The sequence below is a fragment of the Cupressus sempervirens genome, chromosome 3, assembly GCF_028749045.1.
Source record: "Cupressus sempervirens isolate cs-2001-9-10 chromosome 3, ASM2874904v1, whole genome shotgun sequence".
Taxonomy (NCBI): Eukaryota; Viridiplantae; Streptophyta; class Pinopsida; order Cupressales; family Cupressaceae; genus Cupressus; species Cupressus sempervirens.
The window spans coordinates 341,133,532-341,277,710 of NC_143120.1; the positions used below are offsets into that span (position 1 = coordinate 341,133,532).

At 34.9% G+C, this 144,179-nt stretch overlaps 2 long non-coding RNA genes and 1 pseudogene across 6 annotated transcripts; 2 read left to right on the top strand and 1 right to left on the bottom strand.

The window, feature by feature from the left end:
• Nucleotides 1-32,691: 32,691 nt before the first annotated feature.
• On the bottom strand, nucleotides 32,692-105,073 carry LOC149566386 (uncharacterized). Of its 4 annotated transcripts, none has more exons than XR_016362181.1 (2): nucleotides 104,774-105,073; nucleotides 32,692-32,804 (listed from the first exon to the last, which is right to left on the bottom strand). It is a non-coding gene; the product is annotated as an uncharacterized LOC149566386 (long non-coding RNA). The 4 variants fall into 4 exon arrangements; XR_016362183.1 differs by lacking the exon at nucleotides 32,692-32,804 and adding an exon at nucleotides 68,334-68,902; XR_016362182.1 differs by lacking the exon at nucleotides 32,692-32,804 and adding an exon at nucleotides 82,669-85,702.
• Nucleotides 87,960-92,859, top strand: LOC149566387 (disease resistance protein Roq1-like; annotated as a pseudogene). The gene is made up of 5 exons (XR_016362179.1): nucleotides 87,960-88,972; nucleotides 89,288-90,362; nucleotides 90,628-90,909; nucleotides 91,015-92,186; nucleotides 92,274-92,859. The product of XR_016362179.1 is annotated as a disease resistance protein Roq1-like (transcript).
• Nucleotides 92,997-101,276, top strand: LOC149566388 (uncharacterized). Its single transcript, XR_016362184.1, has 2 exons — nucleotides 92,997-93,184; nucleotides 98,085-101,276. It is a non-coding gene; the product is annotated as an uncharacterized LOC149566388 (long non-coding RNA).
• Nucleotides 105,074-144,179: the final 39,106 nt, after the last annotated feature.

Sequence of the window (144,179 nt, forward strand, 5' to 3'; positions counted from 1 at the left end):
ATATACCTTGAATCCTTTATAAGAAACATATGCTACTAGAATTCTCACACCTTCTAGTCTGGCAACAAGAAAAAATGTCTCACCACAATCAATACCTTCCTCCTAAGCATATCCTTTATACACTAGTCTTGCTTTGTTCCTTATCACTTCTCCATTCCCATTCAACTTATTCCTAAAAAACTATTTAGTTCCAATAACATAATTATTCTTAGGTCTCAGTACCAATGACCTAGTAGTATTTCTTTCAAGTTGATCAATCTCTTCCTTTATTGCATGAATCTAATCTTCATTATCTTGTGCATCCTTAACTTGTCTAGGCACAAATTCAAAAATCAAATATGCATTATCCCTTAACTTACTTCGTGTGATGTCTTCAGCATCTTTATTTTTGATTATCTAATTTTGTGAATAGTTCCTTCTAACATACTTCATTATGACATGTTGTGTTCTCTATTTAATATTATTGCCTTCAGTTAGTTGGGGTTCAACTAGTTCCTCGGTTTCAATTTGTTGTAGCTCGAATACATTGTCAAGAAATCCTTCCTAAACACATACAAATCTTTGATAGTCTTCAAGTTTATTTTTTTCATCTTCTTCATTTTTATTTGCAAACTCATCAATCCTTACATTTTCACTTTCAAAAATTTTGTTAGTAGTTTTAATCAAATATTTATAAGCTTTTCTTATTGTCAAGCATCCTAGAAATATTCTCTAATCTCCTTTAGAATAGAATACCTACACACAAAGATTTTAAAGTAGCTAGCATTAGGTGTATGCCCATACCAAAGTTCATACGAAGTCTTGTTTATACCTTTCTTCAATTGTACTTGATTGACAGTGTAAACAACAATACTAATGGCTTCTCTCTAGAATGTTTGTATAACTCCCTTCTTAATTAGAAATGTCCTAGCATAGTTAACTATAGATCTGTTCCTTCATCCAGTTATGTCATTCTGTTGTAGAGTTCTTGATGTCAATAGTTGCCTTTTGATTCTATTATCATTGCAAAAGATGATAAATTTATTAGAAATTACTTCATTTCCTCTATCAGATCTTAATCACTTTAGTTGCTTACCTATTTCCTTCTCAACTCTTGCCTTATACTATTTAAACATTTAGAATGCATAGGAATTTTCCTTCAAAAACATTACAAACATCATCTTAGAGTAGTCATCAACAAACAAAATAAAATACCGATCACCATAATAGCTTTTCACTTTCATAAGGCTATAGAGATCAATATGAACCAACTCTAGTATATCATTATATGAATAGGAATTGATTGAAAAACTTGATTTTCTCATCTTACCAATATGATATTCCTTGCACATGACTTTTTCTAGCTTGCTTAATCTCAATAAACCTCTAACTCTTTTCTTTTTACTAATCTTGATCAAGTTATCAAAGTTTACATGAAAGAACTTTTTATGTCATAATCAAACATCTTCATCTATTGCAACATTTCTTGCAATAAGACATGTAATTGCACTGGATTTCATATAGAATAAGTTACCTTTAGATAGATCACCAAGTATCAATAAAATCTCCTGAAATATTCTAGATCTTCATCTTTCGGGCTTGAAATTTCAAACAGTGACATGGGTATTTGTAGGATCATGAGCGGTCTAAAAGTGGCAATATGAAAAAAAAAATTACTTTTCATCTAAATTTTGATGAAATGAAAAGGGTTTCTTAAGAACATTATCATCTTTCACTCAATATAATTTCTGTAAAATTATGAGTTACATAATTATTATTATTTTATAATAGTGTTACCTATAAAGTGTTGATTTGCATACTGATTGAAAAAGTTACAGCTTTAAAATGTGTATAGCCTTTTAAAATTTGAAAGATGTCTCACATTCTATTCTTTTCCTACTATGAGAAAAACAAAAACAAATTTTAATTTTGTATAGTTTTGAATGAGTTAAGGTGGTTAGACACGAGAGTTTTTTAATTTAAAAAAAAGTTGTAGCAGAAAATTCAAAATTAATTATTTACTTGGAATAAAATTATAAAAAATATACATCACATTCGAGTATGAGTCTACTTATATCTATAATCTTAAAAAAAAAAATTATTATTATTTTTTAATTAAGGTAGTTAGACACACACCAACTTCTTATTTTTTCCCTATTTTTTTGTACTTTTGCATGGAAATTCAAAATTTTGACCAATTAAATTATTTTTCAATTAGAAATGAGCTAGTATTTTATAAATAAACTCAATTTATTACATATTCTATTCTTAAAAATTTTTGATATAACGTTTATAACTAGTTCAAGATTTCACACCAATTTGACTAATACAGATGTCCCAGGTGATTTTTCATTGTCACTTAAGGCCATAGTTTGGCCCCCTATGATCCTGCACATACTCACATGTGTTGTTCAGTTGTTCCATAGTAAAAATTATATTTTACTCCTTAACCTATTGGTGTGCAAAACGACTGAACAACAAAATGCTTAATACCAAAGTAATAATACTCACATAATCTAGGGATTAGCTACTTCCAATTAACAACTATGTGTGTGAACCACTTGGATCCAACTTCAACAAAATTGAGATTGGTTTTCTACTCTTTACTCTACAGGACCAAGGTGGGTATACCTAGGGGATGATTCAAATAAATACTAAGAATTATATTAGTTTCATTCTTCTTCTCATCTTCTATCCCTAACATGTACACAATTTATCCATTTCTTGACATTTTCAGATTTATATACATCCCTCATAAGCATATTTGGTCAAAATTCTTCTTGGGTTTACAAATATTTTTGGAAATAGCAGCTACCTAAGACTCAGAAATCATAAACGAGTATTGACCAGAATTTACAACCTTGAACAAAATGAAATATAATTGATTGGATATGTACTCTCGCTAACTTCTAATTTTATGTGACCAGTGTCTTATCCATTGGGCAGAAAGTTTAACTATTGGTGGGAGATCTAATTCAAATAACTTGTAAATGAATCTATCAATTGTAATCACCCATTTCCATTCTTATGAAAAGTCCATCTCATAAACTCATAAACTCTAGTAATTTATTGAAGCATTTCATTAACTCCTTGAATTAAAAGCAACAATAAAACTAGTACACAACCTATCTAGATTGCATTCAATCAATTAAACCTTATTCAAATGATCTCAAAGTAAAGAAACTCATAAAATGGAGACAGAAATTGGTGACACAGATATAGTGTAAATACCCCTTTGTATTATCCTTTTAGAAGATTGATACAATAACCAAATAAAGCTCAATGAAAAGCCGAGAATATCTTGTTGATTTTGTCATTTCTATATATCATCAGAAAGTACATAACCTAAAAGTAAACTCAAAAACAACTACACAGAGATGGATCGACTGTACTTTTCTTGAAGAAAGGAAAATTATATAATTCTTGGACTCGTCACAATGCCTTGAAAACTCATTTATATAAGTATGAGTTGCAACAAGCAAAGAGAAAAATGTGACTGACAGGTGTCCTTTACAACAGGGAAAATCTTCAATTTTGTCCTCTTCTTCAACTGCCCCATATTGGTAAAGCCTTTATTTCCGTGATTGCCTCTCATACAATGACTTCTCTTTTGGTTGGCCACTCACATGCTTTGATTGTTGTTAATTCACCAACAAACTTTTGCCACCTAGCATTTGTGGTTGCCTTCCCCTCTATTATGAACCTATTCATTTCAGTTTTAATTTTAAACAAAGTATCAATGAGTTCATTGAAAACAAACTCATTAGTGTCACCTTCAAAAATTGATGCCACTTGTGGAAAATTTACAATATGGTCAAAAGAACTAGACCATTCATTCCAATATTTTATCTGATCATCAGAATTAAGGATAGAAAGGATTAGGGAATATAAACCATTTATAAACACGTTAATCTTATTCTAGATGATTGTCAGTTTTCCTGTAAAGAATTGTCACAAATCCTTTAATCTATCCATACCCTCTTTAACTGAAATGACCTTATTAGGAAGGTCTAGATTTTTGGCCAATAGAGGTATCAATCTATCGAAAAATTGGATATATGGTCCCCACTACTAGAAAATGGGGTCTAACCAAAGTATTGCTTCTTTGCATATTTGCTCGATAGTTTGTAAATTGGTGAATACATTATATGCATCTTGAGAGATTCTCTTCAAGATGTCTATCCTGTGACTCAGCATGTTCATCATTACTTCCCTTTTTGGTGCACCATCAAATCTAGGAACCTCACCTTCCACAATGACTACTGGTGCTTGCACTGTTACCCCTATGGGTATATCCTCTATTTGGACTTCCACTTCAATGGTGTGCCTGATCTCTTCCTCATTCCTTTGTGCATGTTCTACCTCTGTTGTAACTTTGAGTTGGTCCTTCAGAGATGCAATTTCTTGCTCTAGGCTCTATACCTTGCCCTCCAACTCTTCTATCCTTTGTTTCTGCACATAGCTTGTTTTAAGCTCTTCTTCATACAACTTCCTAACATCTAGGCATTCATTATAGGCAACAACAAGTCTATCCTCAATCTGATCCATCTTTGTCTCATTCATGAATGCAAAGTGTTTAACCATTCTGGAGATCTCCTTTCCTATGGTGTTGTCCAATGTCCAAACATTAATGTTACCTTGTGCAGTCTCCTCTACATTCATCATCCTAGGCTTATTAGTGTTAGGGGCAACACTCCAGATAGCTAGGGTCTTGGTATCTATACTAAAACCTAACCCTCTCTTCAAACCTTTGCTAGTGCTAGCATCATAATTGATTGCCTTGTCTTGCCTTCTAGTTTGTCAATTACAAAGGCCCTTTCAATATCCCAACTTGGTACTAGAATCATGCCACTTCTATGAACCAATTCCTTGGCATCTGCAAGGGTCATTGTCTCACTGTCTAGATCATATGCCAGCAATTTGTACACTATCTCTTTATTCTTCTCAGGATCTTCTCCTGGCATAAGGCTTAATGTGAGCTCATTTTTTAAAATTTTGTATAAAAAACTTTTGAACTTTGATGATTTAATGAAATCATCATCTTCCATGAATTTCTCTAATTGGATGAGAGAGTCTATCATCCAATCTAGAGGCTGCAATTTGTAAATCCGTTGAGGCCCTACCTACCTCTATTGCACTCTCATGAAAATAATTATGCCTAATATTAGCAAAATACTGATCATTTCCTGGTATGACTTGCAAGGCTCTGCTCACCACCCTCTCTGGGATATGCAGTCTTCTATCTCTTATTTCCTTTGCTACCCATGTAGAAGATGATGGTTGTTCCTCCTCCTCAACATCAATTTCCAATTGGACATCAAGCTCAGGGAACTCTCTATTTACTGCTACCTCTTTTCCTATTGGCTCATTTGGCATTTGGTCCATAATATGATCAAAATTCTCAACCATTTTTCTCAAATTCCTAGAATATGGGATCTCTGTGTAAAAACCCTTGAAGTCTGGGTTAGTCCTCTTCAAGGCATCCTCTACCTTTCGGATCTCACAATACTTTCCTAGTAACTCCTTAGACTCCCTGTAGCCACTATATTTGCAATTAAATCTTCTACAAGGATAGGTTTACTAGGAGGCAGAATATAACCCCTAATGGCTTTGACCTCACTGGTTACATAATTTTTTGGATCATACATTATGTAGGGTCCAGTAGCAAATTTATACTGACCTAAATACTCACTGAGTTCTTCATAGGCATTCTTTCCAATTATAAAATCTCCTACTTTAAAACTTCTACACATAAATGTAGGTTTATGTAGGGAAGGAGGAATCATCTCTTTATTCATTAATAAAAATTGCCAAAAGAATTCAACAATGGCTAACCTAGGAGGCAAATATTTGGGTAATATATGGGATGGTTGTGGGCATGCATAAACCCTCATTAGGGAATACTCTTTGAACAAAAATATATCACCCCAATTATGGTCCAATTTTACTTTATCATCCAAATATAAAGGTCTGAGTAATGTTCTCAGAATGGAGGGAGCTCTAAAAATGGTATGATCTACCATTCTCATGATCACAACACTAAACAAATTGAAAAACACAATTGCATTTGAATAATGAAAATTTCTATCCCAAATACGAGTCCATAATTGCACAGGCAACTCATCAAATTCATCAAATGTTTGATCAATGAAATCCTGACTAATATAACCAATGTTCTTGTATAGGATCAGGTGCATGAGCAATGAGTAGTGATGAAATTTGAAATCCTTCATCTCTCCTTTTTTAGCATTCACAATCTGATGGTGCATGCCATCCATAATGAAAACCACATAATCATATTCCCTGTTGTGGAAAGGGTCCTGTACATCACATGCTATTAAAAACAATGAGCCATATACAAATCTTTTGCCCCATCACTTCCCAAAACCTTGTGTAATCCATATACAATATTCTTAAAGTAATTCTTGAATCTACTTAGTGGCAAGTAATCTTCTACTTTCTTTGGTATCTGCCTTGCCTTTTTAACATTGTAAGGGATGTGGGGTAGCATCACATTATTTAGATAATGAGTCTTATTCCTCCTGAATTTTCCCTATAAGTGCTCAATATCTATAGGCACATCCATCTACCCCTCCAGTCCAAAAGTTTCTATAAAAGAAGTCCTATCAAGTGTACATAAAATTCTCCCATTGTGTTTATGAAATGACCTCATGACTGGATTATATAAGTTTATCAAAGCCTTCAAAAAATCCACATCAATAAATACTTCAGGGAATATCAATTTTTCCATATTCTTGTTCCATGGGTTACATACTGGCACATTTTCAATTTTATTCTAATAGAAGTACATGAATAGATTAAAACCATTGATCTTGGGACACATTACATCTCTACATAAGAAGTAGGGGTCTTTAAAAACATGATTGTTAGCTGAAACTACATTGGATGACCTTGGGAGTATCCTCAACCATTCCTCTACATGTTTATTTGGCTTTCAAACCCTTGATTTCTTTTCGGCTTTTACTGTCCCATTCTTCTTCTTTCCTTCTGTCGTCACTTCAACAACATCATCACCTTCCTCTTCCACTTCTACTTTGTTAGCACGGACCTCCTCAACATCCATGTCAGCTATTATTTTCTACAAACTTATATCTCAAACTCCGACAACAGTGGCACAAAAAATCACAAAGCTATGGACACCTGAAGAATTTTTAGAATGGAAAACAAAAGCTCTTGGAAATGGAAAATACTTTGAACCTTCAATCAAATATTTATACTTTATTCATGCAATCTACCAGCTTTAATAAATTATACATGCACGAGCTTTAATACCATCCTTGTAGGGTGTCAACAAAGAATATCAACCGTGTAATATGATCTCGAAGTACCTTTTTGTTTCTTGTTTTTACTTGGCTATGGTGAATTCATCCTTTTTCTTAACTGGCATGATACATCAGCTAGCCTCCTTTTGCTTTTTCAAAATTCAATCTTCCACTTATATGCTAAGTCCAAACCCTTCAACCCTCGTAACTTAGGAGATATAACTATCATACGCTTACGCTTATCAGATGATACTTCAAAAAACTTTAAGCATAGAAGTGTGAACCCTCTTTAAGCATGGCTTTGCAATTTGTTTTACGTCCCTATTAGGCCTTCTTTATTGTAAGATCTCAAACCCTTTCAACATACCCTTACATATTTACACTTCAAAAAATCTCATATCAGCATAAAGCACTCATTTCACCTTTCAGTTTATCTTTTACGCCCTTACGCTAAAACACGTGATCTTGCTCTTTTAAGAAGTCCTTACACTCATACATTAAACCAATATCATATCCATGAAGAGAAAGATGAAACACTTTTTCACATTCACGCTATACTTGCAAATGTAAGAACGTAAAAGAAAAATTTTCTCTTAGAAAATCAATGACCCAAATTATATCTCAGAAAGAAAATCATCGTTGATTTAAGCACATGCAAAATTATTGACTTAAGTTGTCTTTCACGCGGGTCGAGCCCATGTGACATATTTGACATGTCACAATTTGATTCACTCTTTTTAGGGCCAAAGTGGCAATTTATCAAGTCCCACACGACACGTTCCTCCTTATGACACCACTTTACAGTTGTCTGCAAGCCAAAACAACGGAAGCACATAGATGAAATCAAACATTGCTTCGCTCTTACGAGCTTCCCTTATGCGTAGACCTATAAAACCCATTTAATATTCATTTGAAACATCTTTTATGCCATCATAGGCCTTTACACCCTTATGCCATTCAACAAAATGTGAGAGCGTAAATCAAACTGATACACCTATCTGCCCATCTAGTTAACTTGTTATTCGTACCCCTGTAAATCAATAGACATAACCACTTTAAACCTTATTACGCTCATATGCTTAAAATGAAAATGTATAGTCGGAGGTTCCTTAATGAAAAGCTTTCATTCATCTGGGCTAACTCATTAGTGGATCTGTAAGTCAAAACTTACAATATATGAAAACCTTTTATGCACCTTTGCCCAAGGATCAATCGTATGACTGGAAAGTTCCAAAGTCCATTGCTTCAATGTTATGAGTTACACAACCGTATACCTGTAAACTAAAAATTTCTTTACGCCCTTACACCATATTAGTGAAGCATGACCACAGAAACAAAAGAAAGAGAGCACAACGCTCCTACAGTCAGCCTAAACACCGTAGACTTGTAAGAGGAAATAACTTAAGACTTTTGCAAACCCTTTCAAAAATTCAAGATAAACCTAGGGTTTTAACATATTTAGGACATTTTAAGGACTATGTTGATGACAAACCTTGAGAATTTAATAAAATTCAAACAACACAAAAATCAGGGCACAACTAGGGTAATGCAAGATTTGAAAAGTGATAAGAACAGAAACCCTAGTTTGCAGGACACAAGGATTATATGATTTTTCACACATATTTTTTGAAATTCTCTCTATTGTGAAAAATCATACCTCTAGTAGCTCTATTTGAGGATGATAGACTACCTGACTCTATGCAAGAATTTGGAATCTATGGTAGAGCATACCATATACTTGATACATAATGACAACTTCTTGAGAGAGCACATAAACAAAACAATAGAAATAGGAAACCAGACTGTACAAGGGGTACTTATAGGGACTTTACAAAAATATACATAATGTAAAAGGACATAAGAAACCCTAAAACTACTGTTCATGGAAAATAGATACATTAGAAAAAGTACCTCTTCAAGAATTGTCCATGAATTGGCAATTCAAGAACATCTCTAGAAAATATGAGTCTTCACCATTTGTATCGCAAATGTGGTATGGGCCAAGCCAAATAGGATCAAATTTACCATGCTTACCTTTATCTTCCATCCTAGTATTTCACATCACCATATCCCCTATTTCAAATTTCCTCTCAATGGCCCTCTTGTCATACAAATGCTTCATTTGTGACTATAACTTGGCATTCTTAATAGAAGAATCTCTTCTTGTTTCTTCTAGTAGCAAGATATCAACCATCCTGAGCTACATCTCATCAATGATATCATCCTCATAAAGTCAAACAAATTTATAAATCTCCTTTAAATTATTCTGTGGAAGTCTAGCTTGTATGCCATAAACCAAATCAAAAGGAGTGCATCCAATGGCCTTTTTCACAGTAACCCTATTAGCCCACAAAGCTAATAGCAATTTTGAATCTTAGGCCTTCTTGTTCTCTCCTAAAATCCTCTTGATAATTTTCAATATACTTTAATTGCTTGATTCTGCCTGACCATTCCCTTGGGGATGATAAGGTGATGATGTGTATTTTGTAATGTTGTATTTCTTTCAAAAATCTTTATATTCCTTAGATCTGAAACACATAGCATTATTAGTTACAATTTTCTATGGGCATCCAAACCTAGTCACAATGTTTTTTAGAATGAAATTAATCACTACTTTACTTGTTGCATTCTTATAGGAATTGCTTGAACCCACTTAGTTAAGTAATCAGTAGCCACCAAGATCCAAAAATGTCCACCATTGGACTTGTTTTAGATCTCACCAATGAAATGAATTCCCCATTGTTGAAATGGTGCCTACACTTCAATAGTTCTTAATGGTAGATTCCCAGAGAACTTTAACTTTCCACTAAAACTTTGACAAGCATCACATGTTTTAACAAACTCATGAGCATCTCTGAAAAGTGTTGGCCACAAAAAGCCAAGCCTAAGAACTTTATGAGTAGTGGTTTTAGCCATATAATGACCCCCACACACACCTTCATGCATATTTCTTAAGATCCTTTTAGACTCAATTTCGTCTACATATTTCAAAAGGACCCCTTCCATATTCCTCCACCACAATTTCCCCTGCACTATAACATACCTTATAGTCTGTAACTTTAGGGATCTTTTCTAGTTGTTTGCTAACTTGGGTGGGAATTTCATGTTTTGAAAGTAATAAACCACATCTACATACCAATCAAAGGTATCCATATCACAAAGATTATCGTTGCAACTATCATCAAATTGATTGATTTGATTTGCCTCTAAATTGGCTTCTGTTATCAGTTTGGCTAGGCCTTGACCTCTGACCAGTTTGGTAATCTGAATATCAATGTTGAACTCTTGTATTCTATTAATCCACCTACATCTTCTACCAGATACCTCTTGTTGTGAGAAGATATCCTTTAGAACAGCAGTAGGGACAAATGCAATGCCAATGGCTCCCATTAGGTAACATCTAAAATCCTTCACCCCTTTCACTAGTGCATATGCCTATTTTTCATTGATATCATACTTGAGTTTTGCTACCTATGATGATTTGCTAAAAAATGCAATGGGTTATTCATAACCTTCCTCATTTTTCTATAACAATACTACAACAACAATGTGAAATGAAGCAAAAGAAAATATATGCATTGGCTTATCATAATTCAATGCCCTAAGAATAGGAGCATCCTTAATAGCTTGCTTGATCTTTTGGAATGCAATGCTGGGCTCCCCATCTCATTTTATCTCAGATACTTTCTTTAACATCTTTGATATAGGCCTACTAATCTCTACAAAATTAGTTACAAACTTTCTAAGGAAATTAATCTACCCAAAAAATGATTGAATTCCCTTAACACTTTTAGGCTTCTAAATTTTGTCTATTGCTTCTACCATTTCAGGGTCAATCCTCACTCCATACTTACCAACTAGATGCCCTAACAACTTTCCTTCAGTAACACCAAAATTTCACTTTCTAGGATTTAAAGAAATGCCATACTTAAGGGCTTTGATAAATACCTTTTCTAGATGCATGCAGTGATCATTCTCATCCTTAGAATGAGCAGTTAGATCATCCTAATATACAACAAAGAATTTATCAATAATATCAACAAAAGCCACATCCATAGCTTGTTAAAAAGTAGCCCCAGCATTAGTAAGCCCAAAAAGCATCCTGACATACACATAAGTACCCCATGGAGTAGTAAAAGCAGTCTTAAATTGTTCTGATTCCTTAACAACCACTTGATTATAGCCTAAAAATCCATCCATCATGGACATAAGTTTTGAGCTAGTGACCCTTTGCAACATAGCCTCCATATTTGACAAACCATAATTATCCTTTAATAAAGATATATTAAGATTCCTGAAATCAACACACAACCTTATGTCTCCATTTTTCTTCCTAACAAGGACTAAATTGGACACCCAAGAGGAATGTCTAATAGGATTTATGATCCCTCCATCTCTTAACTTGATCAATTCCTCTTGCATTTTTGGAGCCAAAGTTGGATTTATTGGCCTCTATTTTTGCCTAAAAGGTTTAACATCTAGTTTCAAAGGGATTTCATGCTGAAAAAGATCTTCTCTATAAGTTTTTAAGTCATCATATGACCATGCAAACACATGTCTATATTTCCTTAATAGGTTTATCAAACCTGGCCTAATTTTAGAAGACAACTTCTTACCAATATTGTCATGCCCTAAATTTACAGAGAAAAAATACTAATTTTTTAAATTTATTTTATTATTATTATTATTTTATATATTTTATTCATTTATTTTATTTTATTTTTCAACTCTCCAACTTAACATTGTGTAATCTTACTCTTTTCCCCCGATGTCTTAATACTATCAGGGTGATGGCTAGGTTATTAAATGAAGCATTTCCACTTGTTCTTATTCATTTTCAAATAGGTTTAGGTATCTTACATCGATTCTTAATCAATTACTTCCCATTTCTCTATATAATAATACTACCTAAGTACTCAATTATCCGTATTTAATATTCCCATCTTATTCTATTATTGTGTTATTATTTTCTTTTGTTCAATTATGTTATTTGAATGTTTATATATATATATATATATATATATATATATATATATATATATATATATATATATATATATATATAATATTATATTGATCATTTTTATTTTGTTTATTATTTAATAATTAACCCTCCAATATCAATAACACATGGATGGGCCTACAAGTCAAATTTTAGTTTTCCCAATAACAATAAATATAAAAGAAAAATATCTAAATACCTACTAATCCTTGAATTTTAAAAGCCCCTCCCCACTTATCCTAACATAACACATGTAGCAATTTTACCATCTTACTAGTATCCTATTAATTCTTTAACCCCCATCTATACTTACAACAAAATTAGTCAAAATAAGGTGACCACCTCCTTCCAGTGTACTCCAAGGTCTTGAGTCACCTGCTCATGCTCTTATTAAGAGGTAGCCAATAGTGGGTTTTTTCTACAACACCTTTTTGGCAAGATCCAAGTATTAGGATCCCCAAAATGCCATGATTGTTGTCATGGCCTTACACCCCAAACCACTAATCATCTTTTTTTCTTACCTTCCTAAATGCAAGACACCCTCTCCCTAGGCGTGATGGGACATGAGGGCATAAATAAACAATTTTTTTTTTTGTTAAGATGCCAAGGTGGATATGGGAGCTTTTATTATGTCAAAAAGGGATTCCCATCATTGCTTTTTACATGATTTCAAAAGGTAGCTAGTCAAACACGTGGGGACCACAGTCTATCCATTTTGAAGGTCAAATTTTACTGGCACGCCTAGGCTTGATAAATCTTACTAATGTGGAAGAGTTGTTAGGCATATTTTAGTATTTGAATTTTTTGAATTCTTTATTATTATTATTATTACTATTTTATTAGTACCATATTGATTTGGATGTTTTTAGATTTCAACCTTCCCCTCTTTTAATATGTAAACAAAATTGTACGACACCCTCTAGTCACGTGAATCAACTTTAATATGGATTGTTCAGTGCCCATCAAGGTGAGTGGTCATAGGTATAGATGCCTAGTTAAATCCTTGGGTTTGTTTATTAGTCCCTGCCTTTTAAAGGCAGGGAACTAATGTTTTCGTTTTACCCCCCCCCCTATTAATTTATGCCAATAAACTATGATATTTCCCAAAGTTTCCTAAACGTTGATATGAAGTTTGATTTAAAACTTAATTGTTAAATACTTTTTCCATTTTATGATTGGTCAGTGACAATTTCCTGGGGGTTTACTCTGAATTTCGTGTGCCAAAAATCAAAGAAATTGTAAGGCGGCGTGTGTCAATGAAAAAATCTTCTGATTCTTCTCCAGAAACATCAGCAGCACCGCCAGATATCTCAACTCCCACGCGTTTGTCCCCGTCTCCACCAAAACAAAGCGAACCAGCAAGATGATCATCGATATCATATTTCTGTGCATGATGATCACTCCCTTGCTCATGCCCGTCGTGCCGGATGAGTAAAGCAACGTCGCCGTGTCATCTTGCCGGATTTTTACCGCCGGCAGATCCCAAGACTGACTTCCGACCAGTTCTTGGAATGTAATGGAAGATTGGCCCTCTGAAGAAATAAATGTGTGGTCTTCCTCTGCCGTCTGAGATATCATCACCATGGGAAGTCCCGTGCTTTTCACTTTCGCCCCCAATTCACCTCCGCTTGTGAATGCCGATCTTGCTTTTGAATCCTTCACCTGTGGATTTTACACAAGAATGATGTGGTCAACAGATGAATTAACTAAAAATGTTTAAAATTGCTAAAAGTAATGAATTCAAACTTTGTGTTTCCGAATTACCTGCTTGATTATTTCGGCTGTGGTGTTGAGGGGATTAGTAGTGGTGGCCACTCCTCCCAGCGAGAGGATTGCGAGGAATATTACTGGAAAATGAATTGAACTTTCTAGGAATGTTCGCCTCAGAATAGCACTCAAAAGGGTTATTATTCACCATGCCTCAATTAAAGCTCTGTTGCGGCCGCAGACTGAGGCGAAAAGGCTTTACATCCTGGCCAAAATTAGGGCTGGAAATATTCAAATCAAAGGCTCTATTTTCCACAACAGGAATAGCTCTGCCAACGTAAATTGGCTTCCAACCATGACCCACAGTAACTCCGCCAAAACTGGCGCTATTGCTGCTAACTCCAGCGTCATAGTTTACCAATTTGTTTAATCACAGCGGACTGTGGATTCGTCTTTCACAAGTTTCATGCCAAAACACATCCATCGAATGAATCCATCAAATGAATCCCAAAAGGCAGGGACTGCTGCTCGCACAGAGCTCTTGTTATCATTATGTTTTCTTATCTATTGCACATTAAATTATTACTTAATTATTTCTTTATGACCAGGTTCTTAGTATATTCCCTGAATATTTTAAGGGACTATAATAGGGGAAGGTTATTTTTCATTCCTCATAGATTTTCCAGTGAGGAAAATGTAGACCTACAGAAAGGTTGATGTATACATTTCTCTACTCATATACAACTTCATTTCATTTCCTCATGAATTTCGTTGTTTTTTGCAGTGTAGATAATTGTTTGTAGTATGGTTTTATCATCCTAGCAAATTAATAGGACTTTAGAGCCAAATGCAAAATACTTGTAAAATGAATTGTCACTTCAAAATTTTATTCCAAGTTATGAAATGCACAGTATATATATCTTTTCAATGCATCTGATATATATTGAATCTTATCAACTCCATTTACGAAATACATGTCTACAAATACATCAATGGAGAGGATTCACATACAATCTTATTTCATAACACATGACATTTAATATACAAAATTTCATTACGATTGAAAATTAAAATAAGCATACAACCTTTTTCCACAATTTCGAATGGTAACAATGGTACCACTATTTCTACAACTCATACTAATACTTTCATAACACATAAAACTTCAAATGATCATGTTTTTACAAGGAACATTTATGTGCAACATTCACAAATCCATTCCTCTACATCTTCACATGGTAACAATAGCACAATCTCTTACATCACCTTGAGACAACACAAGAGACTTTCACAATCATAATATTGATAAAACATGAACATTGAGCTTTCTTTACACATTTGGATCTTCTCCACCTTATCAAGGGTGAAACCCTGATACTTGTTGGCATGCATCTGGAAAAAAACCTGCACATAACACACACAAAATAGGAACCATGGAGGCTCATCTCCCAACCTAGGCTTCTATGAAGCCACCCACCAAGCAGGGGAAACAAGAAACAATTAGGTTACACACACATACAACACTAAACATTGCATGAAACACTATACAAACACAAACAACTTCCTCCCATGGATTGCATAATGATTCACCATTGGAATCATAAAACATTGGGTGAAGGTGGGCTCTTCAAAGAGGAGATATTATAACAACATAAATAACATAATGCCATTGCATTTTGCCTCTCAAGGCCACCATAAACATAAACAACATATGATCATTGCATTTGCCTCTCAAGGCCACCATAAGCATAAACAACATATGGCCATTGCATTTTCCTCTCAAGGCCTTCAAACAAATAATCTTCTCCTCATTCACCAAAACCTCCTTGTACCTCCCAAAACAACAAGATTTATGGCCTTAATGGAGCTCATACTCCATTGTATAAACAAACCCTCATCATGAGGTAATTCTCTCAACTACAATGTCGAGCCCAACTTATGCACTTCACCCTGTATCACCTATGTTTTAGTAGTGTAAAATGAACACTAATCTATAAAAAGCATTCTCAATACTAAAAACAAGTAAACACTTAAGATAAGACCAAAGAAGACAAAATTGAGGAAAGTAGACCAAAGATGGTAAACTCCTCAAGTGTTTCTCATGATTACGAAGCTATGTCCCTAATGAGAGGGGATGTATGCTCACGTTGTGCTCAAGCTCCAAGTGGATGGGTGATAATCAAATATGGGTGTGGATGAAGGTTTCAAAAATGGAGGTATGGAGGGATTTCAACATTATAATGGTATTTTGGAAGTTTATGAGCTCTAAAAATAGCATTATAACTTTGCATGGAAGGTGGATGATCTTGTGAAGGGAGGAGGTTCAATTTATAGGCCAAGGGTTCAAGAAATGGAGGGCTAAGATGTCAAGATGATGAGATGGTGAGGGAGGGTTAGGATGCACTCAAAAGGGAGCACAAGGATTGTGCTAGTTTAGCACCAATAGGGAGGTGACACTTGTCACAAGGAGGCTGAGTGTGAGAGAATAGGATAAGGGTTGGTCAAAGGCTTGATAATGGTGGTTGAGTGTGTAAGAGTCATGTAAGAGATGTAAATGAGGATGGGAGAGGTGTAAGAGATGTGTAAGGGTCATTAATGTTGGAGGGTGAGGGGAGAAGATATTTGTTGACTTTGGCTTGGGTTAGCAAGTCTTAACCCATGTTTATGATTGTGCATATGATTAGAAGAGGATTTAGGATTAGCTTAGAAAGGGGGTTAAGGGTGAGTGATTTAGCTTTGATGGGATGGGTTAGTTAGGAGGCTAAGTGAGGTTAGTATGGGTGAATGAGTTGGATTAGGGGTTAGGATAGGATTTTAGGACTTTAGATATATTTTTTAATGTTTTATTCAATAAAATGGGAGTATGGAATTGAATTGAATAGATTTAATGATTTATCCAATTTAATAGAGGAATAGGGATTTAATTGATAAATTGATTTTGGGTGATCATTTGATTTTATCAATTGGACTATAGTTAATTAAATTTATAAATTAACTAGGGGATGATGATTAATTAATTAAATAGTAAATATTCAATTAATAATGTCTTAGGAAATGACTAAATATGATTACTTATTGATGTAATCAGATTTAGGTGTCTACATTTTGCCCATCTTTGACATAGTGTTGAAGCAACATTATTTCAAAGAAGTTCAAATATAAACGAAGAAGACTTTTTGAAGCAATGTGGTTGCCCCAATTTTGAGTAGAAAGAAAGAATAGACTATATGATGCCCCCTCAAGAAGGCAGCGGGGAAAAGAAAAGAAACACAATGACGTCTTGACAAAAAAGGAGGAAGCTGGCAAGGGCCTGGAAGGCTCGAAAGAGGGAAAAACATACAAAAGAAGAAAAAAAGGGAGAAAAAGCTAAGGGGTAGGGAGAAACTGGAGTGTTGGATGACCTAGAGGGGGAGCTAGGGCACCTGGGGGGGGCTATAAGAGGCTAAAAGGGGGCGAGAAGGGATCATTCGCATTCAGATTGAGGAGGAGATATTGCTAGTTAGGAGGTCTGCATTAGAGATTATGATGGTGGGTATTGGGTGACCATAGCACCGAGTAGACATAGTGTGACGAGTACAAGTATGAGGGATGCTCGATCGATCGGTAGGGTCTAAAACCTCCTTGTGATTTTTTCTTTAAAAAGAAAAAATTTAGACAAACAAAAGGAGAGGTTGGTAGATGTATGATATGTTAACAAAATATCCACAAGCTAGAAAGACATATAGGTGCTATTATGATAAGCAAATGCTATGATACTCGATGATATGATAACAAGATAAAAAATTAGGATAGTATAACATAGTGGAGCCTAGGGGATACAAGATAAATTATGATGGTGGTATTAGGATAGTGATCTATGATAGGAGATACTGATTCTAAGGAGAAAGATGTTGGAAAATAAGTGACCAACAAACTCGTAGTTAGGAGGATAGTGATGATTAGGGCTAGGATAGTGATTTATGATAGCAATCACATCCTGATGAGAAGGATTTGAATCAAATGATTCAGAGGGTGGAAAAAGTGAGAATTCAAGGGAGAGAGGTGATGAAAAGGAGAAGGATACTAAGGGTTATGAGAATAAATGTGAAGCGTAGGGGAAGCTTGAGCACAGGGTACTTTGTGAGGAAGTACCACTATGTAATGTGAGCACTTTATTTGATATAGGATTGTTAGGGATCTACCAAGTTTACTAAGAACGTCAAGGTCTTTTCCCCAAAATTCCATAGGACTAACTCAAATAGGCATGCAAGGATTGCCCCAACACCACACATGAGTCTCGGAGAGATCAATGTTGGAATGATGTTGGGTGATCCACAAGCAAAAGAGATTACCCAAGTGCATCATGTTTTATTGAAAGATGAAAACATGCTTGAAATATGGAAGGATAATATCAGATTGACTTTTAAGCAACAAAAGACTGTGATCAAAACCAACCTCCTAAGTTGCCCTGGTCAAAACACACCATGATATGAAATGATCATGGCGATCTTGAGGAGGAAACAACGAAGGATATGTGGAAATGATCAATCAAAATGTACAAAGAAACTAAAGATTTTGCAAAGTTAAAAAGTAACCTTTTGCTAAAGAGATCAACTGATGAGCTACTAACGGGTTGCAACAAAACCTAGATAGTATGTACAAGTACGACTATCCAAGGACATGGGAGCTTGAGACTAGATAACAAAACATAGTAGTAGGTATATACATGACGGGGGAAAGCTCAGGATGAGGAGATAGCATTGCTATGATACATGGGTTTGGTAGTTGGGGTTATGTAAAGCGTGTTTATGTACAAGGGTCAGGATACTATTGTATTCACATAGGTATGGTACATGGGAGACAAGGGTTAGTGCAGGGGTATAAGACACATGTTATACAGGTTGTATATGCTACATATGGTAAAGTACAAGGATAAAAAGCACTTGATAAGGTACATCCGGTAGAGTACAATGGTAGAATACATCGGGTATGATACATGGGATGTTATAATACAGGAGTGAGGTGGGATGTTGCATAGTGCAAAGTGTTGGAGGATGATGCGACGTAGCATGGTAAAAAAGAAAAACTACAAGGAACACCTTGGAAGGATGGGGAGATAAGTGATGTGATACGGAGTGGCAAAAATGGGAGGGGGGTGTCAATGATAGATAGTGAAGAAGCTATAGTACACCTAGCACCTATTTGCTAGGTTTTCACTAGGGACCTATCCAAGGCGGTTGAATTGCAAAGTTTTCACCATTGGATGCTTATTTTTCTTTGCCCATTTTTTTTTATTTGAGAATTCTATCTTCAGGCATAGAATTTCTTGAGGTGAATAATGTTGGTAGGATCATTCAAGACTTCACCTTCAAGGGTAGATAGTTGATAGGCTCTGAGCCAAAAGATGTCATGACCACATAAGGACCAAGCCATGTGGGCTCAAACTTGCCTTTCTTTTCTCCGTCAGCTTGAACCTTCATATTCTCTTTGAGGACCATGTCACCTTCTTGGAAACTACACAGATGGACTTTCCTACTGAAATTGTGCTTGAGGTGACTTTGATAGACCATTAGGTGGTTGTAGGCCTGTTGCCTTTTTTCATCAAGTAGATCAAGTTGAGTAAGTCGAGCCACTCTATATTATTCATTAGATATCTATCCTCATAGAGAAATGTAGAGAGATGGGAGTTCAACCTCAATAGGTAGGATTGATTCAACACCATAGACCAAGGAGTATGGAGTTGTGCCAGTGGCTATACGAAATGAAGTGCAGTATGCCCATAGGGCAGGATTAATTTGCAAATGCTAATCATAGCCAGAGTCATTGACAACTTTCTTGAGGATTCTGAGTAGGGTTTTATAAGTTGCCTCCACCTGACCATTACCTTGTGGGAAATACAAGCTAGAAAAGTGGTGATGGATGTGAAGGGAAGTGCACAATTCCTCCATATTTAGGTTTTCAAAATTGCCTCCATGGTCTATGAAAATGGTAGCTGGGATGCCAAAGCAACATATGATATGATACAAGATAAATTTGCACACCTGAACTCCTATGGCAATGATAAGGGGCACTGCTTTGACCCACTTAGTGAAATAATCAGTGGTAGTGATTATCCTCTTTGCCCCTTTGAAGAAAGTGGTGCAATAAGACCAACAAGATCAAACCCCTAGCAGGCAAAAGGCCATGGTGGTGCAATGGGTTGCAAGTCCTATGCTGGAGCCTAGATTAAATTAGCATGTTGTTGATAAGGTAAACATCATTTCACAAATTCAGATGGATTATGTTCTAGAGTAGGCCAATAGTATCCAGCCTAAAGGATTTTCTTTGCTAGCACCATCCCGCTTGTGTGAGCACCACAAAGTCCAGCGTGTATCTCTTTGAGAGCCATCGCAGCCTCATTTTGATCTAAACATCGAGAGAGAGTATCATGATAACCACAATGATATAGGGTTTGGGTGATGATAGTGTAATAGGAAGCTCTGCGGATAAGGTTTTGGCGTTAGGTTCATGTGTGATGAGGAGATATGATACCATTTAGTAGGTAAGCATGAATTTCATGATACCATGGAGATTGGGGACCAACCAAGATACAGACTCATGTTGATTCATCATTCTCATGTGCAGGTTCATGCAACTGCTCAACCAAGAATTCATATTGTGTAGCTTTGTGCAGTATTTCCAAGAGAGAACCAATAGTAGTCATAGCATCGGCTACCTTATTCTGGAGTCTAGGTACTTGTATGAACTGGATCTGAGTGAAATGCTCCTTTAATTGATCAACCAGATCTTTGTAAGGTAGTAGCTTGTCATCCTTGGTCTGATATTCATTCAATGCTTGTTTGATGATAAGATGAGAATCACCATAGACCTGAAGCTCCATGATATTCCATTCAATGGTGATTTTGAGTCCTGCAACAAGGGCCTCATACTCTGCAATGTTATTGGTACACTAAAATTGTAGCTTGAAAGATTTAGGAATATAATCGCCTTGAGGTGTAACCAAGAGTATGCCCATGTCAAAGCCATGAGATGTATAGGAGCCATCAAAATATAGCTTCCAGAGTGATTGTTCTTCTATCAAATAGAGGTGTTCATGTGGGAATTCCATGATGAGCGGGTGATCTACAACTATGGGTGCATTAGCCAAGTGATTTTCAATAGCCTAGCCTTTGATGGTTTTTCTATCAACATATTGAATGTCAAACTCATTGAGAAGCATAACCCATTTTTCTAGGCATCTGGTGAGTACTGTGCAAGAGAGCATATATTTCAATGGATCAATCTTTGATATCAATTGCACAGTATTACTCAACATGTAATGACATCACTTCTGGATGGCAAACACCATGGCTAAGCATGCCTTCTCGATTGGCATGTAGTTGAGCTCATAGCCCACTAATGTTTGGCTAATGTAATAAATAGCTTGTTCCTTTCCTGCATCATCAAGTTGTGCTAGAAGAGCACCTAATGCTGTGGGAGTAGCTATGATCTACAATATGAGCAGGCGCCCTGCAACTGGAGGAACCAAAATAGGTAGATTAGCTAAGTATTGCTTGATTTTCTCAAAGTTACACTAGTAAGCTAGGTCCCATCTGAAATTCTGATCCTTCTTAAGTAGGTGGGTGAAGGGTTGACACTTATCAGCAAGCTGAGAAATGAACTGCCAGACTAATTGGAGTTTTCCTTGCAAAGAATGAAGGTTCTTGAGTGTCCTAGGATGAGCCATATCCATGATGGTTTTGACCTTCTTAGGGTCAATTTCAATACCACGATGCGACACAATGAAGCTTAGGAGCTTGCCTGAAGTAACACCGAAGACACACTTCTTTAATTTCAGCATGAGACGATATTCTACCAGTCAATTGAACATTTCCTCGAGGTGAGATAAGTGATCCAAAGCATTGAGAGACTTGACTAGAATATCATCCATGTAATCCTCAAGGATCTTATGGATTAGGTCATGAAAGATGACCATCATCACGCGCTAATAGGTTGTCCTGGCATTCTTTAACCCAAATGGCATCATGGTGTAGCAGAATGTGCCCCAAGGTGTAGTGAATGTCATTTTATGCTGATCTTCTTTTGCAATATGAATTTGATTATACCCAAAGAAACCATCCATTAGTGACAAGAGTTCATGACTTGAGGTGAGATCCACAATCATGTCGATATTTGGTAATGTAAAGTCATCTTTTGGACAAGCTTTATTAAGATCCTTGAAATCAATGCAAATCCTGATATCACCAGAGGGCTTGGTAATAGGTACCATATTATAAATCCATTCAGAATAATCTATTGGCTGAATGATTTTGGCCTCTAGCAACTTTTCAAGCTCTGCTTTGACTAATAAAGCCACTTTCAAGTGCATTTTTCGAAGTTTCTATTTGACAGGCTTGGCCTCTAGATCCACTGCCAAATGATGCACAACTAGTTTGGGGTCCACACCCGGCATATCCTGATATGACCATGCAAAATGACCCACATTCTCATGGAGAACCTCAATGAGAAGATCTGCCTACTCAAGTGGTAGAAAGATTGCAATGTATGTAATATGTGGTATTTCTATCAAACTAATATTTATAGGCTGAGTTTCTTCTGTAAGAACTGAAGATATAGGAGATCGATGCTCTTGTTGGGGGAGGATGAAATCTCCATCTTCAGGTGCCTTTGAGAGGTTTTCATCGTCAGATACATCCTTTATTTTTGTTTCATTTTTTGAGTCACCTAATGATGGTCCCGAGGAGTTTTCACCATGGGATGTTTTTCTTTTATCTTTTTCCTTTTTTGTTTCTTTTTGAATTTTACTTTTGCGACTAGAGATTTCCTCCTCCCTGAAGTAACCTGCAGGATCCAACTTGTAGACACATGCCGATGGTGGCGGTGGCCATTTATTTGGTGTTTCTACCCCCATGAATTTAAGAAGTGCATGCTCAGTAGAGAACTCATCAACATGAATGACACTTGGTTGGTCCCAATCTATGAGTTCGGGGTGAGCAAGGAGGAGGTCTATGAGATATAAGGATAATTGGCAAAGCATAGAGGCTCCAAGGATTATTTCATCAAGAAAAATATCATCGTAAGCTTTCTTTTCAACTTCCTTAGGGATGTCTTCAACCTCAATGAGAATGTTTTGGATGTTCGTAAAGGTGTGGTCTTCTTTTGTAGTGCCCCCAGTTGTGGGGAGTCCATTGCTCAAGCCTTTGGTTTTTTTCCCTTGATGTGCTTCTATAGGCTATCTTATACCTGATTCTTGGCGGACTAAACCACCTCCTTGATAATCCCATTGCTCCGTGGCCAAGCGATGTGACTAGGGATATTTTTGTTTAAAGTGATCAAGAAGTGCTTCACTTTTAGGAGGTGGCTCTGTGTATAGCCATGTGTTAATGTATTGTGCATTTTCTACTCCATCAAGGATACCTTCGGTGACAAATATGGTAGGGCCCAGTTGGTGAAGTCGAGAGGTGGTTTTTGGTATAGACCCTTGATGTGTCGGGCGTCCTTGAGTATGTGGATCAAGTGGTAGAGCACCTATAACACAAGTATCTATGAGACTATACTCACCACAACCTTGGTGTTTGATCTTAACTATGGAAATAGTGGAGGCTTAAATGGTGTCCGGATCGTGGTAGGTGCTAGAGGAACTAGTTGTGGTGGTGCCAATTTTGATCCTAGGACAGTGATTGGTGTATGAAGCTTCAACTACATTGCAATAAGCAAAGGGTTCAAGATCTACGTGGATGGTTATCTCAATGCCATTATGTAGGAATTTGACACACTGATGATATGTGGATGGAATGGCCTTCATGGCATGAATCCATGGGCGATTAAGGAAGATGTTATATGGAAGGTTAAGATCAACTACGTGACAGAGTGTTTCTTGAGTGGTTGGGCTGACTCTGATAGGGAGCAAGATGGTTCCTTCAGTAGTACATTCCAAATTGTCATATGCCTTGATGGTGATCACCTCATTGATGATATCTGCTTCAGTATATCCTGCTTGTTTGATGAACTTTAGAGTACATAGGTTTAGAGCCGATCCATTATCTATCATGACACGTTTAACTGCAAAGTCAAAAACCATGATAGCTATGCAAAGTGGGAGGATGTGATTGAGTTCAACTACTGGGATATCAGTGGTTTTGAAGGATAAGGTACATGAGGCTGAAAGATGGCCAACAAAGTTGCAAAACTTAGTGGCATTTATGTTGGAGGGGATGCGTGACTCACATAGAGTGTTGTCAAGGATCTCTTGATAAAGTGGGCTTGTCTGTAAGAGATCCAGGATGGAGATCTGGGCCGGCATGTTTCCAAGGTGTTCCAAGATGTTATACTATGGCCCTAGTGAAGGTGATTCTGATGGAGATGCTTGAGATGGAGGTGGTCATGCTGATGGTGGTCTGATTTGTGTAGATACAGGTGGACTAGCTATATTGAGTCACGTTCGGTGGGTAGCAACTGCACACTAGGTGTCAAGGCTTTTGATATTTATGATGTTGATGGATGGCTCAACTTGTGATATGCAACCAATTAAGCTACCATAGTCTAAGTATTTTGAAGTATAATTCTAAGACATATCTCAGTTGTCACCTTGTTTACCTAGAGTGTTGTTAGGTTTTTTGACAAGAGGGTTTGCAGGTGCCTTTCCTAGGCTCATGTTGTGAGGAGGGAAAGCATTTTGATACATCATTAATCTTGCATTGGGTGAGGGTTGTGTCCCCACTTTGATCTCCTTCCAGTCAATGAGGTCTTGTACATAATCCTTAAGTTGCATGCATTTAAGGGTAGTGTGCCCTTTGACATGATGGAATTTGCAATATTCATTATCTTTGTACCAGGATGCTCTAGACTGAATGGGCTCCAAGGGTTATGTTTTTGTATACTGAACAAGGTTATCCTTGGCTAATTTTTTGAAGATTGCATCAAGAGGTTCCCCCAACGGGGTGTATGTCTATGGTTTCCTCTGAACATGGGGTTTACTACCTACTAATAGTGTGACGACATTAATTTGATTTTGATGTGCAGGTACTTGCTCATGAGTTTGTATGGGTGGTTGGTGTTACACAGGGGTTTTCTATTGATAAGATTATTGTTGGAAAAATGTGGTGGGAACATTGGTAGCCACCCCAAAAATATGGATCTATCGAGTATCAGTGGCAACATCTGTCACGGTATTCTTGTTTTTGTTCCAATATCGGGTTTTGTCATTGCTTGGACCTCAGTCCTGGGTGTTTTCTTTGTACAATCTGATGACACCATCCTTACTGAGGCCTTGCTCGAGGCTCATTCCTTTTTCTTTGATGTCCTTGTATGTTTGAAAATAGTTCATAACCATATGATGAGCGAGGCTAGGGTGTGCATTGTTTATGAACATCTTGACAAGATGATGCTCAGGGATGGTACAAGAGATCCTTGTTGTGAGAATCTTCCAGCGTTGTAAGTACTCTGCAATACTTTCTCCTCCTATTTTTTTAGTGTGGATGAGGTCTACTGCAGATAATTTAGTTTCAACGAGATGGGTATACTGAGAAACAAAGGCCTCAGAAAGTTCTACAAAATTTTTAATAGTACCTTGAGGGATACGACATAACCATTCCAAGGCTGGTCCTACTAGGCTCTTGGGAAAGAGTCGCATGAGGAACACATCATTATAAGCTACCTCCTAACAATGCATATAGAATTCCTTAACATGTGTGACTAGATCACTTTTCCCCCTAAATTTGTCAAACTTGGGGATTTCAAAATGTTTAGAAAATGGATTCATTGTGATATGTCATCATGTAATGGGTCTAAGGGGGTTATAGGTCAACCTATGACCCCCTTTGATCCATAAGTACCCTAGGGACATATTAGAATCATACTTATGGGTCGAATGGGGTCATAGGTTGACCTATGACCCCCTTAGACCCATTACATGACAACATATGTCTCTAGGGGTCCTAGGGCCCCTAGGGACATATTAGAATCATTCTTATGGGTCAAAGGGGGTCATAGGTAACTTTGATGCCCATATGGTGTCTGTGGAAAAATAGTTTGCATAACTGGTGGAGTGGATGCTATGGGTTGCTGAAATGTGGGTTGTGCATATTGTTGCATCTGCTAAGGTTGGTTTGGTAGATAACTATGAGGTTGCTACCCTATGAGATAGTTCGGCATGGGTGTTTGGGCATACTGTGGATGTGAAGACTATGGCTGAAATGGTGGTAATGCAGATAATGCTTGTGTTGCGCTCTGGGAATATATACCATGCCCAATATATGTGGGTTGTGCACTTGCTTGAGAGTAGGACTGATTTGGAATAGGTGTAAGGTAGTTAACTTGCGGTAGAGTGTTTACTATAGGGAACTACAGTAGCGGTTGATTTGGGCTATTGCCTAGAGGTGGCATGGACAAATAGTTGGTGAGAGGTGGGAGTGAATAGTTATGTGAAGCGATAGATGACAGTGCTTGAGGTGCAGATACAATTGTAGCACTAGAGGGGATACTGGTGATAAGGCCCTGTGTTGTGATAACATTCCAAGGTCCCAAAGGAAATGCAACTGAAGAGCTTTGACTAGCTACAAAGGGGTTAATAGTGATGTTTGGTGGGATGGAAGATGAGGTATTGGACCCTAATGGCAATATTTGAGTAGAAAATGGACTAGATGTGATATGGGGTGGAAGCAAAAAGCTAGTGCTACTAGATGCAAATGGAGGATTTGGTGGATTGAAAAAGTGAGTGGTAGCAATAGATGTAGATGGTATACTCAGTGTTGGTTGGGAAGTAGTATGCACTAATGGTTGAGTGAGAGTGGGACGAGTGTTCAGTGGAATGGGAACTGGCACCTGGGTCGAGGGTATATTTGGGTCTACTAGTTCTACCTGAGGTGGTTGCCATCCAAAGAATGGGTGAGTAGGATCTGCTATGTCGATAGGTGGTGGTCTCCCAAACTCAAAGACACCAACATTATCCCATAAGAAATTTTCCATGATGGTTTCCTTGTTTCAATCTATGATGACATTTATGATAGTGGTGTGACCTAGTTGGTTCATGAATGCCTCAATATCTATGGGCGATCCTAGTTCTTCTGAGATTGGTGGTGGTGGATCTGATGGTGTCATGGATACTACAGAGTATAGTTGAGCTTGAGATGTGTTACCACTATGACTAGGATCCATATCTTTATTTTTCCATGTGTTCCTACCAAAGTATGTGGTGGGTGGCATGAAAGGATGCTTTTCCTAAAGATGCAAATGCAATGAGGGATGATATTAAGGATGTATGATACTAAGGAAGTCTAAATGATATGGTGCTAAGTGCATAAGACTTGTGTTTTCCTAAAATATGAATGTGGAAATGTGATGGTGATGCGAAAAGTGTGACCCTAACCTTCGGCTCAAGGTGATGTTGGGTACTAATGAAAATTTTGTTTCTAGCAAATGGTGTATTTCAAGGATACTTAGGATGATGAAAGATGTGATGCAAAAAAGTTTCTAAGTGAGTGAGGATCTAATGGAGAGATGCTAAGATTTTTATCAATGCATGTGGAGGTTTTTCCTTCAACAATCTAAGATGAGAGGAGATACTCTAACTTCAAATGCTTGAATGGGATAATGCAATTCTTAGATGAGAGACTAAACCTATAAGTGTGTAAGTGTGTGGGGAAAAAGAAAGGACCTAATTAGAATGAGTAATAGTAGAGTTGTTGATAAGGCTCATATTAACACCACGTCGAAGGGTTAGGTTTTGGATTTTGTAGTCCCATTTAGTTTGCAATGCTACCTCGGCTCCATCTTTCTCAGTTTGATCTAATTTGGAAATCCTTGGGTTGGGGGTGTGCTTCTTATGCTCTACTTTGATTTCCTTATAATCTGGTATTTGAGTAATTTTAGCCTTCTTAAACTTAGTCTTAGGATGGCCTGACATGAGATATTTCCAAGGATTTTTTATCACAACTGTAGCGTTTTGGAGGTAGTGACTACACTAAGTATACCTTTTGGACCTTGGGTTGGAATCATGAATCAATTGAGAAATAATAGGTTTTAGACTTCAAAATTAATTTGTCTAACTATCTTCTAGGCAAGCACAATATGTGACATTTTCGGTCAAGTAGGTTGATAGCAAAAGGTATTTTGAAAAGAGTAACTTTTGGATTTTGGAACAAAGGGTTTGTGGGTAACTAGACTTTGTGGGGTATGTTTGGGGATTTCTAGATAACAAGTATGGATAATGGTAAAACCAAGCTGAACAAACGTTGTTACGAGTGGGCTTGCTAATAACAATTTTTCATGTGGGAAGGTGAGGTCTCTCAAAGATAAATTGTGATATTTTTGATCAAGTAAGGTAGATGGAAAAGTATTTTTGAAAAAGAGCAAGACTTTGGACCAAAAAGGGATTTTGTGACTAGGAGTTGCTTAGTGATCATTGGTGTGTTTTGAAAGAACAAGTATAACTTTTGAGACAAATGGACGGATTAGACCAACAAGACAAATAGCTGTTGTGAATGGACTTGCTAACAACTTTTGTTTGAGGTGACAAAGGTAAAAATTTATGATACGAGGATAAATGAGTAAACAATTTCTCAAAGGACAAAGCAAATTTGAGAAATACAAACAATTTCTCTCTTTAGAAAAATGATTTTTTGATAGTAACCACTAAATTGTGTATGTTCAACAAATGTTTTTCACAGGTCTTAAGCACAAATTTAAGACAGTTCAAACACACACTTTATCCCTACAGTTAGAATTTGATTGTCATATGTTATTCAACGACCCACAGCTTGATGTCTCCTGGTTCTAGTGCAATATTTCCCTCTAATTGAAGAGGTGAGTCGATACAAGAGTCAATTGACAAAGGATACACATCAGAGAACCTTCAAGGCATGACAAATAGAAGTTCCCCTTCTATGGGAACAATGATCCTTGGAGATGAAACCCAAGTGGCCTTATGCCTTTACCAAGTGAGTACAATGGTGAGTAATCTCGAGGGATGCTATTTCCCTTGCACCATGAATAACATACCATGAAAGAAAGTGAGATACTTTAGACTAAGAGGGTTGTAAATGGGTCTGTGGAGTCTCTGCAACAGTTGTTACTAGCTATGATCTACTTAAGGGTCTATTCTAGACATGCTGAAATCATGGGAAAGTTTTCTCACCTTAGGCTACTCCTAGAAACATGTTTCTCAAACTGAAGAGATGGAGTGAGAAGGTTTACCCTTCTCCTCATTTATATACCAGCCAGACTATTTACCTATTTGAGCTTCTCACCAAAGGGGATGCACTTCCCAGAGGTGGATGAACTCGCTAGAAGCACTCCTAGGTTGTTGTGGATGATCTTGCTAACAACTTTCAATACATGCGTCACATAATTTAATGGTCTTACTTTGCATGAAAAGAGAGAAGTCTAAGATGCATGAAAATGCACAATCTCAAAACAAGCAAGACATGGGGTTCATTGCTATTTGGACACTTTAATGCTCTATCTATGACTTTTTGAAAACACATATGTTTAGCATATAAGATTTATTCCAAATTCACAACTTTGCCAACAAAAGTAAATCGAGTCAACAAAAGGGAAATATCATGCCAAAGCTTCAAAGAGGAGGGAATAAGAGCATTTTAAACCTTTAAGGCATTCAAGATTTGATGAAGTTTATTTTAAGCTCCAAATTTGAAGTGTTTGCACATAATGTTCTTTAACATCTTAAAATCAAGTGTTCATCGCAATGGTTAATTATAATCACTAATCATTCATTTCAAGAAAAAAGCAAGATTTGTTCAATTTTAAGTCATTCAAAAGATGATTATGATGATAAAACTTGCAAAAAACACATCAGCATGAAACATGTAATGAAAGATTATAAAAAATTTGAATAAAACAAACCACAGTGTGAACCTACGAGTTTAAGAAGCGATCTCACCGGTGCAGGAACGTGAAAAATTATCACGGGAATGCAAGACTAAAACTGGTGAAAATAGTGAAATTTAGGTCACGGGTAAAAAAACACAGAGTGATCTTGCAGGGTAAGACAGTGATCCCATAGGCATAGGAATGAGTAAAAGTTTAGCAGGAACATGGGGAAAATCACTGGTGAAAACTAAACATGTCGGTCGTGGGTTTAAAATGCAGTGCGATCCTATGGGTATAATTCTGAACATTTTTGTAGGCAAATACTTCAGTAGGTTTGAGAGGTCAATGAAAAAGAATCAATTTGAAGGTTTGACTAGTCAATGATTGCATTCCCATAGTAAAATGTTGTGATCCCACTAGTTTTTATTGCATTCTCGCAAGAGGAAATACTGGTAGGGATGCAAAGCTGCTTTAGGCACGTGGTGTCAATGACAAGGTCTGAACTGTGAAATCGCAGTCGCAAGTTCGCGTTCCTGCCAGCTAATGGCAGCGTTCTCGCGATCGTGCTCCTAGGGTTGCAGATCAGGTCTATTTTTAAGTCTTTAAAAATAAAAAATGATTAGGTGGTCGTGAGGGCATTTCCCAAATATTAACTTGTGTACTTGCAACAATGTTAGCAAACCACTTGCAAAAACCCATAAGAAAACAAGGTTAATTTGGTTAGTTAACACAAAAAACTAAAAAATTGATTAGATTGACCCAAATGCGGGGTCCCACTAGGCATGCCAAAATGTATCAGCTATGTTTTAGTAGTGTAAAATGAACACTAATCTATAAAAAACATTCTCAATACTAAAATCAAGTAAACACTAAAGATAGGACCAAAGAAGACAAAATTGAGGAAAGTAGACCAAAGATGGTAAACTCCTCAAGTGCTTCTCATGATGATGAAGCTATGTCCTTGATGAGAGGGGATGTATGCTCACATTGTGCTCAAGCTCCAAGTGGATGGGTGATAATCAAATATGGGTGTGGATGAAGGTTTCAACAATGGAGGTATGGAGGGATTTCAGTATTATAATGGTATTTTGGTAGTTTATGAGTTGTCAAAATAGCATTATAACTTTGCATGGAAGGTGGATGATCTTGTGAAGGGAGGAGGTTCAATTTATAGGCCAAGGGTTGGAGAAATGAAGGGCTAAGATGTCAAGATAATGAGATGGTGAGGGAGGGTCAAGATGCACTCAAAAGGGAGCACAAATATTGTGCTAGTCTAGCACCAATAGGGAGGTGACACTTGTCACAAGGAGGCTAAGTGTGAGAGGATAGGATAAGAGTTGGTCAAAGGCTTGATGATGGTGGTTGAGTATATAAGAGTCATGTAAGAGATGTAAATGAGGATGGGAGAGGTGTAAGAGATGTGTAAGGGTCATTTATGTTGGAGGGTGAGGGGAGAAGATATTTGTTGACTTTGGCTTGGGTTAGCAAGGCTTAACCCATGTTTATGATTGTGCACATGGTTAGAAGAGGATTTAGGATTAGCTTAGAAGGGGGATTAAGGGTGAGTGATTGAACTTTGATGGGATGGGTTAGTTAGGAGGCTAAGTGAGGTTAGTATGGGTGAATGGGTTGGATTAGGGGTTAGGATAGGATTTTAGGATTTTAGATATTTTATTTAATTGTTTTATTCAATAAAATGGGAGTATGGAATTGAATTGAATAGATTTAATGATTTATCCAATTTAATAGAGGAATAGGGATTTAATTGATAAATTGATTTTGGGTGATCATTTGATTTTATCAATTGGACTATAGTTAATTAAATAAATTAATTAACTAGGGGATGATGATTAATTAATTAAATAGTAAATATTCAATCAATAATGTCTTAGGAAATGACTAAATATGATTACTTATTGATGTAATCTGATTTAGGTGTCTATACACCCAAGGCTTATCTTCCCTCCCAAGGGTGAGTGAACCCTTCACACCCATAAGCACATTCAACACTTACATTCAAGAAGAAATAAAAGAGAAAAAAACAAGCAAAGAAAAAACCAAGAAGAAATCTCCAAGATCACAAGACACATTCACCTCTCCACAACACAATGACAAAGCCCATCACACAAGATTTACAATGCAATGCATACACCATTGATAACTCTTCACACTTTTAGATTTACTTATCCATGCTAAAGGAAAGAAATGAAAAGAAACATGTTTAAGTCACCAACCATGGTCCAAGCTAGCATAAGGATAGTTGTAGTAGAGCTCCCTTAATCTCCCTCCAAAACTTAGCTGTCTCTAAAATTATAGAGTGGGTGAACAAGCCACTAACTTGTCACCCTTCCCCTAAAAAGGCTCTCCACTAACCCTTTTTTTAGTAGGAACATCAAGCCTCCCCTTTCTTACATTGTTGTTCCACCAAAATAAGAAGGTTGACCAAGTGGGGTTGTGAGGGTACTATCATGGAAAAACTCAAATTTTCGAATTGGTTCAAGATGGCTTTGTTTAAGGGGTTCCCTAAGCTAGAAAATCACTAAAATAATTGAATTTAGGCCCCTAACATGCTATACTACCATTTGGGTGGCTTTTTAACAATAAAATAATACTTTAGGATCCCAGTTAGGTCCCCTAAAATCCCTATCAAGTTTGAATTCGAATTTCAACATAATGGTGACCCATCCTAACACTCTCTCCCAAATGGGTGTACTTAAGCATTAATTGAAAGGAAGGAAAAGGACCAAGACTAAGTGACCTTGTGACCAACACTCTAGGTAACATGCCATCAACACATAGACTATACAAGTGTCAAGTGACACATAAGAATACATTACATTTTCCTTGACATGTCCTTCATGCATCTAGGTTATGATTAAACATATCCACAAGCAAGCAACCATACAACTACAAAGAAAAATACTTTCACAGTGAGGCTTTTGAATCTTCTAAAGTTTTGCCTTGGTTAAACTATGTTCACAAGGTTTGGAACTTGCTTCCCCCAATAATTTCCATGGTTCCACTTCCTGCACAATAAACTCGAGCATTAGTAGTCCAAGGTTGCATATAACATATATAACGTAAATGCACATAGTGATAACCATAATTCAAATAAAATTTTCTTTCCTATTTATTCCCATTTGAGTCATCCAAGATGTTAGAATATCAAATCTGCATGTCATAAACCATCAAATCAACATCTCTCTACAATTAAATAATCATCAAAATCAAAATATCATTTATCTATGTATCATAAATCATCATGATCACCTTTCTGCATATCATATCATTTACCTCATAAAGCATCATAATCAAATTAATGTTTATCTATAAATCAAAAATCATCAGAATTAAATTAACATTTAGCATCGCATAAAAAATCTAATAGTATCATGTCATAAAATTGCATCCATATGTTTTCAAACATTTCTTACACAATAACAAGTTCTAAGTGCATATAATAATGTAAAACATTACTACTAAAGTATCAAAATGCATAGATAAAATAATCCATTGTCCATCAAGTCTCAAATAACTATCAAAATATCAAGGTCTCAAGTAAAGTGTAAATAAAACATCCATGCTATGACGGGTTGGGGTCAGGCCTCTCAAATATATACCTTCTTAGGTGTTTCCTTAGTTCCTAAATTTACCTCCTCTAGGTCTTTAGCATCATATTTACTGGCATCAATTTGTGACCTATCTTGGTTGTCAAAAATAGTTTCTAAAACAACTAAACACTTTGGAATTTTGTTTGTTTTCAATTGCACAACTTCCTGCCCAAAAACAATATCTTTCCCATTTATATTTTCTACATAAGCTGCACAATCAATTTCTTTCCCTAACAACACATTTTCACAATTCAAAAATCTTAGAATGACCTTATCATCTTCAAATACTTGCCAATTCTGAACATTATTTGGAACAAAGGGCCTAATTTGAATCTCAACATTAGATATACTAGCAAATGTAATGTCATCAGGCTTTATTTCTATATTTGCTAGCAAATCTACCATCTTGTTGTTAGTCCTATCTTTCCAAACTATCCCAAATGCATCAAAATGTTCAATCATGTCCCAGATAGCATTTCAGTATTGTTTTAATCTTTTGTTTCTAGATACATAAACATTTCTTACTTAGGATACAACCAATTCAGAATCTCCTATAACATGTAAATATTTTATCCCGTGCTTGTGAGCTAGTCTAAGTCCTAACAACAAAGCCTCGTATTCTTCTATATTGTTAGTACAAGGGAAACTCAATGTAAAAGAGAATTTGTATGTTTCCCTGATAGGAGATATCAATAGAATACCTACACTTGATCCATCCTTGCAGCAAGCACCATCAAAGAACATAGCCCATAGATCACCTTTATCTGTCTTTGTGTCAACTTCTATTTCCATCTGAGATTTATGCTTGCCTTTCTTCCAAGTCAGAACCTCAGCTCAGAATTCATTGATATCTGTATCCACAAAGTTTGTAATATCATCCTCTATCTCATCTTCTATCATATATATACTCTTAGTTTCTCTATATATTTTTACCAAATTCCCCTCAATATTGAAAGTAGCAAATGATAAATCACATTACAGACTCCCTCCCATAGTAGTACTCCACTTTCTAGACAACAACATGCCATACTGAGGTGGAATGTCAACAACCAACACACTCATAGTAAGCTCTTTGTCTGGATAGGCTATCAATCTATAGGGTAAAGCATTAATAGTACCTATGACTGTCACTTCTCTTTTATCCAAGGCACAACATCTTCCTTGAGTAGTATCAACCTTCAGGCCTAATTCCTTCATTATTTCAAAAGACATAACAATATTGAAAGAACAAGAATCAATTATGCAATTTTTCAATGTTTTACCATTTTCTAAAATACTCAAGAAAAATGGCTCAACACTTCCCAAACATTGATTTATAGAGCTATCCAAAAGTATTTGAGGAATTTGAGACACAACTACTTCAGCTTCTTTGTCTTTCACCTTTTCTTTATTTCCCTTTTTTTTTATTATGATTTTCATTACAATCATGTCTTACCTCTTTATCAGTATCTCTCAACCATGCTATGGCTTTAGTTTGGTTTTCAGGGATTCTTAATAATTCAAACAAAGGGACCTTGACAATGATTTGTGATAACACAGTATTCATATCTATAGAAGAATTAGATGGGCCATCAATAACCATACTCCTTTTCTCATGATATTTATCCAAAATGTTTATAGCACCTTGATGATTCTTGTCATTTATAGTGATCAATTTTGGTACCTTATCATCTAACTTCTTGGGAACATTATTTGGGAGCTCATTTGGTTCCCATTTTTTACTGGTAATTTTAACCTTCACTACAGGGATTTCTTTAGGCTTCACAACTTCCCCTTTTTCAAAGATTAACCCCTTTTATAAACATACTAGCCACCTTGTCATTACCCTCTTTCTGAGCCATGTTTCTAGTTTGCACTTGAGCTATCATGTTGGTAGTAATTTGATCAATCTCTTCCCTTGAAAAATTCCTTAATGACACTTCTTCTTTGGCATTTACCATATTACACACATTGTCTTTAGCATCACTATTGTTAAAAAATACCTGCTACTGCATTTCATTCTAAAATTGCCTTTGATCATTTACATCTCTGTCATAATCTTCACAGTTAGAATAATCATAATGTGACTCAAACATATTACATCCTACATCATCATTGTTTTCTTCATGTTCCTGACATTCTTCCACCGCAGTTTGATTTGTTGGGAAGGACAAGGCTACTACACAAGATTCAGGAGCATGGGGTAATTGACACATAAAGCACCATGTAGGTTCAGCAGTGAACTCAGGATCATGCACCATATTTATAGAATTTTTTGATAAGGGATCAGGGGTCACCTTGTTGTTGATGTTTTTGGGAGGAGGGACACTAGGTTGACTATCCTTCCAAGTGGTGTTATAAGGGAAAATTTTCAACCTTTATGTATATTGAAATTTGATTGATAAGGGACCCTGTTTTCATTGGGATTTTTATCATTCTTAACATGAGGAAAGTTTAGACCCTTTATAGCATTTAAAATTTGACTTATCTCCCTAGGCTCTTTCTTTTTTGCACCCACAACTTTGTGATCTTCCTTTATGTTTCCCTTACTCCCAAACAATGTAAGGTCATCTCTTTTACTTTCTGATCTCCCTAAAATTCTCAAATTATTCTCTACATTTATAGCAATTCTAAAAGCATCTCTTAAAGTCCTAAGTTCTTTATCCCTAAGCTGGTATGCCATTTTGTGATCAAAAGCATTCAAGTAAGTAATTAGACATATCTTGTTATCAACTCGCATGGCTTGCATAAGATTATACATCCTTTTTTGAAATTTATTATTAAATTTAGTGACAGACTCATTAGGTAACCTCTGAATGTTATTGAATTCACTCAAGATATAGCTCTGATTTTGCTTGTCACCATATTGCTCTTTGAAATAGTACTCAATATCCTTCCAATCAACAATGGATAATTCAGGAAGTGTCTTGAACCATTCTCTAGCATCTTCAGTTAATGATTGAACAAATAATTTCATAATAACATCTTCAGCCTCAACCTCATAATCACTCATCATATCAAGAAGACTAACATATTTGCCTATAACTTTCTAACTGAACAGGTCTCCTTTGTAAATCAATCTTGGGGTGAGTGGCAACATTTCTCTTAGTATTATTTATAGTATTACTAGTACTAGCATCACCAATAGACTTGTTAAGATCTACTTTCTATGAAAAAGAAGATAGGAAAGTAGTAGGTACCTTAGTAATATTTTGATTGGCATCATTAGATCCACCATTCACATCATCTTTAGGCATAACTATGGATTGCTTCCTAACATTTTCTAGGAATTTAATCTTATTGCTCATCTCAACTATGGCTACTTCATTTTCTACAATTTCTAATTTCTTGACTAAAGCATCCTTTTCTTTCCTTTTCTTCTTCAATTCAATATCAAAAGGTGACATGGAATCTTGGATCTGAACAATCTTTATTGGTTCCCTAATCTTAACACTAATTTCTTTTTGTTTTCCTTTATCCTTAACATCAAAAACATGTTCTACATATTTTGCTTTACTGTTGTCAACTTCTAGAGCACTGTAGTTTTTTATATGTTGTATTATAGGGTCTTCTATCTTCATATTTTGATTTTTCAACAACCTCAGCTTTTGTATCTTAAGCTGTTCAATTTGACCTATAATTTTAGGTTGCCAAGCATTAGTTGCTATCTCATTTTTCTTATTTAGGGCAGCAATTTGCCTAAGTATTTTCTGCTTCTCTTCAAAATCTTTCATAATTATTTCTTCCCTCTCCTTTTGCAATCTCTTATTTATGGATTCTTTCTCAACAAGCTACATTCTCAGGACCTCAATCTCATCAGGATCAGGGATAGTAAACCCAAAACTAGCAATTTTTTCATCATTAAAACTCTTAGGATCTAAGTGTTTTGGTCCTACTTCTTCTTGAGAATAATCAGACAAGAAAGGGTTCCTACTATGCATTGAAAGAGGTTATTATTATTTCGTTTATCCAAATTGGGTGCACTTTGTTGCCTAACAGTCTCTTGACATACTACTTTGGGAGTGTTGAAGAAGTCATCACCAGATAATCTGGGATGGGATCTAGAACTTTGGCAAGATGATTCCCTTTCCATAGCAGAAAAATGAACATTCTCTCCCGTTATTGCCTGATCTTGGGAGTGATCTTCTCTTTGCATCTAAGGCCTTTTCATAGCCCAATTCTATCTTCTCCTAGGAGGGAGATCTGTTTGTAACTTAATTCTTGGGTTTTGTCTCACATTTACCTGTTTGTTCTTGTTTTCCATAATTTAAGACAACAAATTCCTAAATCTTGACACTGGTTAAAACCTTTTGTGTCACCAGCCACCCTACTAGAATTGGAATAATTGCTAAATGAATCACAATTACTTTACTAATAATCCAAGGAAAAATGTAAATAACCCCCAAAACCATAGAAAAATTCACGTGAAATGCCTACCTCAGATTCTACCCAAGGGTGACACAAATCTTAGATGATATACTAGTTTGTGACAACATTAAGTGCTTATTCCCTAGTAGAGTTGCCATTTTGTTGGCATGCAAAACAAGTAAACAAAAAAATGCTCAATACCAAAGTGATAGTACTCACATAATATAGGGATTAGCTACTTCCAATTAACTACTATGTGTGTGAACCACTTGGGTCCAACTTCAACAAAACCAAGATTGGTTTTCTACTCTTTAGGCTTTGCAGGACCAAGGTGGGTATACCTAAGGGATGATTCAAATGAATACTGTTGCATGAGAATTATATTAGTTTCGTTCTAATTCTCATCTTCTATCCCTGACATGTACACAATTTATCCATTTCTTTACATTTTTATATTTATATACATCCCTCATAAGCAGATTTGGTCACAATTCTCCTTGGGTTTAAAAATATTTCTAGAAATAGTAGCTACCTAAGACATAGAAATAAGATATAAATGAGTATTGACCAGCATTTACAACATTGAAAAAAATGAAATACAATTGATTTTGATTTTATAATTGATTGGATATGTAGCAATAGAATTTACTCTCCCTCACTTCTGATTTTATGTGACCAGTGTCTTATCCATTAAGCAGAAAGTTTAACTATTGGTTGGAGATCTAATTCAAATAACTTGTAAATGAATCTATCAATTGTAATCACCCATTTCCATTCTTATGAAAAATCCCTCTCATAAACTCATAAACTCTACTAATTTACTGAAGCATTTCCTTAACTCCTTGAATTAAAAGCAATAATAAAACCAGTACACAACCTGTCCAGATTGCATTCAATCAATTAAACCTTATTCAAATGATCTCAGAGTAAACAAACTCATAAAATGGAGATAGAAATTAGTGACATAGATATAGTGTAAATACCCCTTTGTATTATCCTTTTAGAAGACTGATACAATAACCAAATAAAGCTCAATGAAAAATCTAGAATATCTTGTTGATTTTGTCATTTCTATATATCATCAGAAAGTACATAACCTGAAAGTAAACTCCAAAAAAACTACACATAAATGGACCAACTATACTTTTGTTGAAGAAAGGAAAATTATACAATTCTCGGACCCTTCAAGATACCTTGAAAACTCATTTATATAAGCATGAGTTGCAACAAGCAAAGGGTAAAATGTGACTAACAAGTGTCCTTTAAAATAGGGAATACAAAAAACTTTTAAAATATCTTTGTATCTTTAAAACAAAAAGAAACAACAAAAACAGTTGCATATGACAGTTGGAGCATCAAATCTTTAATTTTGTCCTCTTCTTCAACTGCCCCCTATTGGTAAAGCCTTTATTTCCGCGATTGCCTCCCATACAATGACTTCTCTTTTGGTTGGCCACTCGCATGCTTTGATTGTTGTTAATTCACCAACAAACTTATGCCACTTGGCATCTGTGACTACCTTCCCCTTTGTTATGAACCTATTCATTTTAGTTTCAGTTTTAAATAGAGTATCAATGAGTTCATTGAAAGAAAACTCATTAGTGTCACCTTCAAAAATTGATGCCACCTGTGGAAAATTTACAATATGATCAAAAGAACTAGACCATTCATTCCAGTCTTTTATTTGCTCATTAGAATTAAGGATAGAAAGGATGAGGGAATAAAAAAAAAATTATCAACACTTTCATCTTATTCTGGATGATTGTCAATTTTCTTGTAAAGAATTGTAACAAATCCTTTCCTCTATCCATACCCTCTTTAATTGAAATGACCTTACCAGGAAGGTCTAGATTTTTAGCCAATAGAGGTATCAATCTATTAAAAAATTGCACATATGGTCCCCAATAAGGGAAAATGGGGTCTAACCAGAGTACTGCTTCTTTGCACATTTTCTCAGTAGTTTGCAAATTGGTGAATACATTATATGCATCTTGAGAGATTCTCTTCAAGATGCCTATCCTATGACTCAGCATGTTCATCATTACATCCCTTTTTGGTGCACCATCAAATCTAGGTACCTCACCTTCCACACTGACTACTGGTGCCCTCATTGTTACCCCTATGGGTATATCTTCAATTTGTACTTCCACTTCAATAGTGTGCCTAATCTCAAACCCTTTCAACATATCCTTACATATTTATGCTTCAAAACATCTCGTATTAGCATTAAGCACTCATTTCACCTTTCAGTTTATCTTTTATGCCCTTACGTTGAAACATGTGATCTTTCTCTTTTAAGAAGTCCTTACGCTCATACACTGAAAAAATATCATATCCACAATGAGAAAGATGAAACACTTCTTCACCTTCACGCTATACTTGCAAATGTAAGAATGTAAAAGAAAAAATTTCTCTTAGAAAATCAACGACCCAGATTATATCTCAGAAAGAACATTACCATTGATTTAAGCACATGTAAAATTATTGAATTAAGTTATCTTTCATGTGGGCCAGGCCCATCTAACATATTTGACATGTCACAATTTGATTCGCTCTTTTTAGGGCTCAAGTGGCAATTTATCAGGTCCCACACGACACATTCCTCCTTATGACACCACTTTACAGTTGTCTGCAAGCCAAAACAACGGAAGCACATAGATTAAATCAAACATTGCTTTGCTCTTACAAGCTTCCCTTGTGTGTAGACCCATAAACCCATTTAATATTTGTTTGAAACATCTTTTACACCATCACGGGCATTTATGCCCTTATGCCATTTAGAAAAATGTGAGAGCATAAATCAAACCAATACACCTTTCTGCCTATCTGCTCAACTTTTTATTTGTACCCCTATAAATCAATGAACATAACCACTTTAAACCTTATTATGCTCATACACTTAAAAGGAAAGCATATAGCTGAAGGTACCTTAATGAAAATCTTTCGTTCATCTGAGCTAACTTTTCACCATGGAACCGTAAGTCAAAACTTACAATATATGAAAACCTTTTATGCACCTTTGTCCAAGGATCAATCGTATGACCGGAAAGTTGAAAGTGCATCGCTTCGCTGTTACGAGTTACACAACTGTATACCCATAAAAAAAAAAATTCCTTTATGCCCTTACACCATAATAGTGAAGCATGACGATGAAAATAAAAAAGAGAGAGGACAATGCTCCTATGGGTAGCCCAAACATTGTAGAACCATAAGAAGAAAGAACTTAAGATTTTTGCAAACCTTTTCAAAAATTCAAGATAAACCTAGGGTTTTAACATATTTAGGACATTTTAAGGACTATGCTGATGAGAAACGTTGAGAATTTAATAAAATTTAAACAACACAAAAATCAGGGCACAACTAGGGTAACACAAGATTTAAAAAGTGATAAGAACAAAAGCCCTAGTCTGCAGGATACAAGGATTATATGATTTTTCACACATATTTTTGGAAATTCTCTACACTGTGAAAAATCAAACCACCATAACCCAATAAGCATTATCATATTTATTCAATTCATTCAAAATAATGGAGTATTTTCCTTCGACAAAACATATAGCATCATTACCAAGTCTAACATATCCTTCGTCATATTCTTCTATGTTTTTAAACTTCTTAGCATCACTAGTCATATGATATGAACAACCATCATCAATAATCCATTTATATATTTTATCAACTTGAGAAATAAGGTTTTTTTCATCTTCTTACCTTTCTTCTTCTAAATCATTTTTCATTGCAACATAGACCACTTCCTCACCTTCTTCAAAGTCATCGGATTCATCATTAGTTTTTCCTTCCTCAACTAGGTAAAATGACTCATTTCATTTGTCCTTGTTTTCTCTTTGAACTTTTAGTATTAGTTATCCCTTTTGTCCTTCTTAACATTCATGTAATTATTAGGACACCTTTCAATTGAAACATTTTAGAGGAAGTTTACATTTATACTTTTCTTTTTCTCTTAGTAATCTCTTTGCCAACAATGCTTCTATTTCTTCTCCTTTTTTCCCCCTCGAATAATAAGTTTTCATAGCCACTTTCGCCTGGACTATGGTAAACTCGTTCACTTTCTTTCCTTGAACTACCAATGGTTGGAGGTGTCTTGAAAGAAGTTTCTATCTTTGGTACACCATTATCATAATTATTAAGCGCATGTGCATTCAACCATTATACCATTATACCTAATGCACTAAGTGTAATTTTTTACATCTCCATGATATTTAGCATGAAGGTAAGCGGATTTCCAAATTAACGAGCAATAATTTAACCTTAAAGAGAAATTCAAAGATTTAGGTACCAAAAATTCAGCTAACATAAATATCGTCGAACATATTCAGTCTTTACATTACAATATTCTTTGGATTCATCGACTAAGGAAGGGGTAGTTGAAGAAATGAGGAAGTTGAAGAAGATGTAAGGATATTTCCCCATTCACATTTAGAAGAAATTCAAGTAGGAGAAATCCCGTAGAATGCATTCAGTCCTTAGAATCCCCTTTGAACTCATTTATGGCCGGATAAAATGAAGAAATTGAAAATGATGTAAGTATGGAGCGACATATAAACCCTTAATTCCCTTCGCACGTCAAAAAAAATTCAAGTGGGGAAAATCCCATAGAGCTCATTAAATCTTTACATTCTCATCTAAAATCTACCTACTATGAATATAGTTTGCAATTTCATGAGAAGGAAGAAGATCTAATCATAGTGAAAAGATATAAGGAGGACCTGATTGATACAAACAAAAAACTAGTGAAGAATCTCTACAAAGCTAAAGAAATTTTTTGTAATAAGTTACAAGACATGAAAGCCGAATTAGGTAAAGCTAAAGTTGTGAATAGGCACTTGAATACAAGACACAAAAAACTAGAGAAATTATACAAGACTATATGATAGTATTGGAAGGCTAGAGGGCAATATTGGAATAGGTTTCTAAACTTAAAAACTGAATTATTAATAGCTAAATCACACATTAAGCAATTAAATAAAAGAAAAAAAAACTAGGGGAACAAATTAATGAAATAGAAACAAAATGCTTGAAATCATTCATAAAAATTAGCAAACTAGAGAAGGATCTATTAGTCTCAGAATGGTTTTGACATTTGAGTGCCAACACACTTAACCACTTTCTATATTGAAGTCGAGTACACTATGTATGTCGAGTCAGAATTCCAATAGGTGCTGAGTGATCTTTAGGTGCCGAGCAATCTTTAGGTGCTGATTGAAGATCAAGTGCTTAGTAACTTCAGGTGCCAAGCATGATACGAGTGCCAAGTAATATATAGGTGTCGAGTCACAGATGATGCCGAGCAGAAAAAAATCACTATAGGAGCCGAGTGAGCTAGTTTTCTTATATGTGCCAAGCATCAGGAATTAGAAAGTGCCAAGTAACACAAAATGCACATATGAGATTGAGAAGGCACAAACTTAGATGTAAACCATTTTTATGGCCAACATATGATGAATCTCGAAGGATCTAAGTGATAAGATTGAATCTTTTGTAGTTCCTATACAATCTACATGCAACCAATAAGAAAAATGGAGAAGGCATGCAACCAATAATAAAAAGTGCAAGGAATGAGTGGGAAATAAAGATTCAATATGGGTCGTAGATCCATGCCTAACCTTAAGTCTTCGAAAGTCTTTATAAGGAAGATGAAATTTCATTGTGTATATGAAAAAATGTATGGGGAAACTATAGTGAAATTCAAAGTGAAGAATGAAAAGACTTAGAGGAAGAGAGCAACAATTAGATATTCAGTTGATCAGAACAAAGCAAGGGATACAAACAGAAATTGGATCTAAGAGAATCAAGATCAGAGAGAGCAGATCAAGTGCCTGAATTCAGCAATCAAGGATTGTAAGCTATCAAGTTTATTATACCTAATACTCTCTAGCAATTGTATTAGAAAGGAAATCCTATGTTGATAGGTTAGCTTAACAACTAGGTTGTAGATCTTTTGAAGAGGTGATTAAATCCTTTAACAGGGTGACACTTAATGAAAAGTGTTTGTAAATCCTTTAACAAGGTCACTATTGATATAGTGTAAAGCCTTTAATAGGGCAGACCATCAGAAGTGGTCAAAACAATTATTGCTACAGTGTTTTTGTGGGTATCATCCCCACCCTAGTTTTACCTTCTTATTCCTGAAGGGTTTATGGGTTACCAAAATCTAGTGTTATGTGTTGTAGATGAATGTGTTTACTTCATGTTTATTTCAAATGTTTACATGCATGCAATTTACTTTCAGTTAGAATTTTTAATGGATAAAGCGTAATACTTCTGATTCACCCCCCTCTCAGAAGCATTCTTCCCATTTGAATATTGCAACAATTGGTATCAAAGCCTAGGTTTTCACAAGGAGAAGCCTAACAACTTGGAGAAAAATGTTAGAAGATGGAGGTTTTCAAACTTGGGAAGATAATAGAAAATCAAGTGATTGATGTTCAACTCACTCTACAAAAATTGGAGGAAGCCAGAGTAGAATTACAAAAATCCTTGAAAAGAAGAAAGGATATAGCCATAGCTGAAAATGATATAAACTATAAGGAGATTGATACCACAAAAGTGTTTGCCAATGGTGATACTAAAGAGTTTGATGCAGCAATAGAAAAACTGATGGGAATGAATAGATCTCAAGTAGAAGAAATCAAAACCTTGAAGATTGAAGAAGAATCACAAGCCATAATGCTTTGTGAAGTGACTAAACAAAAGAAAAGAGCTATTGAAGAAAAAGCCATGATAGAAGATGACAAGAGAAATCTTACAAATATATTGGAGGAAAAGACAATTGAGTTTGAAAGAATCTCAGACATGCAACTAGAAACCTTAAGCCAGATGATGAATGCACATAATGAGCTGAATATGAAAGACATTGAGATCTCTACACTAAAGATGAAAAATGAACAATTGCAGAATGACTTGAGAAGAGAAAAGAAAATTTCAGAGAGCTTTAACAAACCTAATGAAGCCATCAAGTACTTTGAGCAGTTGCTAAAATCCCCAAGGTCCAACAATGACACTCAAGGATTAGGATATACCAGCACTAAAGAAGGAGAGTCATCCAAGACTGTAGAAGAAAGGAACAACAAAGGTAAGAAAACCAAACCTACCTATCATTTCTATGGTAAGAAAGGACACACTTCTAATGTATGTAGGAGCAATAATGCCCATCAGCATGATAAGCCTAAGAGTGCAAGCTATTGTCATAAGTGCAAGAAACAAGGACATCAAGCACATGAATGCAGAACTAGGACAATCAAGAGACCAAGATTTGAAGGTCACTGCTACAATTGCAAGAAGTATGGACATAGAGCCTTTGAATGCAGATCAAAGCCCATGTGGACATCAAATTAACCAGCAAATACAAAAGGCAATGGAAATCACTTCTATTGGGATTACAACACTAGGTATAACTGTCATTACTGTCAGGAATATGGACATGTTCCTAAAAAATTGCATAAGGACACATTTCAGAGGAAACTACAACAAATGGTTGAGTCAAATCACATGTTTTAGTTGCTTGAAGACTAGTCATATTAGTAGGAATTGCCCAACAAGGTCCAAGGCACCAAGTTCTGAGTTCAAAAAAGGGAAGGCAAAGGCAGGTGTTGAACACATCAGAGGAGAGGTGAATAAGACATGGAAGAAGAAAAATTAGTGTAGCATATCAAGTGAAGGGATCACTTCACCCAATGGGTCAAGTGACCACACTTCATCAAACTAAGCATGAATAGGTGTATGGGACTGATATACAAAGTTATATCATACATCAGTCCCAAGACAAAGAAGTATTGCAAAGAAGAAATCAGCATAAGCAAAGATGCCAAGTCAAAATTTGAAGTTCTTGCAAAAACTGTCGAGTCGTTCTCAAATGCCAAGTAAAGCTCCAATGCATGTCGAGTTGCTAATAGCAATTGAGTTGATGGTTGATGTCGAGTTGAGAAATGTCAATTGAAGCTGAGTCATGTTGAAACCTTCAAGTGCCGAGTTTACAGCTGTACATGCACTAAGCATTTAATGCTATGTTTTGAAGGGTATAAGATCAATTTTTTTTAATCATTTCTTGCCATTCAAATGTAGAGCAAAGACAAGAAGAGCGCGAGAGAGATCAAAGAACTACATCGAAGCCATTTGCATGAATTTTAACAGTGATTCAGCATAAATTTTGTCTATTAAAGGTATTTATCAAGTGCCAAGCTATGCAGTGTTAAAGTTTTAATCTTTTAAGACATTAGATCGGTATAATGGCTTCTAGTTCTAAGAACCCCAAGGGAAAAGAAGGTCATGAGGTTTAGCTCATTATTAATGAGGTTAAACAACTTGAATTTAGGCCAATTCCAGAAGTTGCCTGCAAAAATGACCCTGCTGGTGCATTATCCATTATCGCATCCAAAGTAGTCATGGTGCAGGATGTAAGGAAGTGTTATAAATGAAAATTTGGCACCATAGGTGATCTTGAAATATTCCAAGCCTATGAAAAACTATGTGAGAACAAGATTGTGAAGGACAAATTCCAGATAGTTGAGAGAAATGATTTGACCAATGCCCTAGTTTACCCTATAGGATTCAAAACTGAATGGATACGGATTGTTCTAAGTAGAATTCACAATGGATGTTTTTGGCTAGAAAAAGGTCCAGTAAAGATTACAAAAAGGATAATGCATAGGGTTATGGGTTTTCCAACCCTAGATTGGCCTAAGACCCTGAGCAATGATTCCAAAGAGATCATTGAAAAGAATACAGGTGCAAAATGGAATAAGAGGGGTATGAGTATTGATACTATCACTAGTCCTCTTCTAGATTTTGCTGTGAGAATAATATCCCACAAATTCTATCAATCTAGTAGATTGAACAGTGTGCCATGCATAGCTGTTGATGTAGCCTACAAACTGGTAAAGAAAGATCACACATATGATCTGTCAGAAGTTTTGTTACAGCAGATAAATGAAAACCTAGGAGAAATAAGGAGATCAAAAGGTGCTCAATGCAAATTTGGTTCAGTTCTTATGTGTATATTCTTTTATGTTATGGAAGAGTTTCCTTCTATAGGAAAGGTGAGTTGGAATCCTAACAAAACTGCAATTACACAAATCAATGAGTTCATTGATCATTTGGGTGACAACTTTGAAGCCCATATGACAAGCTATTTTGAGGATTTCAAGAAATCCATGAAGCAAAGGGTAAGAATACCAGTTTCCTTAGTGGAGAAACATATCAATGACATATGCTTCTTAGTTGATATTGATTTCACCTATATCCAAGCAATAGTTCTAAGGGTGAGATGGCTAAGGCCATTGGATTATGAACTATATTTGGATGAAGCATCAACAACAATCACTGCATTGCTTGTAGAAGAAATAGACAAGTCTGCCAAGCCTTTTGGCACATATGATGTTGTTAAATCCAAAGTTGAAACAAAGTTGAAGATTGCATCTGTAATTAAGAAGAAAGATAAATTATTGAATAAAATAAAGAAGAAATTTGGTGAAGGAACTGAGGTGGTAGTAGTAGAAGAAGAAGAAGACGATGATGATGATGAGGATGAACAAGGGCAAGGCCTAATGGAATTGAATCAAGGCCTAGATGAAGATAAGGAGGAAGGTGCCAAGGAAGAAGAAGTTGAGGAAGCACCAACCCTAGCCAAGCCAAAGAAAAGAAAGGCAATAGTACAGCCTCCAGCCCAGCCTAAAGCAAAGAAGGTTGCTAAGCCAACCCAAACCAAGCCACAGATAGCAGTCACAAAGGCTACCACAAGGGAATCTTCACAAAAGGCCAAGGAACAAATCAAAGAGAAAAAGAAGGCCATTGAACAGACTGGTGAAGTGTAGAAGAAAAGAAAAAAATATGTAGCACAACTAGATTCTGATGAGAAGGAGAAAACAGAGTTAGAAGGTAATAGCCAATTCAGAGTGGTAAGTCATCCTCCCAAATCAGCCATAGATAAAATTTGTGAAAATATTAAGAATGCAGATTTTACTAATTTGAAAAGTATTGATTTCAACAAGCTAAGTAGAGAAGAACAAAAAAAAATAGAAGAATCAATATATGCCATGATGGTTGAATTTAAGAATACACCTCTAGAGCTAGACAATACCATGCCTAGGGAATTATATGAGATAATTGAAAAAACATGGCATTATTGTTTGAAAATGGAAAAGGAGATAAGAGAATCTACCTTAGCACAAGTGATGCCTAACCTAACAAGAGGTCAAATAACAAATGCTAATAAGAAACATAGTGTCAAGTTCACACCAAAGTGTAGAGCCTTTAGCATCCTAAAAAATAAGATTGAAGATGTTGTCAGTAAGTCCACAAAAATATGGAAGTTGATATATGGTTTGACTACTGTCAAGGATGGAGAAGAAGATCCCCTTGATGGAAAAAAACACTGAACAAGAAGATAAGGCGGAGCCTAGTGAAAAAGAGAAGGCAGAAGAAAAGGTTAAGGAAAAAGGAGAAGAAGAGAAAAAGGTAGAAGAAAAGAAAGATGAAGAGGAGAAAGAAAAAGGTGAGGAGGAAGAGACACAAAAACAAGATGAAATGGGAATAGCTGAGCAGGAGCAGCAACAAGACTAAAGTGTGCAAGACACACAATTGCCACCTCCTATCCCTCCTCATGTAACCATCACACCTACAAACATTATAATTGTAAAGGATGTTCCTAACACTTCTACTAAGAACAACAATCCTTTAAGTGTAGAGGATCTCAAAAAGATCCTTCACCAATCCACACAACAAGCAGAATTATGTACAAATCCAGTATTGGTTAGTGTGGATGAATTACAAAAGGTAGTAGCTGACACAATTAGAGATAAGGTGAATCTAGAAGAACAAACTTCCATCATCTCTATAGCTACTAGTGGTCAACTTCGAATGCAAACAATTGTTACATTAGGAACAGTTGACACCATAGTGCAGAAGCCGAGTGCAGAAGGAGACAAAGATATAGAAAAAACAAGATAGACTGTTGCATCTGATCCTATAACACAAACACAAGGTGCACCTCCTCACATTTTTTTAATTGATCAAGGTAGCTGACAGGAGGAGAAGGAAGCAGAGAAAACCCCTAAAAAGTTGGAGGTAATACAAACATTGATAAATTTTCCTACCTCAGGGACTCCTCCAAAACAGCCAAGCAATGATGCAATGCCACTGCAAATGTCAGCACCAGGATCAAGTACTATAAAAGTTGCAAGGGTGCTTCACTATGGAGACCCTAAATTAGATGAGGAGATAGTCATACCTAGTTATGACTCAAAAACAATAAGCATTGATCAAATCACTGAGGTGCAAGAAGCATTAAATAGAAGAAAGAGGCAAGAGATACTCAGGAAAGAGTATAAAAAAAAGCAAGTATTACATGAGATTAAGGACATCTTTATGGATGCCTTCAGCTTGTAGTTACCAGATGAGACAAAGCATATAATGGAAGAATTGTCAGATATTGTTCACTAGGTGACAGATGAAGACCAAGAAACTAATGTAAAACTTATGGAATGGTCTGAAAGGAAATTCCAAGGGAAAGTAAATGAGAAAATATCTAGATAAATTGCACTGTCCCAGGCTAAATTGGCAAAGATGATTGATAAAGTGAAAAAGGTACTTGAGAGTATATTCTCATTGTACAAAAAGCTATATGATTTTTCATACTTCACACAGGAGACAAGCCAAAGAATAATGAGCCTGGAGAGGAATCTAAAGATTTCAAGCATGCAACTACCAAAAGATCCACCTCAAAGTGAGAAGCACTTTAATCAAATGCTTCACACCCAGAAGGAAGTAGTTGTGTTGACAGTAGAAGAGGCCACCATCAAGGTCAGACTGATGCAACTCCAATCTTCTGTTACCCCACATTTGGAAGTACTCCATAATGAACAAGCCTATGCTGAAACTATTCTCAAGAAAGATCCTAATCTTTCTACTTTAGATGGACTTTTTCACCTTTCTATAGAGACTGCCATCCAGCACAAGTCATTGGAAATTTCTTTGCATAATTGGGATGCAACTCTCAAGATGATTATGGAGGTAAATAGTGCATTTTTGGAAAAATATGGTCTTAACCCTTAGTACCCTTTGACATTTGTGTCAAAAAGGGGGAGATATAATAAGGGAGATATAACAAAGGGGGAGATACATTGCATATCATAGGTATAGAGTATAGAAATAGGGCACAGCTAAAGAGTATCAGATATATTAGAATTTTGGTTATAGGAATGGATGGCACAATCAGCTCAGGAGGAGTTATAAGAATCTTAAGGCCAGATAAATAATGCTTAGTTAAGTGTTTTTGACACTCGGAGATTTAGTCTCAGAATGGTTTTGACATTTGAGTGCCAACACACTTAACCACTTTCTACATTGAAGCCAAGTACACTATGTATGCCGAGTCAGAATTCCAATAGGTGTCGAGTGATCTTCAGGTGCTGAGAAATCTTTAGGTGCCGAGTAACTTTAGGTGTCGAGCATGATACAAGTTCCAAGTCATAGATGATGCCGAGTAGAATAGAATCACTACAGGAGCTGAGTGAGCTAGTTTTCTTATATGTGCCGAGCATCAAGAATTAGAAAGTGCCAAGTAACACAGAATGCACATATGAGTTTGAGAAGGCAAAAATTCAGATGTAAACCATTTTTATGGCTGACATATGATGAATCTCGAAGGATCTAAGTCATAAGATCGAATCTTTTGTACTTCCTATACAATTTGCATGCAGCCAATAAGAAAAATGGAGAAGGCATGCAACCAATAATAAAAAGTGCAAGGAATGAGCAGGAAATAAAGATTCAATATGGATCATAGATCCATACCTAACCTTAAGTCTTTGAAAGTCCTTATAAGGAAGATGAAATCTCATTGCGTATATGAAAAAATGTATGGGGAAACTATAGTGAAATTAAGATTGAAGAATGAAAAGACTTAGAGGAAGAGAGCAGCAATTAGATATTCAATTGATCAGAACAAAGCAAGGGATACGAACAAATACCAGATCTCAGAGAATCAAGATCAAAGAGAGTAGGTCAAGTGCCTGAATTCAGCAATCAAGGATTGTAATATATCAATTTTATTACACCTAATACTCTCTAGAAATTGTATGAGAAAGAAAATCCTATGTTGATAGGTTAGCTTAACAGCTAGGTTGTAGATCCTTTGAAGAGGTGATTAAATCCTTTAACAAGGTGACACTTAATGAAAAGTGTTTGTAAATCCTTTAACAAGGTCACTATTGATATAGTGTAAAGCCTTTAACAGGTCAAGCCTTTCATAGGGTAGACCATCAGAAGTGATCAAAAAAATTATTGCTACAGTGATTTTGTGGGTATCATCCCACCCTAGTTTTACCTTCTTATTCATGCAGGGTTTTTGGGTTACAAAAATCTAGTGTTATGTGTTGTTGATGCATGTGTTTACTTCATGTTTATTTCAAATTTTTACATGCATGCAATTTACTTTTAGTTAAAAGTTTAAATGGATAAAGCGTAATACTTTTGATTCACCCCCCTCCTCTCAGAAGCATTCTTCCCATTTGAATATTGCAACAGGATCAACAATATTCACCAAATTTTATACCTTCTCTAACTTCACCTTACCATCCTCAACCATGTCTCTCACAAAATGATATTGCACATCAATGTGCTTGGTCCTGACATGAAATGTTAGGCTTTTCACTAGGAAGATTGCACGAGTTGTCTATCATTATAAATCCTCACTACACCTTGCTTGAACTCTATATTTGAACATAATCTCTTGAGCCAAATGGATTCCTTGAAAAAGTGAGTAGCTTCCATCTACTATGCCTTTGTAATGGGAAAATTTACAACAACTTGTCACTTGTTCATCCAACTAATTGTTCAGCAAAATTATGTAAACACATATGCATGCTAGTGGATCTTCTTCTATCAAGATCTTCAACCTAGTCCAAATCCACATAACCTTGAATATCTAAAAATACTCATTTCCTATTGCATGAAAACAAAAAGGTCTCTCTAAGGTACCCTTTAACTATCTAAACACTCTTTTTGCTACATGCCAATGTGCTCTTCTTGAATTAGACATCTAATGGGAAAGAACTACCACTACTTTGGCAATATCTGGTTATATACAATCCATAGCATACATCAAACTTCCATTATCACTCTGATATGGTACTTGAATCATGTATTCCACCTCTGATGGAGATGTAGGACATTGTGAACAAATAAGCTTTGGTCCCATTGTAACAAGAACACACAATAGTTTAGAATATTGCATACTAAATCTTTTCAGTATAGTGTCAACATACTTATTTTGGCCTAGATAAAGCTTTCTTTTTTGATCTATCTTTTACAATCACCATCCCTAAAATGTGTCTTGCTACACCAAGATCTTTCATTTCAAACTTTGTTGAGAGCTGAAATTTTAATTTTGCAATCAAACCTTTTCCTTTACCAATAAATAAAATTTCATCAACATATAAGGCAATAAATGTGAATGATCACCATCTAATTTGAAATTTATATAGTGATCAGATTTAGACTGCACAAGTCCCAAACTCAATACACATGTATCAAACTTCTGGTACCACATCCTAGGAATTTGTTTTAAACCATAAAAATATTTCTTCAACTTAAAAACCAAATAACCAAATCACCTTTCACCACATAAATTTCTCTGGTTGTTTCATATAAATCTCTTGCTCCAAATCTATATGAAGGAAACTTTTTTTCACATCCATTTTCTCAATCTCTAGATCATAAGAAGCCATAATAGAAAGAAAAAACCAAATCGGTGTCATTTTCACTACATGAGAAAAACGTCGCTGTAATCAACTCTTGCATCTTGGAAATAACCTTTTGCAATTAGTCATGCTTTGTACTTCTCAATGCTTCCATCAGAATCTATCTTCCTTTGAATACACATTTACATATAATAATGTTTATTTAGTGGTGCTTAGTACTCCTAAATGCTTCCATCACAACCTATCTTCCTTTTGAACTTCCATTTACATCTAGTAGGATTTCATCCCTCGAGAAATGGTACAATTTCCCATGTATCATTAGTAGATTAAGAGTTGACATCTCCTAAACTATGACTATCTTCCAGAATTCTAAATCATTCACTCCAAGAGCCTCTTCTACATATCTCAGTTCATCAATATTAGCATTCAAAGAAAATATATATCTCATTAATCATTGGATTAATAAACATACCTTTCAAGTGGTGTTCTTTGTCTAGTAGACCTTCAAATAATCTCATGTTTAGGTTTCTCTTCTTCCTTTGATGATTCTGAACTTGTAGAGGTATCCTCAACTTCTTGTCTTTTTAAAGGCTTTGATTCAACTTTATTAGGTGTAGAAAGAAGTTGAATTACATCTTTATTTTCTTTTGTTTGTTTTGGATGCACTAAAATAGAAAAAGGTTTAATTTCTCTAAAAGTAACAACTCTTGAATAAAATACCTTTTATGCAATAGGATCCCAAATCTTATATCCTTTCACACAATAATTGTATCCAATGAATATACATTTAAAATATTTATTGTCCAATTTTGTCAACTTCTATTTTTGACACATGAGTATATGTCTCACAATAAAAAAAACTCTCAGATGCCTATGTGAAGGCTCACTGCCCAATGATGCTTGCATCGATATCTTATCAATTAGAGTTGAAGTGAGAGACCTATCTATCTATTAGTAGACACTGGCTACAACTTCAACCTTGAATTTTTTGTCTAGTCCAACACCACTCATCATACTCCTATCCTACTTAATCAAGCTCATATGAATTCTTTCTACAACTCCATTTTGTTGCAAAGAATACAAATTTGTCTTTTATCTCTTAATACCAAAAATCTTTCCAAAATGTCTCAAAGTCATTGGAGCAATTTACTAATTGCCATAATCTATTCTTAAACATTTGATCTTATTTCAATATTGCACCTCAACCATCACTTTAAATTATTTGAAATGACTACAACTTCAACTTTACTCTCTAAAAAAAATAAACACATATTCTTATAGTAAAATCATCAATGAAAGAAACATAATAAATTGATCTACCAATAAATGGAACATCTATTGGATACAATTGATTAATTGTGTGTTGTCCTTGATGTTACACAAATGGCATATCAATTGACAGACAGTGCATGTCGAGCTCATTTGGTCAATGAAAATAGTTTTCCTAGTCTACTGAGCATTCCTAAGTTTACTCTGTATAGAAGGTAATTTCTATAGAGCTCACTCGGGCGTCGAAGGAAGTTAAGAAAAAAAGAGTGTTAACTGAGCTCACTCAGTTAATGAAGGAAAAGTTGAATAGAGTTAGTGCTAACTAAGTTCACTCGATTACCAAAGGAATTTTGTAAGTTCATAGTGTTAACTAAGCTTCTATTGGTTAACATAGGGAATAACTTCAAAATTAGTTTCTACTGAGCTGGGTCGGCTACCAAAGGATTTTTCTTTTTTTGACATATAGAGCTTAATTATTTTAACTATTGATTCTAGCTAACTGAGGTGATGAATATTGGTTATTCTAATTTATATTTGAGCTGACTTGAAAATCTGAAATGTATAAGTAGAAGGTCAAGTTGTGATTTCAAGCATGAGTGTGATGTGTGCAAGTTGAATAAGTTGTAAGAGATAAGAAGAGGAAGCAAACATGAAGGATAAAGAGATATCCTTGTGGTGCAGAAAAGTATTATTCGATCAGGAAGGATCAAGTATGAATCAGAGAAAATATTTGTAATCAGCAATTCAATTGCATCACAATCAGGTCATTTCATTGTTACTCTCTAACCATTGTAGTAGTGATCTAAAATCTCTTAACAGAGTTGGTTTAACAACCATTTGTAAATCCTCTAACAAGGTGACAATTCCTTTGAATTGTTTCAAGACCTTTTGCAAGGCCACTCCTAACAGGGTGATTAAATCCTTTAATAGGGTTACACCTAACAGTGTGTTTTGTAACCTTTAACAAGGTTGGCTTCTAACAGGGCTCACTTCAAAAGAGTGAAAAATAGTAACTAGTTACATTGATGGTTTTTTCCAAATTGGGTTTCTATGTTAAATCTTGGTGTTTCATGTGTTCATGTTATTTCATTCATGCTTGCAAGAAATTACTAATAACATCTTAAGATTTACTAAAAGTAATTCACACTCTACATTTACCAAATTCAAACGTTTGTTGTGTGTTTATCGAGTATCAATAGTAACTAGTTTTATTAGTTTGAATTTTATAGTTGACATCCAAGGGATCTATGATATATTTTAGTGGTAACAAATTCACCACACCCCCCCCTCTTAGTTACTCTTCTTATATTTCCAACAATTGGTATTAGAGCTTTTGGTGCTTGTAGAGAAGGTTTCAAGGACCTAAGCTAAAGATCAAGATGTCTTACAAGAGAGAGATTCCAAAGCTAAACAGAGATGACTTTGCAACATGGTAAGAACTTATAAGGCTTCATTTGGCTACCATAAATGATTTAGGATGCAAATATCTTGATAAAGAATATAAAACTCCCACTAGAACATTACTAGTTGATGATATTGCTGAAAAGAAGAACCATAACATCATGATGATTGATATTGCATCTGCTCTTAGTTATGCTAAATTTGATTAGGTCAAAGACTGTAAAACTACTTTTGATATGTCGAACAAGCTGAAAGAAATCTATGGAGGAGATGGCAATGTAAGAAGAGCCAAAGCAGAAAGCCTTAGAGGACAATTTGATCAAATGAGGATGAGAGAAGATGAAAATGTTGTAAAATATGTTAAAAGAATCAAGGTCAGTGTTAGTGCAATCAGAGCATCTGGAGGAGAATTCAAAGAAGAAACTATTATAAGTAAAGTTCTCACAACCTAAGTTCTCACAACCTTGCTTCATATCTATGCAATTAGAGTATCTACTATTCAAGAAAAGAGATGTGACCCAAATCACAAGATAAGTTTGGATGCCCTAGTAGGAAGATTGACAGCTTTTAAACTAGACAATTTTGACAACTATGTTCCTGCTTCCAAGAATATTGAATTTGCATTTGAAGCTAAATTCTCACTCAAAGAAAAAGGAAAGAAAATAAAAGATAATCAATTAGAAAGTGAAGAAGAAACTAAAGAAAGTTTAGATAGTGATCTTGAAATTGTTGAAGCTTTACTTGCAAAGAAATATTCCAGGAGTAGAGGAAACTACAAAGGTGAAATCCCTCTAATATGTTTTTCTTGTGGAGAGATTGGTCATATTGCTGCTAGGTGTCCAAACAAAGACGAGAAGGAAGAGAAGAAAAGCCACAAGTACAAAGGCAAGAAGGAATTTAAAGGTCACAAATCCTACAAAGACATAGGTAAGAAAACTTGTTTTATGGCTAAAGATTCTGATAACAGTGAAGATGAAATAGCATATATTGTTGTAAAAGATGAATCTAATGATGAAGGAGATAAGATGGCACTTGTCTCTCATGTTAGCAAGAATGACACATGGACCATAGGTAGTGGATTTTCTCACCATATGATTGGAGAAAAAAAAAATTGAACACTATGATGGAGGTAGTGTAAGGTTTGGAAATAATGAACCTTGTTGCATGGAAGGGAAAGGTTGAATCTCATTAACCAATGAAATTGTATGTGACAATGCCTATTGGGTTGAAGGACTAAAACATAATTTTCTAAGTGTGGCACAGCTAAACAACATCAGATTCAAGGTAGAATTCATGAATGGAAAGGAAAGACTACTAGATAACCAAGGAAATCTGATTGGATCAGGCAAGCAAACAAAAGCTAACCTATTTAATCTTGATCTTGGTGATTGTTCATGTTTCATTGCTCAAATAGAAGAAAGTTGGTTATGGCACAAAAGACTATGTCATGTAAACTTTGATAATATAGTCAAGATTAGCAAACTCAAAAGAGTAAGAGGTCTTCCTAATTTGAAGAAACCTGATGTTGGATTATGCAAGAATTGCCAAATTGGTAAAATGGGAAAGACTAGTTTGAAAATAAAAAACTATCAATCAGAAGATGTATTGAAAATTGTGCATATTGATTTGTGTGGACCCATTGGAATAGAAAATTATAGTGGAGAGAAGTTTTTCATTCTTTTTGTTGATGATTATTCTAGAATGATGACTATTATGTATCTGAGAGAAAAATTAGAAGCTTTTAAGAAATTCAAATGGTATCTTGCTAGAGTAGAAAAGGAAACTGGAAAAAGATTAAAATGCTTAAGATCAAATAGAGGTGGTGAATTCATCTTAGATGAATTCAACAATTTCTGCATTGAAAGAGGAATCAAAAGACAAGTATCAACCCCTAGTACTCCTCATTAGAATCAAATAGCTGAAAGAAGAAATAGATCCATCATGGATTGTGCAAGGACACTAATGATTGAAAAGAATGTTGCTACCAAATACTAGAAGGAAGCTATCAGCACTACAGTTCATACTTTAATCTGAGTTCGGTTGAAGGAGTCAAACAAAACTCCCTATGAGCTATGCTATGGCTACAAACCCAATGTAAGTTACTTGAAAGTATTTGGCAGCAAATGTTATATCTTGAAAGAATCTAGAAAAGGTAAATTTTATGTAAAAGGTGATGAAGGTATATTTCTAGGATATTGTTACAGAAGTAAAGCATACAAATGTTTGAATTTATCCACTCACAAAATCATAGAAAGTGCACATGTGAGAATTGATGAGTTTGCAGAAAAGACTAAAGAAGATAGCAAAAAGGAACCAGAATATTATAGAAGATTTGTCTACTATGAACCTGATAAATTTCCAAACACATTTGACAAAAAGAAGACTTCATCTCCCAAGTTGACCAAATCTCCATCAGCTATCGAGTTGTAGGAAGTTCAAACCAAGATATAGGCACCCAAGTCACATTCAGAGGCTACCAAGTTAATGCATACCGAGTCTGAAGAACCCAAGCCACAGATAGAAGGACCTTAGCCAAAAGTTGAAATTCAAAATGAAGACAGTGTTATTCATTCAAAAGCCAAAGAACCTTTATTGGCAAAATATGTCAAAAGACATCATGCACCTGATCAAATCATTAGAAATAAATTTGATGGAACAATGACAAGAAGCAAACTAAAAGGTGCATGTTTACTTGGTGAATTTGAACCTAGAAGTGTTAAAGATGGATTGGAAAATGAAAGTTGGATTGAGGCTATGAATGAAGAAATAGAACAGATAGAGAAGAATAAAACTTGGACTCTTATACCTAGGCCCAAAGATAAAAATGTAATTGGTAGAAAATGGTTATTCAGAAATAAGTTGAATGAAGATGGAAAGGTGTCAAGAAATAAAGCAAGATTGGTAGTAAAGGTTACTCTCACGAAGAAGGTATTGATTATTGTGAAAATTTTGCCCCTGTTGCAAGATTAGAAGGTGTTAGGACTTTACTTGGTTATGTAGCTCACAAAGGATTCAAAGTATGTCAAATGGATGTTAAATCTGAATTCTTAAATGGAATTCTTGATGAGGAAGTCTACATTGAACAACCAGAAGGTTTTGTTGATCTAGACAAAAGGGACATGGTCTGAAAATTACACAAAGCTCTATATGGTCTTAAACAAGCTCCTAGAGCCTGGTATGAAAGACTACATAACTATTTGATACATATTGGTTTTCAAAGAAAAATTGATAACAACAACCTATATATCAAGGAAGGACCAGACAAGAAGATTGTATTTGCAGAAATATTTGTGGATGATACTCTATTAATAGGAAATGATGATTTATGCAAGAGATTTTTAGAAAAAATGAATAAATAATTTGAAATGTCCATGTTTGTAGAAATAAAATTCTTTTTTGGATTGTAGATACAACAGAACATAAATGGTATCTATATCACTCAATCTAAGTATATCAAAGAGATACTCAAGAAATTTGGAATGGAAGATTCAAAACTAGTTGGAACCCCCATGTGTATTAGACTTAAGCTTACCAAAGATGATGACTCCAAAGAAGTAGATCAAACCCTATACAGATCAATGATTGGGAAACTATAGTCTGTGGTACATACTAGGCCTGACATTGCCTTAGTAGTTGGGATAGTGGCAAGATTCTTAGCTAGACCTAGAGAAATCCACATGATGGCAATAAAAAGAATCTTAAGATATCTGAAAGGTACTAAAGACTATGGATTATGGTACAAACTTGGAGGAAACATTGACCTAAAAGTATTTATTAATGCTGATTGGGCAGGAAATCTTGATGACAGAAAGAGCACTAGTGGTGGAGCATTCTTTCTTGGTAAAAGGTTGGTATCTTGGAAAAGCAACAAGCAAAACTGTACATCTCAATCTACATCAAAAGCAGAATATGTAGTAGTAACAATGAATTATTCTACCATTGTTTGGTTCAAATAGTTGTTGGAAGGAATGAAGGTTGAAATCAAAGAGCCAATAGTGATGTATTGTGATAACACCAGTGCAATCAACATATCAAATAATCTAGTGATGCATTCCAAAACAAAGCACATTGCTATCAAACATAAATTTGTAAGAGAATTAGTTTAGGACAAAGAAATCAAATTAGAATATGTACATACAAAAGAAAAAATTGTAGATATATTCACAAAGCCACTACCTAAGGATGCATTTTTGTATCTAAGAGATAAGCTAGGGGTCATTCCCCTATCTGAAACTCACTAATTAAAGTTTAGTGATGCATCAACATAAACCAAGTTGAAAATCAATCAGTTGATGTAGTATTGACAAGGACATATTTTAGATGAATCAGTACTCAAGGTACATTGATACCAATCAGAATTATCTTTGGCATGTGTTGTCAAAGAGGGAGAAGTCTACTCTCATATCTTTCTGAAATTTTGTAGAAGGAGAAGTTAAGAAGCTCATTCACAGAGGGCGAAACTTTCTGATAGAGGGAGTCTTGTTCTCAAAATTTCATTGGGTTATGACATGTTGTGTTGCCATCAATGCAAAAGGAGATTGTTGGATACAGTTGATTAATTGTGTGTTGTCCTTGATGTTACACAAATGTCATATCAATTGACAGATAATGTATGCCGAGTTCACTTGGTCAATGAAGGTAGTTTTCCTAGTCTACCAAGCATTCTTGGGTTTACTCTGTGTAGAAGGTAGTTTCGATTGAGCTCACTTGGATGTCAAAGGAAGTTAAGCAGAAAAGAGTGTTAACCGATCTCTCTCAATTAACAAAGGGAAAGTTGAACAGAGTCAATACTAACTGAGTTGACTCGGTTACCAAAGGAATTTTGTAAGTTCAGAGAACTTATGTTGGTTAACACAGGGAATCACTTCAAAATCAGTTTCTACCAAGTTGGGTTGGCTACCAAAGGATTTTCTTGTTTTGGCATATAAAGCTTAATTATTTTACCTATTGATTCTAGCCAACTGAGGTGATGAATATTGGTTATTCTAATTTGTATTTGAGACCACTTGACAATCTAAAACATATAAGTAGAAGGTCAAGTTGTGATTTCAAGTGTGAGTGTGATGTGTGCAAGTTGAATAAGTTGTAAGAGATAAGAAGAGGAAGCGAACTTGAAGGATAAAGAGATATCCTTGTGGTGTAGAAAAGTATTATTCGATTAGGAAGGATCAAGTATGAACCAAAGTAGAGATCTGTAATTAGCAATTTAGTTGCATCACAATCAAGTCATTTCATTCTAGCAGTGATCTAAAATCTCTTAACAGAGTTGGTTTAACAACCATTTGTAAATCATCTAACAAAGTGATAATTCCTTTGAATTGTTTCAAGACTTTTTGCAAGGCCACTCCTAACAGGGTGATTAAATCCTTTAACAGGATCACACCTAACAGTGTGTTTTGTAAACTTTAAAAAGGTTGGCTCCTAACAGGGCTCACTTTAGAAGAGTGAAAAATAGTAACTAGTTACATTGGTTGTTTTCCCAAATTGGGTTTCTACGCTAAATCTTGGTGTCTCATGTGTTCATGTTATTTCTTTCATGCCTGTAAGCAATTACTAATAACATCTTAAGATTTACTAAAATTAATTCACACTCTGCATTTACCGAGTTACAACATTTTCTATGTGTTTACCGAGTATCAGTAGTAACCAGTTTTATCAGTTTAAATTTTATAGTTGACATCCAAGGGATCTGTGATATATTTTAGTGGTAACTGATTCACCTTCCCTCTCAGTTACTGCTCTTATATTTCCAACAACATCAAGTAGACCAAATACATCAAAATTAATTAGATCTAAAATACATGAAGATTTATGAGAACTCAAGTCAAAATAAATACATTTTTGTTTGCCATAGATACAATTCTTTAAAAAATCAAACTTAAGATTACAATTGTTTAACCCATCAACTAGATTCTTATTTTTCATGGTTCCTAGACCCTTCTCACCTATACAATCGAGACTCTAGTGCCATAACATCATCTCTTTGTAGGCAGCTTTGACTCACTAGACAAAGAACCCTTTGATACCTAAAATCCATGACCTTTTGCTAAAAATAAACCCTTTCCTTTTCCAATAGAGTAGCCTTTCTTACAATCTTATGAAATTTTAAAAATATTTTGCTCAACTATTCATATATCAAGATAGAACAATGTACCCAATTTGCTTCCTCTTTCTATCAAGATAACACCTATTGTCATTTTTACACCTACTTTAGAAAAGTGTATGTGCATGCCCTCATCTATTAGCTTTCTAATAGATTAAAAAAATCTTGGTAGTCCCAAGATATGCATGACATTATCAAATCTTTTAATTCTACAATCAAAAAGTTTCACATTAACACTTCCACAGCCAAAAATATTAAGAAATGACTTATATCACCTAAATAGATCTTACCACCATCAAAGTTGTCATACTTATTATAAACCATCTTCTATTAGGATTCATGTGGAAATATATAACTGATTCTATCAACCATGCATTGTCACTTGCACAAGTAGTCAAGAACGCAATAAACACATCTCCATTTTCCTTCTCAAATCTAGAATTATAATATTGCTTCTTCTTCTCCTTCTTATTTTCTTCTTTTTACTGTCATTTTAGAAGTGATGAGGTTTATGATAGTTCCAACAAATTGTCTTGGAATTACTAGGGGATTTTGATCTCCCCTTATTCTTGGACTTAAAATGATTGTGTTGCTTTTCACTCTTGCCTCTTTCTCATTTTCTTCCTCAAACACTCAAATCCTCTTTAGCATTTAGAGAGATCTTCCTTCTCATCTCCTCATAAAGTAGAGAACTAACGACATCCTCCATCTTCAAGATGTCTATAGTACTCTTTATAGCCAGGGCATGACTATCTCATGCATCTGACAATGAAAATAATAAGACTTGACACCTTTCTTCTTCATCCATTAACAACTATACTAAGGTCAACTAAATCACCAACACATTAAATATTTTTAGATTCTTAGATCTTCATCCACCTTCTTCCATTCTCAACGAGTAAATTTTCATCCTCAAGAAAATATTATTTATGAGTGATTTTTCTTGAAATATCTCACTTAGCTTCCTCCAAAGCTTCTTCATAAACATTTATTATAATTGAGTGTAAAAGACACAATCTTATGAGAATTTTAGATTTTCTATCCATTACTTTATACTGAACAACTAAAGTTGGATCTGCAGGCCTCGTGACATTTTCATCTACCACTTCCCATATATCTCATTCAATAAGCAAATCTTCCATCTTCGGTTTCAATGTTTCAAAGTTCATAGCAAAAAAACTCTCCACTTTGATCATTTACGACATTCATTCCATCTTTACTACCCTATAATATAGAAAATAAGGCAATTTTTACAAGATCCTACTCAAACCTTGATTAGCTCAAAAATCCTATACCCAACTAATAGAAACAAAATTGGCCAGACTCTAATGCCACTTGTAAGAAAGGAAAGGTATGTGAAATTGATTCCTACACTAATATTGAGAGGATGTCTATGCAAATAGAAACTTAAGTATTACAAAGAATGCAAGATACAAACAAGTGCCTAAATGAAATAACAATGATCACAATGCTAACGAGTGTCCCCAAAATCAAGGGATGAAAAATAGAAAAAAAAAAAAAAAGAAATACACCAGTTACAAATGTAGATGAAGATGATGTCTCATCACATTTTGAAGATGTAGAAAGAGGAGATGTTTTTGCTACTTGAAGAGCCTTGCTAAATGATGATAAAAAACTTAGTAAAATGAAGGATTTATTTCACACAAGATGTAAGTGCCATGATAAATTATGAAATGTAGTTATAGATGGTGGTAGTACTAATAAACTTGTTTCTAAGAAAAGTGTTAATAAATTGAAGTTATAAAGAAGGAAGCATCCAAACCCCTACCAGATTGTGTGATTGTATAAGGATCAGAAGGCTTTGGACAATGAAAAATGTCTAGTGTGATTTAGAATTAGAATCTATTATGATGATGTAATATTTGTGATATTAAACCTATCAATGTTTGTCATTTTTTTAAAGGAAATTTGACAATTTGAGCGACATGTAATACATGATGGCCATCCAAATACCTATTTTTTGAAAAAGGGCGGAGTTCAAAATAGGTAAAAGCAACTGAAGAAAACATAGAAAAAGGTAAGAAATAATGCAAGAATATGTGTAGTTGATGGAAGGTAATTTCTAGAAGGCATGAAACATGAACATGTGTATGTTTATTTAATTCCAAAAGTTAATAAAGAGGAAGTAGAAGATGTACTTGTGGAAGTCACTTATCTGATGAATGAATTATAGGATACTGTATCTAATAATGTACATAATAGATTGGCACAAATAAGAAAAATTAGTTATTATAAATGTTTGATTCCTAGAACCACTTTTTTGAATAAGGAATCCCATAGAATGACTCTAGCATAGAATAAAGAGTTGAACAAACAAGTGCTAAACTTATTGCAAAAGGGGTTGATTCGAGGGAGTTTAAGTCCTTGTGTAGTACCCCAAATACTAGCACAAAAGAAAAATAAAAAATGGAGGATGTGTACAAATTTTCAAAATAGTAATAAGATAATTATCAAGTATAAATTTTCTCTTACCAATGATGGATGACATTATGGATTATTCGAGTGGAGCTAAGTAATTCATAAAGATAGATATGAAAAGTGGATATTGCCAAATTTGGATTAAAAGAGAAGATGAACAGAAGAAAAAAATAAAATAAAATAATTTTTTTTTAAAAAAAATAAATAAATAAATAAATAAATATATATATATATGTATATATACATATATATATATATATATATGTATATATATGTATATATATATATATATATATATAAGGAAAAAAAGGCTTGTATGAGGGGTTAATCATGCTCTTTGGGTTAACAAATGCACCAAGCACATTCATGCAGCTCATGTACATGACATTGAAAAAAAATTCAAGTAAGTTTTTTATTGTTTACTTGGATGATATTTTGATCTTTAGTAATACATTGGAAGAATATATAGTGCATATTTCTAGGGTCTTTGAGAAGTTAATGGAGGAAATGTTTTTGATTAATCTAAATAAGTGAGAATTGTTTTTTTTAAATTGGTAAGATGCCTAAGATAAGATAAATTATTATTTTGTTGTGATTAATTATTATTATTATTTATTAAGATCAAGTATATTTGAATCCAAGACCTCCCAAATAAGAGGTACACATTTTATCATTATGTTCTAGGGTCTTTGCCTCTAAAGAAGTGCAATTTTATGGAGTTAGTGTACTTGAGATTAATATTTTTAGTAGACAATCTTAAAACGGACCTAGAGAGAGTGCAAGTTATCCTTGAAAGGCCTACTCCAAGGAGTGCTACTGAGGTAAGATCTTTCATGGTTTGGATAAATTTTACAAAAAAAATATTAGAAATTATAATCGTATATGTGAACCCCTAACTGAAACAATGAGAGGGAATAGAAAATAGTTTAAGTGAATTATACAAACAAAAAAGAGTTTTAATTTATTGAAAATAAAAATTATAGAGTAACCTATTATAGAACTTCCAAATTTTAAGTAGGTATTTCAAGTAGACTATAATACTACTGACAATGCCATTAGAGTTATTTTGAATTAGGAAGATAAACTCATTGTTTAATTTAGTGAAAACTTGAATGATGTCAAAAGAAAGAATTCTATTTATAATTATGCTTTTTAAATGTTATAGTTAAGCATTGAGGAAATGGAGACACTATATTTTGTCTAAAAAAATTGTTTTATCCATTGATCACCAAAATCTACAATATTTGAATAGCCAAGTAAAGTTGATTCAAAAGGATTTAAAATGGGTTGATTATTTGTACAATTATACTTTTTCTTTTGAAGCATGGTATTAAAAAGTATGATAGGGCTATTCCCTGAGTAGGAGGCAAACTTTTTGATAGAGATGCATATCAAAATTGTTGGGTTCAAGGAACTCAAGTGTTTGTATCCCGTCGATGCTGATTTTGGCGAGGCCTACAGAGCGTGTACATAACTTGTTACTGTAGACATGACCAAATGGTTTGATTTTTTAATCTATGATCATTTTTTATTCAAAGGAAACCAATTAAACATTCAAAATAGTTTCTTGTGTAAGAACGTAACCAAACAGAAACACAATACTGTAAGATTATTTGGATATTTTGGTTGAGATAAAACCATTGCTATGGTTAGTGAGAACTATTATTGGCCATAATTATAACTAGATGTTAAAAAGTATATGCAAAGTTGTAGAATATGTTAGATGAAAAAATAAAGCAAGTATAATACATGGTTATATCATCCATTACATGTACTAAAGAGGTCATGTGGAAATATTTCTATGGACTTTTTTGGGTTTACCAAGGACTCAAAGAGGCCACATGTAATGCCCTACTATGGAACCCAAGAGAAATTAACCTAAAATATGCAACTAATTCTATAGAATAGTAAGAGTTTAGAAACAGTAATGTAGTTCAAAAATGTGGAAGAAAATAATGTATAATACATGCACACAATGCAACTCAAACATAGATTGTAAATCTCAAGGATCCCATAGCATAGAATTACATATATATTAAAATATAATAAGTTTAAATAATAAACACAACTCGCATAATGTAAATGAATGAACAAGAATATCATCACATATAAGAAACCCAAATCCAACTAATACAAAATCCAAATACATAAAAATCTACATCCGCTACACATGTCATAAGGTATGAGATACAAATCAAAGTATAAAGTACAACATCTCTTAAAGGTTTCATGACCAATATACAAGAATAAGATGAGAAGATAGAACATGTCTATAAATCAAGATAATGCAACTTCTACAAGGATCATCCATCACTAAAATAGGAAGTTTCAAAATATATCTCAATGATAAAGGTCACACTATCAGCTAACCTTGTGAAACCCAAAGAAGGCCCACTCCCTCTATATTGGGGAGATAAAAACTAGCTCTATACATGTATCAAACCATAAAATCAACGAAAAATTATATAAGGATGGAATCATGAATAACTATCTAACTCAAGGTCAATATTCAACTGTAAAGGTAATACACACTAATCTAGAGGCAAAAAACGCATGTAGGAAAATCAAGATGCATATAGGGAATTCATGTCATCATATGAGTCAACTCTAAGGTTATTCTAGCAATCTCACTAGACCCTAATGCCCTAATGACTCAATGCCTATCAAAAATCTTTTATACAAATAAGGTTACTATCTATTCTATATAAAGTTCACTTAGGCGACAAATATCATACAATATCCAGTCCACTCAGGCTGCAAACATCTTCTGCTACTACCATCCTAGTTTTTACTAGTGCTCAAGGAATGAGAGAGGAACCACACATCTTATTAATTCATTCTAACCTCTTAACAAAATTTAATTATCATTTATTAAGTTACTTACAATAGGTTATCCTGGTAGCCACTTTGAGCCCCAACCCCCATTGCAAGCCACTCTCATCCATACATCTAGATAACATACCCTAAGCTCATAAAGCATACAGAGTCTCATAAATAAGATAATAATCAAGTTTGGTTCCATAAGAAGGCAACTGGAACATACATACTAGTCCTCAAACCATAATTTTGATAAGTACACATGGGTCCTCAAACCACAATTCTCACAAGTTGACATTGGTCCTCAAACCACATTGTAATAATTTCTCATTGGTGCTCAAACCAAAATATTAAAAATACACATGATTCCTCAAACCAAAATATAGAAAATTTAGGTTGGTCTTCAAACTGCCACATAACACACTCTCAAAGAGTTCAAAATACATGAGCTTAGAACATTGGTTGGAAAAGAGTAATTGTGATTGAAACATCAATATAAGAAACTCATAACTACCATCACAAAAATAAAACACTCCTAAAGCCTCTGTGTATAACCCCTATAGCCAATGTAAATCCCAAAATACCCTACAACCACAATAACAATGAACACACATACATTTCACATAAAATCATTCTTAATGAATAAAAGTCCATTTATTTCTAAGGGTTTAGTTTGCCTATAAAAATATTCATACAAAACCTCATCAAATAAAATTATTATATATATATATTCTTAAACTATATTTATAAATATACAATTTTTTAGAATTTTTTTCTTTTAAAAATAGAATTTATACAAATAGAGTTTATAAAAATTATATGTAAACTCTACTTCTCAATTAGATAAAAAATTATTTCAACAATCACATATAAAATTCAAAAAATTAATACATGAACACTCATACTGGCACGAAGAAGACAATAACCAAAATTGAAGAAAGAAAATCTCAAATAATCAGCTTAAAAAATAAGGAGACCAACTCTAACCCAAAAATTAAAGTTCTTTCTTTCTCCTAATTTGAAATTACAAAGCTCAAAACCTTATCTCAAAACTATGAAGCAATTTTAAGAGAATTGAGAATAATTTTTCAACCAAAATTCTCAGCTTGAATTACTTTTACTTTTCCTCCAAAAATCCCAAAGGTTCTTCCACATAATAATAATGAATCCCTAAGATGACAATCTCATCTAATTTATAGAAAATTTCTGTTAGGTTTTCTTGTTGGAAATAGAGATGGAGTAACTGAGAGGGGAGGGGTGAATCAGTTACTACAAAAAAATAAATCTATAGATCCTTTGATGTCTTAAAATACAGTTGTTGCTGACACTCGGCAACCACACAAATAAATGGTGAAACTTGATAGATGTTCTGTTAACTTTATTAAGCATTTAAAGTGATTAACATGCATGAATGAAGAAATACCATGAACACAAGAGACACCAAATTTAACGTGGAAACCCAATTTGGGAAAAACCACCAAGTAAGTAGTTACCAATTTTCACTCTTCTGAAGTGAGCTCTATTAGGAGCCAACCTTGTTAAAGGTTACAAAAAACACTGTTAGGTGTGACCCTATTAGAGGATTTGATCACCTTGTTAGAAGTTGCCTTGTCAGAGGTCATTAAAATAATTCAGTTGAATTGTCACCTTGTTAGAGCATTTACAAAATGGCTGTCAAACCAAATGTGTTAAAAGATTTTGAATCACTATTACAATGATTAGAAAGCAACAATGAAGTGATCTGAAATATATGCAACTTATCTTTTCCGAATACAGATCTTTGTTCTGCTTCACTAGATTCTCACTGATTGAATGCAACTTTGCAGCTTCATAGGGATATCTAATCCTTCCTCAACATTCGCTCATATATTTGCTTATTTGCACTTTTATTCATCCACACTTTTCTACATCATTTGTATTCACAACTTGACCTTTCATATATACCTTACAGATTGTCAAGTCAGCTCAATTACAAGTTACAACAACTGAAAAACATAAAATCAGTCGGCTGCACGAAACAGTTAAACTTAACTCTTAAGAAAAATCCTTTGCTACCCAACCCAGCTCGGTGACCACTGGTCCAGAATGGTTTCTCCAGTGTTATCCAAGTGAAGCTCGGTAAACACTACGAACTTTGCAACTTCCTTTGGAGACCAAGTTAACTCGGTAAATACTTTCCTTCCTTCATTTACCGAGTGAGCTCGGTAAAAGCTAACTTTCCTTCGCTTACTGAGCGAGCTTGGTAGACATTGACTTTTCCTTCGTTAACCTTGGGAGCTCAGTTAACATTAACTTTCTACTACAAAATTCTTTGATGCCCGAGTGAGCTCGTTAAGAGCTAACTTTCTGTGTAACATTCAAGAACGCTCGGTAGTCACTATAAATTGCTTTGCTGACGATCTGAGCTCGATAAACTCTGCCTGATGGTTGATATGACATTTGTGTAACATCAAAGACAATACACAATTAACAATTGTATCCAACATTTCTAAAATTGGAACTCAACCTTCAAAAAGTAAATACAAAATTTTAATAATCTACTTCTTAAGTTAGGTCACATAACTCAACTTCTTAACTTGGAATTAATTATTAATTATTATTTAATTATTGTGCAATAAAAATATAATTATAACTTAATTTAGAATTAATATTTTTAGTACAATATTCTGAAAGAATTTTAATTAATAATTTTAGCCAAATATAATATAAAACTTGACTTTTAAAATCAATTCATATTATTTGTGCAAATTAAATTTAAGTTTTTGCTTTAATAATTAATTATCTCTTTTAATTCCATAATTATATTTTACTATTGCATATCATTGATTCAAACATATCAGAAGTTACATCAGAGTTTAGAATCTAACACAAAAGAAACCCACCCAATATTACAAAACGATAGTCCTTATGACTATATCATCGAAACCGTTTACCATATTTGACCAAAACAAACATAAAAGCATTTAAGATACATCTCATAATCTAAGTCTTCTATGAAATAATTAGGAATGTCACTGCTTTAGTTAGAGGTGGTAATATCAATGGCGGATGGAGGCACATAAAACTATACTCTAGCAGAGCTTTCAGCTAGTATTTATGATCTCCATATACCTTCAACTTTGAGTTGACGAACAAGCTCAACGAGAGTAATATAAAACTCATATATTTTCTTGTTTGTGGTGTAACTATGGGCTAGCTCCTTTCTATTCACAGTAATCTCCCCTTCTTTCAACAACTTGAGGAATTTGTTTACTTTTAATTTGACTAATGTTGTAACTTTCATGAGAACATCAGTATAAATGAGTCCCCTTAGAGACTCAATAAGGAACATACTTTTACCTTGAAGGATCTCACTATTCTTATTTTTCTAGATATTCCATAGTATAATAGAAGAGAAGATAGACCAAAATCTATTATTCAATTTTCTAATATGATTTAATTTCCCTGCAATTATGCTTTCTACAGTGAAGTTACAACCTAATTCCAGCCCAAACAACATCTAAATATCTATGTCATAAATATAGTTAAAAAGGACATGATTCATAGACTCAGGTTGATTACAAATAATGCATATGTTGGACTCCTTCCCCTAGAGTTTCTTAAAAGGTAGTTTGTGAAGAAGAAGCCTCCAAAGAAAGTGGGCAATTTTAGGTTCAATGGGTCTTGACCAAACATTCAAAAGTACCTTCTTCCATGCAACTAGGTGAAAGTTCAAATGTCATTTGGATTTTAGGTAATCAAGGACTTTAGTGCTATTGGACAGGAGTGAATATATATAGTTAGCTTTAACGAGGTGCAAAGGGGAAGAATTAGGCTAGAGAAGCTATAGAACACATGAATTTGGGGAACAATAGACACGATTGTCAAAGATATTTTGCAGGATATTAATCAACATGTAGTGTGTTCTCCAATTGGAAGGGGGGGGGGGGGGGGTTGTTAAATCTATAATTTATTACCTAGTTTAAATTGTAATCTTGTCCCCAAAAACATGTTTAATTTGTTTCTAGCTCTTCCATATATATACATTCTTAAATTATAATTACTAAAAATGTAATTTTTAACTTTTTTTTTTCTAAAAATAAATTTTCTAGAAATAGAGTTTATAAAAATTATATGCAAACTCCAATTCTCAATTACATAGAAAACTCTTTCAACAATCATGTAAAGAATTCTAAAAAATAATACGTGATCACTCATAGTGGCACGACGAAGACAATAACCAAAATTGAAGAAAGAAAATATCAAACGATTAGCTTTAAAAAATAAAGAGAACATCTCTTACCCAAAATAAAAAGTTCTTTCTTTTTCTTAATTTTAAATTACAAAGCTCAAAACACTACCTCAAAACTATGAAGCAATTTGAAAAGAATTGAGAACAAATTTTCAACCAAAAATCTCAGCTTTGAATTACTTTTACTTTTCCTCCAAAAATCCTATAAGTTCTTTGACCTAATAATAATGAATCCCTAAGATTGCTATCACATCTAATTTATACAAAATTTCCATTAGGTTTTCTTAAACTAGAACTCAACCTTCAAAAAGTAAAAATACTCTTTTAATAATCTAATTCTTAAGTTAAAATGCTTAACTCAACTTCTTAACTTGGAATTAATTATTAATTCATATTTAATTATTGTGCAATCAGTATAATAATAACTTAATTTAGAATTAAGTTTCGTAATTAAAATAGTTTCAACTACATTCTGCGAACATGGTGAAAACAATGAAATATCAATTGAAAGACAAACACCCCAAATCGAGATTCATTGCTTTCTAGTAGAAGACAAGTTCGCAACCTCCTTTGATGACCTATAACAAATTTGATGCCCTTTCACATCGATGTCACGAACAAGGGGATGTCCGAGATGTAAACAAAAACAAATTTGAAACTTTTGTTCGACAACACATCAAATGAAACAAGGAGATTCATGACAATCAGATTTACAAAAAAGAAGATGGATGGTAGACTGTGTGCAAAAGGAGAAAGCAATCACAATTCTCGCATAGTCAAAATGGAATGGAAGAAAAAATTCAAAAATAAAAAGCCTTTTACAATAAAACTAAATATGTGCCAAAACCTGAGCTTAACCCTAGCCCCAAATTGATAGAAATTTCTCAGTTGAAGATACCCAAAAATCCATGAATAATATTTGAGGCCAATTCTATTCCTTTAGGGAGGGCTCAGAAAACATATCTAAACCTAAAAGCCTTTTGGCTCCTCCAAAGCAGAATTATGAGCGTGACCGGTAGATTAGAACCCCATTCAAGGAGAAAGCACTCTACATTCTGCCACATTGAAAGATCAAATAAACTACAAATAAGAAAAAAGTGGAAAGACATTCAAAGCCAAGTTTCATTGACAAAAATAGAAAAGGTGAAGAAATTATCATCAGCAACCCTCATAGTGAAGGGATATGGAAGGACTATGAAGATAAGGGTATCTATATGTATTGGAACGGTCTGTCAAGGAAGAGATCTAGGTCGGTGCGCATTATCTCATAGATTTGGGAGGACAAGGTAAGTAGCCTCAACTTGTTTGCTGAATTTTTTTGGTTTATTCTATGCCAAAATGCACAGGATAAAAAGGAAATTCTGAAATTAGATTATGTTTTCTACAAGGGCCATCATATTAAATTTCTAGCATGGCAACCAAACTTCAATCAAAATCATATTAAAAATACAGAAACTATAAAATGGATGGAAAGCATAGAGATTCCATCAGAACTAATGGAAGAAATAACCATTAAAAAGATTGGTTATTCTTTAGGAATAGTAATAGGCTTTGAAGATAATTTAAGCAGAACTAATAAAATTAGGGTTTTGGTTAAAACAAATCAAAACCATCCTATCAGTAGAAAGATCATTATTAATAGATCTATTTATAATTTAACCTTCAAAGATTACGTAGGAGACATTAACAAAATTATAGATCCAAACCTATCAAAATTGTTGGTGTAAATACGTACTTTACTATTTACACTTAATTAAGTTTACTTAGGTTAATGCATTATTTAATTATTTTGCATTATTTTATTATTTTTATTTGTGAGACACTTAAGAGTTTGTGCACCTTTGTGAGTTTCCATGTAGACAACACAGGAGTACGCAACTCTATTTAAGCATATGGTGTCTACAACACTATTTTGCATATCACACCTTTGTAGGCTTATCCTCTCATCATCGCACATACTTCCATGCTTAATGGAGGATAACCCATATCTGGTGGACATGTGCTTGCTTGTTGACACATCATGGTGCTAACTTCTATGCATTCTAGAAGCTTTCCTGAGGCCTTTATATACAGGCACTCCTAGTGTACTCATGATGATCCAGTTATTGAATACATTGTCATTCTTATCATACTCTGTCTACTTTGGTCTACTGTGTGCTTGTGTTTAAATTCTTAGTTCTTGAGTGAATTTTTCCCTTAGGAAAATTCTTACAAAAACATATATAAAAAACAACATCAAAGACCACATAATCTTAAAAAGGAGGACAAGCAAAAAATCAATAAGGAAGGAAGAGGCAATCATAGAGACAAAAAGCTCCAGAGAAAGTTAGATTTAAGAAAAAGCAGCAAATATTAGTGAGAAAAGTATACCAAAAAGAAGGGAAGAATCAATGGACATCGGAAAGGTTATAGAGAGAACGACAGAATCTGACTGGAAGGATAATATTAGCTATCAGCACTCATTAAATAAATTCAAAATTTGCATGGATTGTCAGTTGGAAAAGGAGGCCATTGAGGAAATGGACTTGAACATTATTAAATTAAATAAGCTTTTGCATGAAGCCCTCCTAATTCAAAATGACATAATAGATCAGAGCCTATTAGCATAAGAAATACACAGGGAACATAAAGGGAAGAGAATTAAAATCATAGAAATAGGGGAGACATTAGGAATTTGTGATAGTCAAATAGAGGATCAGAGGCATGAGAAAGAAATGAATCTCATCAAGCAAGAGGAACAAAGAACAAAAAAGAGAGATGAGCAAAGCACAGAGGTCTTGCAAGAAGTAGTCTCCCAAAAGGAAAACCTAGAGCAAGAAGTGATCATCCCATCAACAGACTCCACTTAGTGGAGCAACATAACAATCAGGGAAAATGGGAAAAAGAAAAGCTATAAACTTTGGCAAACCCCTAGTAATGGACAGGACATGTTTGCATTAGATTCAGAAAATATTGATTCTACTCTAAGAGAGCCACATTACTCCTCTAATATAGATGAAATCTAGTGGGATATGACAATGAGCAGTCCTATCAAAGAAAATAGAAACAAAGAGGTCGAAGATTCAAGGCTTATCCAGAAAATTAATGACAATGATCAGCAAATTAGCAAATTATTGATCAAATAAATCATCTCAGAAGAAAACCAGGAAGGTGAGTATTCAGCTATTGTGGAAAAGGTAATAAAAGAGAAAAATCTTGAAAGAATAGGTATAGCAGTGAATCAGGAAGGAACGAAGACTCCAATATGTGGAAAATCAAAGCAGAAAAGGGGAAGAAAATCACTAAAAGAACTCAGAGAGGTCGCTAGACAAGTCAAGGATCAAACTAAAATTCTTGATATACTACACAATGGGAAGGGGAAGTTCCTTCCCAAGGAGCAATGAAAATAACAACTTGGAATGCTAGGGGTCTTAATGCCCCCAGCAAAAAATGCTTGCTAAAGCATAACCTTACCTTATTTGATTCTAATCTTACATTATTACAAGAAACTAAATTTAATAAAGAAGGACTAAAGTTAAGTCAGAAATTGGGAAAATGGAAATCTGAACTCCAACATTCGCATGGAGCATCAGGTGGACTGGGAATCATAGGGAACCCTCGGCAAATCAGTACAGAATTACTCTCCTCCCAAACAAACTGGATGGGAGTAAGAATCATCAACACATAATCAAACCTCCAAATAGTCATTATAAATATTTATGGGCCTTCACCATTAGTAGATAAGCTAGCAGTCTAGGAAGAAATCAATGCATACATCAATTCAATGCACCAAGAAACAATCATTATAGGAGGAGATTTTAATGTGGTTTTAAGTAAGGAAGAAAAACAAGGAGGGAGTAATCCAGCATGCAAAACTATGGAAGATTTCAAAAGATGGATTCAGAAAGACTCTCTTATGGATATCAAAACAAAGAACGGTATTTATACTTGGAATAATAGAAGGAAAGGATTCTATTATATAGTAGAGCAATTGGATAGATTTCTCCTAAAAGGAGAATGCAGTTTGGACAAGATGGTTAATGCGGAAATTCTCTCTATGGTTGGATCTGATCACTTCCCAGTGAAACTAGAAATCAAAGAGTAGATCAAACCTAGTAGGAATCCTTTCAATTACGAGAAAATGTGGTGTCAGGATAAAGTATTTATGGATCATGTTAGAAAATGGTGGTAGGAGGAATAGTTCAAAGGTTCTAAAATGTTTTGCCTCGTCTCAAGATTGAAAATTGTTAAAGAAAAGATCTTAAAATGGAATAATCTACACTTTAAAAATATTTTTAAAGAAAAACTAGAAATTGAATAAAAAATAAGTAAATTAAATAAAGAAATCATCACAAAAGGAATGAATAATGAATCCTTTCATCTAGAAAAAGAATACCTTCTAAAACATGAGGAAATACTAGCTAAAGAAGAAATATTCTGGAGACAAATCCCTAGAGAAAAATGGCTCCTAGAAGGGAACCCACAATACCAATTTTTTTCATAATAGTACTCTTTATAATATAAATTATACTAACATTTCAAAAATTAAGAATTCAGAGGAGGAGCACACTGAAAACCAAGTAGAAATAGCTGATATTTTCATCAAATACTTCAGCAATATGCTTAATAATTATGACTCATCCAATAGAATAGCCCAAGAAGACATGTTAAAATACATCCCAAAGCTGATTTTAGAAGATGATAATAAATTCCTTACTGAACCCTTTACTCTTCAAGAGGTTAAAACAACACTCTTTAGTATGAAACTGGATAAATCACCAGGTTCGGATGGCTTTCAACCTTTCTTCTTCCAACAATGTTGGGAAATTCTAGGAGAAGAGTTGTGGAAAGCCTTAGAAGCCACACGTAATGGAGGTTCTATATTAACGAAAATCAATCAGACTTTTCTAACTCTTATCCCCAAAAAAAGTGAAAGTGTAGTGCCAGGGGACTATAGGCCTATTGCATTATGTAATACTATTTATAAGGTTTTCTCAAAAATCTTAGCTAATCGTCTCAAAAGATTCCTCCCAAAACTCATCTTGGAAGAACAAACCAGCTTTGTCTCTGGCAGATCTATTTTAGATGGCCTTTCCATCATATAGGAAACTATTCACTCAGCAATTAAAAATAAGTAAGCTTGTATGTTAGTTAAACTAGACATTCAAAAAGCATATGAAAAGGTAGATTGAAGATTTCTCTGTAAAACCTTAGAGGCCTTTGGCTTCTCTAAACAATGGATCAACATTATATTTCAATGTATCTCTACTCCCAAAATTTTGATCCTCATCAACAACACCCTGGAAGGTTTCTTTAACATATCCAGAGGTATCAGACAAGGAGACCCAAATTCCCCATTTCTGTTTATCATAAAGGCAGAGGCATTTGGTAGGGCAATTAAAGAAGCGCAAGTTGAGGGTAAAAATAAAGGGGTGAGAGTTACGAATGGAGTAGAAAACACCACCCACCAAAAATTTTCTGATGACACTATTCTTGCTGGAGTCAACACTCTTCAAGAGGCAGATCACATGCAACATATCCTAGATACATACACAAAAGCATCAGGGAAAATGATTATTGTCGAGGAAGTTGAAGATCAAATTTGTAACAAACTAGGATTAAAAAAAAACAAGTTACCATTAAAATATCTAGGGATATATCTTGACAAAAGTAATCACACCAATCCAGGCTGGGAAAATATTCTCAATAAAATTGAGAACCAAACAAAATCATGGAAAGGAAGATGGTTAATAAAGGCAGGAAGAACAACTAAGATCAAAGCAGTTTTATTGGCCATCCCTATTTATCAACTTTCCTTCTCACATCTCCCCAAAAATATTAACTCTAAACTAGAAAACAAACTTTGCAACTTCTTTTGGAATGGACTAGAGGATAAGAAAAAAGAAACCTTAATTAGTTGGAGTAAAATTTGCAAACCAAAAGAAGTTGGTGGATTAGGAATCAAAAATCTTGAATGGCAGAACGAAGCCTTAGGCGCTAAACAAGTATGGATATTATATCAAGAAAGAGAAAGGAAATGGGCTAAAATCTTATTCAATAAATATCTTAACCCTTTAGACAAAACTTCATTATTCAGAATTAAAAACCTCCACAAAGGTTCTGCAGGTTGGAATTTCCTTATTAATAGTAGAGATCTGATCTCAAAGTATCTTACATGGGACATAGGGAAAGGAAATGAAGCTTTGTTTTGGAAAGATTCGTGGAATGGATATCCCCCACTGATTAGTTTAGACTTATCATTAGAAGCAATTTCTCTCGTTAAAACCTTATGAGGGACAAAGGTGAAAGATTACATAGAGGAATCCGATTTAGAAATGGGGAAAAAATAGAAATGGAAATTGTTACCTGAATGTGGAATTAACCAGTTAGATAAGGAGAAACTAGAAAACATTCTAAAGAACCAAATTATTACAATTAAAGACTGGGAGGACAAGCTAATTTGGGTAACATCAAAATATGGGATTTATAAAGTTAAGGAAGGATATAGAATGATTACAAACTCGCCAAAATGGGAAGCTAACACCCTCCCCTTGAATTTATGTTGGGATCCGACAGGTCTTCCAAAAGCAGGAATGTTCCTCTAGGAAGCCATGCAAAAAAGAATATTAACAACATATAGAATTAGGAAAATGGAATTTGAAGGACCCTCAAGATGTATTTTATGCAAAGAAGCAGAAGAAAATGCAAAACACCTCTTATATGCATGTAAATTTTCACAGGACTGTTGGAGGTGGCTTCAAAGTAAATTGAACTGGACCTCCCCATTACCTAGAAATTGGATAGATCACTTATTAGGTTGGCTTAAAGATGTCTCTAAGAGAATCTATGGTAAAATTTGGAATATCTCCCCAGTAATTTCTTTATGGAAAATTTGGAAAGAACGAAATTGCCGAATTTTTCAAAACCAAAGTCTATCTGAGCAAGCTCTTTATGCAAAAATAGAAGTGGCAATTTTGGAAGTGATGAATAGTGATCTTAGGAAGAGACCAAGAGAAGAAGGATCCTTCTTTGATTATGATGCAGAAATCAAAAAATGATGGCCACTGTTAATCAACCCTCCCCTCTATTACAAGAAGAAGAATAATCTAGTCATACAAACCTATAAATGGAAACCCCCACCACCAGGATGGAAGAAGTTGAATTTTGATGGGGCTTCAAGAGGGAATCTAGGTAAAGCTAGAATTGGATGTATCATAAGAGATGAATTAGGTAATTGGTTAGCAGAAAGATCCAAACCTATTGCAGAACTTGAAGCAGTTGAAGAAGGAATTAATCTTTGCATTAAACTCAAAATTTAAAAAGTTATGATTGAAGAGGACTCCCAAATTATTATTAATTCTCTCAGGAAGGGAGTAACCCCAAACTAGGTTTTAAATTCCAAATTAGAAGATATCATCAAATCACTTTCTACATTCGAAGAAGTTAGATTCTCACATATTTACATAGAAGGCAACAAGGAGGTCGATAAATTAGCCAATTTGGGAATTGATGGTTATAACACCTTATCATTTAATCATATCTTTGATCCTTTATTGTGCTAGAAACAATCATAATCAATTTATATTCCTGCGTGTGAATTGATTTCATACGAATTAGGCACCCAATATTGAGGAAAATCTAACTTTTGAGTGATTTAACTTTCCATGATGAATTCAAGAGGAACCTTAATAATCATTTGGATGTCATCATCATTATGTCACATTTAGATCTTTCTCCCTCCCCTATTTATTAGTGAAATTCAGGACGCATTTTCATTTTAACTCAACCAGCAATTGGTTTCATCTGAGCAATAGGTAGAGGTTTGGTTTAGGTTTAATGGATTCCAATATTAGTCCTTTCCATGCCTTTGAAAACCACACTATGGCTTTCTATGGATCAATAAAACAAGAGAGATGGAATCGGCTCCTCCGACCAATAGATGATATGAGTCAAGTTGCAATTAGTCAGGTATTAGGAGAGGGGACATTTAGTTATGAATACTCCTAGAGGACTAACAATGATATTGTAGGGCTTTGGGTAGGTTGCTTAGCTAGGGCTGGAGTGGAAAAATGGGATATTATCGAGCTAACCCATAATATTTTTGATCCCTATTAGTTAGTTGGGCTGGAAATTGTAGTTGCCAACATAGATGCTAGGCTCTAAATCCCACTCCCTAAGGTTTACATGGAGTTTGAAGTAAATAGTCTAGAAATTGGTAGGAGCTCGAGGTGTCCATGCTTGGTAATTAGGGATAATGTCAAGTTCTTTAGTGAATGGTTGAGAATGGAGTCGAGCATCAACTTCCTATTAAGGTGGATGGGAAGTTTTGAAGACCCAGGTAGGCATTGGCTCACCAACTATCTGAGGGCGTATGATGCCTACATTCATCCAAATGTAGACTTTTCCAACCTAGAGGATGTGGAATTTTGTTTGCCTAACTATGACAAAACCAGCAAGGGAAGATCGACATACGAGCTCCCCCTAGGTTCAAGGGCCTCCACTCTGCATGAAGCCATAGAAATTATTATGGTTTTTAAGAGAACATGATGAATATATGTAATTTGGGTCATTTTGTATGATTCTTCAATCCAAAAGTTTGGTTCTTGCACTCTATTATAGGCATGGGTTCCTATTGTAGATAGCTTTATTGCCTACATTTTCAGTCAAATAGTAGCATGTAGGGAATACTTTAATATGATGTCCCTTTCTATATTATCAATGGCATTTTGATACTATATATATCGACCCATATAATAAAGATAAACATTCTATAGCTATAATTTAGCCTCATCTTTTGGTTTCGGTTGTAGTCTTTGGAGTTTATTATCATTCGACTTTACTTGTTAAGCTGAAAACATTTCAATTAGGGCTAATTCCAATTAATTACTTCTGCTAGTTTTGCGTAATTTAGGTTTCAATTTTTCATTCACTCACTTAAAATAGTGAACAAGAAATGTGTATGCAGATTGGTCCTCCTGCCATGGCAACTTTATTCTTCTCACATTTTTTTTTTGTTTTGTTTTCCTTTATCATTGGCTCCATCTCGGTTTTCTCCCCATGTAATCATCTTTAATCCGCATAGTTCTTCACCTTTGGCACTCTTCATTTTAATAAAAAAATTATGCATTAAAATCATGGTAAGTAGTAACGATTCTTAAACCTAATTATTAATATTTTAATTAATCATTTTTCACTATCTTTTAGATAACAATTTATTAAATAATTTTGAATTCTAATTACAATTAAATTCATCAATTTTTTAATTATTTAATTCATTAAAATATCTTTATGAAATGGGCCCTCCTAGTCTCGTGTTAAGATTTTGATGGATTTCTTTATTTGCTAACCCTTAACACTTTGTTGATTGTGGTGACATGTTTATAGAGATTTGGTTATCATTCTTTCTTGTACCTTTGAGCCTTTCTTGAAAGATACAGATATTATCTTATGGCTTTTAATGATGTAATAAACTGGGTATGCCCCTTTTACTATTGTTACATCTTATTGATCAAATCCTCCTCATCAATTAGCTAAGTGATAGTACTTGAATCTATAAGCAATTGTCTTACCAAAAAATAGCACATTTGACACCAGTGACAAAACAATGATTGAAACATATAACAATCTCCCTTATAACAATCTTTCTCATACCTTGATCTTTTCAATCAGATTTCAACAAAGAGGCCGAAGCCAAGATAAATTATTATTGTGTTTTGATTAATTATTATTATTATTTATTAAGATTGTGTATATTCAAACCCAAGACTTCCCAAATAAGAGGTCCACAATTTATCATTGTGTTGTAGGTTCTTGCCTCTAAAGTAGTGCAATTTTATGGAGTTAGTGTACTTGGATTTATTTTTTTAGTAGATGGTCTTAAAATGGACCTAGAGAGAGTGCAATCTATCCTTGAAAGGCCTACTCTAAGGAGTGCTATTGAGGTAAGATCTTTTCATGGTTTGGATAATTTTTACAAAAAAATTTAAAAATATAGTTGTATATGTGAACCCCTAACTGAAACAATGAGAGGGAATAGAAAAGAGTTTAAGTGAATTATAAGAACAAAACATAGTTTTGATTTATTGAAAATAAAAATTACAAGAAATATACTTTTTAAGAAGGGGGCTTTGCATATACAAAACAAACAAGAAAATAGCCATTGATATTTTTCCTAAATGTTGCACTAAATTATATATCCATCAAAACAAAAACAAAAAAAACATAATTACAACACCTTACAAAAATTCTGGCTATTTGCACAAACACACTCCAAGAAATACTTTTTGAAACCCTAGTGCCCTGCTCCAAGCTTTCTCCCCTAAGCCCTATCATTTACCACATGGGAAGCAAGAATTTCTTAAGAGAACCACCAGAACCATTCATATATAATGGCATATGAATTAGCCCATTCACTAGCATATACAGGAGTGATATTAATGAACAACCAGTTCTTCCCACCATGCTCATGAGCAACTATGAATGTTGTAGTTGATTTTTCCATGAGAGGGAAAACAAATATTAAACTCCCTCTTTTATCACTAGCACAAAATCTTATGAAAATGAAAAACTTATTGACCACAAATTTATGCAAAATGAGCTCCTCACTATGTTCAATTGTATATACAATTAATTTGTCTATTGACAAGAATTTATAAACTAGAACTTGTTCTTCTTATTTTGATCTCAATCTTTTAAATAATAATTGAATTGCATCTCAACATCACAAAATCATATTTATTATTATTATAAAGTTTCAAATCTCATTTAGCTCATATGGAAAAAATCTGATAAGGAAAATAATATTAAATAATTTCTTTATATCTTTGTGCATGAATTTTTTTCTTTCATTCTTTTTAATGAAAACTTTAGTGCTTTTTATTTTAAAATTTTAAATATCATTTCTTTAGCTTAGATAAAGATTTGGATAGTTCATGTCCAAATTAAAAAAATACAACATAGTTGATTTGTTGAATATAATGCTCTTTTTTATTGGGGACATATTTTTAACTTGGTCCATTGTACTTATATGTAGCCTAATTATACTGAGAGATTAATTATTAATTATTTTTAACTTTTATTAGCTCAATTTCCCCCCAAATTGGTCAACAAGGGTTTGAGGGTAGTGCCCCCAAGATTTTGTTAATGACTAATATATTCTAACCCCATTTTTGTGACTAACATAAGTTTGATAAAATGACTTAGTGTTAAGGTTTTTATATGAGAACTTTGTAGTATTTTGTAGCAATATTGAGTTGCAAGGGATTGTCCATTGTAATCAGTTTGATTTAGGGATTATAATATTTGACTCTCTATTTGGTGTATGTAGATCGTGTTTTAACCACATTAAGTTCTATGTGTATTCTTGCTTCATTTTTTCCTGTGCTTTATTTCTCTACTTTATTGGTTAGATATATTTCTTCCAATCCTAACATCCATAGCTAGGTGAGGCGTACGTGCTATTAAGACCCAAATTTAAAAAAGATTTAGATAGCGTGCATGCGCTATAGTGCACATGCGCTATTCAAAGCTTTGCATTCTACCAAGCCTAAGGTTTGGTTTTTCCTTGGGGATCCAACCCAAAGGTTTGGAGTCTCTAAACTAGTCTGAGATGTGTTTTGCTGCAAACATACAAAAAATGATTGATTTTTCTTGTGTGCTCTGCTTCGAGTTTCCTTATGGTTGAGCATCGATAAAATCAGGTTACATGACATTTTAGGTCTCTATGTTAGCTATACAACCATATAATTTATTTTTTATTTGAACTATTTCAAGCCTTTCAATTATAATTTATTTTGAATGTATGTCCATTTTTTGTCAAACACCAACATGTACTAATTGGGTTGTAGATTTTAGCTCATTCATCAAATTTCACAACAACTTAGTTTTTTAGAAACTAGACTCCATTCTACACACTTTGAAAAAAAAGTTTTGATTTTAGATTATTTTTCAATCATTTCTAGGGGGAGCACACAAATATTTCACATTTTTGGAATGTGTCCAATTAAAAAATTTATTAAAAAAATACACATTATAAAGTTACCCAAAAAATTTGGGATAAACTACATAATGTTAGGTAACTTTTCACCAGAGCGATTAAAGAATTTTTTTTAAAAAAGTTAAAATTTTAAGGGGAGCACACTTTGTACTGTGTTATGTTTTTTCTGAATAAACAGTACCACTTTTTGTGGCCCCCTTTTTTTGAGGACCTAAAAATAAACCATATTGAAAAATAAATTAGTAGTTTTGAAACTAGATTCAAAGGACTACTACTTTCGGAGGGTACTCAACTCAGATACTTGTCCTAATTTTCCAATTAGAACAAATGGCTTAAAGGGTTGGGATTTGGACTTGAGAATTTATCTCCCCTCTCTTATCATTGAGATAGTGTGATAGGGTATGCTCATCTTGGCAATTCAAGGAAGTTGATACCCGGTACCTGCAACCTGCATAAAAACCATGCATGTACAAGCACAATATATACTAAACTAAACAGACAATGGCAGGAAGTGGTGCATCGTGTAGATCCCGACTAGCAGGTGACTACGACTCCCTTCCTTAACCACATCAGACACGCCATACAAAAGCAAACACGCACACCATACACATGCAAGTATGGGGTAAGTATCCATAAGAAAACACATATGATAATAATAAACCATCTACCTAATCATCATTAATAACTGCAAACATTGAAAATAATCATCATACATACATGAAATGTAGAGTCTAAGTAATCTCATCACATAATAAATTGAATCCATAGCACAATATCTAATAATCTCATAACAATGCTGCTAACCATCAACGTAAAAAGAGTTCAACAATGTTAGCACAAATGCGAACTAGGGGCAGGCACTACATGGCTTCTACTTCTCGACAAGCGGAGACTGAAATTGTAAATGCATTTGATGGGCTTGTGATACAAAGGTAAAACACAATGGAAGCAAACACACAGGAACCGACACCAACTAGAGATAGATTATAAAATTCTTCTATTAAATTTAGCAAATGAACAGTACATTAGCTCTCCTGTAGATTTATTTTCTCTGTATGTTCGTATCCAAAGACTTTGCTCTCCAACTTTCTCTCCAGCTTGACCTAAACCTAAACCTAAAACTCCATTTATACTTGTTAAGACGGTCTACGAAAAAATTCTAGATTATTACAAAGTAGGAAAAACAACTTATAGAAAATTCTAGATTAGTATAGAATGGGGAGAAGTGACCCTACAATGATTTGTACAAATCCCAAGAAAATTATTTTATCAAAATTTCTCAAGTCGGCTCATGCATAAAACTTGACCTAAATACATAAAATTTGACCTAAATACTTTATGTTGATGCTCCTGCACCATACTCCCTGGGACAATAGAATCCAAGTCCCTTGGATTGGCCTTCCTCTTTCTTGTCTTCCAATTCCACGGTATTTGTTGTTTGTACTTTTGCCAAGTACCCAAGTCAACTTTCATATTTTCATAAACCTCTTCCACATAAAAATTCAGATAGAACTCCTGCAAACTTGTAATAAATAGATTAGAAAAAGCAAATGGGACCTCATCATATATGAATTCATCGATTTTGTTCACTTCAGGAACATTTGCATCCTTTTTTTGGATGCCCTTATGCTGCAATATCTCCATTCTTGGAGACAAATTCATCACTATTGGAGCCTCCTCTATCCTCTTAGCTTCATCACAAGTCTTCTTCCTTGCTGCTACTATCCTTTTGATAGGCCATACCACTTTCTTTCTTAACTTCAAATGCCATTTCTTGGTTCCATCAAGAACCAACACATCCACCTCTTTTCCATCTTTATGAATCTTTTCATCACAAGGCTCATCAACAATTACCACTTCAACCTCTTTTCTATCTGCAAGAACCTTTTTATCATTAGGTTCATCAACAACTATTTGCTGCAAACGTTTTATATCAGCATCAATTTGTTCATTTTGTCCTTCCAATGGACAAATCTTCTCTTCAAAGGCAACCGCGTTCTCTATTCCATCTTCACAAGCTTTTGTAACCTCAAAGGATTGTTTCTTTAGATCACTATTTTCCTTTCCATATTTTTCTGCAGTTCTTCTTTTAGTCTCACTAAATTTTCTTCCCCTTTTTTAAGTTCCCTCATGAGGAATTCCATTTGTTCTTTTATATCTTGATCTATTTTGGCTTCCTCCTCTCTTTTCTTCCTTTTCTCTTCTACTCTTTTTCTTTGCTTCTTCCTTCTTCTTATTCTAAAAATCCCAATATGAAACCCATGCATCTAATAGTATCTTCTGATCATGAGATAAATATCCTCTTGTGACCATTGTCTTCTATCTAGGTTCTCTCCACTCAACCTAGTCTTGTGGCCACTCTTACAGATTCTTTCCTCAACCTATCACAAAATCCAAAAGCTTTCCCCAAGCTTTTCCCAAGTGCCTTAGGAGCTTTCCCCAAGCTCTGATACCAAAAATGATGTAGAGGTAAAACACAACGGAAGCAAACACACAGGAACTGGCACCAACTAGAGATAGATTATAAAATTCTTCTATTAAATTTAGCAAATGAACAGTACATTAACTCTCCTGTAGATTTCTTTTCTCTGTATCCTCGTATCCAAAGACTTTGCTCTCCAACTTTCTCTCTAGCTTGACCTAAACCTAAACCTAAAACTCTATTTATACTTGCTAAGACGGTCTATGGAAAAATTCTAGATTATTACAAAGTAGGAAAAACAACTTATAGAAAATTCTAGATTAGTATAGAATGGGGAGGAATGACCCCACAATGATCTATACAAATCCCAAGAAAAATATTTTATCGAAATTTCTCAAGTTGGCTCATGCATAAAACTTGACCTAAATACATAAAATTTGACCTAAAAACTTTGACCTAAATACTTTATGTGGGTGCTCCTGCACCACCTTGCTCCACTATTTTCCCTTGCATCTACTTCTTCTACAGAGAGGGCGCCCTTCAATGTTTTTATTAATCATCGGGGTCCCGATGTAAAGCAAAATTATTTCTCCCTACACGAATAAGCTCATCAATAATGCATAGAGAGAACTATAGTTGGAACTTGGAACTGAAGTATCTAAGTGACCTAAACTGCTACACATGGATAAACTCATAAGCATTTGCATTGAATTGAAATTAAAAAATTTGACCCATGTTAGAGCTAGAGGAACCACATGAACATGAGTTCCAAGAGCCCCAAAAATATGGAAAAAGAAGACAAGCTCAAGAGATTACAACATATTAGCATCATCGAGCCCCAAAAATATGGAAAATGAAGACAAGCTCAAGAGATTACAACATATTAGCATCATCAAAGATAGAATTTGAATGTAGATTTTTATAGCACAGCACGAGGCATGGGCTAAACAAAGCAAGACATTAAAAAATCTCTCTTAGGCTATATCATTTTAAAAGAAATAATTGTTAAGTATCAAATATCTATAGGTCCATAAGGAAAAAATATGTTTAGATTTGCATCCAAAATGAGAGTTGTAATCATAAGTACTTATGCATTTAGATTTCCAAGAACCCAACCAATAAAGTCATTTGAAGACTCCAATGGAAGGCTTAAATAAGCTTACAGTTAATAATCCTACACATAAAGAAATGCCTAGAAGATAAGGTGTCCATTCTAATCTTACCTTCAAATGGTTGAACATGCTATGCAAAATTGAGAAATTGGTACATTACAAGATGCTTTGCAAGATATGAGAAGAATATATTTTCATAAGGATTACTTGAACTACTTGGGAAAGACAATCAGGTGATTCTTGTAAATGATATTTAATGAGGAATCATTACCTTTTCAATAATTTTAGGTGTTATTTATTTATTTATTGAATTTGAGGTGATGTATTTGTTAATAGTAGGAATGGATCGGATATGCATTGATGCTTCATTGGGTATGTTCTTGACAAATTTAAATGAACATTTGGCTATAGTTTGAGACTTGGGTAGGATTATGTGGATACGCATTCTTAACATAGACACTTGAAGCTATCAGTTGAGTGGGTAAAGAATTTTTTTCAGAAGAGTGCAAGAACCATAGTTCTATGATAGCTATATTTTTCAAAGACGAATTCTTGAGAAAGTAGGAAAATGATGAGATCCTAATGAAGATCGATTTCAAGTCCGAATATTCCCAAGGAGAATGAAAGGAGCATTATATTTCCTCACTTTACATGCCAAATATGTTACCTTATCAAATCAATCACAAAGTGAAGAAACAAGGCTTTCAGTCTATATGCCCCCTTTATGGAAGACATTTTGAGCCCTATATTTATCACGTTTGTTTCTACCATATTAATGCAATTCTCAATTTGGCTTTCAACTCTATTACAAAAGATGGTTCTATATAAAGAACTAAAATAAATTTCATTTTAAATTGGCAATACAGTGACATGTGGAGGTATTAAGGGGCAATAACTCATAGGTATTTTGTATTTGCATAGTTTTTTATTGGCAAAAATAGTACTATCAAAATAAGGAAAGGTTGGGGAAAAAGGATCGCCTAGAAGGATCCAAATAGAACAGATGTCACATTCTTAGGGTAGAAGACGAATTCTAGGGAGCCTCCATTATTTGAGTTTTGTAGGCCTTCTAAGCCTCTGCAATTAAATAAAAAATGTAAAACAACATGAAAATTAGACTACACAACCAATGCCTCCATTGAATCGATAATGGAGAATACATAGAAATTATGCAACCCTAAACTGGAAAGAACCTGTTGAAACTATGACGAGAAACTTAGCAGAGGATGCAGAAGAACACCCACCAGAACTGGTAGATTTTTTTGTGACCTGCAGAAAATAGTCTACGAATAAACTGTTACAACAAAGCAATTATAAAATTCTCTCTCTTCAGGGTTTATAATATAACAAATTCACAAAATATTATAGTTTAATTAGGGTTATGCAATCCCAATTGAAACAACCGGTATGCTTTGCAGTGGCATGCAAAACTAATTTTGTAAAAAGGAATGATTCAAGAAAATAAATTGAGAACGAGAAACATACAACAATGTAATATAGAGAAGAGCTAAAGATTCACTCTACATGTTTGAAGCACTTATAAAGAATAATTTTAAATGTTTTTTGAAGCCACTTCACTCGCATGAAACCACTTACCTAAACTCGACCTCAACACATGCAAAACGTCACTTTTGCCCCATAGCATTTCGTCAAAATGTCACTTGCATTCTTTAACAAATTTTCTTCTATTTTTCCACACGCTAAAGACTTTGTCTGCCATTAAGAAATCAACTCAGTAATTGTACCTGTTTTAGCTTTATTCTTTTCATTTCACAGTTGCCTTCTTCTCGCTGCTTCTCAGCATTTTCCACACGCTAAAGAATGCAATCGACAAGATTTGTGGGTCCCGAAATATTCACCCGGAAACGCTTTTTTTGAATAGTCTTAGCTCGATAGAGTCTAAAGTTCACTAATAATCAAAATTAAAATATTAATGTTGAAATCGCATTTATAAACGTAATCCAAATCCAACTACAATCTTCGAATAAGAGAAAATTTGGGGACTGAATTAACTTTATGGTCTACCGTTCCTTGTTTTTTCGAGGAAATTTCGCTTTCCTAATCTTACCATCCTTCCTCGCTTCTGTTCTACAAGTTGAGTGACCAGTTTACATATCTCCCCTGTTTCTCTCTGCTCTACAAGTTGAGCGGCTTTGCTCTTTTTTCCCCTCTGTTTTTGTGTTCAGTTGGGTACTCAGATTCCATGGCTTCTACTTCTCGACAAGCAGAGAGTGAAATTGTAAATGCTTTTGATGGGCTTGCTCCTCCATTTCCCCCTGCATCTGCTTCTTCTACAGAGAGGGCGCCCTTCGATGTTTTTATTAATCATCGAGGTCCCGATGTAAAGCAGAGGCTGGCCACAGACATCTACAATGCCCTCCATGCGATGGGTCTCAAGGTCTTTCTTGATTCCCATGGTCTCCAATTAGGGGAACGCTTTCCTGAAGCACTAGAACATGCCATGTCCACTGCTTCCCTTCATGTTGCCATATTTTCTCCCACGTATGCACAATCGCCTTGGTGTCTTGCCGAGCTCTCCTTCATGCTCAAAACTGGGGCACCTGTCATTCCTATTTTCTACAAAGTAAGCCCCGACGATCTCCGCCATTTGGTTCATGGGAGAGGAATCTACGCAGCCCCCTTTTTGGAGCATGAAAAGAAGAGTAGATATAGCATGGACAAGCTTGAGCAGTGGAAGATGGCACTGCACAGTGTCTCATTTAATATGGGCGAAACCGTCAATAATGATGAGTGAGTAAACGCATGCTCTGTTTCTCTCTGCATCTGTTTTCGTACCTTCCATTTCTTGCACTAGGTATTTCTCTAGTTGTTATAAATTTAAGATGGCACTGCACACTGTCTCATTTAATATGGGCGAAACCATCAATAATGAAGAGTGAGTAAACGCATGCTCTGTTTCTCTCTGCATCTGCTTTCGTACCTTACATTTCATGCAATATTTTTCAAATCTTTATACTTCTTTTTGTTAAATGACTGCTGTTTAGTAATTCTTCTTTTGTTCTAAAATTTCTCTTTCCAAAACTTTATTGTTTCACCATTGTTTAGAGAGGAGCGAAGCGTGGTGAAGAGTATTGTGAATCGTGCGTTGAAATTAGTGGAAAGAGTACCATTAGAGGTAGCAACACATCCTGTGGGTTTTGAAGAAATTGTAGCAGATTTTGAAAGGACAGTTAGTGAATATGTTGGTGTTCAAATTATTGGAATTTGGGGTATGGGTGGTTCTGGAAAAACCACTCTGGCAAAAGAATTATACAATAGGAAGTATTCATCTATACATAAATCTAGTTTTGTTTTTGATGTTAGAGATGCTGCAAAGAAAAACGAGTTGTATATAAAGCAAAAGCAGCTCCTTACAGATCTGGGGTATAATTGCAATGATCAGCCATTTCATAATGCAGATCAAGGCAAAAATATTCTCTGTAATTATTTGAGATCTCTTCCTGTATTTGTCATTTTGGATGACGTTGATCATAGGGATCAACTAGAAGCTTTACTGCCGGGAACGGGCAGCCTTGCATCAGGGAGTTTGGTCATTGTTACAACACGGGACAGGGAAGTCCTCAAGGTTTGGGGGATCTCTTTTGTTTATGTAATGAAACCAATGAATCAGTTCCATGCCAAGCAACTTTTTTGTTGGCATTCCTTCTTACGGTCTTCTCCATTACAGGGATTTGAGAATCTCGTCGAAGAATTTGTAAGTGCTAGCCATGGGCTACCTTTGTCTTTAAAGGTATTTGGAGCTCAGCTTTATGATTGCTTCGATAAAGATTTGTGGAAGGATCTATTACATAAGATTTGTAAAGTATTGCCTGAAGATATTATAAATAGGCTGAGAATAAGCTATGATGCTCTAGATAAAGAAGAAAAACAAATGTTTTTAGACATAGCTTGTTCCTTTATTGGCGTACACAAGATGACTGCCATTGCAGTATGGGAAGGATCAGGCTGGAGTGGTCTGTGGGGTTGGCAGAAGCTTGAAAATAAGTGTCTTGTTGAACTTGTTGATGGAGAGAAGATTAGAATGCATGATCATGTAAGAGATTTGGGAAGAGAAATTGCAAGTACTCTTCAACCTTATCGTATATGGTCTCCAGACCAGTTAATGATTACTCAAGAGCAGGTGAGCTAAATAAATTGTTTTAGATGCTGTTATAAAATTATAAATCATTGGATTGAAATCTGATTAAATTTTGTTGTTTTTTTAAAGTTTGCATGTTTACTTTGTTTTCTTTTAAGTTTGTGGCTTTTACTTTTTTCTGCACAGATAAGAGGAATGAAATATTTGTTCCTCTTTAAGTTTGTGGCTTCTACTTTTTCTACAAAGAAATGAAGAATTATATATTTGTTCCCATTTAAGTTTGTGGCTTTTAATTATTCCTATTCAGATAAGAGGAATGATATTGAACGCAACAACTAATGGCGGCACCGAGTTTCCTGGTTTCATGTCTTTGTGGAGGCCCTTCCCTCATGGTTTGAAAATGTTTGTGGTGGGGATAGGCTACGGGGAGTATTTACACATTGCCAAATTTTCAAGAGAGTTGGCATGGCTTAGTTGTACTGGAATCGATCATAGATATCTTCCATCATGGATACCACTGAATACATTGAGAGTTTTAGAATTTTATGACTGCCACAGGATGGTAGGACTGTGGAAGAATGAGAGGGAAGTAAGTATTTTCCTCTGCAGTTCTCTGCAATCTTTATTAGTTTGAATTAAATATTCCTTTCCAATGTTTATATTTGGCTTAATAGACTTTAAAAATTGGTCGTAGTTTCCAGTGCAGTTAAGAGAGTTGATTATTTCTGACTGTCGTCGACTTCAAGTGATTCCAAAGTCCGTCGGATATCTCGACAATTTGAAAAAGTTATCCCTGTCTTTCTGCAAGGTGAAGAGTCTGCCGGAAGAAATTTGCCGTCTTCAATCATTGGAGCACTTGAAATTGAGTTTATGTACAAAGCTTTCATCGCTGCGACATTTAGATTTAAGTGAATGTTATCAGTTGAGAATGTTGCAAATTCTTTCAAGCAGCTCACGCTCCTACAACATCTTAATTTGAACCTTTGTCATTCGCTCACCATACAGTTGGACATCCTGGAAAACATGTCAAAATTGGAGTATTTTAATCTTAACAACTGCTATCAACTGGAAAAGTTGCCTTCCCACCTCACAAACCAGGCTTCTTTGAGTGAGCTCTATTTAAATGAAACTAGTTTGAGGGAGCTCCCAATTAACATCGGTCAACTCAACAAGTTGAGAGTGATGGAGATATGGCCTGAGTATGGGTGTTTCGATATGCAATCTTTACCGGATTCTATGGCGAGTCTCACTCGTTTAGAGCGATTGGTATTAATAAAGTTACAAGTGCAAGCTGAACCAGTTTCATTGATTAAGCAAATGATTAATCTTCAGTATCTAGATATTTCAGGTTTGCCAATCGGTGGTCCGTTTACTTCTTTTTGGAGCAATCTGAAGGAAATGAGGCTAGCGAGTACACATGTGTCAAAGATTTCAATTTCTTCAGAATGCTGTCCAGGCCTTAAAAGAATTTCACTTTTTCGGAATTGCTATTTAGCGGAGGTCGGAACTCTACCTACAGCAGTGGAAGATATCTCCATCTTTAGATGTGGATTGCTAAGCAACATAAGTGGTATTGGCGGTGCAGTAAACCTTCAATACTTATATCTAAGCAGGTGTCCAGAGTTGAAGACACTTCCAGTTTTTGATAAATTGGTTTCACTGAAAGTATTTCAACTGCAAGATGGCCACAGAGTCGAGACAATACAAGGTTTAGAACACTGCACATCATTGGAGGAGCTCGAGATAGAAGGTGAATGCTTTCAACTGTTGGAGATAGAATGTTGGATACGAAGACAAAGATTAAGAAGGTTGAAGCTCGTTGTAGAGAAGATATCAGCCGTAGAGCATTGCATTCAAACAATTCAGGTAATAATTGTTTCCAGAAAACCTATTAATTCTAATTCTCTTGTTCATTTCATTGTCATCATGAATGTTGCTTTCCTATTTGGACAGAAATGGCCAGATGATCAAATAATAGGAATATATACAAAGGCATTGGCTGGTGCAGGGTCACTTATAAGCTCTTCAGCCTTTCCCAATCTCTCCGTCGTGCACTCCTTTAATGGCAAGAAACTCAAATCTAGCCAGCATATCCTCTATGACCTGTTCGGAAAGCGTCCCTCCGATGGCAATGCCATGATGCTGTGTTTGGTCATGAATTCTGTTACTCAAAGTGGGAGTTTCTGTTGCTCAAGAAATAAATCTGCGGAGGTTGACGAGGGCAGATGGACATCGATAACTGTCTTCGACCAAGATTTTAAATCCGTGCTCAAATATGTTTTCCCCATAGCTTTCAAGTTGAAACGTTTAGGAGACACGAATGGTCGAGTGGAGAGAGGTGTGGTCGTGAAAGGTCCAAAAGGGAGCGTGATGGAAAGCTTCCACCACTTGTTGGCGCGACTCTCGACATGATATCAAATAACAGAATCACATTTCTGCTTATTAAATTCACAGCAATTTTCACTTTATTAATTTATTTACTTCAAGTTTTGTATTCAAAGTACATTTATTTATTTCAAATTGAAAGTTTTTGAATAAATATTTTATTATTACATAATTTATAAGTAGTAGTTAAATGATGTTAATAACTCACGGTCTATTTACTGTGGGGTTTTTTCCGCTCTGTTAGGGTTTTCTTGCTTCATGCGAACTTTCAATTTTTTTGCGTACGTCCTTTCGCTTGCACTCCCCTTCTGTCGGCACTTGTCATACCGCATTTACTGCGGGAGCTTTAAGTTAGGATATAATGGCTCCGGCCAGCAGTGAACCAGTTGTTTCTGGTGTTCACGCTGCTGCTTCGAACTACCATGGCGCCGCCACCGAACAAACACCCGCGCAAGTTTGTCCCGAAGATTTTCCACGAGGTAATCCTGATATTGTCCTTCCTTTGCAAGAATTTGATGCTGCATGTGACTGGTTAGAACAACATACCTTGATGGGGTATTTTGTTGGTAGGACTCCCCCTGAAGCTATGCTCAAAGAATGTGTCAACAAAAGCTGGACTCCTCATGGAGTCCGCCTTGACGCTATGCAAAACCTTACCAAAGGTTTTTTTTTAATTTTGCTTTGCTAACCCGTCGCAAGCTGACGCAGTTTTTACCAACAACCCTTGGTCTGTGCGTTCCTCTCTGCTTGTTTTTCAAAAATGGTCCCGAGACTTCTCTGTCTCGGACGATAAAAAGCTTAGGGTTCCTGTTTGGGTCGAATTCCCAGGTCTACCCTTGCCCTGCTGGCCTTTTATTGAGTCTATTGCCCAAGCCCTTGGCAAAGTTGTTACCAAGGAGCCAGAGACATTTTTTAATGCTCGCCCTCAGCGGCGTGTTTGCATTGAAGTTGATCTTTCTAAAGATCTCAAAGATTCTGTGGAAATCCAGATTGGCGCTCAAACCTTCGCACAAAAGGTGCTTTACTTGAACCTACCTAACACCTGTTATAGGTGCCAGTCTATAGAACACAAGATTAGGGATTGCCCTTTGGCCACGCCTAGGGTCAAACCCCAGCCTAAAGCAACGCTTGTCAAGCAGGTCGAAGGAAAAAAAAGAAGAATGGGTTACTGTTGGGCGCAAAGGCAAGCCTTCCTTGAATCCTTTGGCCCCCAAGCCATCCTATGCGGCAGTTGCCGCGATTCCTCCTGCTTCCACCGAAGTGTCAGCGCCTGCTAGCGTGGAGACGCCAGCGGCTTCTGTTGCACTTGTTTCGGCTTCGCAGGTTTCAAACCCTACTGGCTCACAGGGGATTAAGGTAGCTGCCAGGACCTCGTCCTTGGCTGGGGCTCGTTCTCCTCTTGCAGTCTCTTCCATAGTACCACCAGCAACAAGGCATTCTCGCAGTCCTCCTGGACATGCGGAGATATTAGGGGTCAAACGGCAAGCTGTAAGTCCAGAGGATTTCCCATCTGACTTTCACCCGGTTTCTACCTTTTTGCAGAATAGTTACTCCTCTCTCGAGGACGAGGATGATATGGAAGAGTTTTCATGAACTTCCTCTCTTGGAATGTTCGAGGTCTTATAGACCTCCCCAGAAAATTCTATGTCCGGGATACCCGTCATAGACTTGGGAATTTAGATTTTCTTTGCCTGCAAGAAGTTAAGATTTCTGTTTCATGCTTTCTGCTGCATGCCGCGTCATTTGGCAGGATAGCATCATGTTTTCTTCTCAGCATGAAGCTGGCCGAGGTGGTGTAGTTACTCTCCTGTCACCTCGCCTTCATTCTACTATTATTTCGCACGGTTCTGACCCCACACACCGTATTATTTGGCTTTTGCTTTCCATTAACAATCATTCTTTTGGAGTCATTAATGTTTATGCCTCCAATGATGCTGTGGAAAGGGCACAAATGTGGGTTTGGCTTGCTAATAACCTGTCGCCAGCTACTTGGGTCCTGTGTGGGGACTTCAATATGGTTGAAGTGGCCTCTGACAAAGATGGCATTCTGCCTTTTCGTTGGATAGCTGGGGAAAGAGAAGCCTGGTTTTACATGTGTCATAAATTGGGCCTCTTTGATCCCAATACTAGCTGCTGTCATGATAATGGGGCTTGGCACACTTGGTCCAATTTTTGAGCCGGTCCTGACCGCATATTGAAACGTCTTGATCATGCTATGATCTCGGTGCAATCTTTTCTTTATTTTTCTGAAGATCGTGATCTACCTGTCATTCCCTTGACAGATGTGACGTTGTCAGATCACTATCGCATTTATTTTGGCATTTCTTGGCAAACAGCTGTCCCCAAAGTGGTTAAGTCTCAATTCTTCCTCAACACGTCTGTGTTATTGCATGCCTCCACCATCTCCCACATACAACATGTTTGGAATTTGGAACCATGTCCACATTCCCATCGAGGTTGGATTCAATGGTGGAATGATGCCATTACCAGAACGGCTCATTTTTTGCACATCTACGGGCGTTAGCTGGCAATTTTCAGAAAACAATCTTATGAAGCCAACACCCTTGCCCTCAAAAAAGCCTCTGAAGTGCTCACCTTCAACCCCTTTGATGTGGATCTTCAACTTCAGCTTGCCAAGCTTTGCCATGAAAAGAAAATTGCTGATAACTATGCTGCCCGAGGAGCTCAAATCAAAGCCGGTCTCCACTGGTTGGAGGTTGGCGACAAAGCCTCGAAGGAGTTCTTCCAGGCTCTCCGAGCCCGTCATACCAATATTGGGATTAAAAAGATAAAACAGGGAACTGATGTTCTTTCCAATCTGCCAGACATCCTGCAAGCTTTTGTTCTTCACTATGAGAACGTTTTTGCTTCGCAGGGCCATTCAGTTGCTCAGGAGGAGGCTCTCAGAAAGTGTATTACTGTTACTCCAAACTGCCTCGCGGTTGAGCAACGCGCTTTTTGTGAGAAACTTCTTTCCCTCCAAGACCTTAAAGAGGCAGTTTACTCCATGGTGGATGAAAAATCCCTTGGGTGTGATGGATTTCTCTGTGAATTTTACAAACATCTTTGGGAGCAAATTGGTCCTGATCTGCACAAAGTCTATCTTGAAGCATACCATTCTAAAAGCTTGGGAGTGATCATAAATAAAGGCGATATTAAATTCATACCTAAAGCTAGTGATCCTGAGGACATCTGCAACTGGAGGCCCATCACCCTCCTAAATGTGTCTTATAAGATCATTGCTAAGGTGCTCTCTCTCAAAATCTGCCATATGCTTCCTCTAATTGTGCGGCCTAAAAAAACTAGCTTCATCAAATCCAGGTATATTCTTAACAACATCATTGCTATTTGGGAAGGTATGGAATGGGCTCGTAAGTCCAAGCAGCAGGCTATCTTTTTAAAGATAGATTTTGCTAAAGCCTATGATCGCATTGAATGGCCTTTCATTTTGGCTATGCTCTAGGCTCTGGGTTTTGGTCCCAATTTCCTTCAGTCCGTGGAGATGCTCTTTGGTGACGCTAATGCTTGCATCACCATCAATAATTCGCAATCTGAAGCTTTTGGACTTTTTCACTCCATCAGACAAGGTTGTCCGTTAGCTCCAACGCTTTATGTCCTTGCTACTAAAGGTTTTGGTTATTTACTTGCTCACTCTGTGTCTTCGGGGCTGGTCTGTGGCATTTCCTTGCCTGATTCTTCCTCCCAGTTAGTCAATGGTCATTTTGCTAATGATTCTTTTCTTACTCTTCTTGAAGATGAAGAAAATATCAAAAATGCTTTAAATTGTCTTGACACTTTTTGTCAAGCCTCTGGCTCTGCCATTCAATGGCATAAAACGCTCTGTTACCGACAGTCTTTTTTACCAGCTTCACCTTGGCTCAGCCAATTCCAATGGAAATGGGTTACTCATGGAAAAAAATTTCACTTTCTTGGCATTCCCTTTACTTTCCAGGCTTCCCCTGTGGAACTTTGGAATGCTGTGCTTACAAAGATTACCAAAAAGCTTGATTATTGGATCACTAAGCCGCTTTCTCTTGTTGGTAAATTCTAGATTTGTTCTAATATTTTGGCTGCCACCTATGTGTTTTATTCTTCTTGTTGGGCTCTCTCCAAAGCTTCCTATCTCAAATTAGAACGTTTGCTCAGAGATTTTCTTTGGGCCTCTAGTTCTGACCATCATGGTTTTCACATAGTTGCTTGGGATTTTTGTTGTCTCCCAAGGGAATCTGGGGGTCTCGGCCTGCTTTCCACTCGAAAGCAGGGCCTTGCCCTCTGTGCTAAATGGATTAGCAGAGCTATTTCTGGAGATGAAGCCTGGAAAATTCTTGTCAGGCATTGCATCTCTTCTGGCTTCCTTGCTAACAGATCGGCATGGAAGGGAATTGGTTTTCAGACCCTTCTCACTATGCGTGAACCAGTGGTCATACAGGGCTCTTTCATTATAAAGAGCATCTGGAAAGCCTGGGAAGCTGTTAAACCTTGGCTTCGTTGGGCTGGTGATGAGTTTCGCAATGGGCTGTCCTTAAATCAGCAGAACATTTGGTGGTCTCCCCTGTTTGCTTTCCAGGGTATTCTTCTTGCCAAGACTCAAGGTGCCAGTGCTCTGTGTTTCTATAAACGTGGCATTCGCACTACCAAGGACATTTTTTCAAGAGTCACCATGAATTTCAGGTCTTGGGAGGATATGCAAGTTCAATACCGCCTTGTACGTGCTGATCGCCAAACTTATGAGCTTCTGTTGTCTTCCATCCCTGTGCACTTACTTCATAAAGTGGGGATTCAGTCTATTTGACCTTGGTGGTATGATTGGAAGTGGTTTCCTGCCACTCCATTTACCAATTATAAGCCCAATATGGGATACAGATGGCTTTTGCCCCACCTTCCGATGGTGGACACGCTTAATCAACGGTGGCATTTGCATTCTTCACTTTCTCAATGGAGAAAACGGTTCGACACCATTTGGAGTGCCATTACAAAACCCAAGATTGCTCACTTTGCTTTTGCCTTGCTTTCCAAGGTCTTCCCCTGGGGCCTCGGCTCAAGCACATTGGGGTTCCTGATCCCAGATGCCCCTTCTGTGGCCAACCTGAGTCCTTTTTGTGTATTTTTTGGTTTTGCAAGCGTGCTCAGAATTATTAGCACTGGATTCATGATTTTTTCAAGCCTTTCAGGCTCGAACCTTTTTCATGGCACATGATCCTACTGGGTGATTCCCCCAGATTTCCTCGAAAGTTTTCCCAGATTTGTCATACCTTCAGGATGAAAATTTTGTTTTCTCTATGGAAAGATAGGAATGTAGTTTTATTCACTTACAGTTTTTTGGATGTTAACATTGCAATGTACACTAAGGCATGCATTTGTAACAATGTCATTATGCAGATACAGGTGCAAGCTAATAAAGTTGCCTTGGAGGTTGCCCAGTTACAGGAATTGTTAAACCACTGGGGCAATGCTCCTTGTACCATTGCTAGAGTGCCTCCGGATGCCTCGGCTGATGCCTCCTCGTCTCGCGGTCGTCATTCTAGACGCTAGTCCTCTGGTCGCCATTCACACACGCCATGCTCCCAGGGTCCCCGCCACCGCTCTCCTAGCGGTGGTCATGGCGGTTGGAGGCGTCGCTTCGCTTCCCCACCACGTGGTGGTTCTGGCTGGTCCCTGGCTCCCCCCCCTGGGCGGGCTTCTGGCTGGTCTCTGGCTCCTCCCCTTGGACGGGCGCATGCTGGCAAGTTTCCTCGGCTGGCCCTGGCAATTTCTCCTCCACAGCCAGACAAGAAGGATGTGGAGACTGCAACTACCCCAGATCCTGCAGATGCTGCTGACGGCTGGACTGTTCCTATTCCGCCTCACAATCCCACTGATGCATGGGGATTTCCTGATAAAGATGATCCTCCTCCCTCTGCTGGTACTACCTTGGCAGCATGAGGTTGTTTTAAATATTTTTTTTGATGAATAGTTTATAGTTCCTGGCTGTGGCCATGTTGTTTACTCCGGCTTCGGCCCATTAAACTCATTCGCGGGGTGATCCTGTATCCCGTGACCCTTTTTTGTGAATTGTAATCTTAGTAAATTTTATTAATTGAAAAGGACTATTCATCAAAAAAAAGTAATAGTTAAATATGTATTGTTTTCAATTATATAACTTTAATAATTCTAAAAATAAATGTTTTTAATATTAATTTAAATTTAATTAACTTATTAGATTGTTTAGTTATTTTATTTTATTTTATAAAATAAATATCTTAATTATATGAATAGGTTTCTTAGATTTAATTATATGATAAGATTTTTTTTAATTGTTAGAATTAATGGTACATGAAATAATTTGAGAGAACAAGGGCTCTGTTAGAGCTATAGTCCCTTCCTCTTGGTTTGATAATCAAATTGTTCCTAAAGAAATAAATGTTTTTTTAAGATGGAAGTGGTTCGTGTTGAAAAAAATGGTGTGAAATATGAAATGGTGAACATATAAAGCATGAAGTTGAAATTATAGTCAAATAATCTTATAACGATTTTAAAATGTACGAAAACAAAGTAAATACATTTGGATTGTATTTTTTTTAAAGATTTAAGGTACTTGTAAATATAAATTACAAATTATAATTTTTAAAATTTTTTTAATGTTAATCTTTCAAAAAGTTCAAAGTTTATATAAATAATTATATAAGTAAAATAAATTTAAAAGTAAAGAAAAAGTAAAGCAATTAACGAGAACATAATAATATAATTAAACCCATCGAAAGAATTAGTAATTGTTAAGATGTTAATTAATAGTAAAATTATAATTAATTTGTATTTAATTCTTGTAATGTATTGCAACTATATGTAAATTTGTACATAAGTGAATATTGGCCCTATTAAAAAACCCAAATGAAAACCTAATTTATTAAAAAGAAACATAGTGATTGCGGATTGTTCCTTGACATTTTGGTTGCTTTTATATTTTCTATTTATTAAGTAGTTACATCTCTATATATTAAAAACAAAGGAAATGGTGTGAAAATGTTTTTGCATTAAAACTTGCCGTAGTTTGAGCAAAGGATGAAATGTTGGGTCTACTTCAGATAGGAGTGTGTTTGTAATTTCCATTACCTATAATAGCATTTATTTTAGAGGAGTTTGTACCCCCTTTAACAATCTTATCTTATATTTCACCAATTAATGTTTAGCAATTTTGAACAGTTGTTGGAAAAATATTGTTATTTTTTCAAGAAAACTTGAAGAAATATATTTCAAATTTTGGAGAAGGGAACTGATAACAACTATTCAGTTAAATTAGTAAGTATTATTGTTAAACTCTATCACATAGGCATTGGAAAATGAAAGAAGAATTAGTAAACCTGAAATGAATCTAAAATGTATCTTTTGATAGAGAAACAAAATAACAAAATAGCATCCTATTACCTTTCCGAAGTCAGTGACAGGCTTTAATAGGATTGATAACAGGCCTTGTAATGTAATTTAGAAAAATATTTGGTAGAGACATAAATTATGATATTCATCTTTAAAAAAAAATTCAAATTTAGGATAGAGTAGTGGTTATTCTAGGGAAAATAATAGTACCTTCCTAGTTATAGTTAATAAATATAGTATTAAGTAACTAGAATAGAGTATTATAGTTAATACTATTCTATTATATAAATAATAGATTAATTAGATTTTTGATACATAAATTATTTTTACATTAAAGAGAAATCATTTTAGAAATGAAATTTAAATCTTAGATCCATATATAATCATTAGTCCATGAAATGATTTCTAGAAGATTAGTCTTCACTACACAAATCAAATATTAGGATTGGATTACAACTCCTACCTATTTCTATTCGTATTTAGAAGAATGTAGGGAAAGGAGGTGAGTTCTAGGCTGTTGATGTTGATTCATCTTCAACTTAGTTATGGCAGTGTCTTATGTACAACTGATGGCCAGATATTTTGACCAAGCTCTATATCTTACGAAAGATATTTCTATAAGAAGACCGTATCAAATTTCGAAGATTGGAATTGATTAGTGAGATACTCTCAACGAACAGAATCCCAAGTCAGTGACTTATATTATCAATCCCCATTTTCCTGAGGCTCATCCCAATTGCTGTCTCAATACAGAGTTTAAAGATGGTCACTCATTCCAACCAGGTGTTTGGTAAGACAATAAACTGACTTGTATCAAGTACTGGAATTAATTGAGTGGGAACTTTCTAATTTCTACGACTGTCAGGTATTACACAATTGTGGAGGCTGATCACATTCTCTTCATAATCAGCCGAGAAAGAGCAGGGGTACACTTAGATGTATTGTACGATGGCATATTTCAGAGATTACGAAAGGATATGGCCAGAGTTAAGGTCGCTCCTCCTTCAAAGAAACTACAGGATTACGTTTGCAATTGTGAGGACAATTGTGTGAGCCACTTGGTTAGGTTTGATCAGAGACATGAATGAAATCTTATTGCCTTGTACTTCTAAAAGATAAACAGTATTTGTTCGAGCTTATCTTGTCCGTGGAGGAGGATACAACTGGACTTGATATATTGGATGATTATTAAATTCACCCTAATAGCAAAATTCTTTTCAATTGCTACTTCGCACCAATGATTGGATAGAAGAGACTGGCACAATAGCCCGTTACTATTATTAATTTCTCCCTCACTCGTATCTCCACATTGATAATATATTAATATGGTATAAGCAAAAAGAGATAAGCCTATTTTCAAATGGGTATATCTTATTTTTGGGAAAGCTTCTTTGATTTTTTTTTCAGTTGGGGATTGATATTCTAATTAGAAAAATCTAAAACAAATGCTGTTGGATTTTGTCTTTACACAGTGGACGCTAAAATGCTTGTCCAACTGATTGGTAAGAAGTGAACATTGTACATTGGACATATTTTTTAATTTCTCAATCCTTGCTAATACTGGAATAAGATCATAAAGGAAACAATTGGGCAAACACTTGAGGTCCAGAATAAACAACCAAGTTATCAAAGGCCTTGAATAGTGAATACGGTATATAATCATTTAAAATTTGTTAGCCACCTAATGTAATTGCTTACCAAAAGAAATATTGTTGGACTTTATCTTCGACTACTGGATGGATGGTTTGATGAAAATGCTTGGATAACTTATTATTAAGAAGCGAACATTTGAAAAAAAAAGACAAAAGACAAAATCTCATTCTTCAATCTCTTCTAACATTGAAATAAGTCCATAAAGGAAATTATTGTGTGAATCCTTGGGTCTAGCTCAAACAATTGAGTCATGAAAGACTTCGAATAATAAATAATCATTCGAAATTTTCTTGTGGTATAAAATTTGTTAACATCCTATATCCAATTGCTTATCAAGACGTCCAAAGAAATTTCACTGGTAATTGTAGACACCAAAACCTACATGGATTTTGGTGCAAAATTAAAAGGAGACTTATTGTCCAGTGTTGGTACCAATAGAATAGTGGGTTCTCTCTATCTCAAGGTAAGAATGTTGCACATCATTGAATGTGTATAATACACTACAGAAAACCATTTATATTCATCAATTATTTTTGTTTTTAAATATAAAAGTTTTATAGAGCAAACAAATATTTTTGGATTAGCTAAAATAGAGAGATAAATGTTCAAAGGAATTATCTTTGAGATTCCGATTCAATCAAAGTTTACCTATGGATGGTTGCGAAAATGTGTTTCAGGAACAGGGGTAAGGGCCTCAATTTAGGGACAGTAGGGGATGGTGGCATTGTAGGGTAGGGCTGATATACAATTGAGGTGAATTGAAATTCTCAAAGCAAAATCTGTAATATAACATCTGTAAGATGGCCTTATGATTAACAAACTAGTTTCCACAAAGTTAAATGTTGCAATCAGTAGTGGAGACGAGTTAGTATATGCTCACCCCAACTTTGGGGGTCTATGTGAATCGCCACACCTTAATTTTTTATTTCCTTTGTCTAGTTGGCAACCCCAAGTCAAAATTCCTTTTGCTGAGCCATCTGTCTGCCACATCAACAAGCTAATTGAGGGAAACATGTCAAAAATGGTAAACAAAAAAAAGTAAGACCCATAGGTTTGCACTTGGTCACGTTTAATGGTATACACTGATGTAGTACCTAATGAGTGGTTTTTTTGAAAAAAATTCCCCTCGTTTTGATAATATACATTGATAGAACATTTTTAGTTCACCACTATTGGTCTATTTTATTCACCTACTATTGACTCCTCTCCCCTATATAATAACATGTGCCATATAGTGAGTGACTCGGTGGCATCCTTGGCAGAGGTGGCAGAGGTGATGTTGCTGTTGGGCGACATTTCTCCAAGCCCTTAGATCTTGGAAACTTCTGGGATGCTGAACATCACAAATAATTGAGCACAACACTTGGTGAAGGTTTTGCAAATGAGGTTGCAAGCAGAGTGGGTTTAGCCATGGAGGAAACTCTGTAGTTAAGTGTGCTTGATTTGGAGTAGTATTGGGATGGGTGACCTACCGGGAAGTCTCGATGCTGCACCTCTGTAAGCATCACCTAGATCCAATGCATGTTAAGTGTTCCATTCATTGTCATGAGAGATGCGTTCCATTCATTGTCATGAGAGATGCGTTTTGAATAAACCACTACTCATGAAATGTGGGTCAATGAGTTTGACTCAAAATGACAACATCTTAAACGTAAACTAAAATGTAAATCTTACCAAGGGGGACACTTAGTTTTTTTTTTTCAAAATTCCAAGGGGTTCATTGTCATGAGAGATGGGTTTTGAATAAACCACTACTCATGAAATATGGGTCAATGAGTTTGACTCAAAAAGATAATGTCTGAAACTATAAACTAAAACGTAAATCTTACTAAGGGAGATACTTAGTTTTTTTTTTCAAAATTCCTAGTGTCCCCTGATAAGGATTTACATTTTAGCAAACACCAATGGAAAGCAATTGTAATGGACAAATCTCGCTCACATGCATGTTGATGCAGGAAAGGTTGAGAAAGATTAAGCCTGAGCTGTTGGGTATCCAGACTACAGATAGTTGCAATTACAATGGGACTGAATGGGCACTAACAGAAAATTCTAGCATGAAAGGTTACTCTATTTGAAACAACCTCTCTAAATTGCCTTTTCTCTAAATTATTTTGGCTCGGGATCCAACGTTTTGTTGTATTATGAACAGGCCAGACCCCTACACCTTTGCAATGCCTTTGGTAGGCGTAATGTGTATTTGAAATAGTTATTCTAGAATATAATTCACCTTTGCAATGCCTCTGCTAGGCATAATGTGTATTTGAAATCGTTATTCTAGAATACAATTCCATAAAAATGCAATCTGAGAGCTTCTCCAAACCTACTTAGCTCTGGCCAAACTGATAGAAATATTATCAATTATTTTTAAAAATTGAGCACGTTTCCTACCAAAAACTTATGCTGCATCTGGAATTGTATTTTCTCATGGAGACCAATTATTTTTCGGTTATTTTGCTTCATAATTTTTGGTTGGGTAGTAAATATATGTTGGTATTCAGTGTACAATTGATCTACTTCAGCTTCGTGTCAGGGACTGACAGGTTATCTTGGGATCATGGGATTGCAGGGAGGCCTTACACCTTAGATTTTTCTGGTCCCAAGGAGAAATTTATACTGGAGGATGTTGGGAATTTACTCTCGGCAAAAATATTTAAAAAAATTGTTAAGTTTGAATGAATCATGATGCGGGGATGTAAAAAAGACATAATTCTCAGATCTAAACTATTTGGACTTCTGATTGTCAGAATACCATGTTCACACTTCAGTATGTAAAGCGACTCTCTACATTTGCATCCGGAACCTACACCACAACTACACATGGTTGTCGGTTGCCAGGGTTTCAAGTGAGGGGATTGGCTACATCATATTTTTTAATAATACTACTAGCTATTCATATGCATGATTCTATCATAAAAATGAGGAAAAAATTGCACATTCCTATGTCTCGTACCTTAGGTGCGAAAAATGTGGAAAACCCTAGCCACGAGTTTCACATAAAAGATTAGTCCCCTTAACATAACATATTTTGCAAATGAATGAATTGTAGACATCACATAACAGATTACCTTCAAGTCGATGTGCGTACACGGCGGCCCCTTACACTACCTCTACACTGCAACCACAAAACGAATGTTGACGCTTTCGGCTCTGAGAAGAGGAAATAACCCAGTTTTCAGAGATCTGCTCTCCAAACTCAAATGTTGAATTGAACCCATTGCCATTGATTTATTATGGCCCTGAATATCGCATTGACGTAGAGTTAATGTGGAAGCGCGTAAACTGCGAAAATTGCCTCTTCGAAATGTGTTCAGCCATATTGCTTCCGTCATTTATCTATCCAAATTTATTTTTATAATAACAATAAAACCACTACAAAATTACCGCCGACCAATAGAAAAGTAGGAAAAGCTTTGAAAAATATAAATAAAATCCATTAAAATGCCAAAAAACCATAGCATATGTTTATTTTCCCTATGGTCGGTCACATCTTGAAGCAGGAATAATAGGCTTTATTTTAGATAAAAATGATAGTCTTTGCCTTTTAAAAGGCGGACTAAAAATAAATAGAAATCTAGATATTATCTATTGGATTTTGTACTCAAGTTCAAGAGAATATATTTCTTATCAATATGTTATAACAATAAGACATGAAGGATTTGGCAATATAGCACTTTTGGGACCTCCTAAAGATGGTTTTGACCAAAGCTACCAAGGACTTCTTTAGAACAAGTTAACTCTTAAGAAAGTTAAATAACACATATCAAGTGCTTGTTCCCAAAGTGTTTAGACGGAAAATCCTCTATAATTTTAGGCCAATCAGTCTATGCAATATTGCCTATAAAGTTTTTCCCAAGGTTCTTGTTAACATAATTAAACCGTACCTTGGCAATTTCATTGGACCTCCTCAAAAAGTGTTTGTCTCAGGGAAGAAGATCCTTGATAACATTGCTATAACCTGATGCAGGAGCATCTTGCATTGGAAAATTATTGGAAAAAAAAAAAAAAAAAATTGAAAAAGAAAAAAAGGCAAAAAAAAAATTCTGGAGGAGAGAGAAAAGTGACGAAAATTAGAGGAGAAATAATAAAAAATAAAAAGGAGAAAAGAAAGGAAAAGAGGATTTTTATTTTCGAGGTGCATAGGTGGCATAAAATAGAAAAATAAGAAAAATAGTTGTCATTCCATTAATCGAGGTGTGTAGGTGGAAATTCTAGAAGGTTTTGGATAAATCATGTATTTAATATTTGTTGGGTGCTTAGTTGTATTTGGGTGAGAATTTAATATTTATTTAAAGATAGTTGTATTTACCTTTTATCCCACATTGGTTGTGTTTGTAATGTCTTGGGTTAGAAGTGCCTATTTAAGCAAGGATTATTATCATTTGTAATCAAGCTCAAGGGGGAAGCTTGAGGAGTAGAAGCTCAAGGAGTAGCTTGAGAAGTAGAAGTTGTGGAAGGAGAAGCTCAAGGAGAAGCTCAAGGAGAAGCTTGATATCATCTTGTGGGTGTTGTAAGGATCTTCAAGTATAATAAAATTTCTTGTGAAGCATTTTTTTTTTCTTCTTGGTCTCCATATTGTTGCTTTCTTGATTGTGAGTGGGTAAGGGTGGTGTGGCCCTCTATCATAACCACTCATGAAGTTAAATTCACTCAATGAAGAAGAGTAATAACTCAGGTATGGCTTTGAAATTAGATATTTCTAACGCTAATGATAAGGTGGATTGGTATTTCCTCTATGAGGTCCTAAGTAGAATTGGATTCAATAATAAAGTCATTAGGATGATCAAGATGTTGGGGGAGGGGGGTGGGGGTGAATTAGTTATCTTAGGTACCTTAAAATAATTTGTACCTCCTAAAACTTATCACCAAATAAACTTTACTAATTTGATGTAGCATGCAATTGAATTACATCAGTTTACAACTTCAAGCATATGAAATAACATGTAACACATCCAATCACACATTAACACTAGTATTTAACATAGAAACCTAGTTTGGGTGAAAACCACCAAGACAATTGTCAACCGCAAAAAATTATCTCTTCTAAAGTGAGATCAGTTAAGAGCTAACCCCGTTAAAGGTTACAAACACATTTCTAAATGTGACCTTGTTAGGGGATTTCACCAAAGACCAACTAGATCTATTATTCCTCAGTGAGTGGCAATATCAAAAGAATTAGTGCATTCGCTAGAATGACACCTTACAAAGGATTCACAAATAGGACTATTAAATCCTCTCAGCTTAAAGATCATATGATATAATGGTTAGAAAGTAACAATGAAATTTTCTATAGAAATAACTACCTTTTCTTATTTAGATCTCCTTTTTGCTCATTACTCTTCTTCGCACTCTTCTTTACTTGGTTGATCAACACACACCGCATGTCATCAATTCCTTTTACACTTTACTTGGCCTTTGTTATGTTCGGTTACTCTTCTATCTTTGTTTAGTTATCAACAACCAATAACAACAATGTCATTCTTACTAATCCCTTATATATGTGTTGTTTTTTTTCTTAATCACATTTATTAGGCTTTCCCTAAATTCTTTTCATCTATATGATCACATCTCAACTTACATTTAATGTATCTAGCACTAAAAAAAATGTTTTATGCGTCATGCTAGTTGTAATTCACCTTAGAACTTGAACATTTCTTGGATCATGAACCTTTCTTTGAATCTCTTCCACTTCATCTTACCTAACCAATTTTGTCTATAGATTTGACTAACAAACTTATTTCCTTCCTTAGAATCTTCTAGACTAATCTAGATTCTCACTCATATTTTCCCACAACTCACTATATCAGAACTATTTCCCTTCACTAAGCTGTGTTATTCTTTTGTTGAATAACCTCATCTACTCGATTAACATTGTTTAATGAGTTGGCATTTCCTTTCTCGGTAATACTTACAAACTTTGTTCTGAAACTTATGTTTAGTACACTTATACCAAATAATATCTTTGCTTACCAACCATCATCTTCAGCTTGGTAGCACACATTTATTCCTTGTCTTTTCACTTCACAACTTCAAACCATTCTTACCAACCAATGTAATTAACATGTACATCTTTCTAACTCTTCATCAAATCATGGAAAACAATCAAACCAATATTTCCTTATGAAAGAATGATTCATCAATTTCTCATTTAAGCTTGTACACTTAGCATTACTTCTTCATTTCATTTTCTGTCTTTAAAAATGATTTTCTTTTCTCAAAATACATCCTTTAGATGATTTGTCAACTTACATAAATTAGTAAGTCAATATTCTTGACATCAATGAAAAAATGACAATTGATCCAATTCTCCTACATTCTTTTTAGATCACAACTAACTAACATCGTTCATAATCAACATTAGTTTGGGTATCAATATTAGTTGTAGTAACAATATCCCCATTTGGCATTGATGGAAACACATCTAAGATATACCATCCAATACCAGCATAAAAAAACTTCATCATCTATTTTCTTCCTTGGTAACACATCTTCTTTATTGTTAAGTCTCGCCCTTTGATTAGTCTTCTCCTTCTTCTTCATTTCTCTTCTTCATTCTTTATTCTCATACTTACTTTCTTTGTCTTCTACATTATGTTCTCCTTTTATTTGTTCTCTCCCCTTAGTCAAGTATTAGGCTCATATCATTTTTTATGCTTCACTTCCATATAGTTCTTTCATCACCCCCTTGGATAGTCTTCTCCCATCTTTTCTACTCATCTCCCCCTTTGACAAAAATGCCAAATGTATCTCCAAAAATAAGACTAATTTTCTATGGAGTTATGTCTTGTACCTTGCTTGAACTATTTATTTATGTTTTCTCACATCTTTCACCTTCTTCACAAATTTAGGCTTCTCCGAAAGAGTGAACACCAACACCAACTCATAGATAGATATTCTAATAAAGCATGAATTGATGCAACATGCATCTTTCTTCTAATTAACAATAGATAGGGGAATGATCCCTTGTTTACCTCTCAAGAACTCAAAATATCCTTAGGTAGTGGGTTGGTGAAAAAATTAGAAATACACTCTTTTGACTTCACATATTCCAACTTTACTTATTTCTCCTGAACTTTTTCTATCAAATAATGATACTTGATTGATATATGCTTTGGCTTGGAATGCAGATCGGATGGTTCTTTGAAATGTCTATAGCAATTATATTATCACAGTAGATTTTCATAGGAAAATTTACTTATTCTTGTATCCCTTCAAGAAACTATTTGATCCACATAATGTTTGAACAATTGATTGCAACAATATTCAACCCCAACAATAGACTATGAAATACAATTTTTCTTTCTACTTATCCATGTCACCAATCTTTCTTCTAAGAAGAAAGATCCTCTACTTGTGGTTTTTTTGTCATCGATATTGTCTGCCCACTCAACATTAGTATAAACTTTCAAATCAAAATATCTATTCCTTATATACCATAAGTCATAATCCTTAGTACCTTTAAAATATCTAAAGATTCTCTTCACAACAATCATATGTGTCCCTTCAAAATTAGAAGAAAATCTTTCCATAATACCAACAACATGATAAATATCAGGTCTACTATGTACTACTTACTTTAGCTTACCAATCATTGATCTATTTAATGTCTCATTCAATTTGGTAGTCATTTTATTTGAGAGTTGTCATCCAATCATCATCAGTGTACCAATTGGTAGAGTTTTCCATCCCAAAAGTTTTTAGGATCTCCTTAATATACTTTGATTGTGTTATGTGTATCCCATCCTTAGCCTATTAAGCTTGTAAGTCAATGAAGAATTTGATTTCCTCAATCATTGACATTTCAAATTCCTTCCTCATCTCATCAGCAAATGATCTATATATTAGGTTATTTCCTCAAAATATGATATCATCAATAAAGATTTCAGCTAGTAATACCTTATCTTTACATATATGCTTCAATCACAAGTTATTATTCTCACTAGCTCTAATAAACCAACACTCATCATATGTGAGTGGAGTCTTTCATACCATGCTCGAAGTGCATGTTTTAAACCATACAATGCCTTGTACATCTTCCATACCATGTGTCTTTATTAACATATCTTTCCAGTTGTTCAATGTACACATCTTCTTCTAGTATTCTATTCAGAATGCAGACGTAACATCCATTTGATATACCTTGAATCCTTTATAAGAGACATATGCTTCTAGAATTCTCACACCTTCTAGTCTAGCAACAAGAAAAAATGTCTCACCACAATCAATACCTTCCTCCTAAGCATATCCTTTATACACTAGTCTTGCTTTGTTCCTTATCACTTCTCCATTCTCATTCAACTTATTCCTAAAAAACTATTTAGTTCCAATAACATAAATATTCTTAGGTCTTAGTATCAATGACCTAGTAGTATTTCTTTCAATTTGATCAATCTCTTCCTTTATTGCATGAATCCAATCTTCATTATCTTGTGCATCCTTAACTTGTCTAGGCACAAATTCAAAAATCAAATATGCATTATCCCTTAACTTACTTCGTGTCATGTCTTATGCATCTTTATTTTTTATTATCTAATTTTGTGAATAGTTCCTTCTAACATACTTCATTAAGACATGCTTGGTTCTCTATTTAATATTATTGTCTTCACTTAGTAGGGGTTCAACTAGTTCCTAGGTTTCAATTTGTTGTAGCTCAAATACATTGTCAAGAAATCCTTCCTAAACACATACAAATCTTTGATAGTCTTTAGGTTTTTTTTTTTCATCTTCTTCATTTTTATTTGTAAACTCATCAATCCTTACATTTGCACTTTCAACAATTTTGTTAGTAGTTTTAATCAAATATTTATAAGTTGTTCTTATTGTCAAGCATCCTAGAAATATTCTCTCATCTCCTTTAGAATAGAACACCTACACACAAAGATTTTAAAGTAGCTAGCATTAGGTGTATGCCCATACCAAAGTTCATACGAAGTCTTGTTTATACCTTTCTTCAATTGTACTTGATTGAGAGTGTAAACAACAATACTAATGACTTCTCTCTAGAATGTTTGTGTAACTCCCTTCTTAATTAACAATGTCCTAGCATAGTTAACTATAGATATGTTCCTTCATTTTGTTATGTCATTCTGTTGTAGAGTTCTTGATGTCAATAGTTGCCTTTTGATTCTATTATCATTGCAAAAGATGATAAATTTATTAGAGATTACTTCACTTCCTCTATCAGATCTTAATCACTTTAGTTGCTTACCTATTTCCTTCTCAACTCTTGCCTTATACTATTTAAACATTTAGAATGCATAGGAATTCTCCTTCAAAAACATTACAAACATCATCTTAGAGTAGTCATCAACAAACAAAATAAAATACCGATCACCATAATAGCTTTTCACTTTCATAAGGCTATAGAGATCAATATGAACCAACTCTAGTATATCATTATATGAATAGGAATTTCTTGAAAAACTTGATTTTCTCATCTTACCAATATTATATTCCTTGCACATGACTTTTTCTAGCTTGCTTAATCTCAATAAACCTCTAACTCTTTTCTTTTTACTAATCTTGATCAAGTTATCAAAGTTTACATGAAAGAACTTTTTATGCCATAATCAAACATCTTCATCTATTGCAACATTTCTTGCAATAAGACATGTAATTGCACTAGATTTCATATAGAATAAGTTACCTTTAGATAGATCACCAAGTATCAATAAAATCTTCATCTTTCAGGCTTGAAATTTCAAACACTGACATGGGTATTTGTAGGATCATGAGTGGTCAAAAAGTGGCAATATGAAGAAAAAAATTACTTTTCATCTAAATATGATGAAATTAAAAGGGTTTCTTAAGAATATTATCATCTTTCACTCAATATAATTTCTGTAAAATTATGAGTTAAGTAATTATTATTATTTTCTAATAGTGTTACCTATAAATTGTTGATTTACATTCTATTCTTTTCCTACTATGAGAAAAATAAAAACAAATTTTAATTTTGTATAGTTTTGAATGAGTTAAGGTGGTCAGACACGAGAGTTTTTTAATTTCAAAAAAAGTTGTAGCAGAAAATTCAAAATTAATTATTTTCTTGGAATAAAATTATAAAAAATATGCATCACATTCGAGTATGAGTCTACTTATATCTATAATCTTTAAAAAAAAATTATTATTATTTTTTAATTAAGATGGTTAGAAACACACCTACTTCTTATTTTTTCCTTATTTTTTTGTACTTTTGCATGGAAATTCAAAATTTTGACCAATTAAATTATTTTTCAATTAGAAATGAGCTAGTATTTTATAAATAAACTCAATTTATTACATATTCTATTCTTACAAATTTTTGATATAAAGTTGATAACTAGTTCAAGATTTCACACCTATTTGACTAATACAGATGTCCCAGGTGATTTTTCATTGTCACTTAAGGCCATAGTTTGGCCCATCGTGATCCTACACATACTCACATATGTTGTTCAGTTGTTCCATTGTAAAAATTATATTTTAGTCCTTAACCTGTTGGTGTGCAAAACTAATGAACAACAAAATGCTCAATACCAAAGTGATAATACTCACATAATCTAGGGATTAGCTACTTCCAATTAACAACTATGTGTGTGAACCACTTGGATCCAACTTCAACAAAATCGAGATTGGTTTTCTACTCTTTAGGCTCTAAAGGACCAAGGTGGGTATACCTAGGAGATGATTCAAATGAATACTGTTGCATGAGAATTATATTAGTCTCATTCTTATTCTCATCTTCTATCCCTGACATGTACACAATTTATCCATTTCTTGACATTTTCAGATTTATATACATCCCTCATAAGCAAATTTGGTCACAATTCTCCTTGGATTTACAAATATTTCTGGAAATAGCAACTACCGAAGACTCAAAAATCATAAACGAGTATTGACCAGCATTTACAACCTTGAACAAAATGAAATACAATTGATTTTGATTTTATAATTGATTGGATATGTAGTAGTAGAATTTACTCTTGCTCACTTCTGATTTTATGTGACTAGTGTCTTATCCATAAGGCAGAAAGTTTAACTATTGGCGGGAGATCTAATTCAAATAACTTGTAAATAAATCTATCAATTGTAATCACCCATTTCCATTCTTATGAAAAGTCCATCTCATAAACTCTACTAATTTATTGAAGCATTTCATTAACTTCTTGAATTAAAAGCAACAATAAAACTAGTACACAACCTATCCAGATTGCATTCAAACAATTAAACCTTATTCAAATGATCTCAAAGTAAAGAAACTCATAAAATGGAGACAGAAATTGGTGACACAGATATAGTGTAAATACCCCTTTGTATTATCCTTTTAGAAGACTGATACAATAACCAAATAAAGCTCAATGAAATGCCCAAAATATCTTGTAGATTTTGTCATTTCTATATATCATCAGAAAGTGCATAACCTAAAAGTAAACTCAAAAACAACTACACACAGATGGACCGACTGTACTTTTCTTGAAGAAAGGAAAATTTTATAATTCTTGGACCCGTCACAATGCCTTGAAAACTCATTTATATAAGTATGAGTTGCAACAAGCAAAGGGCAAAATGTGGCTAATAGGTGTCCTTTACAACAGGGAATACAAAAAACTTTTAAAATATCTTTGTATCTTTAAGACAAAAAAGAAACAATAGAAATAGTTGCATATGATAGTTGAAGCATCAAATCTTCAATTTTGTCCTCTTCTTCAACTGCCCCCTATTGGTAAAGCCTTTATTTCCATGATTGCCTCCCATACAATGATTTCTCTTTTGGTTGGCCACTCGCATGCTTTGATTATTGCTAATTCACCAAAAAAAATTTTCCACCTAGCATCTGCGACTGACTTCCCCTCTATTATGAACCTATTCATTTCAGTTTTAGTTTTAAACAGAGTATCAATGAGTTCATTGAAAGCAAACTCATCAGTGTCACCTTCAAAAATTGATGCCACCTGTGGAAAATTTACAATATGGTCAAAAGAACTAGACCATTCATTCCAATATTTTATCTGATCATCAGAATTAAGGATAGAAAGGATTAGGGAATAAAAACCATTTATAAACACTTTTGTATTATTCTGGATGATTGTCAATTTTCCTATAAAGAATTGTAGCAAATCCTTTAATCTATCCATACCCTCTTTAACTAAAATGACCTTATCAGGAAGGTCTAGATTTTTAGCCAATAGAGGTATCAATCTATCAAAAAATTGCATATATGGTCCCCACTGATGGAAAATGGGGTCTGACCAGAGTACTACTTCTTTGCACATTTGCTCAATAGTTTGCAAATTGGTGAATACATTATATGCATCTTGAGAGATTCTCTTCAAGATTCCTATCTTGTGACTCAACATGTTCATCATTACATCCCTTTTTGGTGCACCATCAAATCTAGGAACCTCACCTTCCACACTGGCTACTGGTGCTTGCACTATTACTCCTATGGGTATATCCTCTATTTGGAATTCCACTTCAATGGTGTGCCTGATCTCTTCCTCATTCCTTTGTGCATGTTCTACCTCTTTTGCAGCTTTGAGTTGGTCCTTCAGATATGCAATTTCCTACTCTAGGCTCTGTACCTTGCCTTCCAACTCTTCTATCCTTTGTTTCTACACATAGCTTGTTTTAAGGTCTTCTTCATACAACTTCCTAACATCTAGGCAACAACAAGTCTATCCTCAATCTGATCCATCTTTGTCTCATTCATGAATGCAAAGTGTTTAACCATGTTGGAGATCTCCTTTCTTGTGGTGTTGTCCAATGTCCAAACATTCATGTTACGTTGTGCAGTCTCCTCTACATTCATCATCCTAGGCTTATTAGTGTCAAGGGCAACACTCTAGATAGCTAGGGTCTTGGTATCTATACTAAAACCTAACCCTCTCTTCAAACCTTCGCTAGTGCTAGCCTCATAATTGATTTCCTTGTCTTGCCTTCTGATTTGGTCAAGTACAAAGGCCTTTTCAATATCCCAACTTGGTACTTGAATCATACCTCTTCTATGCACCAATTCCTTGGCTTTTGCAAGGATCATTATCTCACTGTCTAGATCATATGCTAACAGTTTGTCCACTAGCTCTTTATTCTTCTTAGGATCTTCTCTTGGCATAAGGCTCAATGTGAGCTCATTTTTCTTAATTTTGTATAAAAAACTTTTGAACTCTGATGATTTAATAAAATCATCATCTTCCATGAATTTCTCTGATTGGATGAGAGAGTCTATCATCCAATTCGGAGGCTACAATTTGTAAATCTGTTGAAGCCCTACCTACCTCTATTGCACTCTCATGCAAATAATTCTACCTAATATTAGCAAAATATTGATCATTGCCTAGTATGACTTGCAAGGCTCTGCTCACCACCCTCTCTGGGATATGCATAGTCTTTTGTCTCTTATTTCCTTTTGCCACCCATGTAGAAGATGATGGTTGTTCCTCCTCCTCAACATCAATTTCCAATTGGACATAAGGCTCAAGGAACTCTCTATTTACTACTACCTCTTTTCCTACTAGCTCATTTTGCATTTGGGGCATAATATGATCAAAATTCTCAACCATTTTTCTCAAATTCCCAAGATATGGGATCTCTGTGTAAAAACCCTTGAAGTTTGGGTTAGTCCTCTTCAAGGCATCCTCTACCATTCTTATCTCACAATACTTTCCTAGTAACTCCTTAAACTCCCCTATAGCCACTATATTTGCAATTAAATCTTCTATGGGGATAGGTTTACTAGGAGGCAGAATATAACCCCTAATGGCTTTGACCTCACTAGTTACATAATTGTCTAGATCATGCATTATGTAGGGTCCAGTAGCAAATTTATACTGACCTAAATACTCACTGAGTTCTTCATAGGCATTCTTTCCAATTATTAATTCTCCTACTTTAAAACTTCTACACACAAATGTAGGTTTATGTAGGGAAGGAAGAATCATCTCTTTATTCATTAATAAAAATTGCCAAAAGAATTCACCAATGGCTAACCTAGGAGGCAAATATTTGGGTAATATATGGGATGGTTGTGGGCATGCATAAACCCTCATTAGGGAATACTCTTTGAAAAAAAATATATCACCCCAATAATGGTCCAATTTTACTTTATCATCCAAATAGAAAGGTCTGAGTAATGTTCTCAGAATGGAGGGAGCTCTAAAAAAGGTATGATCTATCATTCTCATGATCACAATGCTAAACAAATTGAAAAACACAATTGCATTTGAATAATGAAAATTTCTATCCCAAATATGAGTCCATAATTGCACAAGAAACTTACCAAATTCATCAGATGTTTGATCAATGAAATCTTGACTGATATAACCAATGTTCTTGTATAGGATTAGGTGCATGAGCAATGAGTAGTGATGAAATTTGAAATCCTTCATCTCTCCTTTCTTAGCATTCACAATCTGATGGTGCATGCTATCCATAATGAAAACCACATAATCATATTTCCTATTGTGGAAAGGGTCCTGTACATCACATGCTATTAAAAACAATGAGCCATACACACAATCTTCTGCCCCATCACTTCCCAAAACCTTGTTAATCCATATATAGTATTCTTAAAGTAATTTTTGAATCTACTTAGTGGCAAGTAATCTTCTACTTTCTTTGGTATCTGCCCTTCCTCTTTAACATTGTAAGGAATGTGGGGTAGCATCACATTATTTAGATAATGAGTCTTATTCCTCCTGAATTTTCCTTGTAAGTCATCAATATCTATGGGCACATCCATCTACCCCTCCAAACCAAAAGCTTCTATAAAAGAAGTCCTATCAAGTGTACATAAAATTCTCCCATTGTGTCTATGAAATGACCTCGTGACTAGATTATATAAGTTTATCAAAGCCTTCAACAAATCCACATCAATAAATACTTTAGGGAATATCAATTTTTCCATATTCTTGTTCCATGGGTTACGAACTGGCACATTTTTAATTTTATTCTAATAGAAGTACATGAATAGATTAAAACCATTGATCTTGGGACACATTACATCTCTGCATAAGAAGTAGGGGTCTTTAAAAACATGATTGTTAGCTGAAACTACATTGGATGACCCTGGGAGTATCCTCAACCATTCCTATACATGTTTATTTGGCTTTCAAACCCTTGATTTCTTTTCAGCTTATACTATCCCCTTCTTCTTCTTTCCTTCTATCATCACTTCAACAACATCATTACCTTCCTCTTCCACTTCTACTTTGTCAGTAGGGATCTCCTCAACATCCATGTTAGCCATTATTTTCTACAAACTTATATCTCAAACTCCTACAAAAGTGGCATAGAAAATCAAAAAGCTATCGACACCTGAAGAATTTTTAGAATGGAAAACACAAGCTCTTGGAAATGGAAAATACTCTGAACCTTCAATCAAATCTTTATACTTTATTCATGCAATCTACCAGCTTTAATAAATTCTACATGCACGAGATTTAATACCATCCTTGTAGGGTGTTAGCAAAGAATATCAACCATGTAATATGATCTCGAAGTACCTTTTTGTTTCTTGTTTACTTGGCTACGGTGAATTCATCCTTTTTCTTAACTGGCATGACACCTCAGCTGGCCTCCTTTTGCTTTTTCAAAATTCAATCTTCCACTTATATGCTGATTCCAAACCCTTCAACCCTCATAACTTAGGAGATATAACTATCATACCCTTATGCTTATCCGATGATACTTCAAAAAACTTTAAGCATAGAAGTGTGAACCGTCTTTAAGCATGGCTTTGCAATCTATTTTACACCCCTATGAGGCCTTCTTTATTGTAAGATCTTAAAACCTTTCAACATACCCTTACATATTTACGCTTCAAAACATCTCGTATTAGCGTAAAGAACTCATTTCACCTTTCAGTTTATCTTTTATGCCCTTACGCTAAAACGTGTGATCTTGCTCTTTTAAGAAGCCCTTACACTCATACACTAAACCAATATCATATCCACGAAGAGAAAGATGAAACACTTTTTCACATTCACGCTATACTTGCAAATGTAAGAATGTAAAAGAAAACTTTTCTCTTAGAAAATCAATGACCTAGATTATATCTTGGAAAGAACATCATCATTGATTTAAGCACATGCAAAATGATTGACTTAAGTTATCTTTCACGCAGGTCGAGCCCATCTGACATATTTGATGTGTCACAATTTGATTCACTCTTTTTAGGGCCCAAGTGGAAATCTATCAAGTCCCACATGACATGTTCCTCCTTATGACACCACATTACAGTTGTCCGCAAGCCAAAACAACAGAAGCACATAGATGAAATAAAACATTGCTTCACTCTTACGAGCTTCCCTTGTGCGTAGACCCATAAAACCCATTTAATATTCATTTGAAACATCTTTTATGCCATGACAGGCCTTTACACCCTTATGCTATTCAGCAAAATGTGAGAGTGTAAATCAAACTAATACACCTTTCCGCCCATGTGCTCAACTTGTTATTCATACCCCTGTAAATTAACGAACATAACCACTTTAAACCTTATTACGCTCATACACTTAAAATGAAAATGTACAGTCGGAGGTATCTTAATGAAAAGCTTTCATTCATCTAGGCTAACTCATTAGTGGAACCGTAAGTCAAAACTTACAATATATGAAAACCTTTTACGCACCTTTGGCAAAGGATCAATCGTATGACTGGAAAGTTCCAAAGTCCATTGCTTCACTGTTACGAGTTACACAACCGTATACTCATAAACTAAAAATTCCTTTATGCCCTTATGCCATAATAGTGAAGCATGACCATGGAAACAAAAGAAAGAGAGCACAACACTCCTATAGACAGCCTGAACACTGTAGAACCGTAAGAGGAAAGAACTTAAGATTTTTGCAAACCCTTTCGAAAATTCAAGATAAACCTAGGGTTTTAACATATTCAGGACATTTTAAGGACTATGTTGATGACAAACCTTGAGAATTCAATAAAATTCAAACAACACAGAAATTAGGACACAACTAGGGTAACACAAGATTTGAAAAGTGATAAGAACAAAAACCCTAGTTTGCAGGACACAAGGATTATATGATTTTTCACACGTATTTTTTGAAATTCTCCACACTATGAAAAATTAGACCACTAGTAGCTCTATCTGGGGATGATAGACTACCTGACTCTATGCAAGAATTTGGAATCTATGGTAGAGTATACCACATACTTGATACATAATGACAACTTCTTTAGAGAGCACAGAAACAAAACAACATAAATAGGAAAGCAGACTGTACAGGGGTACTTATAGGGACTTTAAAAAAGTATACATAATGTAAAAGGACATAAGAAACCCTAAAACTATTGTTCATGGAAAATAGATACTTTAGGAAAAGTACCTCTTCAAGAATTGTCCATGAACTGGCAATTCAAGAACATCTCCAGTTAGATCCCTAAAAAAAATGAGTCTTAACCATTTGTATCAAAAATGTGGTATGGGCCAAGCCAAATGGGATCAAATTTACCATGCTTACCTTTATCTTCCATCCTAGCATTTCACATTAATACCATATCCCTTATTTCAAATTTCCTCTCAATGGCCCTCTTGTCATACAAATGCTTCATTTGTGACTGTAGCTTGGCATTAAGAATCTCTTCTCATTTCTTCCAGTTACAAGATATCATCCATCCTAAGCTACATCTCATCAATGATATCATCCTCATAAAGCTGAAAATATTTATACATCACCTTTAAATTATTCTTTGGAAGTCTAGCTTATATGCCATAAACCAAATCAAAAGGAGTGCATCCAATGGCCTTTTTCATAGTAACCCTATTAGCCCACAAAGCTAATGGAAATTTTGAATCTTAGGCCTTCTTGTTCTCTCCTAAAATCCTCTTGATAATTTTCAATATACTTTTATTGCTTGATTCTGCTTGACCATTCCCTTGGGGATAATAAGGTGATGATGTGTATTCTATAATGTTGTATTTCTTACAAAAATCTTTATATTTCTTAGATTTTAAACACATAGCATTATTAGTTACAATCTTCTATGGGTATCCAAACCTAGTCACAATGTTGTTTAGAATGAAATTAAACACTACTTTACTTGTTGCATTCTTAGTAGGAATTGCTTGAACCCACTTAGTTAAGTAATCAGTAGCCACTAGGATCCAAAAATGTCCACCATTGGACTTGTTTTAGATCTCACCAATGAAATGAATTCCCCATTATTGAAATGGTGCCTACACTTCAATAGGTCTTAATGGTAGATTCCTAGAGAACTTTAACTTTCCACTAAACCTTTGACAAGCATCACATGTTTTAACAAACTCATGAGCATCTCTGAAAAGTGTTGGCCACCAAAAGCCAGCCCTAAGAACTTTATGAGTAGTGGTTTTAGCCATATAATGACCCCCGCACACACCTTCATGCATATCTCTTAAGACCCTTTTAGACTCAATTCCATCTACATATTTCAAAAGGACCCCTTTCATATTCCTCCACCACAATTGCCCCTGCACTATAACATACCTTATAGCCTGTAACTTTAGGGATCTTTTCTAGTTGTCTGCTAATTTGGGTGGGGATTTCATGTTTTGCAAGTAATAAACCACATCTACATACCAATTAGATGTATCAATATCTCAAATATTATCCCTACAACTATCATCAAATTGATTGATTTGATTTGCCTCTAAATTGGCTTTTGTTATCAATTTGGCCAAGCCTTGACCTCTGACTAGTTTGGTGATCTGAATATCAATGTTGAACTCTTGTATTCTATTAATCCATCTACATCTTCTGCCATATACCTCTTATTATGAGAAGATATCCTTTACAACAGCAATAGGGACAAATGCAATGACAATGGCTCCCTTTAGGTAACATCTAAAAGCCTTCAACCCTTTCACCAGTGCATATGCCTATTTTTCATTGATATGATACTTGAGTTTTGCTACCTGTAACGATTTGCTAAAAAATGCAATGGGTTATTCATAACCTTCCTTATTTTTCTATAACAATACTACAGCAACAATGTGAAATGAAGCAAAAGAAAATATATGCATTGGCTTATCATAATTCAATGCCTTAAGAACAAGAGCATCCTTAATAGCTTGCTTGATCTTTTGGAATGCAATGCTGGGCTCCCCATCCCATTTTATCTCAGATACTTTCTTTAACATATTTGATATAGGCCTACTAATCTCTAAAAAATTAGTTACAAACCTTCTAACGAAATTAATCTGCTCAAAAAATGATTGAATTCCCTGAACACTTTTAGGCTTCTGAATTTTGTCTATTGCTTCTACCCTTTCAGGGTCAATCCTCACTCCATGCTTACCAACTAGATGCCCTAACAACTTTCCTTTAGTAACACCAAAATTACACTTTCTAAGATTTAAAGAAATACCATACTTAAGGGCTTTGATAAGTACCTTTTCTAGATGCATGCATTGATCATTCTCATCCTTAGAATAAGTAGTTAGATCATCCTGATATACAACCAAGAATTTATCAATAATATTAGCAAAAGCCACATCCATAGCTTGTTGAAAAGTAGCCCTAGCATTAGTAAGCCCAAAAAGCATCCTGACATACACATAAGTACCCCATGGAGTAATAAAAGCAGTCTTAGATTATTCTAATTCCTTAACAACCACTTGATTATAGCCTAAAAATCCATCCATCATGGACATAAGTTCTGAGCCAATGACCCTTTGCAACATAGCCTCCATATTTGACAAACCATAATTATCCTTTAATGAAGATATAATAATATTCCTCAAATCAACATACAACCTTATGTCTCCATTTTTCTTCCTAACAAGGACTAAATTGGACACCCAAGAGGAATATCTAATAGGCTTTATGATCCTTGCATCTCTTAACTTGATCAATTCCTCTTGCATTTTTGGAGCCAAAGTTGGATTTATTGGCCTCTGTTTCTGCCTAAAAGGTTTAACATCTGGTTTCAAAGGGATTTCATGCTAAAAAAAATCTTCTCTATAAGCTTTTAAGTCATCATATGACCATGCAAACACATGTCTATATTTCCTTAATAGGTCTATCAAACCTTGCCTAATTTTAGAAGACAACTTCTTTACCAATATGGTCATGCCCTAAATTTACAGAGAAAAAACACTACAATTTTTTATTTATTATTATTATTATTATTATTATTTTATATATTTTATTTTTCAACTATCTGACTTAACATTGTGTAATCTTACTCTTTTCCCCCGATGTCTTAATACTATCAGGGTGACCACTAGGTTCTTAAATGAAGCATTTCCACTTGTTCTTATTAGTTTTCAAATAGGTCTAGGTATCTTACATCAATTCTTAATCAATTACTTCCCATTTCTCTATATAATGATACTACCTAAGTACTCAATTATCCATATTTAATATTCCCATCTTATTCTATTATTTTGTTATTATTTTCTTTTGTTCAATTATGTCATTTGAATATATATATATATATATATATATATATATATATATATATATATATATAATATTTTTAATTTTATTTTAATATTATATTGATCATTTTAATTTTGTTTATTATTTAATAATTAACCCTCTAATATCAATAACACATGGATGGGCCTACAAGTCAAATTTCAATTTTCCCAATAATAATAAATATAAAAGAAAAATATCTAAATACCTACTAATCCTTGAATTTTAAAAGCCCCTCCCCACTTATCCTAACGTAACACTTGTAGCAATTTTACCATCTTACTAGTCTCCTCTTAATTCTTTAACCCCCATCTATACTTACAACAAAATTAGTCAAAATTAGGTGACCACCTCCTTCCAGCATATTCCAAGGTCTAGAGTCACATGCTCATGCTCTTATTAAGAGGTAACCAATAGTGGGTTTTTTCTACAACACCTTTTTGGCAAGATCCAAGTATTAGGATCCCCAAAATGTCATGATTGCTATCATGGCCTTACACCCCCAACCACTAATCATCTTTTTTTCTTACCTTCCTAAATGCAAGACACCCTCTCCTTAGGCGTGATTGGACATGAGGGCATAAATAAACAAATTGCAAGTGTTAAGATGCCAAGGTGGATATGGGAGCTTTTATTATGTCAGAATGGGATTCCCATCATTTATTTTTACATGATTTTAAAAGGTAGCTAGTCAAACACATGGGCACCACAATCTATCCATGATGAAGGTCAAATTTTTCTGGCATGCCTAGGCTTGATAAAGCTTACTAATGTGGAAGAGTTGTTAGGCATATTTTAGTATTTGAATTTTTTGAGTTCTTTATTATTATTATTATTTTAGTACCATATTGATTTGGATATTTTTAGATTTCAACCTTCCCCTATTTTTAGATCTTAAGTTGTTCAATTTGACCTATAATTTCAGGTTGCCGAGCATTAGTTGCTATCTCATTTTTCTTATTTAGGGCAGCAATTCACCTAAGTATTGTTTGCTTCTCTTCAAAATCTTTCATAATTATGTCTTCCCTCTCCTTTTTCAATCTCTTATTTATGGCTTCTTGCTCAACAAGCTACATTCTGAGGACCTCAATCTCATTAGGATCAGGGATAGTAAACCCAGAACTAGCAATTTTTTCATCATTAAAACTCTCAGGATCTAAGTGTTTTGGTCCTACTTCTTCTTGAGAATAATCAGATAGGAAAGGGTTCCTACTATGTTGAAAGAGGTTGTTATTATTTATTTTATCCAAATTGGGTGCACTTTGTTGCCTAACAGTCTCTTAACATACTACTTTGGGAGTGTTGAAGAAGTCATCACCAGATAATCTGGGATGGGATCTAGAACTTCGACAAGATGATTCCCTTTCCATAGAAAAAAAATGAACATTCTCTCCCCTTATTGCTTCCCCTTGGGAGTGATCTTCTCTTTGTATCTGAGGCCTTTTCATAGCCCAATTCTATCTTCTCCTAGGAGGGAGATCAGTTTGTAACTTAATTCCTGGGTTTTGTCTCACATTTGCTCATGTGTTCTTCTTGTTTTCCATAATTTGAGACAACAAATTCCTAAATCTTGACACTGGTTAAAACCTTTTGTATCACCACCACCCTACCAAAATGGGAATAATTGCTAAATGAGTCACAATCACTTTACTAATAATCTAGGGAAAAATGCAAATAACCCCTAAAACCATAGAAAAATTCATGTGAAACGCATACGTCAGACTCTACCCAAGGGTGACACAGATCTTAGATGATATACTAGTTTATGACAACATTAAGTGCTTATTCCCCAGTAGAGTTTCCATTTTGTTGCATGCAAAACTACTAAACAAAAAAATGCTCAATACCAAAGTGATAGTACTTACATAATATAGGAATTAGCTACATCCAATTAACTACTATGTGTGTGAATCACTTGGGTCCAACTTCAACAAAACCAAGATTGGTTTTCTACTCTTTAGGCTCTGCAGGACCAAGGTGGGTATACCTAGGGGATGATTCAAATGAATACTGTTACATGAGAATTATATTAGTTTCATTCTAATTTTCATCTTCTATCCCTAACATGTACACAATTTATCCATTTCTTGACATTTTTAGATTTATATACATCCCTCATAAGCAGATTTGGTCACAATTCTCCTTGGGTTTACAAATATTTCTTGAAATAACAGCTACCTAAGACATAGAAATAAGATATAAAAGATTACTGACCAGCATTTACAACCTTGAAGAAAATGAAATACAATTGATTTTGATTTTATAATTGATTGGATATGTAGCAATAGAATTTACTCTCACTCACTTCTGATTTTATGTGACCAGTGTCTTATCCATTGGGCAGAAAGTTTAACTATTGGCAGGAGATCTAATTCAAATAACTTGTAAATGAATCTATCAATTGTAATCACCCATTTCCATTCTTATGAAAAATGCCTCTCATAAACTCATAAACTCTACTAATTTACTAAAGCATTTCCTTAACTCCTTGAATTAAAAGAAACAATAAAGCCAGTACACAAGCTATCCAGATTGCATTCAATCAATTAAACCTTATTCAAATGATCTCAGAGTAAAAAAACTCATAAAATGGAGATAGAAATTAGTGACACAGATATAGTGTAAATTTCCCTTTGTATTATCCTTTTAGAAGACTGATACAATAACCAAATAAAGCTCAATAAAAAGCCCAAAATATCTTGTTGATTTTGTCATTTCTATATATCATCAGAAAGTACATAACCTAAAAGTAACCTCCAAAGAAAATACACACAAATGGACCGACTATACTTTTGTTGAAGAAAGGAAAATTATACAATTCTCAGACCCTTCACGATACCTTGAAAACTCATTTATATAATAGAAAAGGGAAAATGTGACTAACAAATGTCCTTTACAACAAGGAAAACAAAAAACTTTTAAAATATCTTTGTATCTTTAACACAAAAAGAAACAACAGAAACAGTTGCATATGATAGATGGAGCATCAAATCTTCAATTTTGTCCTCTTCTTCAATTGTCCCCTGTTGGTAAAGCCTTTATTTCTGCGATTGCCTCCCATACAATGAATTCTCTTTTGGTTGGCCACTCACATGCTTTGATTTTTGTTAATTCACCAACAAACTTATGCCACCTGGCATCTGTGACTGCATTCCACTCTGTTATGAACCTACTCATTTTAGTTTCAAAATTATATAGAGTATCAATGAGTTCATTGAAAGGAAACTCATTCGTGTCACCTTCAAAAATTGATGCCACCTATGGAAAATTTACAATATGATCAAAAGAACTAGACCATTCATTCCAACCTTTTATGTATCATTAGAATTAAGGATAGAAAGGATGAGGGAATAAAAAACATTTATCAACACTTTCATCTTATTCTGGATGATTGTCGATTTTCCTGTAAAGAATTGTAACACATCCTTTCCTCTATCCATACCCTCTTTAATTGAAATGACCTTATCAGGAAGGTCTTTATTTTTTGGCCAATAGAGGTATCAATCTATCAAAAAATTGCATATATGGTCCCCACTACTGGAAAATGGGGTCTAACCAGAGTACTACTTCTTTGCACATTTTCTCAGCAATTTGTAAATTGGTGAATACATTATATGCATCTTGAGAGATTCTCTTCAAGATGCCTATCCTATGACTCAACATGTTCATCATTACATCCATTTTTGGTGCACCATCAAATCTAGGAACCTCACCTTCCAAACTGACTACTGGTGCTCTCATTGTTACCCCTATGGGTATATCCTCTGTTTGGAAGTCCACTTCAATAGTGTGATTGATCTCAAACCCTTTCAACATATCCTTACATATTTACACTTCAAAACATCTTGTATCAGCCTAAAGCACTCATTTCACTTTTCAATTTATCTTTTATGCCCTTATGCTGAAATGCATGATCTTGCTCTTTTAAGAAGTCCTTACGCTCATACATTGAAGAAATTCATATCCATAGAGAGAAAGATGAAACACTTATAGGTACCCAATGCACCAAGTGTAATTATGAACATCTCCACGATATTTAGCATGGAAGTAAGTGGATTTCCAAATGAACAAGCAAGAATTTAACCTTAAAGTGCAGATTGAGGATTTAGGTACCAAAAATTTAGCCGACAGAAATACTGTTGAACATATTCAGTCTTTACATTACAATATTCTTTGGATTCATCGACTAAGGAAGGGGTAGTTGAAGAAATGAGGAAGTTGAAGAAGATGTAAGGATATTTCCCCATTCACATTTAGGAGAAATTAAAGTGGGAGAAATCCCATAGAACGCATTCAGTCCTTAGAATCCCCTCTGAACTCATTTGTGGCCGAATAAAATGAAGAAGTTGAAAATGATGTAAGTATGGAGCGACATATAAACCCTTAATTCCCATTCACACGTCAAAAAAAATTCAAGTGGGGGGAATCCCATCAAACTCATTAAATCTTTACATTCTCATCTGAAATCTACCTACTATGAATATAGTTTACGATTTCATGAGAAGGAAGAAGATTTAATCATAGTGAAAAGATATAAGGAGGACCTGACTGATACAAACAAAAAACTAGTGAAGAATCTCTACAAAGCTAAAGAATTTTTTTGTAAGAAGTTCCAAAACACGAAAGCCGAACTAGGTAAAGCTAAAGTTGTGAATAGGTACTTGAATACAAGACAAAAAACTAGAGAAATCATACAAGACTATATGACAATATTGGAAGGCTAGAGGGAAATATTGGAATAGGTTTCAAAACTTAAAAACCAAATTATTAATAGCTAAATCACACATTAAGAAATTAGATAAAAGAAAAAAAACAAGGCAAACAAATTGATGAAATAGAAACAAAATGCTTGAAATCATTCATAAAAATTGGCAAACTAGAGAAGGATCAACAATATTCACCAAAGTTTATACCTTCTCTAACTTCACCTTACCATCCTCAACCATGTCTCTCACAAAATGATATTGCACATCAATGTGCTTGGTCCTGACATGAAATGTTAGGTTCTTCACTAGGAAGATTGCATGAGTTGTCTATCATTATAAATCCTCACTACACCTTGCTTGAACTCTATATTTGAACACAATCTCTTGAGCCAAATGGCTTCCTTGAAAAAGTGAGTAGCTTCCATCTACTATGCCTTTGTAGTGGGAAAATTCACAATAACTTGTCACTTGTTCATCCAACTGATTGTACAACAAAATTATGTAAACACATATGCATGCTAGTGGATCTTCTTCTATCAAGATCTTTAACCTAGTCCAAATCCACATAACCTTGAATATCTAAAGAATACTCGTTTCCTGTTGCATGAAAACATAAAGGTCTCTCTAAGGTACCCTTTAACTATCTAAACACTCTTTTTGCTACATCCCAATGTGATCTTCCTAAATTAGACATGTAATGGGAAATAACTACCACTACTTTGGCAATATCTAGTTATATGCAATCCATAGCATACATCAAACTTCCATTATCACTCTGATATGGTACTTGAATGATGTATTCAACCTCTGATGGATATGTAGGACATTGTGAACTGATAAGATTTGGTCGCATTGTAACAAGAACACACAATAGTTTAGAATATTGCATATTAAATCTTTTCAGTATAGTGTCAACATACTTATTTTGGCTTAGAAAAAGGTTTCTTTTTTGGTCTATGTTTTACAATCGCCATCCCTGAAATGTGTCTTGCTACACCAAGATCTTTCATTTCAAACTTTGTTGAGAGCTGAAATTTTAATTTTGCAATCAAACCTTTTCCTTTACCAATAAATAACATGTCATCAACATATAAGGCAATAAATGTGAATGATCACCATCTAATTTGAAATTTATATAGTGATCAGATTTAGACTGCACAAGTCCCAAACTCAATACATGTGTATCAAACTTCTGGTACCACATCCTAGGATTTTTTTTTAAACCATAAAAATATTTCTTCAACTTACAAACCAAATAACCAAATCACCTTTCACCACATAAATTTCTCTGGTTGTTTCATATAAATCTCTTACTCCAAATCTCTATGAAGGAAACTTTTTTTCACATCCATTTTCTCAATCTCTAGATCATAAGAAGCTATAATAGAAAGAAAAAACCAAATCGATGTCATTTTCACTACATTAGAAAAACATCGCCATAATCCACTCTTGCATCTTGGGAATAACCTTTTGCAACTAGTCATGCTTTGTATTTCTCAATGCTTCCATCAAAATCTATCTTCCTTTGAATACCCATTTACATATAATAATGTTTATTTAGTGGTGCTTAGTACTCCTAAATGATTCGATCACAACCTATCTTCCTTTTGAACATCCATTTACATCTAGTAGGATTCCATCCCTCGAGAAATGGTACAAGATCCCATGTATCATTAGTAGATTAAGAGTTGACATCTCCTCAAATATGACTATCTTCCAGAACTCTAAATCATTCACTCCAAGAGACTCTTCTACATATCTTAGTTCATCTATATTAGCATTCAAAGAAAATATATATCTCATTAATCATTGGATTAATAAACATACCTTTCAAGTGGTTTTCCTTGTCTAGTAGACCTTCAAATAATCTCATGTTTAGGTTTCTCTTCTTCCTCTAATGATTCTAAACTTGTAGAGATATCCTCAACTTCTTGTCTTTTTAAAGGCTTTGATTCAACTTTCTTATGTGTAGAAAGAAGTTGAATTACATCTTTATTTTCTTTTGTTTGTTTTGGATGCACTAAAATACAAAAAGGCTTAATTTCTCTAAAAATAACAATTCTTGAATAAAATACCTTTTGTGCAATAGGATCCCAAATCTTATATCCTTTCACACCATAATTGTATCCAATGAATATACATTTAAAATATTTATTGTCCAATTTTTTCAACTTCTATTTTTGGCGCATGAGTATATGTCTCACAATAAAAAAACTCTCAGATGCCTATGTGAAGACTCACTACCCAATGATGATTGCATCGATATCTTATCAATTAGAGTTGAAGTGAGAGACCTATCTATCTGTTAGTAGACATTGGCTACAACTTCAACCTTGAATTTTTTGTCTAGTCCAACACCACTCATCATACTCCTATCCTACTTCATCAAGCTCATATGCATTCTTTCTACAACTCCATTTTGTCGCAAAGAATACAAATTTGTCTTTTATCTCTTAATACCAAAAATCTTTCCAAAATGTATCAAAGTCATTGGAGCAATTTACTCATTGCCATTATCTATTCTTAAACATTTGATCTTATTTCCATATTGCACCTCAACCATCACCTTACATTATTTGAAATGACCACAACTTCAACTTTACTCTCTAAAAAAAATAAACACATATTCTTATACTAAAATCATCAATGAAAGAAACATAATAAATTGATCAACCAATAAATGGAACATCTATTGGATACAATTGGTTAATTTTGTGTTGTCCTTAATGTTACATAAATGTCATATCAATTGACAGAAAGTGCATGTCGAGATCATTTGGTCAATGAAAATAGTTTTCCTAGTCTACTGAGCATTCCTGAGTTTACTCTATATAGAAGGCAGTTTCTATCGAGCTCACTCAGGTGTCGAAGGAAGTTAAGTAGAAAAGAGTGTTAACCGATCTCACTCAATTAATGAAGGGAAAGTTGAATAGAGTTAGTGCTAACTGAGTTCACTCGATTACCAAAGGAATTTTGTAAGTTCATAGTGTTAATTGAGCTTCTATTGGTTAACATAGGGATTTACTTTAGAATTAGTTTCTACCGAGCTGGGTCGACTACCAAAGGATTTTTCTTGTTTTGGCATATAAAACTTAATTATTTTACCTATTGAATCTAGCTAACTAAGGTGATGAATATTGGTTATTCGAATTTATATTTGAGCTGACTTGATAATCTGAAATGTATAAGTAGAAGGTCAAGTTGTGATTTCAAGCATTAGTGTGATGTGTGCAAGTTGAATAAGTTGTAAGAGATAAGAAGAGGAAGCGAACATGAAGGATAAAGAGATATCCTTGTGGTGCAAAAAAGTATTATTTGATCAAAAAGGATCAAGTATGAATCAAAGCAAAGATTTGTAATCAAAAATTCAATTGCATCACAATCACGTCATTTCATTGTTACTCTCTAACCATTTTAGTAGTGATCTAAAATCTCTTAATAGAGTTAGTTTAACAACCATTTGTAAATCCTCTAACAAGGTGACAATTCTTTTGAATTGTTTCAAGACCTTTTGCAAGGCCACTCCTAACAAGGTGATTAAATCTTTTAATAGGGTTACACCTAACAGTGTGTTTTGTAACCTTTAACAAGGTTGGCTTCTAACAGGGCTCACTTCAGAAGAGTGAAAAATAGTAACTAGTTACATTGGTGGTTTTTTCCAAATTGGGCTTCTATGTTAAATCTTCGTGTCTCATGTGTTCATGTTATTTCGTTCATGCTTGCAAGAAATTACTAATAAAATCTTAAGATTTACTAAAAGTAATTCATACTCTACATTTACCAAGTTCAAACATTTTCTGTGTGTTTATAGAGTATGAATAGTAACCAGTTTTATTAGTTTGAATTTTATAGTTGACATCCAAGGGATCTATGATATATTTTAATGGTAACTGATTCACCCTCCCTCTCAATTACCCCTCTTATATTTCCAACAATTGGTATTAGATCTTTTGGTGCGTGTAGAGAAGGTTTCAAGGACCTAAGCTAAAGATCAAAATGTCTTACAAGAGAGAGATTCCAAAGCTAAACAGAGATAACTTTGCAACATGGTAAGAACTTATGAGGCTTCATTTGGCTACTATCAATGATTTAGGATGCAAATATCTTGATGAAGAATATAAAACTCTCACTAGAACATTACTAGTTGATGATATTGGTGAAAAGAAGAACCATAACATCATGATGAAAATGTTGTAAAATATGTGGAAAGAATCAAGGCCAGTGTTAGTGCAATTAGAGCATCTGGAGGAGAAGCCAAAGAAGTGTTAGGATAAACCACGGACAAAAATAAAAACTACATGCAAATATAACCAATAACAAAAAATAATAGAACACACAGAAACGAACACAAGGCACCAAGATTTAACGTGGTTCACCCAATCCCTGGACTACGTCCACCAAACAGCAAGTTCGATCTTATTACAATCCAGTGATTACAACTTTATTACAATCCGTAATCCCTTACAGCTCAATACCGCCGCAAGAACCAATTTTGTATCACAACATTATGAAAAATACCCAACCCTAAGCCCTTTTATACAAGTATTAAACCGCTTTAGGGTTATAACATGTCAGCCATATGTCAGCCATAATATGTCAGCTACCATGTCGGCTACTGCCCAAAAATTTTTTTCCCACTATTTATGAAGTATGTACAGTACTTTCCTGATCAGTCACCACAATCTAACAATCTCCCGCTTGGGGACTAATCAGGATCCACACTAAACAACAATCTCCCACTTGGAGACTGATCCTGTAGCAATACCACTACCACATGGGGCTCCCACTGGATCAAACCATCCTGGAATCTACTGTTCTTTTATTCATGTTCAGTCTAAAAGACCAACCGAAGCTGAAGAGGAGTTCAACTTCTCCCTTGTTACAACCTTTGTCAACATATCTACTGGATTGTCATTGGTATGTATCTTCTCCAACTTTAACTGTCCATCCTCCAAAACTGACCGAATGAAATGGTACCGGAACTGTATGTGTTTGGTCTTAGAATGTAGAGCTGAATTCTTAGCAAGATGAATGGCACTCTAACTATCTGTGAACAAATAATTATCCTTCTGAGGATGTCCCAATTCTTCCAAGAAGAACTGAAGCCATATCATCTCTTTGGCTGCCTCTGTAGCAGCAACATACTCTGCCTCTATAGTGGAGAGAGCATTAATCTTCTGTAACCTAGAAACCCAGCTCACGGCTGCCCCAACAACAGTAAAGACATAACCTGTAGTACTCTGCCTGGTATCAATATCTCCAGCCAAATCTGAGTCAACATAGCCCTATAAATTAGTAGGAGAGCCCCCAAAGTGTAAAAACTTATTGGATGTTCCTCTCAAATATCTGAGAATCCACTTGACAGCATTCCAATGCTCAAATCCTGGATGACTCATATACCTGCTAACGACTCCCACTGCATGTGCAGTATCTGGCCTAGTGCATACCATAGCTTACATCAAACTCCCTACAGCTGAAGCATAGGGTAGCTTGGACATCTTATCCTCCTCTTCCTGTGTCTTGGGACACATCTCCTTAGTCAATTTTAAATGACCAAGTAAAGGTGCGCTGACAGCTTTAGCATTCTCCATAGAGAAATGTTGCAACACCTTCTCAACATAATCAGCTTGAGATAGCGTCAATGTTCTGTTCTTCCTATCTCTGCAAATATTCATACCAAAGATTTGTTTTGCTGCCCCCAAATCCTTCATAGAAAATGCATGTGCTAATTGGCATTTCAGCCCCTTAATATGATCCATTTTAGACCCAACTACAAGCATATCATCAACATATAAACATAAAATAATGTAGCTATCATCATCCAACCTCTTAAAATAAACACAGTAATCTGAATGACACCTATTATATCCATGCTCATGCATAAAACTGTCAAATTTCAGATACCATTGTCGAGGTGCTTGCTTCAAGCCATATAAACTTTTTTGTCAATTTGCACACTAAGTTCTCCTTACCTTTGACCTCAAAACCCTGTGGCTGAGCCATATATATTTCTTCATCCAAATCACCATGAAGAAAGGCTATTTTAACATCCATCTGCTCTAAATGCAAATCTTCAGTAGCCACAAGACTTAAAACAGTACGAATAGAAGTCATTTTAACAACAGGAGAAAATATCTCATCAAAATCAATTCCCTTTTTTTGTGCAAATCCTTTTACAACTAACCTAGCCTTAAATATTTTCTTACCTCCTTCCTCTTCTTTCAACCTATAAACCCATTTATTCTGTAAAGCCTTTTTACCTGCAGGCAACTTGCACAAATCCCATGTCTTATTTTTCAGCAAAGAGTCCATTTCATCTTTCATTGCAGACTCCCACTGAATCTTAGTATCCACCTGCATAGCTTCATCATAACTTTCAGGTTCACCAGCATCAGTAAGTAAAATAGAATACAAAGAGGGAGAAAACCTTTGTGGAGGTCTAATTTGCCTTGTTGACCGTCTAACATTCACTGGTGTGTGTGGTATTTGTTGTTGCAGTTGTTGCACATCATGAAGAATGGCTGGAACATTAGCTTTTGGAGTATCATCCAGCACTACATAATCATCTTCTTTCTTCTCATGTTGCTGCAACAAATCTTTGTACAACACTTTCTCATTGAATATGACATCCCGACTTCTAATAATTTTAAGATTTTCAAAATCCCAAAGCCTATAACAAAATTCATTAATGCCATATCCAACAAAGATACATTTCTTTGATTTAGCTTCTAGCTTGGTTCTATTTTCAGAGTCTATATGAGCAAAAGCTTCATAACCAAAGGTCTTGAGAAAAGAATAACTCACCTTCTTACCAGTCCATGCTTCCTCTGGAATACCATAGCCCAAAGGAGTAGAGGGACCTCTATTAATCAAATATACTACAGTATTGACAGCCTCCGCCCACATGTGTAAGGGCAACCTAGCATGCAACCTCATGCTCCTTGCGCGCTCCATTATAGTCCTATTCATGCGTTCAGCCACTCCATTTTCCTATGGAGTCCTTGGAACAGTTTTTGTCTACAAATACCATTAGTGGAGCAATAATCTTCAAATTCATGACTGCAATACTCACCACCATTATCAGATCTGAGACATTTTAATTTCTTACCAGTCTCATTTTTAACCAAGCATTTCCATTTCTTAAAAGTTTGAAATACATCAGATTTCTATCTAAGGAAATAAACCCATACTTTTCTAGTTGCATCATCAATAAATGTAACATAATAATGAGAGCCACCAAGGGAAGATACCTGGGCTGGTCCCCATACATCTGTATGCACAAGCTCTAATTTCTTCTTTTTGTTTTCCTTCCCTGTCTTTACAAAACTCACTCTCTTTTGTTTTCCATACACACAACTTTCACAGAAATCTATATTCACACATTTTAGACCTGGTAAAACTTTCCTTGAATGAAGTACTTTCATACCTTTCTCACTCATGTGCCCAAGTCTATTGTGCCACAACGCTATATCAGAATCTACAGCAACTATTTGTTCTCCCTGCTCAATTGCAGTAATTGTTCCTGAATATTCATTTTTCTCTGAAACAATCAAAGTAGAAGGAATAATATGACCTGTACAAAGATATAAGGTGCCTACTTTCACACCTTTTGCTACTACAAGGGAACCTTTTGAAACCTTCTAATTTTTATCATTAAAAGTAACTACACAACCCTCATCACCGAGTTGCCCTGCTAAAATTAAATTTCTACTTAGTTTTGGAACATGTCTTACCTCATGTAGTAGCCAATGATTCCCATTCTGCAACTTAATCTTAATTTTTCCCTTTCCAACAATCTGACAGGGTTCATTATCCCCCAAATAAACAAGTCCAAAATTCCCTTGGACATAATCAATGAAATAACCTCTATGAGGTGTAGCATGAAATGAAGCACCAGAATCTAAAACCCATGAATCATCAACACTCTCTAAAGACAGAAGCAAAGCATCCTCTTCGGATTTGTTACTTACCACATTTACCTCCTTGTCTCCATTTGATTTATCTCCTTCATTTTTCTTTCGATTCCAGCAATCTTTCTTTTTGTGCCCTGGTTTCCCATAGTACCAGCAATCATTTGGTCCTCTCGATTGAGACCTCCTACCCTTTGACTTTCCTCTTGATTTTCCACGATTTCCAGAGTTACTTCCTCTTTCAGTCATTCTGCCCCTGCTTTGTGCATTTAAAGCACTTCTTGATGTAGATCCACCTGAGGATTTTCTAGGAGTTTCCTCACTTAAAATAACACCGATCACATCATCATATTTTAGGGTACTAGATCCAGGAACAAAATTACTCACCGCCATTACCAAGCCATTCTAGCTTTCAGGCAAAGAACACAAAATCAAGAGAGCCCTAATTTCTTCATCAAAATTGATACCCATAGAAGATAATTGACTAGTAATAGTATTAAACTCATTTAAATGATCTGCAACAGATCCACCTTCTGCCATTTTCATATTAAATAAACGCTTCATGAGAAATACCTTATTTGAAGCGAAGGGCTTTTCATATAGTGTCGCAAGGGTTTTCATCAAATCTTCTGTCGTCTTTTCTTTTGTAATATTAAATGCCACTGATGGTGCCAAGCATAACCGAATGCTTCTGAGTGCCTTTCTGTCCAAAAGATCTCATTCAGCCTCTGACATAGTTCCCTGATTATTGGCTTTTCCTTCCAACGACTTCCATAAATCCTTCTGATATAAATAGTCTTCCATTTGCATCTTTCATAACTGGAAGTTCTGCCCATTAAACCTGTCAACCCTCAACTTACCCTCATCTGCCATCACTCCCACTCAACTATGAGACTCCCACTTAACCGTGAGACTTTCCTGTAGAGGATAACTGAAAGACAACCTTCCTCTGATACCACTTGTTAGGATAAACCACAGACAGAAATAAAAACTACATGCAAATATAACCAATAATAGAAAATAACAGAACACACAGAAATGAGCACAAGGCACCAAGATTTAACGTGGTTCACCCAATCCCTGGGCTACGTCCACCAAACAACAAGTCTGATCTTATTACAATCCAATGATTACAATTTGATTACAATTCGTAATCCCTTACAGCTCAATACCGCTGCAAGAACCAATTTCGTATCACAACATTATGAAAAATACCCAACCCTAAGCCCTTTTATACAAGTATTAAACCGCTTTAGGGTTATAACATGTCGACCATATGTCGGCCATATGTCGGCCATAATCAGTCACCACAATCTAACAAGAAGAAACTGTTGTAAGTAAAGTTCTCAGAACCTTGCTTCCTATCTATGCAATTAGAGTATCTACTATTCAAGAAAAGAGATGTGATCCAAATCACAAGATAAGTTTGGATGCCCTAGTAGGAAGATTGACAACTTTTAAACTAGACAATTTTGACAACTATGTTCTTGCTTCCAAGAATATTGAATCTGCATTTGAAGCTAAACTCTCACTCAAAGAAAAAGGAAAGAAAATAAAAGATAATCAATTAGAAAGTAAAGAAAAAACTAAAGAAAGTTCAAACAGTGATCATGAAATTGTTGAAGCTTTACTTGCAAAGAAATATTCTAGGAGTAGAGGAAAGTACAAAGGTAAAATCCCTCTAATATGTTTTTCTTGTGGAGAGATTGGTCATATTGTTGCTAGGTGTCCAAACAAAGAAGACAAGGAAGAGAAGAAAAGCCACAAGTACAAAGGCAAGAAGGAATTTAAAGGTCACAAATTCTACAAAGATAAAGGTAAGAAAACTTGTTTTATGGCTAAAGATTCTGATAACAGTGAAGATGAAATAGTGTATATTGTTGTAAAAGATGAATCTAATGATGAAAGAGATAAGATGGCACTTGTCTCACATGTTAGCAAGAATGACACATGGACCATAGATAGTGGATGTTCTCACCATATGATTGGAGAAAAAATAAGTTTAAACACTATGATGGAGGTAGTGTAAGGTTTGGAAATAATGATCCTTTTTGCATAAAAGGGAAAGACTGAATCTCATTAACCAATGAAATTGTATGTGACAATGCCTATTGGGTTGAAGGACTAAAACATAATTTTTTGAGTGTGGCACAACTGAACAACATCAGATTCAAGGTAGAATTCATGAATGGAAAGGCAAGACTACTAGATAACCAAGGAAATCTAATTGGATCAAGCAGGCAAACAAAAGCTAACCTATTTTATCTTGATCTTAGTGATTGTTCATGTTTCATTGCTCAAATAGAAGAAAGTTGGCTATGGCACAGAAGGCTATGTCATGTAAAATTTGATAATATAGTCAAGATTAGCAAACTCAGAAGAGTAAGAGGTCTTCCTAATTTGAAGAAACCTGATGTTGGATTATGCAAGAATTGCCAAATTAGTAAAATGGGAAAGACTAGTTTGAAAAGAAAAAAAATATCAATCAGAAGATGTATTGAAAATTGTGCATATTGATTTGTGTGGACCCACTGGAATAAAAACTTATAGTGGAGAGAAGTTTTTCATTCTTTTTGGTGATGATTATTCTAGAATGATGACCGTTATGTATTTGAGAGAAAAATCAGAAGCTTTTGAGAAATTCAAATGGTATCTTGCTAGAGTAGAAAAGGAAACTGGAAAAAGATTAAAATGCTTAAGATCAAATAGAGGTGGCAACAATTTCTGCATTCAAAGAGGAATCAAAATACAAGTATCAAACCCTGGTACTCCTGAGTAGAATGGAATAGCTGAAAGAAGAAACAGATCCATCATGGATTGTGCAAGGATACTAATGATTGAAAAGAATTTTGCTATCAAATACTAGAAGGAAGCTATCAGCACTACAGTTCATACTTTGATTTGAGTTCAGTTAAAGGACTCAAACAAAACTCCCTATGAGCTATGGTATGTCTACAAACCCAATGTAAGTTACTTGAAAGTATTTGGTAGGAAATGTTATATCTTGAAAGAATCTAGAAAAGGAAAATTTGATGTAAAAGGTGATGAAGGTATATTTCTAAGATATTCTTGCAGAAGTAAAGCATACAAATGTTTGAATTTATCCACTCACAAAATCATAGAAAGTGCACATGTAAGAATTGATGAGTTTGCAGAAAAGACTGAAGAAGAAAGCAAAAAGGAACCAGAATATTATAGAAGATTTGTCTACTATGAACCTGATAAATTTCCAAACACATTTCCCAAAAATGAGACTTCATCTCCCAAGTTGACTAAATCTCCATCAGCTACTGAGTTGTAGGAAGTTCAAACCAAGATACAGGGACCCAAGTCACATTCAAAGGCTACCAATTTAACGCATACCGAGTCTAAAGAACTCAAGCCACAGATAGAAGGACCTAAGCCAAAAGTTAAAATTCAAAATGAAGACAATGTTATTCATTCAAAAGCCAAAGAACTTTTATTGGCTAAATATGTCAGAAGGCATCATGCACCTGATCAAATCATTAGAAATAATATGATGGAACAATGATAAGAAGAAAACTAAAAGGTGCATGTTTACTTGCTAAATTTGAACCTAGAAGTGTTAAAGATGTATTGAAAAATGAAAGTTGGATTGAGGCTATGAATGAAGAAATAGAACAAATAGAAAAGAATAAAACTTGGACTCTTGTACCTAGGCCCAAAGATAAAAAATGTAGTTGGTAGAAAATAGATATTTAGAAATAAGCTGAATGAAGATGGAAATGTGCTAAGAAAAAAAGCAAGATTGGTATGTAAAGGTTACTCTCAAGAAGAAGGTATTGATTATGGTGAATTTTTTTCCCCTGTTGCAAGATTAGAAGGTGTTAGGACTTTACTTGGTTATGTAGCTCACAAAGGATTCAAAGTATATCAGATAGATGTTAAATCCACATTCTTAAATGAAATTCTTGATGAGGAAGTCTACATTGAATAGCCAGAAGGTTTTGTTGATCCAGACAAAAAGGACATAGTCTGCAAATTACACAAAGCTCCATATGGTCTTAAACAAGCTCCTAGAGCCTAGTATGAAAGACTACATAACTATTTGATACATATTGGTTTTCAAAGAAAAAATGATAACAACCTACTATATATCAAAGAAGGACCAAACAAGAAGATTGTATTGGCAGAAATATTTGAGGATGATACTCTATTCATAGGAAATGATGATTTATGCAAGACATTTTTAGAACAAATGAAATAATTTGAAATGTCCATGTTTGAAGAAATAAAATTCTTTGTTGGGTTGTAGATATAGTAGAACATAAATGGTATCTATATCACTCAATCTAAGTATATCAAAGAGATACTTAAGAAATTTGGAATGGAAGATTCAAAACTAGTTGGAACCCCCATGTGTATTGGACTTAAACTTACCTAAGATGATGACTCCAAAGAAGTAGATCAAACCCTATATAGATCAATGGTTGGGAAACTATAGTATGTGGTACATACAAGGCCTGACATTGCCTTAGTAGTTGGGATAGTGCCAAGATTCTTAGCTAGACCCAGAGAAAACCACATGATGGGAATAAAAAGAATCTTAAGACACCTAAAAGGTACTAAAGACTATGGATTATGGTACAAACTTGGAGGAAACCTTGACCTAAAAGTATTTACTAATGCTAATTGGGTAGGAAATCTTGATGATAGAAAGAGCACCAGTGGTGAAGCATTCTTTCTTGGTAAAAGGTTGGTATCTTGGACAAGCAAGAAGCAAAACTATACATCTCAATCTACATCAGAAGCAAAATATGTAGTAGCAACAATGAATTGTTCTAACATTGTTTGGTTCAAATAGTTGTTGGAAGGAATGAAGGTTGAAATCAAAGAGCCAATAGTGATGTATTGTGATAACACCAATGCAATCAACATATCAAAGAATCCAGTGATGTATTCAAAAAAAAGCACATTGCTATCAAATATAATTTTGTAAGAGAATTAGTACAGGACAAAGAAATCAGATTGGAATATGTGCATACAAAAGAACAAATTGTAGATATATTCACAAAGCCATTACCTAAGGATGCATTTTTGTATGTAAGAGGTAAGCTAGGGGTAATTCCCCTATCTGAAGCTCACTAATTAAAGTTTAGTGATGCATCAACATAAACCAAGTTTAAAATCAATCAGTTGATGTAGTATTGACAAGGACATATTGCAGATGAATCTGTACTCAAGGTACATTGATACCAATCAGAATTGTCTTTGGCATGTGTTTTCAAAGAGGGAGAAGTCTACTATCATATCTTTCTAAAATTTTGTAGAAGGAGAAGTTAAGAAGCTCATTCACAGAGGGAGAAACTTTATGATAGAGGGAGTCTTATTCTCAAAGTTTCATTGTGTTATGACATGTTGTGTTGCCATCAATGCTAAAGAGGCAGATTGTTGGATAGAATTGATTAATTGTGTGTTGTCCTTGATGTTACACAAATGTCATATCAATTGACAGATAGTGCATGCCGAGCTCACTTGGTCAATGAAGATAGTTTTCCTAGTCTACCAAGCATTCTTGGGTTTACTCTGTACAGAAGGTAGTTTCTATTGAGCTCACTCGAACGTTGAAGGAAGTTAAGTAGAAAAGAGTGTTAACTGAGCTCACTCAATTAACAAAGGGAAAGTTGAATAGAGTCAATACTAATCGAGTTCACTCGGTTACCAAAGGAATTTTGTAAGTTCATATAACTTCTGTTGGTTAACAAAGGGAATCACTTCAAAATTAGTTTCTACCGAGTTGGGTTGGCCACCAAAGGATTTTCTTGTTTTGGCATATAAAGCTTAATTATTTTACCTATTGATTCTAGCTGACTGAGGTGATGAATATTGGTTATTCTAATTTGTATATGAGATGACTTGACAATCTGAAACGTATAAGTGTAAGGTCAAGTTGTGATTTCAAGTGTGAGTGTGATGTGTGTAAGTTGAATAAGTTGTAAGAGATAAGAAGAGAAAGCGAACTTGAAGGATAAAGAGATATTCTTGTGGTGTAGAAAAGTATTATTCGATCAAGAAGGATCATGTATGAACCAGGGTAGAGATTTGTAATTAGCAATTCAGTTGCATCACAATCAAGTCATTTCATTATAGCAGTGTCTAAAATCTCTTAACATAGTACCACACATCTTCATGGGAGATGATGCTAAGATGGAAGTTGAAGGGAAAGGGCATGTAGAAATGGAAAATGGGGAATTCAAAGATGTTCTCTATGTTCCAAATCTAAGCTCCATTCTCCTATCAGTTTACCAAATCACTCACCTTGGAGATGGTCATAAGGTTGAGTTCCTTCCAGATTCAGTGATGGTGCAAAGTCTTAAAGATGATTCATTAGTAGCAGTGGGGAAAGTCAATGATGACAAGAGGTAACTATACTCCTTCTCCCACTTTCTGCCTAAGAGTCCTTCCCAAGCCTTGTTCACTCACTCTACTTCACACATCAACTTATGGCATGAGCAGTTTGGTCACCTTGACTTTCGCTCTCTTCAACAACTTTAGTCTAAATGCATGGTCAAAGGTCTACCTAATATCAACTTTTCTAAGGGAGAATGTTCATCTTCTTTAGTGGATATGAATCTCAAGGAGTAGTATGATAAAGGGAACTCTTCTCGAGCTCCAGTCATTCTTCAGCTCGTTCACATGGTATTAGCAGGACCCTTTGCAGTGACTTCAGTCAGCCAAGGTCGCTACATACTAACATTTGTTGATGACTTTTCTAGATTCATTTTGGTCTTCTTCCTTCATCATAAGAATGAAGTAGTTGATAAGTTTCAAGACTTCAAGACTCATGTTGAACACAAGTCAAGGAAAGCCATCAAAGTATTAAGAGTGGACAATGAGAATAGATATGTTGACAGAAGACTTAAGAAATTTTGTAGAATTGAGGGGATTGATCTTCAAAACTCACCAGCATTTAGTCTGCATAAGAAAAATGTTGTAGCTATGAGGATTGGGACTCTTAAGACCATGGAAAGTTGCATGATTAAGGCCAAGTCTCTTGATCCTACACTTGATGTTGAAGCCATTAGCAGTGCTACTCACATGTACTTAATAGGTCTCCTCATCCAGCCTTAGATGGTAAGACTCCTTTTGAGGCAGAAAACTAGTTGTGAGTCACCTTAGAGTCTTTGATTGTCCAGCTTGGGCAAACCTTTCTTCCAAGAGTTGCAAGGCACCAACACCTAGACCTTGTACCTTTATTGGTTATGAAGACAATGTGAAGTCTTACAGACTTATGGATCCAAAGACTAATGAGATTTTTGTGGAGAAGGATGTTCACTTTAAGGAAAGTTCACCAAGATTGTCCTCTAATCCTCTCTGCACTTTATATACAGTGGAAACTGATAGTGACACCAGCGATAGTGCTTCAACAAGTTCAGACATGTGGTGTTCTATCGACAGTTGCAGTGAGAGGTCACATAAGTCCAGTCCACATGGTTACATTGCCATAGTGAAAGGTCCATCACAACATGGTACATCTCATCTTCCACCTACAGCTTCAGTTGACTTGGGAGACAAACTTGAGGACTTACATCTTCTCATTGATGATGATTCTTCTATAGTTGTTGCGAGGGCTCACTCTGACCCTGATGTCCATTCTCTACATGATCAATCTTCACAGGTTGGCATAATTGTGGATCCTTATGAATAGAAATTAGTGGAGGTCTCTTTTTCAGTGGAGGAGACAGATGGTTTAGTAGAATAGGTTCAATAGACATCCTTGATCGATCTACATTCGTTCTTTTCAGCACAGTTGGAAGTGGTGAACTTCAACATTGGTATAGGGATACTTGAGCAGGTTTCAGGGCCACCATACATCTTTAGGACTATACCTTTGGCATTGTTTCTTCCTAAGGGGAGGAACACCATTTTGCATTCTTGGACCAGCTTCTTCATCGAAACAGCTTTCACTTGTTGGCATTCTTCTTTTGGGGGGTAAGCCTATTCTGTCTCTCTTCCTTCTCTTATTCTCTTATGTATATACTGGATGTATGTCATAATGGGGGGGTCTTAATTACTCCATCCATCGATGCATCCATATTTATCTCTCTTTTTGGGGGAGGGTTTTTCCCATGAGGTTTTCCCTCTTTCCCCGCTTTATGAGAGATTGCATCTTCATTATGTACATGGGTACCTAATATGGCCTTGTAGCTAGGACCCATTATGCATCTTCATCCTAGTTTCGTAAGCTTAAGGGCATTCCCCTAAGTTGCACTTAAGGGGGGGTGTTGGTGTAAATAAGTATTTACTTATTACACTTACTTAAGTTTACTTAAGTTAATGCATTATTTAATTATTTTCCATTATTTTATTATTTTTATTTGTGAGACACTTAGGAGTTTTCACACTTTGTTGAGTTGTCATGTAGACAACACAAGAGTATGCAACTCTATTTTAGCACATGGTGTCTACAACACTGTTTTGCGTGTCACACCCTTGTAGGCTTATCCTCTCATCACCACACTTACTTTCGTGCTTAATGGAGGATAACCCATATTTGGTGGACATGTGCTTGGTTGTATGACTTATCATGTAGCTGATTACGATGCATTCTAGATGTATCTCAGAGGCCTTTATATACAGGCACTCCTAGTGTACTTTTACATTACATTGCACATTGCATTAATGATGGCATATTGAATACATTGTCATTCTGATCATACTCTCTCTCTCTCTCTTTGGTCTACTGTGTGCTTGTGTTTGAGTTCTTAGTTCTTGGGTGAATTTTTCCCTTAGGCAAATTCTTACACAATTGTTTAACTCATCAACTAGATTCTTATTTTTCATGGTTAGTAGACCCTTCTCACTTATACAATTGAGACTCTGGTGCCATAACATCATCTCTTTGCAAGTAGCTTTGACTCACTAGACAAAGAAACCTTGGATACCTAAAATCCATGACCTTTTGCTAAAAATAAACCCTTTCCTTTTCCAATAGAGTAGCCTTTCTTACAATCTTATGAAATTTTAAAAATATTTTGCTCAACTATGCATATATCAAGATAGAACAATGTACCCAATTTTCTTCCTCTTTCTATCAGGATGGCACCTATTGTCATTTTTACACCTACTTTAGAAAAATGTATGTGCATGCCTTCATCTATTAGCTTTCTAATAGATTAAAAAAATCTTGGTAGTCCCAAGATATGCATGACATAATCAAATCTTTTAATTCTACCATCAAAAAGTTTCACATTAACACTTCCACAAACAAAAATATTAAGAAATGACTTATATCACCCAAATAGACCTTACCACCATCAAAGTTGTCATACTTATTATAAACCATCTTCTATTAGGATTCATGTGGAAAGATATAACTGATTCTATCAACCATGCATTGTCACTTGCACAAGTAGTCAACAATGCAATAAAGACATCTCCAGTTTCCTTCTCAAATCCAAAATTATAATCTTGCTTCTTCTTCTCCTTCTTATTTTC